This window comes from Leiobunum rupestre, chromosome 8 (genome assembly GCF_980474605.1).
Source record: "Leiobunum rupestre chromosome 8, qqLeiRupe1.1.hap1, whole genome shotgun sequence".
NCBI classification, from domain to species: domain Eukaryota; kingdom Metazoa; phylum Arthropoda; class Arachnida; order Opiliones; family Sclerosomatidae; genus Leiobunum; species Leiobunum rupestre.
In genome coordinates this window covers 35,901,323-36,045,501 of record NC_143391.1, presented here as the reverse complement: position 1 = coordinate 36,045,501, position 144,179 = coordinate 35,901,323, and the positions used below count along the sequence as shown (strand labels likewise).

Genomic DNA, 144,179 nt, shown 5'->3' with positions numbered 1-144,179 from the left:
GGTACTTGAAACAAATCTAGCTCGGAATTTATACACTCAACTGAGTGCGGGTGTAAAAGGGACATTATGAGAATATATCGGAACGTTTAGGGAACCGTCCTTTCACTATCCCGCCCAGGGGCGGCTTAAGGGCCGGGCAACTGCCCGGGGCGCCGTTTTGAGAGGGGCGCCAAAATTGAGTTGTGCGCCTTTTTAGTTTACTAAGAATTGGATTTGTTTATAAAATTTTTAAAGAAAGCATAACATAATTTGATAAATCTTGAGCTAATTAGAAATACAAACCGTTTTCCCAACCAAAATGTCCAACATCGTCGATGATCGTTTTTTTTGCGACTATTTATTTTAAAATAGTAAATAAACCATAAAATTACGGTGCATAGTTCTGACGGATAAAGCATTTTCCTGGGATTTTCATTATAAACCAGGGTATATAATATGAAGAAGAAAAAGTGGTTGGGCGATACTACAAGAATAGAAGTGTGTCAGAATTTTTAGCCTGGTGTACCTAGCAACAGGGGGCATACCACCGGAGGCCTATCATCATTGTGCCCTACGCCAGCGTCCCCAAGCCTGGACAGGTGAGAAATCCAGCATGGGTAGTAGCGTGGGGCTAGCCAGTAAGAATTTGCCTGTACACCGATTACGTAATCATTAATAAGTTCAGATGATTACGATGAGTACAGAATGATTATGATGAGAAGATAATGATTCCGATGAGTACACAGGCAACCCAAAACTTTAAAATTATTACAGATGAGTAATTGAGTACAGGATAATTCCAATGAATAAGCGTGATTACAGATGATTACGCACTTTACAGATGATTACACGTGATTACAGATGAGTACGCGTTATTTCATAATGTTTACTGTGATTACAGATGAGTACGCGTTATTTCATAATGTTTACTGTGATTACAGATGAGTACGAAGATTACAAATGATAACGGGATTAAAAATAAGTACAAAAGATTACAGAAGAATACGTAATCATTACAGTTAGGGTGTACACCGATTACGGGAAGTCGATAGCCCCTAGGGTAGTAGTACCCTACTACTTATGGTCGGAATTTTGACGCAAGCCACTCAACCCAGCAGAAGGTGCAGCAATTTGTGGACCAATTCTCACTTCGCACACAGCCGTGCGAGTAAGAGTGGATGCTATAGCAACTCCTTCCGACACCCTACCTACGTAGGTAAAGAATCATACCCTTTGTAGAGAGCTCCTAAAGGGGAACGGCGGGACACAGCGGTCCACATAACCCGGCACAGCTGGCCACGGAGATCACGGTGTGACTCGATAAGGCCGGGAAACAGGACCAACGTGCCCTCACACGGAGGCCCGCCACCCCACAGCAGGCTACCCAATCCGCCGAGGCGGCTAGTTTACACGGACCCTCTCCGTTAGCCTGAGTCGAAGCTCAGTTTCCAGCCAAACCTGGCCGAAGTCGGAGGTGGAGATAGGACCATTTGATCAGAGCTAACATCTCCCAGTGCGCCACCGCCCTTATGGGTTACAAGAGCCGGACCCCGACTCCCCGGTAAACCCACCAGTTACTGCACACTCTAACCAATTTAGGGCCACAAGAATAGAAGGAAGCCCAAAGTAATACAGTACTTCTATGTACTTGCTTGCTATTTCGTTGTCATTTATCCAGCTTTATGATAAATATTCTAAAATGCATTTAAATCGTTTTCGATGGCTAGTTCTTAGCAGTCTATCGGTACGATTTAATCTGTCGTGTGTCCGTGGTTACCGTTAGTCTCTTCTATTTTACGCGCACGCGCAAAAAGCCATTTATTACTTTCAGTTAAATAGTTTTTGTTAGATAGATATTAATTCCCCTGTAGCATTAGGGTGTCGGTCAAGAGTCGGGTATGGGTCTAAAAGTCGTTTTCAGGTCGACGACCGTATGCCGACTCAAATTGTTCAATTTTTTTACCCCAAAAATTACAAATTTCCATTTTGAGACTTTATAAAGTCGGCAAGTCGACTTTAATGTACAGTCGATATGCCGACTTGATAAGGACCACACGTATTTTTTTCATATTTTTAAAATAATTGTATTTTATTGTATAATTATAATTATACTTGAAGTTCATTTTTACTAATTATGATTAATTAATTTTTAGAAATTAATTTGCATAAGAAGTTACTTCCCTGTAGCAAATTAGAGTCGGGCCGACGTCGGCAAAAGGTACTAAACGCTAAAGTCGGCCGACCTTTGGATTGAGGGTCGAAATGTCGTAGGGGTAAAATGGTCGGCCGACTGCAAAACGTCGACTCTTTACCGCCAATTAATAGAACTAAGAACCGACTCCGAAACGACGTCGGGCCGACTTTATATTAATGCTTATTTCCGACCCAAAACTGATCTCATTATTAGATTTTCGAATACAAATAAGTTTGAAGAAAAAATAAAAGTGAATAAAAAATTCATCATCATCAAATAGTCAGAAAATAATTAAAATATCCCCTTTTCCTAAATAAATATGGTCGGTTTCATAAAGTTAATGTCGAATCCAATAATTAAATGTAAGGTCTATTTTAAGTTGGATAATGGTCGGCATACCGACCATAAATAGTCCCAAAAAAAATTACGGTTTTAGTGTCGAAATAATACTGCTAGAATTAAAATTACGATTCCAGTTGCCATGGTTACGCGGGGCCTAATCTGATAAGACTGTACGAAATTCATCTTTATAACTAGGCGGTAGCGCCATCTATATTTTGTAAAGTTATATGGCTAAAAATAAATAATTATTAGCTAACTCACCGTAACTTGAGTTAAAAAGAATCGTGTTGACAGAATAAAATTATTTTTAAACAACTTCAAAGGTTTGTTTGTTACGAGAAATCATAGATTTCAATTTCGCATCAGATTCGCGAAAAAATTAAATTGCAATAGTTGCCACCAATAAAGACAGATGCCCCCACGGTTGAACGATAAAGTTGATAAAGTCTCCTTTTGGAACGAAATTGGTCCCGCGCCAGACAGATTTAGTTGTACCTCTATTTATTCCCAACTCAATGCTATAAACCGACTTATCGACCGTACCCCGACCCTAAACCAAAGACTATATATAAATAGATTGGCGTGTTCAATGGCTCAACTTGCATACGATAGCAGACGCTGGTCAAAATTTTCCTCGCGCTTCAGAGTGCTACTAGTGGTGCCTCTAACGGCTGGTCAAAGGCTTCTCCCGTGTTTCGAAAGTGTTAACAGGTTTTTTGTATGGAGACGCCTGTCTAGTAAGCGAAGCGTATATAGTCTTTGCTCTAAACCGACTTCATGTGTTACAGGGGTTTGCGATTTACGATATTATTTCAAAATATTAATTCCTGATTTTTATTTATATTGATTAATTATACTCTAAATAGATTAAAAAATTTAAAATGTATTAATAAATAGGCCTATTGATACGATCACAAACGCTTCATAGTTTAAAAAATTCAAAAGCACGCGCCAGTTAATACTTTCGCAGCGCCATCTCCGGACTAGCAGCATTATAGAATTTTATTGGCGAACTCGCTTGAGATGGGAGGTGTAATTGTTGACTTGTGCGCTTAATTTTCTATTCAAAATTAATGGAAAATCATTGGAATCTTGAGAAATACATTAAATCTAAACTAAAAAAGTAAGTTTTTCAATAATATATCAATATAAATAATATCTATATCAATTAATTATAGCTTTGTGAACAATGTTTTGCATGAGCTGTTAGGCCTTGGCAATTGCAAGGTCATGTGTTTTATAAATAAAATATAATTAGACTACAACATCAAAAGATAATGATATTTGTTAAAAGTATTTGAATTGTAATTGTTTTTACGTATTAAAATCTAGAAGCTTAATTAAAATGTTTCTTTTCTATATCACTACTTTATTAATTCTATGTACTTCGCCAAAAGATTTTCAGACTTGTATATTGTTTGGATTAGTTCTATTAATATAAATAGCTCATTTTTATTGAAAATTATTATCGATTCAATCTCAGCTAAATTACTGTTAAGGCATCAAATTGGTATTAAGTGGGAGTTCCGAAGTGCGATTTAATTTGACGTCGGCACAACGTCGTTTCCGAGTCGGAAATATGCCTATTTGAAGTCGGCTCATAGTCATTTCTGAGTCGGCCCATAGTCATTTCTGAGTCGGCCCATAGTCCTCTCTGAGTCGGCCCATAGTCCTCTCTGAGTCGGCCCATAGTCCTTTCTGAGTCGGCCCATAGTCCTTTCTGAGTCGGCCCATAGTCCTTTCTGAGTCGGCCCATAGTCCTTTCTGAGTCGGCCCATAGTCCTTTCTGAGTCGGCCCATAGTCCTTTCTGAGTCGGCCCATAGTCCTTTCTGAGTCGGTCCATAGTCATTTCTGAGTCGGTCCATAGTCATTTCTGAGTCGGCCCATAGTCCTTTCTGAGTCGGCCCATAGTCCTTTCTGAGTCGGTCCATAGTCATTTCTGAGTCGGTCCATAGTCATTTCTGAGTCGGCCCATAGTCCTTTCTGAGTCGGTCCATAGTCCTTTCTGAGTAGGACATACATCGGAAGTGAGTCGAATTTTCTTGTCGATCGACGGTCGGCCGACTACTTTTCTACTAGGACATTTCGACCTTTCAGAGTGGGGTGGCCCGACAGTAGGCCGACCTTTCTGTTTTAAGACACTAGCCGACGTCGGCCCGACTCTAAAATGCTACAGGGGTTAGAGTCACGTTGAATTGAATTAAGATGTCCGAGAAATAGAAGCATTCTGGTTCTTTTTATAAAAAAAAAGTAAATTAAGAGAAGCCGCTGAAGCAGAAAAGCAAGCGACAGCTTTTAAAAAGTTCATAAGTGTAGGCCTTTAAAAAACCCGTAAAAAGTTTCTTAATTAAGTTGTTAAAGCAATTAATGTAATGAATAAAAGAATTAAGTTTACTAAGAACAACCGGTGAGTTAAAAATAAAAATATCCAGGGATTATTTTTATCTTTAACTCACGGGTTCTTCGTAAACTTAATTCTTTTATTTCACATATTAACCGTGATACTATTCAGTATGGACATTATGTACTTAAGGTATACTAGTCTTGCCACCTTACCTAGTGTTTCAAGCTCCATGTAAAATGACCCTGTACCATAAAGAAGGTATTAAATACGTTTACACAAAGTATTTAGAAAGGGATTAAAGGGATTATTTATTGTTAGGAAAACGGTAAATTTATAATTTATTTAGCCTCAAAATAAGAGGGACGCCAAAAATACCCCTTGCCAGGGTGAAAAATATTTCTTGAGCCGGCCCTGATCCCGCCTGCTGTTGAAATGCCGCTTTTCGACTGAATTCGTTTCCTTTTATTTCCGGAACCTGTCATTCTTTTAATATGATCCGTAGCTGAAGATGTTAATCTCATAGCTTCATCAGCTGCTGAAGCTAGAGTTTCCTTTCCGGCGTTAATAGAATGCGATTTAAGCGCTGTTTTAATTGGGACTCCGCTAACAACATCGGTAGCTACTTTCGCTCCGGTACTTAAAAGTTTTCTTCCTAAGTAAGAAGCGCCTTTCTTCAGTAAAGGTACCGCGAATCTAAACGCTGAAGATAATATATTTCCTAGTCCATGTCCTCTTTGCACGGCTAAACCTCTATATACAGGTATTCCACCGAAACCAACCTGGTTTAAATAGTAACTTTCATAATCAGTTCTTGAAGGTGAATATTCAGACCTCATGATGTTAACTGTTCGCTCTCTTAAGCTAGAATGAGGGTGTGTCCTAAATGATTAAAGGTTTATAGTGAAGTCCACATTTTACGGGGTTTAAAATGTAATACAACGTGAGCTTTTCCACTATGAAACTGTATTGTCTCACCTAAATCATCTGTTATATTAATCTCTATAGTCTTAATATTATTACACACGACTGGTAGGTAATGAGGTTGTGAAAATATTTTTGTAGCCGTTTTCCCGTTAGACTCAGCTTTCCCTTCGAGGCTTATGATTCTTAATAGAGGTGCTAAACTATCTCCGACAACGCTATTTTCAACCAGATCAGAATAAACGAATAAGGAATGTAACCCAGCGTCCATATCAACTGGGTAGGGGGTTATCATTGAATTTAAAATGGTGAAATCATTATCTCTTCTATCCTTAAAACCTAGTAAAATCGATAGATCGGGACCAATTACAGCTCTGATTTTCGGTTGCAACTTAACTTTAATTCGATTAGAATAATTTAAATAAGCGAATGTAACTTGTTCTTCTTGGTTGTGGACGTTCATAACATGTAATAGTTCTTCCGGAGTTTTATAAAAACCCGCGGGAACTTCAATTATTTTATCATATTCGAGAGGGTCTTTAACTAGAGGGTTATTGGCCATTTTATCATATTCGAGAGGGTCTTTAACTAGAGGGTTATTGGCCATTTTATCATATTCGAGAGGGTCTTTAACTAGAGGGTTATTGGCCATTTTATCATATTCGAGAGGGTCTTTAATAACCAATAGATTAGGTTTTCGAACGTTATGCCATGTCCGAGGATAGCTTATTTCCGCTAACCCAACTTCGTACTTTTCCTCAAATCTTAACGGTTCAGCTAAATACGTTCGAAATTTACCAACGCTATTATCTTGGTAATATAATGACGAGGAATCTGAAGGTAGCGTTACGTAAAAACTCATTTTAAATCCACTTCTTGTATCCAAGAATTAAATGTAGGGTCGTAATCTTGCCACTTGACATACAGTTCTACGCGGCCGTCCGATTTTTTCCTCTTTTTTATTACTTTTTCGATTCTGAAGTAACAGTCTTTTAAATCTCGACCAACAATCTGAACCTCCTCGCGATAGAATACCCCTAAAATGGGGTTAGAATTTAAATCCATCAGCTTATATACAGGTGGGTCACGTGGTAGTCTCTCAACTATTTTAAACAATTCTGTAGTAAAATTCGGGTTATATTTCTTATCGAAAATTGATAAATTTCTACTTATTCTACAAATATCTCCAATTTCAAACGCGTATGTTAACGGAGGAGAAAAATTTACCGAACCGTAGAGATTTTTCCATATTTTAGCAGAGTTATCTAGAGTAACTTCCACAGGCTTACATTTAATTGATCTGTGATAACTATTGTTGTAAGCGTTTATAATATCATCTAAAACATCGATATATTTAAGGGTGTTATTCTGCGTGAAATAGCGATATAAACGAGATTTAAAACTTCTAATGAATCTTTCAATAATGGACGCTTTCATTTCCGATCGGGTAGCGAAAAATTTAACGTTCCTTCTTTCTAATTCACTCTGCACTTCTTGACAGACAAATTCGTTTCCATGATCACTTTGAATTCTTTTCGGTATTTCTTTATTCCTGCTTTATTAGAAATTGTTTTACTTTTTCCAATGAAACCTTTAAACCTTTATGTCGAGCTGAATTATAGAGCGTTCGAACTCCAGCGAATGACCCTGGGTCTGCGGGATTAGTATAGATTTTCTCAAGTTCTTTCTCCATATCAGGTAATATTTTGATGTAATGGTATGTAACGCCACAAAAGGAAATTAAACAATTCTAATATTATAATAACTATGATAATTAATACAGCTGTGATAATTTTCGGTGTTTTTGAAAATGATTGTGATAAATAGGCTAAAAGTCCTAAAGAGACCGTTTCTGTACAACCTTCCATTGTAGGCTTATACTATGAAATGAGAACAAAATTATCAGGTTAATATATTTTATTTAGTATGTATCCAAGGTCTTAGAGGACTAGGTGAAGATGAAGATAACGTTGAACTACTTGGCGGTGTATGAAATACGGCGAATGTTTTTAACAATGCCAATCTTACAGGATTTTTAATCAAACGTTTTGAAATATTTGACTTATGAACACCCTCGTAAAACTCTGTAACTCCTATAGGATCGATTGCCAATCACTTGTCCTCGAATAGAAAGCTCTCCTGAGTTAGCCCATCTAATATATCTCGGATCTTCCGTAGTCGCTCGGTATAGTGCAATTGCATCACTAACATAAGTTGCAGGTAGAGAATAAGATATTTGAGCGAACCAGGTCTTAGGCTGTCCAGAGTTATCAATATCGGGAGTGATTTGCTCTTTACGTATGAATGTTAGACGTCGTTGAAGAGTTTGATTGTATAATGCTAATTTCTCTGATTCGTTTAAATCTGGATTATCTAGAATGGATTTCATTTCATCATCGAGTGTCTTCTCTTTTTGAGATATAGGTGTTTCCACAGTTTTGGGTGGTGTAGTGTTTTTTAATCTCTCCAATACATCTTCAGGTACTAGAAGCATTTTTCGAGCCATTATCGGTTTATAGCTCGACTTATTGCACTTCCCGCGACTGAGCTAACGATAGATAACAGTAGTGCTAATAAAAATGGTAGAAAACCGCCCTTTTGTACCAGAATCTTTCGCCGTTTTGATATAACGTTCTCCTTTGACACGTTTCGTATAACTGCGCTATGTTTCTTTAGCCGCTTACGATGACGTTCTGACAGTTCAATTGTTCCGTGTAATACATTTATACAACATTCGACGAGGGCCAATATAGCTTCCTTACTGGCGTACTTAATGGTCGTCTTTCTTTGATTTGGATTGCAGGATGTTAGGAAACGTAGAAAGTCAATGTTTTCCCTTACCCGTTTGGAGGCATACATTTAGAGATTTTTCTTAACCTTTCTTTAAACGTAATGAACAGACTTGGAATATCTTCTAGTTATGATAATTTGGTGCAACCGATATCTTTGATGTTAGTAACTGAAACTCTTAGGAGTGTTGATAACTTTCTATAATACACTTTATTTGGGGATAAAGACCGCAGCTTCTTCACCAGGTATTAAACCCGTTCGTAGTAAATACTGATCTGAGGTGTGAGGTTTCAAGTCAACTAATAAATACCCAAATTTCCGTGACGTGGCTTGTTGGAACGCGTCTATAACGTATTTACTATTGGTTGGAGATATTTGTCTCGCGAGATGGTAAATTGTTGATTTGTCACGTGGTGATTTAAAAATAAACAGATAATGTGCATTTAAATTTAAAGTTCTTATTTCTTTTCCAGGGTAATAAAGGTTTTGCATTAGAATTAGCACGGAGGTGTTTCTGTGATGAGATCCACGAATAAATAAATTAGTTACGTCTTTATTATTAGATATCTCGCATAATAAATCGTCTAAAATAACTAAATTCCTAATTTGAGAATTTAATATATTAACGTTAAGTAACCCTTCGTGAAACTCGACTGAGGGTGTATGTTCTAATATTGATTGAAAAAGTTTTGGTTGATACTCGGTATAACACCATATTATCCTCTCTGGAGGAGGGGATATGCAGGTGTCCCTATGTTGAATCAACTGTCCTACCAGGAATGACTTCCCGCATTGGGTTGGCCCGGCTACAAGCCCATTCATAGGATGTTGTAAGCTTAAATCCATAATGGATAATGAGAATCAGGGGCATTAGTGTAATCAATTTTATTAGTTTTTTTTTAGCATTGCATATTATTATCGCGAGATAAAGAGAAACAAGCCGAACCTTATCAATATCTTATCTTATCTATCGAAAAAACTACCACAAAATAACATAAGTTGCTTTTCTACGGGTTTTAACATACACCTCAATCCCACCTCACTCCACCTCAATTCCACCTCCACCATGGCAGAAAACACCTAACTTAACTTGAAATATCGTAAAGCCGATAAAAATAATATAAATTTATTACAAATCGCCCATTTTAGGGATAAAATAGAAACGATTCAATTTTCATAAATAGACAATAGTTTTAAAATTAAGCTGGCTTATGGTAAAAATTAGAAAAATTTAGGAAATTCTGTTATTTAAATCGCGAGATAAAGAGAAACAAGCCGAACCTTATCAATATCTTATCTTATCTATCAAAAAAACTACCACAAAATAACATATGTTGCTTTTCTACGGGTTTTAACATACACCCCAATCCCACCTCACTCCACCTCAATTCCACCTCCACCATGGGAGAAAACACCTAACATATTGTGGATTTACTCGGTCCTCATCTCTCACCTAGGTTAACAAAAACATATCACTCTTTACAACTTACATCATTTCAATACATTTTCAACTTATTCCATACTATATTTAAATCGCGAGATAAAGAGAAACAAGCCGAACCTTATCAATATCTTATCTTATCTATCGAAAAAACTACGGCAAAATAACATATGTTGCTTTTCTACGGGTTTTAACATACACCCCAATCAAACCTCACTCCACCTCAATTCCACCTCACTCCACCTCACTCAACCTCCACCCCGTGTTCCAGGACTCTCAATGTGCCTCTACTTTCGCATTTCCCGCGCGCCCATACCGGATCCGCGATCCTCGAAAAAATTAAGGCAATCTTAGCTGAATTTGGGTTGTCGCCATCTTCCGTAAGATATACTATTCCATACATATTTCATACAGTCACAACGAGATAATATTTATTTGATTTTCATAATTTTCAGATATCTTGTTTTTGCGCCGACAACACGTCATCAAATATATCCAAGGCGATGAACATGATGAATGTGGTGGCAGAGCCCTGGGACATAGAATTGGAGTCGCGATGCGCAACTCCTTCCGATGTTTCATCTTCCATCATCGACTCTCTCGATTCCGATTTGGAGTCGTCACTTTCGGATAACGAGAGTTTTGTCTTGGACGACGGTAAGTTTCATTTTCCACTAAGAAGTAAATGTAGAGGACTCGACTCATTTAATACATTTTCTTTCCTTAATAGGATAGGATACCTTGAATCAAATGTTGATTCACCCGACCAATCCGTCGGATGATGAATCTCCGTTGAGCCAGGAGTCTTGGACGAGTTATATTATCCCGATCCTCCACGACACATGGTCCCGCAGAGGTGCGTTTGCCACTCTCTCCAGCTAGTGGTCAACAATTTCATCAAATAAATTGTAAGAGCTGGAACAATGATAGGGCGGGTGAATGACTGGGTAACGTTCCTTCATCGCTCTACCAAGTGGAGTGAAGTTTTTCGGGGAAAGTCACCCGGTGGTCTTGACGTAAAGACCGTTGGGGTGACACGATGGAACTTGATCTATTCCGCCATGGAACGTCTTGTTCAAATGAGCGTTATCGTCAGTGGCGTACCTAGGGGGGGGGCGGTCCGCCCCCGGCGGCACTTTCTAGGGGCGGCATTTTTCACTCAAGAAAAAAATTCGTATTTTTAGTAATGGTTAACGTTTAGTCTTTTCTCGTAGTGAGCAGGCCCGGATTTAAGGGTAGGCATCCTAGGCACGTGCCTAGGGGCCCCCACAAAAATTAAAAAAACAATTCCAAAGGATTGAAAAAATCCAAAAATTTGTTGAGACTTAGCTACGGCCCTGGGGAGTTCCAAAGGGCCCCTTTTTAGTTTATTTTATGACCTTGATTTTATTTTATTCTATCACGGCACAAGGTTTTCAGACCTTAGGAAAAGATTTTTTGATAAATCGGGGATAATTATAAATGAAGAAAGTATTAGAATTATACAAGTTTTTAAATACGAATTTTACTTTCCTGAGCCCGGATTTAAGGGTAGGCATCCTAGGCACGTGCCTAGGGGCCCCCACAAAAATTAAAAAAACAATTCCAAAGGTTTGAAAAAATCCAAAAATTTGTTGAGACTTAGTTACGGCCCTGGGGAGTTCCAAAGGGCCCCTTTTTAGTTTATTTTATGACCTTGATTTTATTTTATTCTATCACGGCACAAGGTTTTCAGACCTTAGGAAAAGATTTTTTGATAAATCGGGGATAATTATAAATGAAGAAAGTATTAGAATTATACAAGTTTTTAAATACGAATTTTACTTTCCTGAGCCCGGATTTAAGGGTAGGCATCCTAGGCACGTGCCTAGGGGCCCCCACAAAAATTAAAAAAACAATTCCAAAGGTTTGAAAAAATCCAAAAATTTCTTGAGACTTAGCTACGGCCCTACAGTGCTCCCGCCAGCAGTAGGCACAAGTAGGCACGTGCCTATGTTGAAAAAATTTAGGCCTATTTAAGGGGCCTCTAAAAGTTTAAAAAAATACCCACTTGGTCCTCCAAATGTGACCGAAAATGATTTTAATTTTTTTTAAAAATTGGTCATCTAGCCCTCTGAAAAATCAATCCCATTCAATTTCACTTTCCAATAGTCCTAAATGGCCCTTACAAAACATTATCTTTTGAACCACCTATACTCGAAATCAATATTACCTGAGTACACTACCAAAGACAAGTTTAGTGAGAAAAATTATTGTTCAAGAGGTAAAACGAATCCGGTGGATTCCAGTCTGTAAAAGCTGACGAAACTCGGCACAATGCGGGAGTAGATCAGTTAAGTTTTGTATTCGATATACTCAAGCAGAAATAGGTGTCGTAGAACGATTTCTAGTGTTCACAGATTTACACAAGTTTGATTCTGAGAGTATCAGCTTGGCAATTATAAATATTTTAAAAGAATGTGATTTCAAACTGGAGAATTGTGTTGCACAGACTTATGATGGGGCTAGTGTAATGAGAGGACATGTAAAAGGAGTATGGGTGAAAGTAGAGGAAGCAGCAGGTGCCCATTGTCCGTACGTTCATTGCTACGCCCACCGCTTAAATTTAGTTTTATTTGACTGTTGCTCCAAAATATCGACAATTAGGGAATTACTTGGTTTGGTTCAAGCCATTTACAACTTTCAAAGCAATTCGGTCATTAGAAGTGAATATTTTGAAAACTCCCAAATAGATCTAGGCTACGATATACTAAAAATGCCACAAAGCTGCGACATTCGATGGTGGAGCAAAAAAAGGGATTCACAATTTTAGAAATAGACTCGATTCCGTAGTTTTAACTTTAGAGAATGTGATAGAAAACGGAAAAACCGACGAGGCTGCCGTGTGTCATGGGTATATATCCCAATTAGATAACTTTAACAACTTAAAATTAGTCATTGCATTAGACGAAGTATTAGGTGTAACAAATTCGCTGTCGAAATATTTACAAAGTTACAAAGTTATTTTTACGGAAGCCGTTGCCATTTGCCAAGCTTAACTGTCAAGACCTTAGAAGAGTGTAGAAACTCTGAACGCTTTGATTCTATTTGGGAAGAAGCTACTAAATTCGCGGAATCGTTTTTATTTGCAGTACCTGACCGTAACAGCGAACCATTAGCTTTACGGAAACATAAATTTATCCCTAACAGGAGATTAAAACATATTGTGGTAACAAGTACAACGGGGACCAGAGAAACTGAAGCAAAAACCCTGATAGACCAGATGAGGTCCACCTATTTCGAATTAATAGACAAATTTATTTCTGTCATGAAAATACGATTATTAGCTAACTCTGGTCTATATAAAGGTATCATGGCGTCTGACCCTAACTCTGAGAACTTCCTAAACGAAATCGATATTATAACAAATTGTAACACATACGATAGGTTTCATTCCGACCTTTATTCCTTAAAAAGTCAAATTAAATTTGCGAGAAATCTTATTATCCCCAAAAAAATTAACAGCGTAAGCGACTGCTTCCACTATTTAATGACCGTGGAAGATGGCTTCCCTGACCTAGTTAAGTACTACAAGGTTGTTTCGTGCATTCCTGTGGCAAACACTATCTCCGAAAGAAGTTTCAGTTCCCGGAAAAGAGTAGAAACACGTCTACGAAAAACTATGGGATAATTTAGACTTTCAAATCTGGCTACGTAGTCCATTAATCGGGATTTGTCGAATTGTTTAAAAGAAAACCCTAATTTAGTGGTTGACGAATTTGGTAAAAGCTCTAATCGAAGAGTTTGCGACACTTTTTAAGTTTATATATAATAATGAACTTATAATTTGTTAAGTTGAGTTTAATTAAAATAACTAGGGGAAGAGAAAGTTAAGAGTCAATTAGTTGTCTAGGGGATGAATTTGGAATAGAATTAATTAGGGTTGTTAATTTTCCGGAAAAATAAAATGCGGAAAAATTTCCAGAAAATTTTCCAAATTGCGGAAAATTTTCCGCAAATCGGAAAAATAAAAAATTTAAACATAAATTACTTTTCAAGGGTTTTTAATGTTTTAAACTTTTTATCGATTTAAAATGACTAATATCAGTAAACATACTACAAAACATTAATAGTGTTACATTTCAACCAGTTTAAACTCGTCTATAGGTTTAGTTTTACTTTTAGATTAGAAAAAATGAGGTGAAAATGCCGCTTTATTTAAATTTGCAAACAATATATTAGACAAATCATGGAATGAAAACGTTTTTAATATTTTTCGGAAAAAAGGCCTCGGTAATTTTCCGGAAAATTTTCCGAGCGGGAAATTTTCCGACTTACAACACTAGAATAAATTAAGTGTCAGCATTAAAAGATAAACAAATAGACAGAATTGGTAAACAGTTCATTTATTGAGATTGAAAAAAAATAACACTTGGAAACCTAATTATCATTTCAAAAAGCTTACTTACAAACTATATACGCGATAATAACGGTTTGGCTGGTTCCCATAACAAGATGGAAATTATTATTAGGTACCGTACTGGCGAACTGGCGAGTTGGTGATAGTTCCACCGTTGATCGCTGGCGTGCGTGGGTTTCCTCGGCAGCGTAGCTTTGTTGTGGCCGGTGACGGTCGAGTTTCCATCGGCAGACTGCAAGGTCCAGGAGTCAGGACGGCTTTCTTAGGTGGTCACTTTCAGTAGCACGGCTTTAAAAAATTATCGCTCTTCGGATCTTTTCACACTCGAGAGCGATAAGTTGACCACGAAAGACCATGTAGAGCGCGGACACTTGGTTGGAGTTCGTTTACTCGTCCCGATGCAGGAATCCCCCGAACAATGGGGAGCTTCCGCTTTAAACGTTCGGGCTTCCTGGGGAGAGTATTGCCCCACGTAGAGAAATTTATGGGAAAATACCGAAGGTTGCACGCCGTAAATGTTTCCACCGTTCGTCTATAAGTGGGAATCAGCGAAAAAGGGGAACCCAGCCATTATGTTTTTCAAACCAATATCCGTTTTAGAACATATTTTTGGGAATAATATTTCGAACCTAAATAAACGATAAGCCTAAAAGTAAAAAAATTCTTTAAAATAGAGCATTTCTATATAAAAATATATAGATGGGGGGCCTCTTAATCAGACCGGGCCAAGAGAACATTTAAATTAACACATTAGTGTCATAATTTAAAATTTTTAACTCTAGTCAAAAAATGTCTTTAAAATAGGGCATTTCTAAATTAAAATATATAGATGGGGGGCCTCTAAATCAGACCGGGCCTGTGTATTAAAAATTCCTGGCGGGGGTACTGCCTGGGGAGTTCCAAAGGGCCCCTTTTTAGTTCATTTTATGACCTTGATTTTATTTTATTCTATCACGGCACAAGGTTTTCAGACTTTAGGAAAAGATTTTTTGATAAATCGGGGATAATTATAAATGAAGAAAGTATTAGAATTATACAAGTTTTTAAATACGAATTTTACTTTCCTGAGTCCGGCGGCTACTAACGTAGATAAATGTCCGTCGAAGTTTTAGCCGATCGTTTTCAGTTTTTAGATTAACGGAAACGGGCTCGGAAATGGATTATACGGATAGTTGAAATCATAGAAATATAAATGAGACTAGGAGCACGATTAGATTGTGGTGCGATGTACGAATAAGAAGACTGCCATGAGAGTGGAATCGCCAGCATTCTTTGTGGAAGCACGCTATCAATTTTTAGAAATTTAAAGTTTAATTATTTTTAATAGATGGCGCCCTCCTGCGTGGATTAGTAGTGATTTCACTCTAATGGCAGCCTTCTAGCTTGCCCGTTTTCGTTGAGATTACCGGATAGCCCAGTGGTTCTAGTCTCATTTCTATTTCTATGGTTAAATTATATCTGTGCTGTGTAGTGTAGATTACTCATTTTGTGACGTGTTTTATTCTAAAACGCAGTAGGCCTTAATTGAAAATATATATTAGTAGGCCAATAATAAATAACGTCACTATTTGATCTAGTCCCGGATAACTCGCTTAACTTCACTATTGGTGTTAGCGAGGGCATGACTAATTTTAAAGGAGTCTAGTGGAAGTCTAAGTTTAAATTTAAATACTAAATCAGAAGAGTACGGTTGAGAATTGCCAAATTATTTATTTAGAAGAAATATATCAATATTTTAAATTAAAGTTTTCCATAAATCTAAATGTTAAAAACATTTTGTCCGAAGGACACAAGTGTTATTATATACACAGACATGGTTGCCAGAAGGCAAAGATTATTTTTAAAAATACTTATGTGCTGCAATGAAAGACAAAAGTCCAGTAGTTCAAATGGATGAATGGTGAAGACGAAGATGAAGGATGCCCACTAATTGTTGAACGCAACGCGAGGACGGGTGGATCATTTAGATCTCTTTTTATTTACATGTATTTATTAAGTTTTACCATAGAAACTATGTTCATATGGTTTTACGCTCCGCGCACAAATTTACTAAGCCGCCGAAGCCGCACATCTCTGAGTATTCAGAGCAAATTGGTGAGTTGCTGAGCCCAGAAGGGCATGTGGGATCTCTCACTCTTTTTAGACGGACTCTTGGTTTTTAACCAAAGAGTTAGAGGAGGTTTTCTTAATCCGGGTCGCTGGTGATATCCAGAGGATCCAATCACTTCTTGGCGTCCCTTTTAGTTAAGCCAATCGGCCACGTTGGGCTGGACCTAGGGTTTATGGCCCAGGGGTACCAGTTATTGGTGACCCCCTTTCGGTCAAAGGTTAACTTCACAATATTTCAATAACACAGTCATAAATTATCTTAAGACAAAAATACAATAAAAATAAGAAATATCAGAAAATATTATTTCTTAGAAGTTATACAAAACAAGCCATTACTGGCATTTTTGGCAATTCTCATCTTTAAAACGAAAGTATGGTAAAGAAAAGGGGTTGTAAATTGAAACTATTTTAGGATTTGAGAGTAGGTCCTAACAAAGACCAAAAGTGAAGCTTCGCGAGCACATACGGAACAAGGTCAAAAGTGACAATACGGGGGAATAGGGGGCTATGGCCATTAGACCCTCTAAACCAATTTAAGAACGACCTTGCGAATATACGTGGCGGAAATACTCGCCGAGCGTTTGAAGAAAAACCGTCAACCGACAAATAGGGGAAAAGGACGGCCAGCGTCCATACCTGACGATTGATCGGTTTTAAACGAGCATGGGAAGAAAATGAATGTAAAAGTTACTGTATTCTATTTTGGAGAAAATTCTGTAGGTATTAAAGTTAGGAGTAGAATTATTTAAACTATGAATAAATAGGGATTATATGTAAAGGGGAATGGAATCAAATCGGAATATTTATAAATTGGAATATTTATTGTTACAATTTGACATTGACACCGACTTTTAAGTTTGTAAGTTCTTTTTTTTCTGTATTTGATTTTACTTCATTAATTTTACATGACATTGATAATACATATAATAAATTCTTAACCAAGTTTATTAATCTTGAATTAACAATTTGTTTAAAATCGAAAATCTAACAATATTATCAAAAGTAATTATCAATATCAGAAATTCTATATATAATTTAAAGCAGTTTTGCCAATGTTTGAAAGTTGAAATTCCCATTGCTGAGTAGTAAATTTCCAACAAATTTCCACACCCATATTTAGCCCTGCCCCCAAGGAAAACATAATGGAAAACATGCCATAATTTAAAAAAAAATTAAAATTAACTTTTTAAAATTAAATTTTATTGAAATTACAATGTTTAAACATTTTGGTTGTTAGGCTTGTACATTGATTGATTGCAGTATTAGGAGGCACCTCCTTTATATTATTTATAAAATCACAAGATTCACGAAAATACACTGCTCTAGATAATTTTGGGCTTTCTGTTGATAGTCAAAATTAAAAAAAAACATAAGATAAATACCCGCGGACATGAAAATTCCCACAAAATCAACGATTTTGAAGAAAAAAATCCTTTTTCCCACAGAGCCAAAATTAACCCAAAAAATTCCCACAATATGGGAAATTTCCCACTATCTGGCAACACTGATCTAAAGTGAAACCAAAACTTTATCGTTTCCTTCAAACATTCAATATTGTTATGATGTAGTAGTGTACGTAGACACTTATAATACGTGTCTACGTACGCTATGATGGGGAAATATAATTTTAAAACCTTTGTAGCACGAAAATCGAAACGAGTGCAAACAATTTAACTTACATTGTTAGACTGCCTTGAAATCAGCGTTGCCAGAGATACAATAATTCTTGTACAAAACAATAATCTAAGGTTAAAATTTTGGTCGTACCACGGACGCTGTATCTTTAAAGATACAGTGTCCATGGTCGTACCATAATGTTAGGCTTGCACAATATTGAACGCTTATTTACAGTAATATAATATTTTATTATATTATATACTTTACATTGCGTTTTGGCTCTTTTGGAAATTGGGAGGGGCGGCAAATTCGTGACCCGCCCCGGGCGTCAAAGGGTCTAGGTACGCCACTGGTTATCGTAAATAAAAAGGTGTGGCGAGGATAAAAATAATACAGTTTTTTTATAGGACGGAATGCTATCGCCGCTCAAGGCCACTTTCATAGAAGCAGGTGCGTTTGAAGGCCAGTTGCCAAGTGAAGACCATCTCTATCAGATGAAAGAGTTGATGCGTTTGCTGAAACCCATCAAGGTGGCAACTGACCGCTTCCAGAAGCCGGAGGCCGTTGCCCACCTGGTCATCGGCTCGCTTCTGGAAGTGTATGACCAAATAACAGCAGCGCGAGCGCCTTATTTTAAAGAGCTGCAAGAAGAATTGCTATCGCGATTAAAATCGCGTTTTTTTGAAGAAATCGTCGATCCAGAGTACGTGGTGGCTGCCGTACTTGACCCTCGAGGGAAAACCGCTCTATTTCCTTGTAAGATAATTTAAAAATTTATTTTTATTTTTCCAAAACTAATTTAATACATGAAAAATGTTTTTTTTACAGCATCGTTTCCCGCCATGAATGTGTCGGAGACGTTGGAAGGAGGCAAGAGATTTTTCTAGTAACCTTGGGAAGGAGGGGCGATCTTCCGGTCGCTATCGGAAAGTTATGCAATCCGAAATCTACAAGAGTTTGCAGCTCGAATTCCTGCAGCCGATGCACGTCGTGACGAGGAGGAGGGACGGGAGAATTTTCCCGTAATAGGAGGGCTTTGGTCAAGGGTTCAGTCCGTCCGGACAGCCGAGATGCCGTCAAGCAGCGCACAGGAGAATAGTTTAGGACGTGAGATATCCTAGTATTTAGCGGAGCCTTTACAGCCGCTAGACTGTGACGTGGTTCTATTTTGGCGGAGTTACCAAAATAAATTTCCAATTTTGTCCCAACTGGAAAGAAAAATATTAAGTATTCCGGCAGCAAGCGCCGATGTTGAGAGGACCTTCTCTATAGCAGGAGCGATTCTGCGCTATAGGAGAAGCCGCATAACATTATTTAATGTGGCCAACCTCACATTCAGGGAGTGGGTACAGTTGAAAAATTGAGATTTCTGTAAGTGTTGGTAAATGAGTACATCATAAATATTAGTGGTATTAAGATTATCATTCTTACCTTTATAGGTGAAGGTGTGGAGATAAAACTTTACGCTGCTAATTTTCCGTCGAGTGTGAAACCAGCTTTAAACTTTCAGTTGCGAGTAGTTTGACAACGGCAAAGGTAAGTCATTGAAAACTTCAATGTACTAAGTAGAAGTTAGCTAAGAACAAATAAAAATTATTTTCAATGTCGCCTAATTTTTTAGTAATACGCATACTATATCTTATCAACAAAAATGACTAGAACGCCCTAACTTGCGAGAAAACAATTTTTCCTACTGAAAAGAAGAGTGTTTATAATTGTGATTTTTAGCTCGCAATTAAATAATTCTTATTTACACATTAGAAAGCGTTTCAATTTTCAATAGGCCCAGGCATCGGCCCCTGAGAGTTCCAATAAGTACTAGGAACAAATCGTGGAGAAGGTGTCTGGCCTTAGCCACACAATGATTTATTTAGCCATTGGCGAAATAGACTCAATAAAAAATATCATTCAATGAATAGGATGTGCCATTAACTCTAAGAAAAAAAAGGCTCCATGTAGGTCAGAAAAAGGGTTTTCAAAAATGTCCCTTATTTCGAACCCTTTTTTGGCCTAGTTAGAACCTATTTGAACGGTTCCAATTAGCATCCCCAAGGGTTTTTATCGAACCCCCTTATGGTTATATTCAGCACTGTCAGGGGTTCTACCTGACACCGCCTCGGGTTCGATTTGACCGCCATCACAGTTCCAAATAGCGCCGAAGGGGGTTCCAGCTTAAACCGCTTACGGTTCCACCTAACACCATCAGGGGTTCAATTTTAAGCCCTTCATGGTTTCATCAAGCGCCGTCAGGGGTCCCTCTTCGCAGCCCTACGGTTCTACCTGACGCCGTCTCGGGTTCGATTTGACCGCCATTACAGTTCCAAATAGCGCCGAAGGGGGTTCCAGCTTAAACCGCTTACGGTTCCACCTAACACCATCAGGGGTTCAATTTTAAGCCCTTCATGGTTTCATCAAGCGCCGTCAGGGGTCCCTCTTCGCAGCCCTACGGTTCTACCTGACGCCGTCTCGGGTTCGATTTGACCGCCATTACAGTTCCAAATAGCGCCGAAGGGGGTTCCAGCTTAAACCGCTTACGGTTCCACCTAACACCATCAGGGGTTCAATTTTAAGCCCTTCATGGTTTCATCAAGCGCCGTCAGGGGTCCCTCTTCGCAGCCCTACGGTTCTACCTGACGCGGTCTCGGGTTCGATTTGACCGCCATCACGGTTCCATCTAGCGCCGAAAGAGGTTCCAGCTTAAGCCGCTTACGGTTTTATCTAGCACGTCCAAGTGCTCTTCTTCAAACACACCACGGTTCTACCCAACATCCCATAGGTCCTTTATTAAGCATATTTAGTTCTAGAAAGCGCCTCTAGGGGTTAATTTTTAAACCCGTAACGGTTCCACTTTTCCGCTTGAAAGGTGAGGTTCATTTTAAAGCCCTCCGCAGTTCTAAGTACAACCTCAACGTATTAATTTTGAAAATCCGGCATCTCCAGGGATTTTATTTCAACACTCTATAGTTCTAATTAGCACCTTCAGAAGTACGGTTCCGCCCTTCACCACAAAGATTACTACTACAATTTTATACCTTAGATTTGTCAGCCTACTTTTCTTTATGAGTCAGTGGCGTAGCAATGATTAGATGGGCCCGTGGCAAATTTTTCTTTGGGGCCCCTAATACATAGCTAGAAATATGGCAAAAATTAAAACTTTAATTAAAAATTGAACTTTTATATTTTACACTGTTAAAATAGTACGAAGTTGACGGTAGTTCAAAAAATTTAAAATTCACGACGGATACAGAACATATATAATAGTACGTAGTTAACTTTCAACAACTATTTTTTTACTAGTTAAAGTTGATATCTACAGTTCGACTAGAGTCTAGGAATAGGAGATTAGAACGAAGTTCATTTTCACATAATTATGTTTCATTATGTGAAATATTTCTTTCTTGCTTTCAAATCTGCAAATTGATCGATTAGTTTATCAGTATTTAACTGACGTGCAGTGTCTTGTTCGATTGATAACAATGCCAACCCCGATAGCCTTTCTTGCCTCATGCTACTTCTCAGATAGTTTTTAATTAGTTTTAGTTTATAAAATGAGCGCTCGGCACTGGAAGATGTCACTGGTATTGTTAGAAAAAGTAGTAATGCCGTGTAGAGTTCAGGGAAACTGGCAGACAAAGAGTGGTTATCTATGATGAATAAATTGGCCAACTCTTTTACGGTCGAAACCTTTCTGATATCTTCTTTCAACGCACACCTCAAACTGAGAATTTCTGGTACAAATGAGTTAGATAAATCTTTAGGATAAGCTTTTACAAGTTTCTCAGCTTCTTTCGAAAGTTCGGTATCGGTTAGATTTTTTAAACTTATCGTTTTTATTACGTTAAATCTTTCCACAATCTCATTTAAACCAGTAAATCGACATTTAAGCTGATCGATGATAATATCTAAAGTTCGATAAAATATTTTAACTCTAAAATAACTTTCAGGATCCGTTAAGCGCTGATCTTCACATAATTCGTCGAAATGTTTTTTTACCCTCCTTTGTCTTTTCATTTCAAACTCTGGCTGAATGGACCAGCTCCTCGCAATAACCTTCGCCTCGGTTAACATGTCCTTAAAATTATTCCTAACACTAGTGAGTTCACCCATACACACTTATAAGAGGTTAGCCGCCTTTATGAAATCTATGTCTGTAGATTGCAAAGCTTTCGATACAACGTTTGATGTCAAATAAAACCATTTTTCGGAAAAAGAACGACCTTTTTCGTCCATTTCAAAGGGACCAGTCGTTCTACAATGTCCCCTTTCAACAATATATCACTTTGTATTAATCGTTCAAAATACTACCGCGGTCCGTTGGATAAGATGTTAATATTGGAATAGCAAAAAGAGAACGATTCTCTGAATTTATGCTAGTTACCTCGAAACAGGTATCATCACTATTAGCTTTAGCTATGCTATTAGGTTTCTCGGAAGAATCGATGGTGTTCGGCATGGTAGTCACATCATAATCATTATCTTCATAGTTACGTTTGGTCTGATCATTATTTGTTTCTTCCTCAGTAGTTCTAGTGCACTTATTCACTGTCGATTTACTTGTTTCTTCAAAAGGTGCCAAAAATCCACTGATTTTAGGTAATTTAGACGCTTTTTCCTCTCCTTCCTTTTTCTTTTCTCACTTCCACTTAATTGTTTTTTTTTGTAAGACATGACATCATTTTCATACACTATAATATTTTTTTTATTATTGCGATACAAATAGACAAGTTACAAGTAAGTTAAGTAACAAGACCGAGTCAACTGACAACTAGCCGCTTTAAAGAGGATGAAAAAATTGTGAAAGGCGGGAAAAGTTATCACAGAAATAGCTAAATGTATATATAAAACCTTTTTACATGATAGTTTTGATATTCGTAGTAAAACCGGGTACCCGACACATACGAAAAAGTATATCACGAAACTAACCTAGTACTACCAGTGATGCACAAAAAAATGCTATCTATCTTTTTCGTATCTTTTTACATAGATGGCAGCAGCTATACTATACTATAAATTTTTTCCCTCTGAAATTTCTATAAAATATCATTTTATTTTTGATATTTTTGAGCAAAGATGGCGACAAAATCATTCACAATCTTTCATTCTATTTAGTTTTGGCCCTTTGATTTTTTCTCGATCTTTCAAATTTCTTTAAAGATATGAGAGTTTCTATTAATTTCAAGTCTTTTTTTTCCCTTGCCTGAAAAATATCAATAGAAATCTCTAATGATTTGGATAAGTATCATTTAATATACTTCTTTAGTTTTAATTATTATGAAAAGTATATTTCAAAATATTTCAAAAACGTTTCACGAGAAAGTAGAATCAAAAGTTCTAAGTATTAAAATGAATATTTCAATTTTTATCTTTTGATTATTGATTCAGTAGTAAATCCCGAGGGGCTGATAACTCCGCGTAATCGGTGTACAGAGCCGTACCTTTGACTGTACTAATGGGATTACGCGTAATCTTTGAAGTCCCTGCCTTTGACAGTGGTAATCTAAGTGTAATCCGGTGTACAGACTTTCTAAGAGTGGTTAGCCCCTCGGTAAATCCTTCAACCTTTGATTTTGATTTTATGGATTAGAATCGATTTTAATTGTAGTATTTTCAAAAACTAAATTATGGAAAATAAATAAAGCTATTGCATTGCTACAGCCCACACCGCCAGTTTGCAACACACATGACTTTCTAACGGCGTCTTTTGGGGGTTTTGGTTTTAGTTTTGAAATCGCCTTTCAGGCTGCGCGGGACAGAATCAAAGTCTCCGCTTTCCGTCCCCCCCCCCTCCGCCGATCGCCCCCCCTCGTTAAAAAACAGCGAGAAAAACTGTGCGACCTTTGACCGCTCCTCTCCCTTCTATCACTTAACAGTGTTTCGGGTTTGGCTATATTTCAGTATCACGTGAGATAGGTTCGCCGCTCAAATAGTGTATATCGGCATATCTAGATGGCGCTAAAATATTTCCTCTCAAATACAAACAAAATTGAAGAGAAACCAGAAAAAATCTATCGTGTAATTTCTAATACAAAAAATGGAAGCACTAGCTCTATTCCGCTCTTTGTTTCGCTAGGCTAGGTAAGAGAAGAATCTTTTCAAATATAGTTCGCTCCCGATTTATTTTCTTCAAAATTCTATCACGATCATTTTGCAATGTAGAAGATCATATCAAAATCGTATAATTTTATTTTTATTTTTCGGATAAAGTATCATCTCGTATCCTAAAAGTATCCAAAGATACGAGCGCGCCCATCACTGGCGATGGGCCCTCTCGTGGTCCAAGGCTCGCGACATTTGCCACCCAGGCCGCCCTATTGCTACGCCACTGTTATGAGTTTTACTAGCCTTGGTACCCGGCTTCGCCCGGTAGTTGTTTAAAATATTTTATGTAAAACGTATGTTATAACTTGAACTTAATTGAGTAATGAACATGGAACGATTTCGTTAAGCTATGTAATTTAATGGTAAAGATAGTGTACAATGACTTAAGTGTTGCGATTGTTGAAAATTGTTTTTAGATTAATAAGTTGATTTGTGTAGCGAACAGATGATCACTTTAATCCCTTAAGGCTGTCGCACACTATAGAAAAAAATCTTGAAATTGGTAGTGGCATCAAAATTTCTTTTGGGGGGGAAATGTTTTCGTTAACGGCGTCGGGGAATTTTGCTGTCGATACCGGTGAATTTTTTCGTAAAGTCGCACACTATGAGGAAGCACTGTTACAAAATACGCGAGACCGGGAGTGCGCGCGCATCCGTTTGTTTTGGTTTCTAGTATTACAATTTTTATCTTTTCGTATTGTAGATATTACGTTTTAATTTGATTTTCTAGACGTTTAACTGTTATATAATTTAGTGAAACATTCTTATTCGATAAAGCTGCGTAGTTAGAATTTACTAAACTAAGAATAAATACTGAATTATTTGCTATGGAAATACGAATATTACGTCGAATCGGGCACATCCCTACCGTTTTCTAATAAAATTGACATTATATCATTTTCTGCCATGTTTTTACTGACTGAACAAATAAACCCTTTCTAAAGAAAGAAATATCCCAACACGCCGGTGCTTCAAAAGTTGCGCAATATTTTCTCGCTCCCAATTGGTTGAAGAGATAAGGAATGCTGTGACGTCAGAGCGGTTCTCCGAGAGGAGCGACAAAAAGTTGAGGCTAGTTCCCTTCGAAACCTGAAGTTGCAGCCAATAATACTTTCGTAAAACTTACCAAAGGAAAGGGAGTTTGTAGCGGGGACGCGACCTGTAGCCGGCAATTTCGGAAAATAAGACTTTTGGAAGCCGGGGGAGGAAGAAATTTTCGACCGGCAACCTGACCGTCAGCCGGCGGATGGGGGGCGGGGTAAGCGGAGAGAGGCGAGAAAATAAAGCTCGAAAGCTCGACAAACTGACAAACAAACTTTTGGAAATATAGTATAGATTCCAATTAGCAGGATAAATCATGAAAAAAGTATTCTTATAAGTCAAAATAATAGTATTTATTTCCTTTCATGTACCTAATTTCCCAACAACGTTGCAGAAAGCAATTGCAATTTTTTTGGGGTATATTCCAAAAATTACCTTTTGGAAGTACTCCAAGATTTTACAAAATATTTTGGGCTATAGTAGCTGGAAAACAAAGTACGAAGCAAAAAGACAAAATTCTTTTTTTTAAATTTGAGACATCTTCATCCGAAACAATAGCGTGGGTGTGACGTGCTTCGGTTCAGCCTAAAAGAAAAAGATCAGATGTTTGGTATGAATTAAGAGTTTTTTTTACCAATGATGTTGAGTCATCCATCATCGATAACAAATTCCCTCCGAAATAAAGAGAGCGTTTTTTATTACACAATTATTTAGCAAAATTTTAAATATGCTGCTGAAAAATTGTACGTTTAACGCCCTAATTACGTATAATTTAATACTAACACGATAATTAAGAAATTACTCAATAAAATTGGTTGCGGCTATTTGTGCATAAATTACTAATAGGGACTTGGCAGCATGACGTAGGTTATAAGTCACCTATGCTTTTTTCCAATTGAAGAAAAAAAAAGGATACCAGCATGGCGGCCATAGCAAAATGTGTGACGTCATGCTGCCATCTTGCCAAGTCCCTATTGAAAATTGAAAATCGACGGTACTTTATTTCGCACAGTATTAAAATCAGTTCAAGACCGACTATAGTTTCTGGTTGTTTAGGCCTAGTGCCGTTGATTTAAAAAAAAATGATTTGTAGGAAATTACTCGTAAATTACTTACTCCGTAGAACAAAATGCTTCTTCGTCCCTTCAATTCTTTCACCAACTTTAAACGCCGCTGAGCCGATCTAACTGTACACAGAAACCGTGAAACAACAAGTTGGCAACTGGCAAGCCAAAATATACCTCTCCTCGGAAGTATGGTCCCTAGTGGTATTAATTTCTCGATACGACCCCCAAAGATATCTCCGCAATTCAGAGTTATTTACGAAAAACGTATTCTCGGTTCAAACCCTGCCCGGTATAAAATTGTAATTTTAATTTAAATAATTGAGACGAAACAATCGAGTTTAATTTATTCAGAATATTATAAATTAAGTAGTTACAACAGCGAGTTAGATTCACTAAAACAATGCACAATTGAATTTAACCCTTTTTACAGTACATGTTTATCAGTTGAATATAATACTAAGCAAATTTTAATGAAAGAAATATCTACAGATGGTATTTGTATTTTTCTCGCTCACGAAATACTTGCCGCATCTTTAACGCTCATTTTATTTCAACTTCCAGTTGACGTTGTGACACATACCGCATGAAAAAGACCAATGCCGTCCAATTTCCAATATCATATAATGACTCGCACACCCAAGAAATCATTGACTGCGTTAGAAATCGTAGATATCCAAATATCCACACCAAATATATTTACAAGAAGCAAAAACCTTACCATCAACAAAGCACAGAGAGCCACTTGACTAACCGCCAGCTCTTAAAGCAATTAACGTTAAATTATCTCCTTTGAATTAACACAACTATATATAGGTCGTTAAGAATACCCGTAAATAAATAACAAAAAAAAACTAACAAAGTGGACCACCCACAGGGTCTACCCTTTAACCCTCTAATCTCGGCTGACTGCGCTAAAACAAGATTTAACCTTTAAAAAATACCAGATTAGGCCTTCATAAATTCATTAATAAAAAAAGACTTTATTACCTATTATGCTTACGATGCCTGTCTTAATTTCAGTGAATCTAAGCAGCTATCAGTGGTTCTGTGGTAGAGCGCTCGACTGCTAAGCCGAATGGTCTGGGTTCGAAACCTGGGTGGCGCATTTGTTTTTAATCAATAGAGAAACGCTTAATTAAAATTTCTTCGATGCAATAATTTCAATTTCAATTCTATTTCAATTAAACCAAAATTTCGTACTCTATTAAATACGCTTCCGATAAAGCTGAAGGTCTTATTTTCGATAAGGCGTAACAAGTGTCGGTGGTTCTGTGGTAGAACGTCCGCCTGTCAATCAGGAGGTCTCGGGTTCGAATCCCGCCCGATGCGATCGCAAATTGATACTAAGACGAATACCGTGTACAACTGGTGGAAACCCTGCCATTGGACGTTGAGAGGTAGCATTACACTCAGCACTCGGTCCGTCCCAAAGTCATTAAGAAGAAGTTGGAGAGAAAACGCCCATATAAACACACCAGACTCAACATGCACAACCATCAGAACACAAACACAACAAATTCAACACTCACAACCTACGCATAAACATTACAAAAACGTAATACACCAAACCGTCACGATGGTGAGCGGAAAAACACCATCCAAACCAAACCGCAAATGCATCCGTTAACGCTCACCGTCACACGGTGGTTTTGCCAACCCTTTGAGAAACTGCGTACGCAGTGATTACACTTTGCACCGAAAATGCGAACGCGTTCGCAGGCCTGACAGACCCACAGACCCACAGACAGACACGGTGGTTGTATAACCCCTCCTAGGGGACTTTGTAAAAATGGTAGACCGTAGACGGGAATTTGGATACGAGAAAAATTAAACAATTTGGTAAGCCAAAATTTACCTCTCCTCGGAATAATTGTATCTAGTGGTATTAATTTCTCGAGATGACCCTTAAAGATATATCTCCGCAATTCACATTTACATGAAGGGCTTAAAATTGAACACCTGATGGTGTAAGGTGGAACTGTAATTTGGACGTTGAGACGTTTACCGTAACCCTCACCACTCGGACCGTCCCAAATGTTGAAGATTCTTCACGTACAATCACAATTCGCAAAAGAAAATTATAATACACCCAATGACAAAAAGAGGGCGCTTTTGGAAAAACCTTTTCCCTGATTCTAAGAAACTGCGTAAGCTGCGATTACACTTTGCTCCGAAAATGCGAACGCGTTGGTAGCCCAGACAGACAGACACACACACACCCACAGATAAGGTGATTCTAATTCCCCTCCTAGAGGACTATGTCCCCTCGGAGAGGTAAAAAAAAGGATTTCATTTTGAGACGAAAGGGAAACAACGGTCAGCTTCAAGACATTTCAATCGCCCTTTGCCCTTCCGGGGTCTCTCTATATCATAGGCGTGCGCAGATCTCGTCAGGTGCGGTCAATTAAATCTTTTCCGCTCCCATTTATTACCAAAATATTTTTAAAGTTATATTTAACATTAATAAATCGCTCGACAGTGATTGTAAATTTCCATGTTAAAGATCCATTAGTCAAGAGCGCAGAGCACGGTGTCTAGAGAAACGATTTTAGAGTAGATAGGACAATAGTCCACTAACCGCTACGCATTTAATCAGGTTCGAGATACATGTCAGGGCCACGCCAACGGGGTTATATTTGGGGATAGGGAAGCATAGAAATCTCATAGGTAACTAGAATGCTGCCGTGTAACTGGCAAATGGGCCAAACGCCGTGGCAGACGATAGCCAGATCTCAGCCAATCAGAGCTCAAAGAGTGGTTCTGCCAAGAATTTAATGTCACCAGAGAGAATGACGTCACCTATCTCCCGGTATCGTAGCGGATCCAAGGAGGATTATTATCCTCCTTGGCGGAACCACTCTACGGCCTCTCATTGGCTGAAGGTTCAAGGCGAACTGGCGTCAAGCTCGGCCGTAGGCGGCAGCATTCTAGTTACCTATGAGATTTCTATGTAGGGAAGGGATACCGGTGGCGGAAGTATAACAACCACTAGTTGGGTAATTGGTGGTCGTCCTCTAGCGGTCATTCTCATTATCTCCCTCCCAGACGCTTTGGATTACGAGAGTGCGCCACACTCCGGCTTCACAGGACATTCATCTCAACTCTCATATCGTGTGCCTTTGTCGTCTGTAAGCTGAACTCACCGAAGTGAACAGATTTCCCGCACGGTACTGATGAGTTCCAAATAGAACGAAACCGGTCTACCGTTGGAATTTCTGGCTGTTTTATTTAGTTTTTATGTAGTTTATTACTCGAAGATCTATTTGATCCGAGATTCGCTCGAAGACCTATCGGTACGAGTTATTAGTAAGTTTTTTAATTTCTTCAAATTTGTTTACGATTTAGATATATTATCCCTTTTAATTATGGACTAATCTACTTTTTCGCGTATTTTATCATCCTTCTCACAGTCCATAGGTGGTCTCTTGTAACTTAACTTATCGTATATACTATTCTCCACCACACTCCCCCCTTTTCGGCTTTCCGTTGCTATGCAACGCGTTTTGAAATTTTTAATGTTTAGGCTTAGTTTCTCTTTTCGATATAACAGTCGCCAGCCAGATTTCCCGCACGGTACTGATGAGTTCCAAATAGAACGAAACCGGTCTACCGTTAGTAGTAGAAAAGTTTATGTACTGGGACAAAGGAGCCAAAGGAGCCACAGGAGCCAATGGAGCCACGGGAGCTAAAATTGTAGCATAGGTATCCTAGGTTGTTTTTTATTTAAGTTTAGGTATCCCAGGGTGGTTTTTTCTTCTTCTCAGCTTTGCTTACCTAGGTTGGTCAAGTTTTTTAATTATCCTAAGGGTTAATTGTACAATGTTTACTATGCGGAGTAAAATAGCATATATCGGTACTTAGAAGACAGAGAACTGAAATAACGTATTATGTTTAAATACCCGCATACGTCACCTATATGATGAAATAAAATAGGTACGATATTGATATTTCTAGGACAGAGAACTGAACTATGAAACGTGTTACCTTCTTTGGTGTTACGGTTCACATCATATCTGACGAAGATCGGGTAAATCACGACTTTAGAAATAAACAACATTATATTATGAAAATTAAGTTAAAATATGAATCATTACTATATCCGATTTAACCAAATGGCAATCGACGTTCGCCAAGTATCAGTATACATAAATATAAAACGATAGAATAAACAAACAACGAAATTTTCCAAAAGATATTTGAAATGGGGAATGACTTATAACCGGTGTTTCAAAGATGAAGTTCAACGAGTGTGTGTTCGCAAAGGTTCAGTAATTTTCCAAAGATAACTTTGTATATTATTCATACAAGCTCTAACGCTATCCAAAAGCAAAATTGCAGTCTTTATATTATTTATCTTGGAACGTCGCAAAGGAAACACTTATCGTTATTACTCATGTGGACTTTGTTATCGTGAAGTTCTGACTCTTGAGATCACTTATCTCCAATACTATTGGCGTGTTTCAGGGATGAAGTTCAACAAGTGTGTTCGATCAAAGTGATAAAGTCAGTGAAATTCTCCAAGGGATATTACAAAATGGGAAATCCAATGACGTTTTGGTCTATCTATATCAGATAACATTTGGTATATATATGGATCGATACATTGGATCATTCTCCATTCTCCTTCTATCGTATTGTGAGACAAACAGGACCGATCTTAAAATGTAAGTGAATTTTTTCTTGGATTTCCAGTCCCTCTTAGTTTCTTATAGGTATTTATTTCTAACCCTAGGTCCGGGTCAAACGTATTTGCAATTTCCCCAAAAAAGTCACTAACTATTACCGCAGACTCTAGAATTGAACTAGGATTTAAAGACGGTTCATCAAGCATTATATTGACAGAAGAGGAATTTAAAGAGTTATGGAACAAACGCGAGGGAATCACGTCTTTCTTGGCAGACGACTCTATCCCACCCTCTACATTGTTCTTCGAAGGGTCGTCAACAAAACGTATCGAGATGTCTACTTATCAAGACCGTCGTGTGTTGGATATTCGAGAGGTGATCCATGGAACTGGCAAGAGTTACGGAACGCTCTTCATGACGAGGAAAGGCTTTAACGTAGGACTAGAACTCTGGAAAATTTTACTCGAAAAATATGAGAGTGTAATGACTTTTTTAGCGGAAGCTCAACGTGTTTTCAATTCAATCAAAGAAAATGTTGTTTCTCAGTTGCGAGACTCTATTATGTTAACCTGCAACGGATGTTTTACTTCACACCCGTCTCAATTAGAACATGATTGTTTATTTTCTGATTGGGCCACACGTGTCGAAGGTAACTATTGTAACGCGATAAAAGCTTTAAATATTAACGCCACTCACAATGTATTTTTGAACAATACATTTTTAAGCAACGATTTCTGTAAGGAGATGTTAACTCTCATTATCTGTAACGCCAAGAAATACTTGTTATAAATAAATAAAAAGTAGATTAATATATCTCATTCGTTGTATATTCACCGACCTTACTAGTCATGGAAATAGCCCTAAGCCTAGATCATCCGTTTAACGGGATAATAGCGGGAGCGACCCAATCCGGAAAGTCCATATTTGTTGCCAACCTTATTAAGCATATGAGCACTTGCATTTTCCCTGTTCCTGAGAGAGTTATATGGTGTTATACCGAATACCAATCCGATCTATTCAATTCTGTATTGAAACATACCCCAGCAGTTGAATTTCACGAGGGGCTTTTAGACGTTAATATTATCGACCCAATTATTAAGAATTTAGTTATACTCGATGATTTACTATGTGAAATCGCCAATAACAAGGAGGTTACGAACCTATTCATTAGAGCTAGTCATCATCGTAACACTTCAATTCTAATTTTAATGCAAAATTTATATTATCCTGGCAAGGAGTTACGAACCTTAAACCTAAATTCACATTATTTAGTTATATTTAAATCACCACGGGATCAATCGGCTATTTACCATCTCGCTAGACAAATATCCCCGAGTAATAGTAAGTACGTGATAGACGCGTTCAGACAAGCAGTAGCCGAGCCATATGGATACTTGTTAGTCGATCTCAAACCAAACACTTTAGACAAACATAGACTTCGATCTGGATTTCTTCCTGGAGAGCAAGCAGCTATTTATATACCTAAATAGTTAATTGTGATGTGAATACATAAGATGATAATCACTGGGAAAATACCCTACAATTGACGTAAATAGTAGCGATAAAGTACAGAGTAAAGGTTGCCCGTACACAGATTAAAACACTTTATTTTTCGTGAAATAAACATCGGAAAAACCATGAAATTGGAAAGAGGCTCCAGAGGTCGCGTAAACAAAGATGATAACGCCTTTATATAAGGGTACCCTGAAGGAACGTCATCATTCGTTTTGTATCTTAGACCGCGAGCCTATCTCCTGAGAGGAACATCGATATCCGAACGTAAGTGAATGATTAAAATTATTTAAAAAACATTTCTTAAGAGTGAATTTATTTTTATTTAGAACTTGTAGTATGACGGGTTTTATCGAAGCTAATTTCTTCCGTGCTGGAGGCGAATGGATCATTAAAGAAGTTGCTATTTACGTACAAGAAACGGGAGACTATCAGGCATGGACCTTCAAACCCCCCTTTCCTTTCTCGGATCTTTCGTTGGTGGATAAAAGACAGTGTAAATGGCTGAGTTGGAACATTTGCGACTTAAGCTGGCACGCGTACGACAGCCGACATGACGTGGCGAAACGTATTAAAGAGAAAGCGATCACATTCTACTGCAAAGGTCTGGAAAAAGCGTCAGTTTTATCGACATTTTTAAAGCTGGATGTTATAAACGTCGAAGATTTGAGCTGTCCAAAACTCGCTACGATAAGTTGTTTCAATCCACCTCAACACTGTGACTTTCACCAAGATCCCAATCGCTGTGCTATCGTTAAAGCGCACAAAATCGCGACATGGTTCCGTCGAATAGGGTGCGAGAGAATATACACTTTTTAAAGTATTTATCTACGGGTAAAGCGCTTCAGAGAAAGTCTGCGATTAAAAACGCAAGTAGAGAAGAGCTAAAAACCTTAGCCGAATGTTGTATAAATGTTTTGCGCGGTACTGTAAAAATATCAGAAGACCAGAAGACGCGGCTGAAGAAACATTGCGCAGTCCTTCGTAAAGTTGTTCGAAAACAGTCCCCCACTAAAAGCCGGAAAATTCTAAATCAAACCGGTGGATTTTTACCCATTTTACTCGCGCCTATTCTTTCAATTTTAAGTTCAGTAGCCGGTGCTGCTATAAGCAAGGTTATCAAGTAATGGCCCGAAAAATGATTTTAGTTTCGGAGGAGGTTCATAAAAGACTTAAAACAGCTAGTGAAAAATTGAATAATGCAGAGATGCCGAACGTAGACACGACTCTCGAACTAAATACCGACCCTAGCCGTGTTATGAAGCAAGGAAAATTAAATGCAACAGACCAATTGAATATATTCAACCATAAGTTACAACAACGTATAAATAGCGCTGTGAAAAAGAGAGTGAAAAGTGGCTCAATGAAGTGGAAGACGGAAATTTTGGCTGTTGTACCAAACTATTATATCGATGAATGTTTAGCCTTGTACAAATGGATAGAGAAATCCACAAAAATTAAATTCTCCGAAAAAGGTGAATTACTATACCATGGTAATACAATATCGGGCTCTCATATCGTAGATCTTCTCGCGTATGCCGCTGTTAATTCTAAAAAAGTAAAAAACGTCCCCGGAATTGACGAATTCTATCAATGTTTGGCTGAAGAAAATGTTCCTAGATCTCTATTTAGGAGTAGGGAAATAACGGAAACTCCTAAAAAGAGGCGGAACAAACGTAAAAAAGAAGAAGACTTGGGTTATAAAAATGACAGTAACATGGTTGGTAGTGGACTGACGAATTGGATTGCATTGTAATGTAATGATTTCAATAAAATATATATAAAAGCTATATCACAAAGTCTGATTTATTTATTTCGCTCTTACTCTTCATGATGGAAGCAAGTACGGTTGAAGCTGCTGTCGTGGTTGGTCTAACTCATTCGTTTTTCAAATCACCGAAAGTGTTGACGGGAGTGTTAATAGTTTTCATTATTAACATTATCAAAGCGACAGAGTTAGTATTTCATATTATAAAATCAGCAACAGTACGAGTAATGGATAAGCTAAAGGAATTGTACTTTAACGTCTCCAAACCTGGTTCTTTAGGCGGTATTAAATCGTTGTATCGCGCTGCCAGGTCACGTGGAATAAAAATCAAGCTAAAAGAAGTCAAAGATTTTTTAAAATATCAAGATACGTACACTCTACACAAACCAGCGAGACGAATATTTAAACGGAATCGAACTATCGTGTACGGTATCGACGAACAGTGGCAAGCTGATTTAGCCGACTTACAGAATCTATCCCGTCAAAATGAAGGGTTCAGGTATTTGTTATGTTGTATCGACGTGTTTAGTAAATTTGCTTTTGTGATTGCCGTCAAAGATAAGAAAGGTTCAACTATGGTTAAAGCGTTTCAAAATATTTTAACATCAGGTCGTAAACCGAAAAGAGTCCAGAGTGACCACGGAAATGAATTTGTTTGTACCGCGGTGCAGCGGGAATTAAGTCTAAGAGGTATAGAGTTCTTCGCCACACATTCTGAAGTAAAGGCGTCGGTCGTCGAACGTTTCAACAGAACTTTAAAAGAACGAATGTACCGTTACTTCACTGAAAACAATACCAGAAAGTATATCAATATTTTGAAAGAGCTTGTCGACGCCTATAACAATAGTTATCATAGGTCAATCAAATGTAAACCAGTTGACGTCACGACCCAGAATTCCGATAAAGTTTGGAAAACTTTATACGGCACGATTGATTTCTCATCGTCGAGTTTCTTCCCGGGAAATAAAGTGAGCAAGTATCATACTTATCAACGGTCCCTACGAGGTCGGTTTGGCGGAGATCAGCTATCCAAGAACGTGGAACAATTTAAGGGAAAACTGTTTAGTAACTCTTTCAAAGAACAATGAGCGCGAGTTTCCGATTTTTATTGATATACCTAAAGGTTATTACGGAAGCATTACGGATCTCTTAGAGATAATGGAATTTGAATTTGATAGAAAACGAGCTACTGTTCTAAATGCTACTAGTTCAGTCACAATACCAGTAAAACTAAAATTCATTAAACATTTGTGAAAGGTTTTGGTTCGGTTGGAAAATGGAGTATCACTAACAATTTCGGGACCGTTGGCTACTATACTGGGTTTCACGAGAAATTCAATGGCTGATTTTTCAATTACCAAAAAGGAATCTTTATCGCAATTTACGGTTAATTTAGATGTAGGCCTCCATTCCCTGTTCGTATACTCTGACGTCATCGAAAATAGGTCCGTAGGTGATTGTAACGCGCCCCTTTTAAGAATTCTGAGTGTTCAAGGAAAAGATGGAGACACGGTGGATAAGGATTTTATCAAACCCCATTACATTCCAGTAGCTTCAAACAGAATTCAAACCATCGAAATACGCATATTGTCTGAAATGGGCGAAACCGTTCAGTTTGAAAGGGGAAAAGCACACGTAACGTTACATTTCAGACCGCGACGCTTGTGGACTTCCCTATAAAACAATACACGCATACGTTCATTCTCCATTTTTGTGTTGGATATCATACGAGACGCACCATGAAAACTTTATCCGGAGAAAGTGAGACGGACTACGACCAATACTACTTAAACCAGGTGAAGTTTGGTTCAAACCTCGAGATCGATTATGAGAACTACTACAGATCGCAAGCACTATGTTCCGAATAGTTCTTTCTATAAATTTTTTATGCTTGCCCAACTTGTTAGAGATGGGTCCCGCCACGTCACGAAAACGTCATTTACTGGGGGATTTGGGGATATTTTTTTTAACCTAGGGCAATGTTCGAGTTAGAGAGCTTCACGTCGTATCTGATTACCAAATATTATGTAAAAGTAAGTCAGTCGATTATTTTTCTTTTCTATTATTACATAATAATTAATAATATAGTTTTTGTAGAAATCCCTCTCTTATAGCACGAGGAAGATAAATTAATGCCCAGATTTTGACCTTGTTCGCTAAGCCTAGGTCAAAACAAATGCAGTTTATAGTATTAATCTAGTCGACATGAGTACTGGAGCTGTGTGCTAACAATTTTTTATTATCCTTGGTATTGTGATAATGAACTCGACAATTTCGAAGTAAGTTAACCCTTTTATAAATCTAAATACATATAAAACGTTTTCAATAACCATGATGTTGGTAATTTTAGCCGAAAGAAGTGCGATAAAGCTAAAGCTATAAACATTGCCAGTAGAAATTTGGACCAAACAGCTAAAGATAGTGGCACAGATTTTCTAAAAAAATTCTATTATTAAACATCACGCTCCAGTGTAAATTCAACTGCTACTACGAGCATATTCATTAAAAGCAAAGTTGAAGATTCATTCATTCCACTGCATTCTAAATATGACATTGCTGTTAAATCAAGTACGCAAACTGTGTTAGTTGAATCAGTTTTGTGGGGCTGTAAACCCGGAGTTAGCGGTTATTGTAAGCACGTTGGAGCTGTACTCTGGTATATTTTAGATTGCAAATGCCAAGATAAAGCCTTTGTACCTGATGACCAAGTGTGTACAGAAAAGACCCGAACATGGAGCGCAACAAAAACACAAGGAAGTCTATCTAAAAAATCGTTCGACACACTCCTGGAAAATCCTGCGATACTCTTAATGAAAGAGCTATCTGTCGCTAAAATTACAGTAGTGATTTAGAAATAAAAATGTTAAATTCAATAAAAAATAAGTATTAGATTAACAATTTTTATCTATTCAGGCTTTATCATTTACCCTAGGATTACTAAGCCTTAGCTAAGTTTTGCACACCTTTATAGCACAAAAATTTATGTAGAACCTATTTTTTATATTAAAATATTGAATTTTGCCACTTATCACAATATTCAAAAAGTTAACCAAGTGAAATCTTTTAGATTATTTCCATAAAAATATCATACAACATATTTTTTAGTCTGATTTATGTAATTCATTACTTTGTGTACTATTTTATATTGTATAAAAAATTAGCCCAAGTTGTGGCTTTTTGAGCAGTTTGTTTTGTTTAATTAATAAATATATAAATAACTTCTCGTCTAGTCTACTATAACAGGCAAAAAATCGAAAAACCCCGCTAAGCCGCTTAGAAAGTTTTCTAAGAATTTCGTCAAATTTCGTCGCGCTTTAAAAATTATCTGGCAAACGCGGCTTATGACGTCGTTCATGACGCGTCGGGAACATGCTTTCTCTCACCCCATTTCCTTGCCCCCCGATTTTATAGAAAGAACTATTACGCCCAAAAAACGGCTAAAATTCCCCATAGAATATTTAAAAAAACTTTTTGCATATTATGAATCAGTGTAAAATCAGATTTCACCCACAGAAATTTCTATTCTCTGCGACCCCTGGCGGCGAAACTAGCCCCCCTGGCGGAATATCGCAACAACACTTATCATAATCTGTAGTTTGCCATCGGGCTAGTCATTTTTAAAATTTTCAGAATTTTTCCACTGCCCAATTTGTTGCCGCCACCGTAAGAAAAGTGAAAAACCCCATTTTCGTCCATGTTGGTAGAGGTTTTTCTCAAAAACCCGCAGGTACCTTTTCAAAAGTTTAACGACGTCTCCTAGTACAATACCCCAACATTACGTTGTAATTACTTTCACGCGTTGATCTCCGCGCATTTTAAAGAAAAATTCGTTTGAAATTTAAAAATAATATTTCTAAAATAGCCCAAAAACCGCCAAAGTTTTGGGCTAGCTTTGGCTGAAAAAAATAAGTTAGTTTTTTGAAACAAAATGTTTCATTCGTGTACCTGGCTTTATTCAGTTTTATTTTTCCATGTTACAATGTAAAGAGTAAGACTAACGCCTTATTTGCATATATATTCTTAATTATCGAGTTCCATTTCATCTTCTATTTCTAATAGAATATTATTCAATGTGTTTCTAGTGAAGTCTTCAAGGAATTGGTCCTCGTCAGAGATATCAGTTGATTCGTTTGAAAAAAATTGTCAATTCTTGAACTTTTTCGAGCGTGTAACTCTCGATCCTTGCGATATAATTTGTTTCGGGACTCGCCTGCATGTTCGCTTAACATGCCCATAGGCAAAGTCGAACTTTGAATTATTTCTTGACCATGCAGGCGAGTCCCGAAACAAATTATATCGCAAGGATCGAGAGTTACACGCTCGAAAAAGTTCAAGAATTGACAATTTAACAGATATATTCAATAGAGCTATGGACTCTTCTGATCCAATTGTCTCCAACTATTCATTACAAAAGAGGCTAGAAAAACGAAACGCCATTCAACTTCCGAAAGCCGCGCTAGAATTACTTAAAGAACCCGACGAATCGCCATTTCCAAACAATGTATTTTCTTCAAACGAATCAACTGATATCTCTGACGAGGACCAATTCCTTGAAGACTTCACTAGAAACACATTGAATAATATTCTATTAGAAATAGAAGATGAAATGGAACTCGATAACTAAGAATATATATGCAAATAAGGCGTTAGTCTTACTCTTTACATTGTAACATGGAAAAATAAAACTTAATAAAGCCAGGTACACGAATGAAACATTTTGTTTCAAAAAACTAACTTATTTTTTTCAGCCAAAGCTAGCCCAAAACTTTGGCGGTTTTTGGGCCATTTTAGAAATATTATTTTTAAATTTCAAACGAATTTTTCTTTAAAATGCGCGGAGATCAACGCGTGAAAGTAATTACAACGTAATGTTGGGGTATTGTACTAGGAGACGTCGTTAAACTTTTGAAAAGGTACCTGCGGGTTTTTGAGAAAAACCTCTACCAACATGGACGAAAATGGGGTTTTTCACTTTTCTTACGGTGGCGGCAACAAATTGGGCAGTGGAAAAATTCTGAAAATTTTAAAAATGACTAGCCCGATGGCAAACTACAGATTATGATAAGTGTTGTTGCGATATTCCGCCAGGGGGGCTAGTTTCGCCGCCAGGGGTCGCAGATAATAGAAATTTCTGTGGGTTAAATCTGATTTTACACTGATTCATAATATGCAAAAAGTTTTTTTAAATATTCTATGGGGAATTTTAGCCGTTTTTTGGGCGTTTCGGAACATAGTGGCAAGTGGGCAACGGTTCAATGCCATTTTATCAGGGGCTCCCCACTCAACAAGGTTACGGTCTCGGAAATATTCTCGCTTCCGCTTTCAGGCGCGCTATTCCGATATTAAAAAAGGCGCAATTTTCTTGGGGGAAAAGTTCATAAAAACTGGAGCTAAAGTAGCAGACAACGTGGCGAGCGGGATTCCTATAAAAAGCTCTGTGAAAAATCATGGTACGACTGCGGGGAAGGAAACGTTTTTAGAATTAAAAGATATGGTGCAACGTAAAATGTCTGGAAATGGTATTAAAAGAAAGAGTGGAAAGATTCAACTTGTCAGTTCAGTCGTGGCTAAGAAGAGGAGAAGACGCGTACTGAAACACTCCGACATATTCGCGAAATAATGCCTCTAATTCATCATCAGTCCGGAAGATGTACTAACTCGGAATTGGATCTTTTCGAGGTGCCACTTACGCAAACCGGAATTACGAGTGGGGAATGGGTGGAATTCAATTCCGTGTCTAATGCCGACGAAAATTCTAACATTAATTTCGATATTCCTGGAAACTCTGAAACGTATTTAGACTTGTCTAAGACACTTCTTCACGTGCAAGTTAAAATTATTAAACCTGATGGTACCACTCCCGACTACGACAAAGATACCGTGGGCCCTGTGAATCTGTTTTTACATAGTTTGTTCAGCGAAGTACATTTGATCATGAACGAACGGTCGGTTACTTCGTCCGCTCATAATTACGCTTATAAAAGCATGATTCAAACTCTACTAACTTTCGGTGGACCGGCCAAGGAAAGTTTTTTGACAAGTGCCCTTTTCTATAAGGACACCGCCGGGAAATTTGACGATTGCGATAGTAACGAAGGTTTTAAGAAAAGAATGGCATTTTCGAAAAATGGAACAATTGACATGATCGGAACCGTTCACACAGACGTGTCAGCAATCACGTTTTTTACCGAATATGCTTAACTTAAAATTCAAGTTTATAAAAAATCCAAACGAGTTCTGCATTCAGGCGAAAGGAGACGTTAAATACAAGCTAAAGTATATAACAGCGTCGCTTTACATTAGAAAAGTGAAACTTATCCCGGAAATTATACTAGCACACGCCAAAGCCTTAGAACGTGGCACAATGAAATATCCCATTATTCGATCGGAATGTAATACATTCACAATACCCGTGGGATCTAAAATGTCTACGAGGGACAACTTATTTAGTTCTCAAATTCCGAAGAAAGTTGTAATTGGAGTTTTGGATCAGGGGGCATATTTGGGCGATTATTCTAAATCTCCTTTCAATTTCCAGAACTATGGTGTAAACCATATTGCTCTGTACGTTGACGGTAGTTGTATCCCCCATAAACCGCTTACTCCAAACTTTAGAGATGGAACGTGTATGAGATCGTACATTAACTTGTTTCTCCAAACTGGACAATTTAATATCTATGAAGGAAACTTTATAAATCGCGAAGAATTCGCTGAAGGGAGCTGCCTCTTTGTTTTCGATCTCACTCCAGACCTCAGTCACTCGGCCGATCATTTTCACTTGATAAAGAACGGAAGTGTGAGATTAGAATTAAAGTTTGAAAAAGATTTAACGAAGACGGTTACAGTACTGCACTACGCCGAATATCAAAACCTCGTGGAAATTGACAAAAATAGAACCGTGGTTTTCGATTATACAAGCTAATGAACACTTTACAATTAATTAAAATCCTTCGAAGTGATTTCCACACCAGGGATTTATTTCGTTGCGTTTATGCATCCGATGAATTACCGAAATATGTTAAGTTATTTCCGGCACTTTACGTTGTTAACACCGGCCCATCAACTACCGACGGAGAGCATTGGACAGTTATCTATTTTTCGTCCAATCGAAATACCGAGTTTTTCGACTCTTTCGGATACCCTCCAGACTTTTTTAAATTTCATCATTTCGTGGAAAGAAATAGCAAAACTGTAACTTTTAGTTCAAAACAACTACAAAGTGACAACAGTAAAACGTGCGGTGGCTTTTGCGTCTATTACGCTATGAATAGATGTAGAGGTATTAAAATGTTCGATATTGTTTCAAAGTTTCAAAATAATATAACCCCTCCTAGGGGACATAGTCCCCTCGGAGAGCTAAAAACTATAAATGATCGTATGATTGAAGAATACATGTACAAGAGGTTTTCAATAAAGTTTTTCAAATAAATTTATTTCAGGTTAATTTACATCTTTTTACATATTTTCATATCTATAATTCGCGAGCAGCCCAGCGCGGATAGGGCGCGCGTTCTGGGGTACCCCAATTCCAACGCGGAGGGGCGCGGGATCGCGAAAATTACATTCGCGGGTTAAAATATGACCATGGGCCAAAGTAGATACACCATCACTCAAAATATACCGCTTATCATCGCAGGGGTTTAGGCATAGTTTCGTTTGTTGAACTGTAAACAGTTCATGTTTATTGCTGATGATTCTGGTCATCTCGGCGATGGTGGTTTTCCGTTTTCACAAACAATCCCGATAATGCTCGTGACGCACTGACTTTTTTACAACCCGTTTGCAAATACCTTTTGCAGTTTTTTTTTCCGCCCTTGTCGGAAAGAATCGAATACATTTTCGGCCTGAGACCGCAGAACTCCCGAATCGGTACGGAATCCATTTCGTCCTTGTACTTTCCCAAGACTTTCTTATTTTGGTCGCTGTGGAGTGGGTGATTGGACGGGTAGCCAGAGAAATCGTAGTGGTCCGCTTTTTCGGCAAAGTCGGCGTACAAATCATCCGTTTGAATTTGATAAGTGAGACTGTCTGAATTTGAAAAAAAAAGGGATTAGAGTTCACGCTATATATATAAGATTGTACAGATTCAAACCGGTGTCTGTAAATAATAGTTTAGCATTGTCCTTGTACTGCTCCCTTATGATGTCATAGTGGAATTTGTACATAACCAGTTTGGAGAGATCCAAAATTGTAAACCTCGTGAATAGTGGTCGATCGAGTACCAACTTCTTTTTCGTCATTTGAATACCGACGAGGTCATTCTGAAATATAGTGAACCTCTCAAAGGCTGGAGAGTTCGCCTTCTTAACCGCTTTTTCCGGAGTTTGCACGAGGTGAAATTGGATTCTGTTTCTGAGATTTTCCATCGTTTTCCCTGAAAAGTTTAAAAGAATTGTTTTTATTGGTCAAAAATATTTTTTTTTTGTGAAAATGTTTCAACGTTAATAGTTTTATCACTTACCGAACACGGAGTTGTTTTGCAATTTGAAAAATTCCCGCTCAAAATTGTTTTTAGCCACCTTCCTCTTATCCGTGTTGAAATGTATGTACTCACGCAACCAGGGTCCTTGTTCAAACGACAGAACACGATGAACCTTCTCGATTTTCATACCCTTTTCCAGGTAATACTTGAGGTTCCTGTAGTGAAGGACATAGTTCTGTTTGTCATTCAAGTTCGGAGCTAACTTTGGCAAACTATCTTTTTCCGGAATTCCTAGGTGTCGCAGTTGCATTTTGGAAAATTCAGATAGGTCGGTGGTTTTTATGGTACGTCTTTCCGGGGCTAGTGGGTAGTCGCTATGTCCCGTATGAAGATCTTCCGCGTATGACAAATCAACTTCCAAGATGTCTCCGATTTTGTGGTCGTCCGGATGATTTGCGATATTTTTGATTTTCACGTTGGTGTCCCATTTGAAATGATTCATGGGCATGGCATCGCTCATTACAAACCCGTATAAATTATTTGCGTCTTTTAGAGTAGAGAAAACAAAAGGTTAAATATGAAATTACTGATAATACGAAGTTTATACACTCACCTAAATACGTAATGTAGGTATTCGGTTTGTCTTGATCGTAGTCATGTGGAATGTACGGGTTATTAGCTTTCGCAAAACGGTGACTTATCATGGAGACACCTCCGCGAATACCCCGTTCAATCATCAAGTGCATGTCGGGATCAACAAAAAGATCGAGATGTACTTTTGTCATATGCAGTGCACTTTCCCAAGCGAAGCCCGGACCCGTGTAGGCGTGAGTACTATCGAGACCATAGTAGCTGATACACATTGCTCGGAACGACTCGAACACATCTGCAAGTTGAATTGTATCGACAACGCAATAGAGATCATGAAATTCGCCTATGTAAAACAATTTTTAAAATTATATGTGAAATGAAAATAGTTCTACTACAATTTAAGTGAAAATTCGTACCTAGATTTTTAATTTCGAACGTGTCCCAGACATTTCGGGCGTGTTGATAGTCAGTATCGCTGATTTCCTCTTGGGTGAGACTGCTATAAAACGCCGATTTATCGGGAAGCGAAGTTTCATTGAATCTTTCTTCTGACGTCATGTATTCGTATGGGTATACTCCTTTTCGCAACAAAAGATTGGCCTGCTCCGGAGAATATTCCGAGTTTAAAATTTTAAACTGATCCGGCGAGTCCTTCGCCAAATTTTCAACGAGGGTTTGCAGCGAAGCGTTTAAAAAGCGGCACGAGTCTACGAATCTTAGCTTTCCGAGAGAGAATGAAATATAGGTCTCGGAGTTGGTGGGTATACAGTCAATGTTCTTGTCCTTGATGGTCCCAATGTGTTGCATTATCAAGTGCGAATCATAACGACTTAAGTTGTGAATGAAAACGGGTATATGCTTGGGCGCTTTAAGTTTTAGATTGCATGAATTGTGACAGGCGCCACGAAAAGTCCCGCTATAATGGTCGTGGTCTCGCACCTTGTAATCTTCCTCCGTAAAAGTAACTTTGCACACGTAGCAAACTGTGGCTGCTATAAACGACGACACTTCGCCTCGTGATAAATTCATAGGTTTTACTTCTTTGATCTTGACGGAAATGATAGCTTCCTCCTCTTGCAATTTTTGTAGAAATATCTGCGTCGCGTCTTTCCCTCGGTAAGTATACGGCTTACTCGCTGTACCGTCTGGATCGACTACTGTGTAACTGAATCCGCATGAAACGTGAATTGAGAGGGTTGACGTTGACGACAATGATGGGTCTGGCACGCACGTGTAGATTTTCGGAAGAATTGCCTCGAAATCCGCGTATATCGTATAGGGTACCTATTTAGAAAAACATATTTGATTATTTTATTAATAGAGTTTTAAAATTATATTTACTTAAAATTGTAAATTTTTAAAAAAATAAACTTACTTTTTGACACCATCCGTATTTTTTGAACCGCAACACTGGATCCTTGGTAGGCATGGATATCAGTTGAGGACCTTTTTCTTTGCAATGCTTTATGTGTTCCCGATAGTTTACTTCCGCGTTAGTTCCCGAGTGGCGATGGAGACAGCTTCTAAAAACCATGTTGTCCTGCAATCCTTTGTAAAATCACTTAAGAGACGGCTTAAACTTTTAATAAGACAGAAATGTTGTTTCTCCCCTTGAGCTATGAGGAGAAGATCTATTTCCCGCGATTCATCAACTGAGTTCGTACTCACGTACAGCGGGAAAACAAAGTTTTCATAAGCGAAAATGTTAAAGGGACTTGAAAGTTGAAGAGTTTTTCGAATTTGAAAAACGTCAGAGTGACGTTTCAAGGGGAAGAAAAGGGGGGCGAAATACTGCTAGTGGACCTCGGGAGGGGAGGAAAAAAGGGGTTAGAACTCCTTTTTGTGTACGTCACGAGGAAGAGTACAAGAAAATAAATGCGGAAATAGGCATTCCCCCTTCATTGTTTGTGCCGTTAGGTATTACAGACGGGCTCGCTCTCTCTAACCCTATTTTTAAAGAAACCACGTGTGCTAACTTACTAAATTAGAATGAAGTTTTGCAAATGCAAAAGTAATTGTCTTTCGGAGAAAAGAAACAGTTGTGTTTGTAGAGTGGATGGTAGGAAGTGCCACTCGAGTTGTACTTGCGGTCGTGATGGAGGAATCGCGTGCAATAACGGGAAAACAAGCATATATTTGGACACTGAACCGTCACAAAGTTTACCCTTGGAACCAAAAGCTAAAAAGAAAAGAACTACTAAGAAACCAAAGAAAAACCTAGTTAGGGGCACCGTAGAGGTAAGTTCTCCTTTCATTGTGTGTCTATATATTTTATTTCACCTATTATAAAGGATCAATTGCTTAGATTTCGAAGATGTCCCGGACTCGACTATTGGTGACCTTGTGCGGAATCCTACAAGATAATCCCCAAATAATATTAGAAGATTATGTAGAAGAGTGTCATGAACTAGAGCTGGACAACCCTAATGAAATGATTGGGGAAAACATGCCATCAGAACCTAATGGAAATGAAGTTGGGCCGGAGAACATTGTGAACGTTGGGCAACAACCCCTACCAAACCCTCCAGAACCACCAGCTGGGGATCCCGAGGGTTTGCCTGCATGGTGCAATTGTGGAAATTGTAGAGACATGCCAGCCCCAGTAGAGAGAGAATGCTGCACTAAAAGAAGGCAAGTTTATTTTATTTTAAAAGGATGAAATTTCACCAATCTGCTTTTGTAGGGGGACTGGTTGCATAACTGATGGACCATTTGATGCCCTCATACTCAACCGCGCAGCTTTACAAATAATAATGGAAATCAGACATGATGATGGTAATATCCGGTACCTAGATAACAGCAGATGTTACCGACATTCTGCATACAAAGCCTTTATTGCCTGGCACATAGGGCCATTGGGGAGGGGGAAAAGAGAAGTTGTCCCAGCATGTGCTGTGCATAAAATTAGGCAAAGATATCCCAGCGCTACTGGTATCTACACTGGGTATAAAGAAACGGCCGCAAATTTCCGAAGAAGAGGCAATAGGGGTGGTCGTGGTGGGGCTAGGTAAAAATAATTAATGGCAATAAACTGGTTTTAATAAAATTTAATTATCAATTATTTTGAATTATCATCACTAATTTCATTATTAAGGTCATATACATTTAGCAATTCTTCCAACTCTCTGCTTGGATAACTTTCTTGAGAAAACCTTGATTTTTCCTCCCGCATGTCTATTAGTTCTTGTTTTGAATGCCCAGGTTTAGAAGTAGCTAGTGATTTTCTGACCAATACAACATCATCAAACATGTCACGGGCTGTCCTTACAATTTCTTTAGACAGGGTTAATTCTAACAGGTCTTTAGAATGTTTAGTGCTTTTTGGTACTTTCACAGGCACTGCAGAGCGCTTAGCGGTAGATTTAGAACATTTTACTTTGTACCTACATACATAAACATTAAATTGGAATCAAAAATGAAAAAGTTTCCTAATAGTTTTACCTCAAGACTCCATTTTTATTTTTAGCTTGAGGACGGTTGACATTCATATTGTGATCCAAAACTGCTAATAAGTTCCGTGCTATATATGACTTGTAGCTGAAAAATTAAATATTGTTACGAAAACAGTTACACTGTTTGAAGTAATTTATTTTACCCGAATGGCAATTTTTTCAATGCGTATGACAAAATAACAGAATGGAATGATTCTAGTGAACCAGTGTGCCTAAAATTTTCGTAGAAATGGAAATCTTTTAAGAAATCTTTGTCACAAATCAAGGTGCGAAGCTTTTGATAGGCAACACTTTCATAGTCTAGCCATTCCGTGTCACGGTGTTCATCATCATCTAACTCGCCATGGGCACAAGCTCCAAGACCCCACTTGTGCTCGTTAGTCACATGATGCAGAGAGGTTAACCACAATTTCTATTAAAGCATTTTTTCAATTACCAATTATTTATAACAAAAGTATAATTACTAACCTTCATTGTGTCTTCATCTTGGTCACAGTTCTCCGCTGACCACCAGAAATGCGTTATGAGATGATCAATCCATCGTTCAATAATATTGCAGCCTCGCTCCTTGCTAAGCTGGAAATCAAAAGAATATGGAATAGTAGTACCAATATTACATGTTTTTGACCTAGTAATTACTTTTACTAGCCTTTTTCTCATATTTTTAGCGGCATGCCAGATGTCATGAGAGTGCTTAATGTTAGGATATTCTTTTCCTGTTAAGAAGAACATTTTAGGTTTTACTAATTAACTAACCTTGATTTATCTTACTTAAAATGCTCTTGATTTGGACATGAGCATCTGTTACAACCTCAGCAATTCCCGCGGGGCAATGCTTTTCTAATTTCTGTATTAATTTCCGAAAACAAAGAGGCTCCATATTAACACTCTTGTTATCAGTTTCGCTTTTTTCCGCAAATTCAATGGCAATTATTTTGTTTGTTTTTACACAAACAGCTGTATACGTACAAAATTTAGCGCAAAAGCCTGGAGAATCGTTACCTAGTTAATTAATTAAAACCATACATTAAAACTAGTTAATTTACTAGAGTACGAGTAGAGCAATAATCGAAATCTACCATGTCTTTATTATAAAACACCTTACCTGCTACTACTATTAAAGAGTAGACAACCCTCGTATGTTCAAGCTCTTAGTAGCAGGTAAAATCGATTTAGAGTAAAGAAGATCTCAACATAACACCAGCATTATTTTTTAAAAGGACTTATTTACGGGCATCGCATGAGATAATAAGTGGCTCCTTAATTTGGGAAAGCAATGATATTTGTTCAGAATCCCAGTATTGCAAAATAGCTGGATAACAGGATTCTTCGTGATGTTGATAGAGTGAAGTGTAACTCATGGTTTGCACTCCAAGATGAGAGAAAAATGTTTGCAACTATTTAAAATATTATTGCAATTATAATGGTAAAGTTACCCCTGACTACAACGAGATTTTGGTTATACAAACCTTAGAAAATGAGCTACCAGAATACAAAGCACAAGAGGCAAATTTTAGATTGAAATCCTCGCTCGCAGAAGTCCATAAACCTTTATGTGCATTTGACTTTCTGTTGCACCTCCAAGAGATGTAAAATTTTGCCCCTTTAAAATATTTTTGTAGCCGAACTTTCCGGCCACAACCATTGACCATGCATTTCGTATTTACAGAGGCCTCAACTAAGGAGATTAGTTTTTCCGTCTCGACAAAGCAGTGGGGTGTGAAATATGTCAAATCTTTGTTATTGTCAACTTCTGATTGGCATACAGAGTCATCAATTTGCATATTTGGATTATTAGGACTGCCAAATGTTGCACTGCATAAAAAAACTTTACAGTGACATATGTACTGAGCTAACATACCATATCTCCCATAAATACTTACTTGGAGATGAAACTAGCATTTAAATTAGCGGAATTTGGTGTTTCTATGAGTTCCTCTTGAGATTTTTCCATGCTGACATAGTACAAATGGTATTAATCAAATTTAAATGAAAATTAAGACTTCCAGCAACATTTGACTAAATAACATAATAACTATAAATATGACACTATATTGTGCAAATTTTTTGGAGGAAACATTTTTTCGACAATGCCACTCGCTCCCAGCTCACACTTGGAATCGCAACCGAACTGAGTAGTATATTATCGTCCTTGGTAGTAGTATATTTCAGCTCCAGCGTATTTTAGACACTAGGGGCTCTGTGATGAACTAAACCTTGATTACGAAATCACTCTGAAAATCAGTTTCATAAGACTTTGTGCTAATTGTCATACTTATTGTTATTATGTTACTTATGGCAGCAGTAAGAATAACAAATATTTTAAATTATACATACCTTGTGTTAAAACTTTCATTTACATTTTCATGGGTAGGTGTTTGGCTCAGTATTGCTTTAGCTTTTTCAACCCTGTTTAATTAAAATACTAAATCAACCTAGGCCATGCCAGAGAAAATTCTACAAACTACAATACACTTACATAGTTGGTTCGGAGTTTAAAATCGTGGTATTAGTTTTAGTCTGGTCTTCAAATATTCCAGATAGAGCGGCAGGAGAACTATCCATATCATAGGTTTGTTTATTTTGACTAAAAATTCAAATAGCCGCAAGGTAACTATTATAAAACTAGACAAATTTATTATTTTCCTTACGTGATATTTTCTTCATACAGTTTTCTTCTTTTGCAAATAGCATACAAATTCTCCGTACTCGACAACTTCAATAATGCCTTTTGAAGTTTTTCTCGATAATTGAAAGTTTTTGGCGTACTAGTTATAATTAAATTTTTAAAATATTGTAGAAGTGAATAATTTTATATCATTATTACGAATACATACCTTGTTCGGTTAGAAAAAGTATTGCCATTATTTGAAATCGGAGCTGATAGAACCTCTGATCTAACAAATTACACAAAACTATTAACCAACTTGAAGAATATGATTACGCAAGGAAAATTTAATACCTGGATAATTGAAATGTATCTAATAATTTGGAATTATATGAACCTAGCAACAGTTTCTTATCTGAATATATACTTTCAGGAGACCTAGGGATGTAAGAGCAATAACTGTAATAAAACCATCATGATAATTCTAAAATCATTTATTTTTCATACTGGTCTAGTCCCAATGGAATCTGCTTTTTAGAAATAGTCGACATTGGAATGACAAGATCATCAGAACAAAATGCGATAATTTTGAAAATTCTTAAATCATCTGACAACAAAAGTTCACAACATACCTCATGGAATTGTTATTGATTTCACTTTTCTGATATTGTGGGGCTTGAGAGTTGAGATTTTGAGACAAAACCACCTTATTACCAGCAGAATTACCAGAAGTCTCACCAGTTATATCGCACTGTATGTTTTTGTCTGAACAATCAATGTATCTACTATTCCGTTCAACCTCATCACCTAAACAACACTGGACCGACATGTCTTTGTGATTTACGTAGCATTGAATCGATTGATCAAAGCAAATAACATTCGGAGGATTAGATGTTGAAGTAGGAGAGTAGCAAAAGTTACAAAAGTTTTCATGGATAAAAATTAGGTGTTTGCAAAATAACTCGTTAGACCTGAAATCACGTTTTTTTATCATATTATTATCCGTAATATGAACGTAATTTGCAGCTGAGGTTCTAATATAAATAGAGGAATCATCTTTATACCCATCGGGAAATATGGGCCTTGCCGTGCTGGAACTAGGTGTATGGCCAACACATTTTTCGATCCAATTGTTTTTCAATGATAGAAATATATCATATGATCCTAAAAGGCTTACTCTGGTCCTGTTACTCTCCGCAACTTTAGGTTTCTCGCCATCAGCCAATTTCTTTTTCCTACTATTTTCTGCCATTACAATTACGCGAGCACGTGGCCAGGTTTGCACAAAAATGTGAGAATAAAGAACTCGAAAATAGCCTAACGGATAACGCGGAACGTTATATGACAAAACCGCCGCCGCTGTATCAGACTCAGCGCTTCTCTGCGACTTTTCTTCAAACGAAACGATCACCTTTCCTTTTGCTGACCCCCAAACCATCTTCCCCTCGCTACGTCATAACTAAAATTTGCATATCCACCACTTTCAAGTCCCTTTAACTGATACGTTGTTGGAAATTTCAAACTTCTTGAGTCGATCAGAGTCGAGTTTAAAAGGAAACACAATTCCGCACAAATTTAATTCGTTTTCGAAAGGGAGATACTGGTTTACACGTTCGCAATGTTCTTTCATGGGGTGTAATTTCGCTAAAACACACCACAAAAAGCATTTGTTGTCCTCGGTGTTCTTAACATTTATTAGCGCTTTTTTGTGAAGTAGTTTCTTTGGTAATTCTTTAAAGGATCCACCGATAAGGGGTGCGTATGCTATAATATTTGCTTGAAGAAATAAAATTTTATCGAGAACCCAACCGATTCCTTGGTCTTCGAATTCGCTCATCGACTGAACAATTTTCAAAATACTTTCGTCTAGCTGTTGGTTGATTTGTCCTTCCAGCAGAGTCGTGTGGGTAAAACCGCGAAAATAAGGGAAAACTTCGGCTATCCCGTCTTCGTTTGCAAGCGGTCGAGTATAGCGTGCGCGGATTGTTATATAAAACTTGATACCTTTCTTCGCCTGAAGTTTGTTCCGGATGTACGTATGGATGGCTTCTCTGTGTTTGTTGATAAACAATCCCGCGTCGGTTTTAACTCCACTCGGCGTAAAACGTGCTGAAAACACCGCGTCACCAAGTGCTTGGATTTCTTCTAATTGGTCCTGTACGTGGTCGATCAAAATAGGTTGGTCACCGTTATGTCGAATAGCGTTCGGGTTGAGATGTGTTGCATCCCAATCAGTCATAAATTCGGTAAGGCCGTCTTCATCTTGGTTCAGCAAAATTTCACTATCTTCGACATTCCCGCAGTGATTGTTGACACGCTTCAGAAGAGAATCTGTAATGGCTCCGTCATTGTTCCAAAGATTACTTTCAGCTTGGTCTGGAGAATTAACGGTGACTGGGTTGATAACATTGGAACGTACGATGGATGCGTTCGGGATTTGAAGGTTGGGGAAAGAGGCGTGATGTATGACAAGGGCATCTTTGAGATTTCGATCTTTTAGGAGTTGGATAATCAATGCAAGATCCTGGTCGCTTCTGCGACGTCCACGTTGACGGATGATTCATCGAGGTTACCAATGCCGGCTTCTGCGACGGTGGCCCCTTTAGCGGGAACGGAGTTAGGAGCGGTAGAAGAACCTCCTAAGTTCGAAGGTCCTGCGACGTCTTTGGGGCGTTGAACAACGCATGGAATTCTTTTTTTTAAATGAACCGTTAAATTATCGCGACGTGTAAATGTTATCTGACATCTAGGACATGGAAACGCATTTTTTCCATGTTTATCGCGAATATGACGTAAAAGATTTTTGTTTGCTTTAAACATACTTTATCGCAAAGAAACATCGTGATAGCTTAATATTTCCAGGGAAAAAAGTAACCGAAACTATATGGCGAGTAGAAAACTGGCTAGCGACTTGTAAAATCAGAGAGCGAGAATAGATATCTAAATAATTTTCCCCTTCCTATTTATACCCAAAGATTGCCAAACATGATAAGCTTTAACCAATGTTGGTACAAAACAATGACGTCAACAATGGTAAGTACAAAACAATGACGTCAACAATGGTATGTACAACCAATTCCGGTATCAAGAATAAACCACAGCCGGTATCGCCAATAGTAGTGGAGATAAGTGATGTCATTCCGTTTAAACATTTTACTTGGGAGCAAGAGTCAGAACTTTACGATAACAAAGTCCACATGAGTAATAACGATAAGTGTTTGCTTTGCGACGTTCCAAGATAAATAATAAAAATACTGCAATTTTGCTTTTCGATAGCGTTAGAGCTTGTATGGATATTTTACAAAGTTATCTTTGGAAAATTACTGAACCTTTGTAGTTTATAAGTATAACCATCGAATGTTATTAAAGAAAGTATAGTTCTTTAAATAAACTTGATTGATTATTTATAAAAAAAACCCCATGCTATATTTTATTCCGCATAGTATTTAAACATAACACGTTGTTTCAGTTCTCTGTCCTCTAAGTACCGATATATGGCATATTGAATTTCGTAATTTAAACGTAGGATTCCAGTTCTCTGTCCTCTAAGTACCGATATATACTATACAGGGTGTTTCAGAAGTCAGTACAGTAACTTTGAGGTGTTATAGAGGTCGAGTAAAGATGTATGACTGTCTTTGTCGCGATCCTCTGCGCCGAATAGGAAAAGCGCTAGAAAGCGTTAAAGTTTGGCCTAAAAACGCCTAAATGTAAGCTTCCAACGAACACAAGAACTCAGATAGAAAGCCGGTTTTAAAGGGGTAGTAGGAAATTGTACTACCACAAAAAACTCTAAATTTTCGAGTGCAAAAAACTTTTATTTTTTAAAGCAAATGCTCAAAATGTCGTCCTCCAGCTCCTAAACAAAGTCGGCAGCGATGAAGAAGGGATGAACGTACGGCCTGAAACACTCCAAGTGTGGTACGAATCTTTTCCGAAGCTGCGTGTATTCTTGCGACCAAATCCACTTCCGTCTCCACTGGTGTCTCGTAGACAAGTTCCTTCATCCACCCCCACAGGTAAAAGTCAAGTGGGTTTAAATCCGGTGATCTTGCAGGCCATCTGACTGGACCTCCTCTGCCAATCCATCTCCCTGGATATTGCTCGTCGAGGAACGCTCGTACCCGCAAGGAAAAGTGAGCCGGAGCCCCATTATTCTGAAACCACATGTGTCTTACAATTGTTAACGGGACGTCTTCAAGAAGGTCAGGTAAGACGTCACGAAGGAAAACCATGTACGTCGTCCCATCTAGTCTTGGCGGCAACATGTACGGACCAATTAACACATCTCCAACGATTCCAGCCCACAAATTTACGCTAAACTTTTCTTGAAATCCACGGGTAAATGTCGCATGTGGATTGACGTGGGCCCATACATGCTGGTTGTGCGTGTTGAATATGCCCTCCCTGGAAAATGTGGCTTCGTCACTAAACAGTACAGATCTTGTAAAAACAGGATCTTGGGCGGTTTGCTCGGAAAACCATCGTGCGAACTCGAGGCGCAATGGGAAATCGGTCGCTTTGAGATCTTGCACCTTTTTCCGGTGATAAGGGTGCAGTCCGTCATCGCGAAGAACACGCCAAACGGACGAATGATTGTTCCCCAAGGAATGCGCGACAGCACGTGTGCTGGTTGAAGGGTTGTTATGAAAGGCCTGCAGGACATCCGCTTCCATCCGGGGATTGCGCATATCCCTTGGGCGGCCAAGGTCTTGATTGATTGCCTAAAGAAATATCCTAAATATCTCGTCTTCAAAATAAAGTTAACAGTAATTTCTTACCCGTGTTGCACCAGTCTCGCGCAGTCGCTGATGGACATTCGTAATATTTCTTGGATTTGGGATATTTCTGTTCGGGTACCTTTCACGGTAAAGTTGTTGAGCAACATTTGCATTACCATCTGCTCGTTCGTACGTAAAATGAATGTCCGCAAGTTCTTCAGTGGTATATCGATAACGCTCCATGCCGGGTAGTAATCTCAAACTGATGGAGAAATTACAGGACCAACAGGCCTTTAAATACCGTTTTTAGTCGCAGCGAAACAAATGATTAGACCTGTTGCTAGGTGGTTTCCAAACAGGACTGGACATTTCTTCTAGCAACATGTCTACTCATTTGTTTTGCTTCGACTAAAAACGTTATTTCAAGGTCTGTTGTTCTATTTTCTCAATTGTCTATGCAGGCCTTCCTTAACGAACCTTCGACCAGCACACGTGCTGTCGCGCATTCGTTGGGGTACAATCATTCGTCCGTTTGGCGAGTTCTTCATTGCTGCCGACTTTGTTTAGGAGCTGGAGGACGACATTTTGAGCATTTGCTTTAAAAAATAAAAGTTTTTTGCACTCGAAAATTTAGAGTTTTTTGTGGTAGTACAATTTCCTACTACCCCTTTAAAACCGGCTTTCTATCTGAGTTCTTGTGTTCGTTGGAAGCTTACATTTAGGCGTTTTTAGGCCAAACTTTAACGCTTTCTAGCGCTTTTCCTATTAGGCGCAGAGGATCGCGACAAAGACAGTCATACATCTTTACTCGACCTGTATAACACCTCAAAGTTACTGTACTGACTTCTGAAACACCCTGTATTATTCCGCATAGTAAACATTGTACAATTAACAAAGCTGAGAAAAAAATACCACCCTAGGATACCTAAACTTAAATAAAAAACAACCTAGGATACCTATGCTTCCAATTTAGCTCCTTTGGCTTCTTTGGCTCCTTTGTCCCAGTACATAGACTTTTCTACTACTACCGTTGGAATTTCTGGCTATTTTATTTAGTTTTTATGTAGTTTATTACTCGGAGATCTATTTGATCCGGGATTCGCTCGAAGACCTATCGGTACGAGTTATTAGTAAGTTTTTTAATTTCTTCAAGTTTGTTTAGGATTTAGATATATTATCCCTTTTAATTATGGACTAATCTACCTTTTCGCGTATTTTATCGTCCTTCTCACAGTCCATAGGTGGTCTCTTCTAACTTAACTTATCGTATATACTATTCTCCACCACACTCCCCCCTTTTCGGCTTTCCGTTGCTATGCAACGCGTTTTGAAATTTTTAATGTTTATGCTTAGTTTCTCTTTTCGATATAACAGTCGCCAGCCAGATTTCCCGCACGGTACTGATGAGTTCCAAATAGAACAAAACCGGTCTACCGTTGGAATTTCTGGCTATTTTATTTAGTTTTTATGTAGTTTATTACTCGAAGATCAATTTGATCCGAGATTCGCTCGAAGACCTATCGTTACGAGTTATTAGTAAGTTTTTTAATTTCTTCAAATTTGTTTAGGATTTAGATATATTATCCCTTTTAATTATGGACTAATCTACTTTTTCGCATATTTTATCATCCTTCTCACAGTCCATAGGTGGTCTCTTGTAACTTAACTTATCGTATATACTATTCTCCACCACACTCCACCCTTTTCGGCTTTCCGTTGCTATGCAACGCGTTTTGAAATTTTTAATGTTTATGCTTAGTTTCTCTTTTCGATATAACAGTCGCCAGCCAGATTTCCCGCACGGTACTGATGAGTTCCAAATAGAACAAAACCGGTCTACCGTTGGAATTTCTAGCTATTTTATTTAGTTTTTATGTAGTTTATTACTCGAAGATCAATTTGATCCGAGATTCGCTCGAAGACCTATCGGTACGAGTTATTAGTAAGTTTTTTAATTTCTTCAAATTTGTTTACGATTTAGATATATTATCCCTTTTAATTATGGACTAATCTACTTTTTCGCGTATTTTATCATCCAGAGTAAATGTAACTCTAGTAGCGTACGAAGATTGCCCGGCGTTTTATAGAAACTTATATATTAGATATTTTAACGTAGTATACAGTGTATTTAATATAATAAAAAGGGCAAAATTTTACTATAGCTGCCCCCACCGTTTTTTTTTATTTATTTTTTTGGATAGAGGGCAAGGTGGGGATTATTTTAGTGTAAAAATGTTTTGGCGGAAATTCATATTTACGAAGTTATGATTTTTCAAAATTTTGCTTTTATTCGCTAGCGAAACGGGTATAGGCGGCGCCACAGTCGCTACCCCTGCAGCTTGGTTTGTCTGCGTACTTTGTTGATCAAAACAAACGATTAATATGGCGGATTGTAGGCGCAGAGGTGGCATAAATTGCCTTTTTGTAGTAATACTGCCTTTAAAAATATTACAATTCGAGTAAATGGTGAGAAAAGAACGTTGGAGTTATCGTTTCCCAATTTTCCGAAATGCAAAAATCTTTTTAATGTGTGGTTAACTAATATAAAATCAGGGAAGATGCCTAGTTACTGGGCACAGATTTGCAGCGCCCATTTTAAAGATAAAGACTTTTTAGAAAGAAATGGTGAGACACAAATTTTACTTGTTATTACTGATTTTAAAGTTAATATTATTAAATATATATCATAATAACTGTCATTTAGATGAAGAGAATTCAAGAGACGCATGAAATGCAGTGCCATTCCAAGCAATAATTTACCATGTAGACTTATTACAAATCCAATGTAACTAAATAAAAAGAGAGGACCCTACGTTTTGTGAATCGTTTTAAAGGTGATCTGTTTTATTATATACTGCAAAATAAGGAAATGCTAATGAATTAAAGTAATTTTAGGTCAAGCCGTTCGATTGTCATTATCGCTGGAAAATATTACATTGAGGCCCACAAAATTATGCGTTAAAAGGGCATATTTTTCTATTTTGTATTGGACCCCAATTTTCCTATCTTTTCCACCCTGATGGTTCGGTATGAGTTTTCGAGTTGATTAATAACATTTCGAGCTATTGCCGCAGATCCCAATATGATTAAAAATAATACTGTAAATTCAAATGGTTTTTATTTTTAATACTTATTTGCATATCTTAACATTTTATTCACTTCTATTGTAATTTCTAATTAAGTAGTTTCTTCAATGAATTTAATTGCTTTTAACTTTGAATTAATTCTATAATACATTTGTTTTTGCCTTTTTAGTTAACATGGCTTGGAGTAGAAAATTCATAACATAAATAGTTCAGTTCATTTATCTACAAATACTAATTGGCCAAAATTTAAAATAGGAACTAATTTAACATATTAAAAATATAACTTTCCTTGACTAGAAGTGTAAATTTAATTATAACTTTTCTTTAACTAAAATCTAAAATAAAAATTATATATTTGGACAACGTTTTTCTTCAAATATTGTCAGTCTCTCTTAATATCAATTAAAAATAGCCCTTGAGAGAATAGACAAAAAAATGAAAAGGCCTAGCTGAATTTTTCCATAGTAGCCTCTACAGTCGTTAGCCAGTAGATTCCTTCCTTTCCAACTTAGTTATTTTGTGCCACTGCCTCTTCAATTGATATTATCTTTGCTACAAATGGACTCTCCACAAATATTTCATCCCGACTAAAAGCTAGAAATACATTTTTGAGACCAAATAAGAGTACATAAACCTTTTTGAGCCAGCCAAATTTAACCCTCGCAACTCTAACCATTTTATTACCGTACAATACCGAAGGCACAGTTAGTTCTTTTCCTTCATTTTACCCCACTTCTAAAGTCAGAAAGTTGGGATAGCTCTCAGTATCTTTATATATAAAATAGACCAGCAATTTACTGCATGTTTGCAAAAGCCTGAATTTCTAGAATAATAAGTAAAACAGGTTACATTAAAGAATTTTTGTTTTAATAAAAAATATATTTACCCACTATTGCATGAACAATGGACACTTTCAATGCTGTGTTTTCCATCACCAACTTCAAATTTTAACTTTTGTTTTAAGCATCCGCACACCTTATTCTATGGATCAAGAGTAGACTACTCTCCAATATACTTAAAAAATGCTTCATATACCAAATAAAATTATGAAATTAGAACAATCTGGGCTTGTTCTAATGTGAAGACACGGCCAACTTTGATCTCTCGCGCTACAGTGGCCATCTCATTCGTTGACGTTCCTGTGTTAACCTATAAGCAAAAGATGTGTATGACGTCAGCGCCCCTAGCGGATTATTATTTTTAGTATAGTTTTTACATTGGGGACAATATAACCACCGAGCGTGGCGCTGAACTCCTACACATTATAGTACAGTTTATATGGGGAAAATCCTTGCTCGCGGAATATCGACGAATGTGTTGGCCGTAGTAGCGCGAAAAGCGCGTGATCAAAGTTGGCCGTGGTGAAGATAATAATAAATTTCCTACATACCTTTAAAACTTTCAAACTGATCCCGTGTATGAATTCTCCAAGGCCTACTCATGGTGTTTTTAAACTCGAATATTTATACTTATATTTACGAATTCAATACCTATTGACAGTTCAAAATTAATAAATAAATGTCGTATATACACCTTTGTTAATACAAAACATTCGAACACGCTTTAAAAAATATGCTAAAATCGTTAGTAAAATATTTTAATTGATGTTATAAAACGCGCATTTTCGCATAACGCCATTACCCGTATCACCCAAATATAGTTATAGGCAGTGTGACTAGGTGGTGCAGCTGTAGTTTTCGGTGGCGAATAGTACGTTTTCCATAGGACGATTCTTGAAATGCAATGGATTTTAATACGTTTTCGATAAAGTAGGCCTGATGACGAAAAAAAAATGAAAAAATGCAAAACAGTACTAACTTTTTCCCGTATTTCAATGCAAAATTTTCCGTTTTTACCATAAGTAAGCAAGCGTTCCACTTATTGGCACCTAACGGTGCCGCGCACTCGCTTCGCTCGAGCGCGGGGGGCACGCGGCGCCTCCCGAACCCCATACTTGCTAATAGGGTTGTTAATTTTCCGGAAAAATAAAATGCGGAAAAATTTCCAGAAAATTTTCCGAATTGCGGAAAATTTTCCGCAAATCGGAAAAATAAAAAATTTAAACATAAATTACTTTTCAAGGGTTTTTAATGTTTTAAACTTTTTATCGATTTAAAATGACTAATATCAGTAAACATACTACAAAACATTAATAGTGTTACATTTCAACCAGTTTAAACTAGTCTATAGGTTTAGTTTTACTTTTAGATTAGAAAAAATGAGGTGAAAATGCCGCTTTATTTAAATTTGCAAACAATATATTAGACAAATCATGGAATGAAAACGTTTTTAATACTTTTCGGAAAAATACGGAAAATTTTCCGTGAGAGAAATTTTCCGCGGAAAATTTTCCGACTTACAACACTACTTTCTAATCAAGCTGGGCCGTCTATAACGCGACCTAGAGGACAGTACCAAGCCAAACGCACTTAGTATCGTCCAAACACGAAATGACCTTTGACTCGTCGGGTGTTCTACGTTATCTAAAAATTCATTAAATTTAACGAATCGTCCTATGGAAAACGTACTATAAAAGTGAAAATTTTGAAAAATCATAACTTGGTAAATATGCATTTCCGCCAAAATATTTTAACATTAAAATAATTCCCATCTTTCCCTCTATCCAAAAAAATAAAAATAAATAAAATCGGGTAGGGGCAGCTATTCTACACTTTAGCCAAAAAGCGGGCCACTAGTTAAGATTTTTTCAAGGCCACCAGTTTCCAAAACTGTATTTTGTAAAATATTTAAAATAAAATATTAAATAGCAAATTCGAATATAAATCTTGAATCATTGACTAGTTAAGGTTACAAAAAATATGCAAAAAACCGAGGTTTAATATCTTAATTATTGTGGAATTAGGGCGTGTCGTAAGAACGTCTTATTTCCAGAGCTATTGCTGACTTCCCCCTTAAAGGAATATTTTTCAGCATTGAAAGCTAGTTTATACTAATTTTAAATTTAATTTCCTAACTACTCCAATAAAACCAGCTCCTTATCAAGTACACTCGATTTTTTCTGAATTATTTGACTCGAATAAGGGCCCGTTCCAGAGACGAAAAATTCTCGTTAACTAACGAAAAAGGGGGCGTGTCTTGTTAATTAACGAAAGTTTTTCAAAAACGCGTTCCAGAGACATTTGAACGAGACAAAAAGTTTTGTTTTTCAACGAGAGCTAGACGAGAGCTCCGGAGCTCTCGTTTACGCGTTCGGAGGCGAAAATAGTGAAAAAATGGCGGCGGAGTTTCTTCGAGCTAACATGATAAAACAAGGTGTAAACAATATCGAAACAGATGTCCCGCTGAAAATAATGTATCGCGAGTGACCCAATACTATGAATTGAATATAAAAAAAGGATTTTTGGCACTACCAATCAAACATTTACGTGAAACCGCGTTTATTGAGCTACAAATGGGAATGGCCAAGGCCCGAATTGAAGACACCCCATAGATTAGAATTTGCTACGCAGGTAAGAATTCGTTTATCATTATTTTTATTCAATATCAAAACGAAAAGAAGAAAGAAAGATCTTTTCGTTTTGATATATTTAAAATGTGACTCTGGGAGCAATTGTATTATAAAATAATCTTATTGTAGATCATCATAATCATCTGCTGTATTTGTTTTGGAAAGACGGAAAATTGTTATCGATTCAAAACTGTCAAGTTGAGTGTTTGTCGAATCATTCACAACATCAGTCAAATTATTTTTGTACACATTATATAAATAAAAATTATTTCAATTCTTAAAATAGAAGTATTTATTTATTATTGTAGCTATCATTTAAAGAGAATGGGGAACACATCTCCCTTTTGACCTGATACCCAATGATAAAAAATTCAAAACTGCCTAATATACTGAATGAAATGTTTATTGAGCCCCTAACTACTTTTATGGGTAAAAAATCACCGGAAGGTGATAAGCACCTTTGAAAAATATCCAAATGAAATTCAAATCTACCGCCAAACTGATATTAAGTGAAAAAACCTGCTTGAAGATGGAGACAGCTCCGTTGGACGATGGGTCAGCTGACAACAATAAAGAAATAAGTTTCATTGTCGTGGGAAGTGTTACATCTGAAAGCTAGAGAAAAGGTTATAAGTAATATTCATTAAATTAATTTAAAAGTAGTAGACATACTGCTGGTAAATGTAATTATGTTACAGGGTTATTAATTATTCGTTCATAAGGCGAGGTCACTGAAATAAAATTTTCAATTTCCTTTTCAGCCCGAACAAAAGAGTTGAGTATGGTAACCAGAATTTTATTGGTATTGTACAAATGACTGGAAAGGGAGAGAGAAAATTGCGCATTTCGTTTAGAATAATTTCCTAAAACCCATTCAATCGTTCTTGATTATTTACTACAGACAGAGCAACGTGGTCTAATGTTTCAGCACTGCTAGCAGCAAAAATAAATAGACATAAACAGAAAGTCTCGCATTGGAGGCAAACTACTTTAACCCCTTTCGGCGGTGCCAACCCCCTTCGCGGACCGTTACAAATTTAGGGCATTGCACGAGGTACATGCGAAAACTGGTTTTAAAAACGTCGCTCTCCGCGAAATAGCTAGCAGCTAAGTTCGTAGTCTCCGCGCGCACGTGTGTACCGAAATCAAAACTTAATGTTTTAGTTTTGTGTTATAATGATGGAAAATTCTCGGAGAGTTATGGATGTTATTATTAAGAATTATGCTGAAGACGTAAACGTATTTATTTCATCCCATTTACTTAAAGGAATTATAAATCCGAATATTTCAGTGTTCGTTTCTTTCTCTTCCACAGATTTTGGATATTCAGTTACTAAGCCTAGGTCTACCTTATCTACGTCTTCTAACGCTTTGCTTTTTTTTTTAAATATCTTCATTGTTTTCAATTTCAACGAGTTCAGTTCGAACTCCAGTCGTATGCAACTCTTTTATGTATAAATTACATTGACTTGCCTGGTTTTTAGAGTTTTCTGGCATTAATGCTGGGGTTTTTTTCCGAGCCATTTAGAACTGAAAATTAAGCGGACGATCGAAAGAGCTTATAGGAAATCCCGCCAGGGTGTTTAGCATCGCGAAACACTACTTTTACAAATTTCCGACCAAAATTTTCCAATGCTTTACAGGCGATCTGATTGGGTGGCACCATGGACTGTATTATAGCTATAATACAGTCCATGGTGGCACTCAAAGGGTGGGAAGCATTGGGGGTTTGCACCTTAGATTTCATGGAAACCAAAGGTACAGAATACCGCAAATGCGAAACTTTCTGTTTATGTCTATTTATTTTTGCTAGCAGCAATAGGTTCGGAGGGCACAGGTATGATGTTTTTTATAGCTTCTTTTGTCACCTTTAACAGGTATACCAAATTATTACTTATATATTAATTAATGTCAATCTATTTTTCAGAGAATGTAGGAAAAGAGCAACGTTAACAATACATTTCCTTTACCATTGGCTTAGGCGGATTTGGAAGTGGGTTTTCAGCCCTTGCGTCTATTTAAAAAATGTAACTGAGCTATATCTGCTAGTAAGTAATACATCTAAACTGAGCGTTTCTAAATATACCCATTTTATTGACAATATCTTGCATTGTCAATCTTTGTTGCCGTTGTTTTGTCATCAATATTGAAATCCTAATTAATTTTCAATTAAATAATGATATCCTCTACTTAATAGAAATATTTTACCACGTCTCTTTGCAGCCAAATTAAGGGGAGCATTACCGACCTCGCTCGGAGGAGTACTCATAGGAGTAATGTGAAAACGCCCCGTACTTGGCGTACCAATAAAAAAAAACACTCGTTCTCGCTGGTGGTATGTGAAACTGCTAGCGCTTGTAGAAGGTACGGGGCTTTATTTATATTGTTTCAAATTGTAATGTATATTTAACAATTCAAATTTTATATTTAAAGTAAATAAAGTAGAGTTTAATGTACTTGTTTCTTCATTGCTGTACTACCAATGCGATTTTCAACACCTAGCTGCTATACCACGAATCATAGTTTCGCCAATTAGTTTCACCACTCTATTCTCAAGTGGTGTCAGCTAATCTCCAGTTGATTTTCTGATCATTATGATAACTTGGGCCAGTGTCTTTACGATGATTTTTAAGAAAGACCATTTTGTTCTAATTTGTAGGCGAGTTCTTTTTGTCCCCTTACCAACGGCTGACACTTCTTTTGCCATCTCTTTCCACGCTTTTACTATGTTTTTGTAGGCTTTCACTACTCCCATAACTCTTCTGACCAAACCCATTCTAGCTTAAAGCCCAGCAACAATTGCTTCCTTTTGCCTCTCATTCAACCTGAGTTAAACTTCGCCCTTAGCTCTGCTTCTTTGCTAACCCCATTGTTAAATAAATAAATAAATGCAAATATTATATAAAAACAAATGTAAATAACCACCAAAAATTGTAAATTTATAAATAAAATTTAATAAATATAATGAAATAACTGATAAATAGCCGAGATTACGTATTCGAAACTTGAAAATTGCCACTGTTTACAAGAAAGAAATCACAGACAACGCTAAGGCTTAACTGAGCGATTGAAGTGACCCGCTAACCGCCGATATTTTCCGGCGTTTTTATTGGCTCCGGACGGGGGCGGAGCTTATTAAAAAAAAAGGCGAAATAACGAGAGCGGGAGTTTACGAAGTCTCATTAAAATGTCTCTGGAACGCGTTTTTATAACTCTAGTCTAGGTCTCGTTCAATCGGTTTCATTAAATCGCGAGTCTTGTTTTTAAACGAGACTTTTGAAAACGTCTCTGGAACGGGCCCTAAGAGAAACCTTCCTCTTAACATAGAGAAAGAAGGAAGGGGAGAGATATTTAGAAAGGGGGCGACGTTAACTCGACGGTAGGGAGAAGCTCGTACACTAACGCGCATCGCCGTTGCGCATGAGACTGCGTGACGTCGAAATATGTGGGAATTTGAAACTTTCCCAAAGTGAAAGCGACAACTGTGGTTCTGCCACGTGCCTATAGGTAGTGAGTTTTAAATTAAAAGGGTTTACTACAAAAAGTGCTGCTATAAAAATAGCAACACTAGTCAAGAAAGGGAATTTTTAAGTTAAATCTAATTCGTCATCAGTCCTACCTCATCCAACACGTACAAAAATCTCGAAATATATCGTATTTTACGAGGTAAAAATTGATGGCAAGTAAATACTAAATTGTGGTTAAAACTTTTTTCATTACTGTAATCCTTGACAAATAATACACCTAAAAAATAAACAAAAACAAAAAAAGGTGCTATTCTTAAAAATAGCGTCAAGGGATTCAATTTATACCATTACAAACATAATGATGCTGATCCACGTGAGTTAAATTAACTCTAACAATAGCTTGTAAGCTTTTTTAAGGAATTCGTCATACAATTGATGGACGTAAATATTCCTAACCCTTGCTCCAAGATATTAATTCACCAAGGCGGGGGGAAGATGGCGACAAAATGAGAGTCGTGGCCTTATCGTGGAGTGAATTAAATCTGAGAGAGGGGGTTACATACAGGGGAAAGAAAAAAAAATAAAAAAGAGGGGGAGATTCGAATTCAGAATGGAAACCCTTTGTCGTCAATCAATCGCAAAATCTTTATTTAACACTCAAAGATAAACACTACACAAAGTAATAAAATTTGGGGGGAAAACAGATATTATGGTTCTTTTGATTAGTAGGATAGCTAGGCCATCACTATTACTATTTATTATTTTAACTTTTAAGCGGGGATAACATGCACAATAGATATAAAATTTAAACACTCTGGTTAATTACAAGTTTCTCTTATGGTTCTCAATAGGATCAGCGGGGGGAAATAAAATAAACAATATACACTAAACTCTGATAATTACAATTAAAATGAAACACTACAATTATGGCTGACTACAATTAATTCTAAAAACTCAAAAAAAAACTTTACAAAATATACTAAGGCGAGGGAAAAAACACGAACGGCACAATCTATTCTTAACAGTACAACGATACAAAGTGGATATGAGCTCTCGAACTCGGGGGGTCTATTTTAACCTGTCTTCGGACAATAGCGAGGGGTAGCACCTTTCTTAGAAATTTTCTCTCTACGTTTAAACAGTTATTTCAGACTTGACCATGGGTATTCTACAAGGGGGGGGAAACGAAATTTAGTACTTAACACTTGATTTTCTTCGTGGCTGCTCTTCGATTCACGGGATTCCGGGTTACGGGGTTCCGGATTACGCAAGACACACGCGCACGCGTTTTCTTGAAGGGGTTCGACGGGGAACTTCTTGCTACGCGATGACAGTTCCAAACTGTCCGTTCGTCTCGATTACGGCGCGGATGCCCGGATTACGGTAACTAACGAGCCGGATTACGGTACGGATGTCCGGATGACGACGACGAACTTCTTACAAGCGGCGTAGAGGGATCGGATCTCTTGTTGTTGGATACTTGTTCTCGGAACCATCTTAGGATCGGTGATCATCGGCGAGTTAACTCGTTCGAGGGGACTCATGAAACGGCTCTGGTTGAATGTCCGAAGATTTAGTTTCATCGGAATTAACTTTGGTGGTATAGAGGGGTCTGACGGTCGAGACCACGCATGGATTTAGCGGACGGTCATTCCGGACTTGGGCTCCGGAAGTTCATCTGGTCTGTCGAGCGAAATCAACTTCTTCCGTCTTGTTGTGAATCCAATATTCTGTCTTTTTGGGGCTCTGTCACTTGGTTTTGTTCGGGTTATTGGGGGGCGGAGTTGAAACAAAAAGCCACTGGTGACCTCCCATTTTACTTAGGTCATTGGTGTATTTAAGACTCGTGTCTAGTCATGTCATGCGGTGGTGACGTTGTCCGATTTACGAAAGGGTCGCCTGCAATTGCGGGGGGGGGGGGGGGAATGCCAGAGAGTCTCAAGGTTCCTGATTTTCTGTCTCCAAGCGGAAACGTCCGGGCGCCCTCTCGACCCTGTGGCGACGGCCTTGGAAAACGAGCGCTTTTGTTGGGTTATCGCAACCTGGTAGTTAATATGAAGCCTGTGGACTTGAAATGATTTCATGGGATCGCTGTGAGCTGAGGGAGCTTTACTGGTTTAGTTCGGAAAGTTTTAGGGAAAATCTGGGCTGGGAAAGTTCGCTGAATGTATTGTACCATGGTCTTGTGACCGAGAGAAAAACACTTTAATTAGCGAGGGATTATTTTTAGTATTGCTGAAGGCAGGGATTTAGTTTATAATTTACTTTAAGAGAACGGTTTAATTGATTAATTTAATTTTTATATTTAAGGGTAGGTTAGACCAGTTCCTATGAGCTATGTAAATTATACGGGATTCCTATGTACCAGTCATAAATTATTTAAGTTCTTAAGTTTAAGTTAATTTCAATTATTTCTAACTCGCGGGGGTAATTTTTATGTATTAGATCTTAAAATTATACGACGTTTGGTATATGGTACGTTACGAGGGGTCAAGAATATTAAATTAATACTAAACAATATGTTAAAGACCAGATTGGTCTGACTCGGGGGTTTTGAGAATCGGTAGTCAGAGTGCGGGGAAAAATGTAATAACAAAAGTAAATAACACACAGAAAAAATTAAAATATGTAAGTATGCGGGGGAAAATGAACCTGAAGGGTTACAAGCTCTATGCCATTTTTTACATTTATCTAATTTGGTCTTTTTCTTGGGAAATGGGTAAAAATTTGCACCTTTCACAATACTTGTGGGACAGATCTTAGTCGCCCCCATTTTTATTGCACTTAAATTAGAAACTAGTCCTAAAAGTATAACTTATTTTTAGTTCTATTTTAAATTTTTTACCGATTCTACCGAACTTTGGTAAGCCTTTGCCAAAAACGCAACCGAACAGAGAAAGCTCTCTCTTGACTGTGACGTAGTTGCGCACAACGATGCGCGTTATTGTACAAGATTCAGTCGGTAACCATGGTAGCCATATGACGCGAAGAGCCACTTCGTGAAAAGGGGAAATACATAGAAATTCCCCTTCACCATCTCTCCCCTTCCTTCTTTCTCTATGCTCTTAATCAAGTGGGGTGGCGGGTGGTTAGCACTTTCGCTTCGTAGCAAGAGGAGCCGGGTTCGATCCCAGCTTGTGGCACTGAAAGAAACTTCGGAAAAACTCCTTCTGCGTTGAGTTTGCAAGATTTCTCCCCACTGGTTAAAGGGGTTTTCCACCGAGGTCTTCAGTTTCACCTTCCAAAAAACTTGTTGATTTTAACGGTAAAGTTAGTGTAGGGAGCTGTTGGCTCGCGTGTTCTAAAGGGATTGCCACCACCCTTCTACGCATTGTAACCCAGCTACCTGAATTAATACCGCTTGATGACTTAGGCCTAAGGTAGTTAATTGGGTAATTAGCCTACCTGATTATTATTATTATTACTCGACTCGAATACTCGATGAAACAAATTTCGTGCTCGATTCCCAACTCGATTGCCTAAAACCAAAAGTGGATATAAAACAGAAAGTCTGGGAGGACCCGGTAGCCCTGTTCCATCAAAAATGAGGATCCCCCAAGCATGCCCCTAGTTTGTGCCTACCCCCTTTGGCGGAGCATTACAAATGGCGCTTTACTCGCATGTACCTGCGTAAATCGGCTGATATATTATAGTTCTTCTTCAGTTCCTTATCCACCTGATTATATAGTCTTTGGGCTGGATTTGGTGTGTCTGCTATTTGTTAAAATTCACATGTTTGGCAAGGCTTAGGTAGATAATTGATAAAAACGTTTTTGTTTTGGATGAATGGGGTGATTAAAATTTAAAGAAACATTTTTTAACTATAATTCGAAAAGTCCCAGCGGTGATTGAGAAAAGTTTCAATATAAAATATTTTACACGACAGGCTACATGGGACATTATCAACTGAAGTTAGTAATTTAATCGGGGTGCAGTTATCCACTTTTGATTTCTTCAACAGTGTAAAATCTTCATCACAATTTGTCTCCTTAGCAGTTTCATTTGGCTCACATTTACGTTTAGCACATTTAAGTGTATTAGTTGTAAAACAATTAATTTCATCCCCCTTTTTTGAGATACAATTGAACCCAAAATCTCCGTTTGCGATTCTGCATTATTACCTTGGTTATTACTATCATTGATTAAATAGGGACTTGGCAGCGCTACGTCAGCAAATTCTGCAATACTAATTTAGCGCCATCCACGGCATCTACGTGAAGTATAAAAAACGACCGCCATGATGGTCATATTTTCCTAATTCATGTAATTATAATGGCTCAAAGATGTTGTGTGAAGGGATGCAGAAGCTTAACCGGTAATTTAAATGAAAGTGGGGAGAAAATAAAATTCCATAGAATACCAAGACCAATAGTTAATCATTGCGAAAAAACTAGAACTTTATCGCAAGCTAGAAATAAACAGTGGTTTAGACAACTAAGGCTTAGCCCTGAACTAGCCCGAAATCATCACCGGGTATGCTCCACTCATTTTTACTCAGGTATTTGTTTTTCTTTAGTTTTTTTCTGAAATAAGTGAGTTTCGAAAGTTATAAAAGCTTATTTCCAGGAGCTCCAGTTGCTCTCTTTGATGATTCTAATCCATCCTGGATTCCAAGTAAACACATGAGTTTGGATGAAAGTATAAATTCAAAAGAGGAGGCAAAGCTTTTGTCTAGGGTTAACCGTTACAAAAGGAAAAATAACAGATCAAAATCCAAAACCAGTAAGTTTGAAATTATATTAAAATTGGGATTGAGGTTCTGTTAATATTCTGTAGAAATATTTACGTAACTTATGAACTTTATTTTAGATAGCAAAGTACCTTCGTTTGATGGGAAACAGCATTCAACTATCCTTTCATCAACCATGTCCTCAGTTAATGAGGAATCATCGGATTTAATTAACAAGGAGTCTTTTGCTACAGATGTGGAAATGTTTAATACGATTGCTGGGGAATCATCAAATAACGTCTCGGCTGACATATCTGCCATCCTAAACAGTACCACCATTGAAGATACTGAATTTGTTTTTAACAAATCAATTGATGTCAGTCTTGGTTTGAACGAAGTCAGTGACGATAGTCAACTACAAAAATCCCTAGAATCTAAGAGTGTCTCCATTCAAACGGATTTGAACAAGAAGGTTATCGATGCTAGTCAAATAAGAAAAAAATATCCGGAAACTAAAAGTGTTTACGTTCAAACGGAATATATTTTTTCTATTAATGTAACGACACAAACTGATAAACTAGTTGAAGATGGGAGCACACAAACATTTGCCAAGTTGTGCGATTCATTTCATTTAGAAGAAGCTATGATAGCTTTAGGAAAAGCTGAAGCCCAAATGAATGAATTAAGGGCAACGTTATAAGAGAGACAAACACTTCTTTTGAGTTACACCAATGAGATTCAAGACAAAATTTCTGAACTAGAGCGGTTACGTCACCAGTTGGAAATGAAAACCTTTTCCGAGAATTACTTTGTTGGAAACAACGACAAAGTAAAATTTTTTACAGGTCTTGAGACTTATGAATTTTTAATGGAAGTTGTTGACGAAGCAAAACCATATCTATTTCATAACTCAAAACTATCGTGTTTTCAACAATGTGTTTTAACCCTATTAAAGTTAAGGCTTGCTCTCACGAATAGAGACTTGGCTTATCGTTTTGACGTATCTGAGAGAACGGTGGGAAGGGTGTTCTATAATACCTTGGATGCTTTGGCAACAAGACTAGCGAGATATATTCACTGGCCAGAAAGGCACATTTTGCAAGCGACAATGCCAATGTCTTTTAGAGAACATTTTGACACGAAAGTTGCGGTAGTAATTGATTGTTTCGAAATATATACGGAAAAACCATCTAGTGTAATCGGACAAGCCGAAACGTGGTCAAATTATAAGCATCACAATACTGTGAAGTTTCTTATTGGCATCACACCTCAAGGCACTATCAGTTTCTTATCCAAAGGATGGGGTGGCAGAGTCAGTGATAAACACTTGACTGAAAATTGTGGATTTTTAGAGAAACTAATACCTGGGGATGTAGTTTTAGCCGATAGAGGGTTTAACATTCAGGATTCTGTTGGGCTTTATTTTGCTACAGTAAAACTCCCAGCCTTCACCAAAAATAAGAAACAATTAGACCCAAAAGCTATAGAAGAAACACGAAAAATTGCGAATGTACGTATACACGTAGAAAGAGTTATTGGTCATTTACGTCAAAAATTTTCTATTCTGCATAACAAAATCCCAGTTGAACTATTACATGGTGCCCCAGAGGAGGATCAAGCTAGTATCGACAAAATCGCTTTAGTAGCATGTGCCCTTATAAACCTTTGCCCGTCAGTTGTTCCATTGGAATAATTTAATTTTGAAGTAATTGAACGTTATCAGTCTTGTGATTGTTTAAGAATAAAAAGCTTTAAATGACTAAGTTGTAAAATTTATTTTTAAACCAATTTGGCTATTTTTTTTTTTATAAAATCAGGTACTTAGGAGATTAAAATCTGGTACATTTTAACTAGTTTATTTCAGTTTCCTTTTTTTTTGGGATTGGCGAGTTTTAACACAATCTGGACAATACCATTTCTTTTTCTTCGGTGGAACTTTTATTTCCAAGCACGTGGTGTGAAACCATTGTAGTTTACAGTTCTCCCCATCACAGGCTATCATTTCAGAACCATCATCTTTTTTGTTGCAGTAGCACCATTTTTCATCACTATCACTGTCTTGGTTTTGACCGAAACAAAGTTTGCGTGGACTTAGAATGTTTGACTTTTTATCATTAACGAGAGATTTATCACAATAACTTGTACTTTGATAATTTAGTTTACTTGAAGGCTTTTTACCATTTTTTGAAGGGCTGAACATGCTCAACTGAATAGCATGATGACTAGATTCTTTTGAAGTATTATTTGTTGGACTGAAAATGAGACTAGTTGCTTGACTAGGAATATGTCCTTGGCTATTCTTTTGGGAAGTTACAAGGCAAGTTGGGGTGGAACTGGGGTTAACTTGAATTGTTGAGCATGACTTAGAGGTGCTTGTAAGCTTCCCTTAACTATTTATTAGGTGCCTATTTGCTGGACTAGCAATATTTCCTTGGCAAGTGGTTAAACATGTTTTGGAAGGACTTGTTATTTTTGTTTGTCCGATGACTGGGATTATCTGATCAGGCACTTTTACTTGACCTTGACATTCAGTGTTGCTTGATGTGTCCTGAATGTTTTCCACAGGACAGTTCTCTCTTGAGAAAAATTTTCCTAGCAGCTCAGGTAATATAGCACATTTGAAAAAATGTTCAGCCTTTGGAATGTTAAATTCCCAAAATTCTACATCTGGCTTAATCCTCTCAATGTGGCAGTCCACTGTTGTCCACACGCAAAAATCAGCGTAGAGCGCAGCTGTAGTAAATATTTGTGTTTGTACCTGATAATAGTACGGATGGTTCTTTTTCAGTTTATATCCCTCATTTAATTTTTCTAGGCATGAATTAGAAGACTTGTCTTTAAATGACATATTTTTCATGCTGAAGGGAGCCTTGATTTCAAGGACTCCCTTACCGCAACAATCGCATGAAATGCTCCCATCAGGAGACGCTCCTAAATAAGGGAACTCTTGTGTAAGAACAAGGCCCGAGGCTTCTACCACAAAATTTACATGGTTATCTTTTGTTAATTGAGAATATACTTTTCTAGCTCTGTCTTCGTTCTCCAGGCCCCATTTAGTAGCTTCCGTTGAAAAAGTGTGATTGGCTGGGTAGCAAATAACTTTTAACAATGATAAGGAAGGCATGGACGGATTGGAATTACATGCCCTTTTAAAATTGGATGCGGTAATCCTTCCTGCGCGTAGTCGCTGCCAAAGTTTGCTTTTTGATTGTAGCTTTGTTTCCCTTTCGGCTCTACTAATTTGCTGATCTGTGAGAGAAATGTTTATATTTTCACAGGCAATCAAAAGTTCATTAAATGGCAAAGTCACGTTTTTTTCAGAGTACAGGTCTGGTAAATATTTTGGATATTTTTCATCAACACATTTGGGTTTGAAACTTTCGTAAAACTCAGGCAAGGTACGAAATATCGCAGCTCTGGGATCCTTTTCAAAAAGTCGACGATTTCTCACGTTGAATTCCTCAAGGCTCATGGCAGGAATTTGTTTATGTTTCTTAATATTTGATTTTATACTTGAGGACTTTAAACTTGTACCAGCTTGGGCAGAGTCTATTGACTCATCAAGAAGCTTTTGCTTAGCTCTGGCAGAAACTAATTCCAAATTAACTACTGGTCCATATGTTATGTCTTTCATCGTTGGAACTTTCCAGTACGCTTTTTTACCCGTCACTGTCACAATCTCTCTGTATCTAACAGCATATTCCACATAAAATAATAGAGCTGCGATATGAGTGCAGCACTCATCCAAGCCAGCCATGCACGTGCAATGCCCTGATTTTATTACCCCAAACTCATTCGAAATTATCCAAGTTTTCAGCGGAGTTTCTCTCAACCTTTGAGAATGTAACACCTACAGAAGATAGTAATTATTATAGGTAAATCTATACGTACCTATGAAGTCAACACTTACCCTGCATTTAACTACAACATTCTTGGACTTTTCAATTACTTTAACTGCAACTTGTTGTACGAAACCGCAAACAAATTGATTATAGGCGTCCAAACCTTTATAATTTTTTAGTTGTTCGTAAGTGAACGGCGAAATCCCATAAATTAGATAATTATATATATCTGGGTAAAGAATCGGTGGGAGATGCTCGAAATTCGTGTTTGTGCCTTGCTCTACGTTCTCCACAGTAGAAATATATTCACTCTTTTTTAATTTATAAGGGTCTAAATAGTTTTTACTAGACACTTTTCCAGAAGGCTTCATTTTTATTTTATTCACGACTCCACGTTTAAAAGGAAAAAAGATGACCATCATGGCCGCCGGGTTAGTTGATAAAATTTCCGCTAGAGTACGCTTTAAAAATGATACGTATAACCTGACGTCACACCTGTGCGACCCCCGTACCTTTCCCCAGCTGCCAAGTCCCTATTACCTTATAAGGTTATTTAATCCATGTCACTCTACTAAAATTTGTCTGTACATCCCTATCTACTGGAATTTTAGCTAAGCCTTGGTTTAAATCTTCACTGGTTTTATTACCCCTTCGCTCCCGCGCCTATATCGATTATTATTTACGATACGTAGCAGTGCGTTGATGGCAATAAGTAAAAGAAAGATTATGATAACGGAGAGTTACTTAGGATAGTCAATGAAATTCTCGATTGAAATGTCTTTTATTGATAGATAATAATAACACAAAAATTGCAAAAATAAACAAAAAATTAAAAATGGGATCTCTTACATAAATCTGGCGTATCCTCGGGATACCTGGCAGCCATGATAATGGTAATAACCATAGAAATCTCATAGGTAACTAGAATGCTGCCGTGTAACTGGCAAATGGACCAAACGCCGTGGCAGACGATATCCAGATCTCAGCCAATCAGAGCTCAAAGAGTGGTTCTGCCAAGAATTTAATGTAACCAGAGAGAATGACCTCACCTAGCTCCCGCTATAGTTACGCGGAACCAAGGAGGATTATTATCCTCCTTGGCGGAACCACTCTACGGCCTCTCATTGGCTGAAGGATCAAGGCGAACTGGCTTCAAGCTCGGCCGTAGGCGGCAGCATTCTAGTTACCTATGAGATTTATATGGTAATAACACTTTAAAAAATGGGGGCGATAAAGAAAATAAAGAAAGATAGAAAAAACTGGCGTTAGGCGCTAAAATTTATTTGACGATTTTAAGAAATTATTGGGGAGAGTAGCTCTAAACTTATGACTGGCGTGGCAAGGTAAAAATCTGTTAAGATACTTTTTTGGGTTGGGGGCTTGGTTTTTATACGGGTTGGAATAAAGGGGTATTGTTCGGGGCTCTCGACACGGAGCTTTTCTCGTTCTTGGGACAGGATATTGGCAAAACACTCTAACTTGGTATTGGAGGAATCATTGGGGAGTATTGATTTAACAGGGTTTTAGGGGCTCTAGACTCAATCTTTTAACCTGTCTGGGATTAGCGTATATTCTTAAACGTAGTTTTTTTCGTCTTAGGGAATAGTAAGGGGGGGTTTTCAAGGATATTTTCAACGTTACGGTTTCGCTGTCATGGCCTTTTGGGCCAATGTGAAGAATAGCCCCCCCTATTATTTTTCGATTTATTGGTAGCATTTTTTACGCTGAATTTAATGGTTTATTAATTATTATCCGCAAACATATAAATTAAAAGTTATCGGGAATGGGATTTTTCAATTTTCACTGGTATTATCAGGAGATTTCACTGGCTGTTCTACCCCGAGATAGAGTAGGACACATGAAATCAAACTTTCATTTTGGTCTATACTAATTGAATATCAATAAATTATTTGGGCCAATGTGAAGCATTGAACACAAATTAACTATTTTAGTTTTCCGCGTATTTGGACAATACTTGATGCGTTATGGCTAGGTAATGTCCTCTAGGTCGCGTTATAGGCGGCCCATCGTGATAGCAAGAATGGGGTTGGGGCGGCGCCAATAGTCTGTTTTCGATTGCACAAGTTGAAATTTAGTCGATAAGAACTTTTCGTACCCTCGCAAATGCTTGAAATTGTTGATTTTTCACACGTGTTAACGAAGTCCTTTGGGCTATTTTTAACAATAGGTACTTTGGTTTTTTTTTAGGTTTTGTTTATTGTTTTCGGGTTTATGATACTGGATGCGTCAGACTTGGTGCTGTCCTCTAGGTTGCGTTATAGTTGGCCCATAGCTTTTTTTAGTATGGGGTTGGGGAGGCGCTGCGCGCCCCCAGCGCTCGAGCGAAGCGAGTGCGCGGCGCCGTTAGGCGCCAATACTTAGAGTACATTCGACGTTGTATAAGTCAACATCACACAGAAGTCATAGTATGGTTAAAAAAAACCTAAAATGCGTTGAAATACGAGAAAAATTCCCAACCCTTAAAAGTTAGTACTGTTCTGCATTTCAGCCTTTTCCTTTTTCGTCATCAGTCCTACGTTCTCCAAAACGTATTAAAGTCTAGACATTTAAAGAATCGTCCTCCTCATCAGTCCTACGTCATCAAATAAACAAACAAATCTCGAAATATGTCGTATTTCCCGTTGTAAAAATTGCTGGCAAGTAACAATTTTACATTGATCATATCTTTTTAAACAATAAATTGCGATTAAAACTTTTTGCATTGTTAAAAAATCCCGTTCTTTGAGGTACATATCATTAACATATTCAGTTTCGTCCCAAATCTCTTATTTGTAAGTGTTAAGTATAGACTACACTACCACTACAAATTTCATTTTCAGTATTACTCCTTAGTACACACCAAACATAAAGTTTGATTTCACGTGTCCTGCTCTATCTCGGGAGAAAAAGTATAGAACTCACATTAAACTATTGTCGAAAATGCATTGAAATTGACGGTTTTCAAAACGCGTTAACTTAACTAATTATCATTTGCGGTTACTAAAAAAAAACCTTCGTACTCCTTACCACGGCCAACTTTGATCACGCGCTGTTCGCGCTACTACGGCCAACACATTCGTCGAAATTCCGCGAACAAGGATTTTCCCCCTATAAACTGTACTATAATGTGTAGGAGGTGAGCGCCACGCTCGGTGGTTATATTGTCCCCAATGTAAAAACTATACTAAAAATAATAATCCGCTAGGGGCGCTGACGTCATACACATCTTTTGCTCATAGGTTAACACAGAAACGTCAACGAATGAGATGGCCGCTGTAGCGCGAGAGATGCGCGAGAAAGCGAAGTTGGCCGTGTCCTTACACACTGGGCTTTCATCTAAGAAAATAAAATATCTGAAACACTTGATTTTCTTCGTGGCTGCTCTTCGATTTGCGGGAGCTTCCGGGTTACGGGGTTCCGGATTACGCAAGACACACGCACGCGCGTATGATACTTCGACGACTAGTGGATTTGGAGGGGTGCCTTTAGTTGACTCGATCTGCTGATAGTTTTTTCCATCACGGGAAAAAACGTTCTTGGATTTTGGGATTCATTTGAAATTAAACGTGATGGGCATTTCGCCTCTTTTGGATTGTGCATTATTCATCTTTTATTGGGACATCGGGAACTACGTTCTTGGGATATCACGGCCTAAGCCCGGACTGGGGATCTCTTCTAGTTCCGATTCTGTTACGGAACTCTTCCTGTTAGAATCTTGCTGTTTCCTTTGCGTTCTCTGGTTTTGTTGTTCTTCCGTCTAGCGGGGGTGGAAAAGTCGGGTGTCGGAAGTGTAGGCTTGGTAGTGGTATTTACCTGCGGTTATACTTTCTCGGGGTTTGGAAGGCGTGGTTATTATATCGGAGGGGTCTTTGTTTCTATCCCTTTTGGATGACTTTCTATTTTTTGTCCTTGGCAACTAAATTTCGGGGATTTTTCCAGAGCCAAATATGACCTTTCACACTGTAAGGCAGGGGTTAGGTCGGCCGCTATATAGTTTGCGTGGAAAAGGGGGGGGGGGATTCGGACGCTCTTTCCTGTTGGAATTGTCGACTCATAGTGCAATCTGACCTTCTGGGTTTCTTGTCTATTTTTCTGGGCGCCGGATTGTCAATCGGGGGAAAGTAACACTAAGGTGGGACAATGAATAGAATAGATTCGCTAAATTCTGGTTTTAAATAAACTTTTCAGTTTTATGGGGTTTTTTCAATTTAACTTTAATATTTTGAATTATAAATTATATCTATCTTCTGGGATTTTTCCGGGGCTTTCTAACCATACCACGCATGACATACCAAGTATCGTAGGGGTTAATTAACTTTATTAAAGGATTTTTAATCAATTGGGGATTTTTGATTAAACTTGAGGTATACTATGGGAAATTATTAAAGGTAGGATTATGGGGCACACAAATGAAAAACAGTCTTAATAGACCCATGATGAAAGTTGGGGGGCCGAAAATTAACATTTTTACCTGGCAACTCAGCATTTGGACGGAACATCCGTTTCCTTACTTCCGCCTGTATATTTCAATGGCGGTCACCTGGTTCAAAACGTCACAAACAGGATGTTTCGTCCAGAGGTCTCACTTAAGCCTCGTCTGCGGCCCCTCTTTGGTTATGGGTCTATTCTATTAATATTCATAAATGGGATACACAAAACGAAAAATTTCAAAAAATAAACAAATATATAAACCAAAAAAACTTTTTTCTCTCGCCATATGGCTCCACAGGAATAACAGTTTGTATAATACCAATTGAATACAAATCTTTTATTAATAAATTACACTGACTAAATTTACTTTTCGGCTTTAAAGCTAACTCTTCTGGTGTACATTTCTCACGAGCTTGAGCCACGCTTGAACTTAACAGAGGCAAAATTTTTCAAAAAGGAATAAATTAACCGACGTGACAACGTCTTCGGGAATTTTACCAAGGAGGATATGCTTCTTGGTTTTACCACTAGCAGCCGGATTCTGCTGGACCACGGTTAAGCTTAACCGGCGGTTAAGAGTTCTCATAGGCTGAAGTGGCCGTGACGTATGCCTATTGTAATTGGCTCCAGAAAATGAAAAGAGGAAAGGTTTCCCCCGGGAATTTGGCGTTATCACTGATGTAATTCCGGGGGAAAGAATTTTTAGTTTAGAGGCGCCGTCTGTCTTTGAGCGCGAAAACTAACATCATGGAAATTCGAACGGAAATGAGCTTGTCAAAAGGTCACGTTCAACCGGAAAAAGTTCTATAGGTCACTTCAAATTTCAAAATGGCGTGTGAAGCTGTGGAAAATGTCCCTCGAACGTGTATGTTAGTGTCGTGTATTAATTTGCAAAAATTTCGAGAAAAATTATATGTAAACCGTAATTTACACGTTCTGGAGGTTGAAAAATTAGGTATGGAGTGCATATTTTTACGAAGAAGGTATATTTGAAGGTTTCAGGTTACTGTAAATCGTGCAGTAGTATAGTCCTGTAATCCTTGCCTTATTTTAAACTAAGATATTTGTTTTCAAGCCGAGTAAGTAAGATAAGTACACTTGTTATAAGGTGTAATTCTTAGACTAATTACTTAGTACTTATAGATTCGTTAATGCTAATGTACTACGATTAGAGTCCTAACTTTGGCACTATTGCCTGTAAAAGTGTTGTGATGTAACTTCCAAAGCGGAAACAAAATGACGGTATGGATAAGAATGGAAATTACTGAATAAACGAAGAACTGGTATGAACATTTTCATGTTGAGAAGTATTTGTATTTTAACATTTGTAATAATGGTACCTATTTTTAGAAGGTGGCTTGGTGGTCTGTGATTACCCATGACGCATTCATTTACATCAGCTTCATTGAATGGAAACATTAACTAAACAAATTGTATAATGTTGTTTATTCTAACAAAACTTGACACGCTTCAAGACAGAAAATGTCACACTATACATCGAGCTTAAGTATGATGTCCATATTTTAGGTAACACTATGTGAAAAAGTGTAAGGCCTGGTTTTGGCTTACTGCCAAAACCTTCCACCGACGGCCACAGGTGGCGCTAGAGTACTATAGAAAAGATTAATATAAAGAATCAGCTCATGAAGGTTAGGTGTTAGAAGTAGCCGGAGCTGAACGGCGCTCGGAACCTATAGTAAGAGCCTCCAATTTAAACGTATAGCCTTGGGACCGCCTTGATAGAACCAACCGCAGACCAGTAAGAAGTTTTGGTGAGAAATATTAAAAGGGTTTTGTTGTTTTATAACCATTTAGTTGAATTATTTGCCTATGTAAAAATAGTCCCTTACAAAAGTAACCAATTTTTTTCTTACTGGGTAAGCGAACCCACTTAGTCTCACGATTTTCAGAGAGTGACCACTTCTCATTCTCCTTCGAAGAACATTTTCAGCAAAGATGGTGAAAGACAAACTTGTTAAGAGCTACTCTTCAAAAATAGTTTTCCTGGTTTTCAGAAATAATACACATAGTTGCAAATTTGCCAGTTCAGAGGTCTAAAAGAATTTACGATTTGTTCAACTGATGTGACTGTTGCAACCGTATCAAGTTTATTGAAATGGAATTCCTAAGGGCTACTTTGGGAATAATTGATATTAATGTTTCAATCTTCATTGGCACTTTAAGAGTAAGGGGTGTCAATAACTCACAGTCAAATAAGATAGTTGCCTTATTTTAAGGGTGGTGTGACTCAATTAACTGGAGATGCTAATGGCTTGGAATTATTTTTATTAGAATATCCTTTATACTCTAAAATATCATAATTAGCTTTAAATCAACGAAGAGCTCAACAGTCAATAAGTTTATTCAATAATTTGTATTTTTTAACTTGTGTTGGGCTCAAACCGATATAATATTGCTTGCCGATATTAATTTTTTCAAATATTGGATAGATTGTGTGTCCTTGAAAGTTTGGTGTATGGTCAAAGAGTTTAGTGTAGCAATGTTCAGCTTCAAGTTTCATAACGTTATTAATTGGAAAATATCAGTATCAGTAATAAACTGAAAATATATTGCTACTGATTTACCACTACGAAAAATGGGTATTGTGATCGGATAAATTATATTATATTTAACACTAATATATGCGTAAAGTAAGTTTGGGCATATCAACTCTCCTAAACTTTTTAGACAGCTATAGCCTATTAACTTCATCACCTTTTCATAAATATGCTTTTCTCTTCGGTGACATAATTGGTCTTCTATGCAGAATTGACTGTTTTGAAAGTAACAATTGTTAGTATCATCCGTCTATAAGATTTTACTATAAATATGACACTACCTATTCATATGCGAACGTTTTACAAGATATATACTTTTGAAATAATAATATACTTAAGGTAGTATGCATACTTTTGATATAATATACTTATGGTAGTATGCATTAGGAAAAAAGTGAGTTTATTAACTCCAATTAGCCTTTTCAGTTTACATAGAGTCACGTAGTGGCAAATGTGAAAAGCTCATGAACTACTGAATTTTCGTCTGCTAAGCAGACGGTTTTTCAAAAAAGGGTCTGCTTAGCAGACGAAAATCCAGCAGCTTATGAGGTTCTTGCATTTGCCACAACGTGGCTCTATGTAAACTGAAAAGACTAATTGCAAGAAGGTAGGAAGATTTTGAAAATATTAGTAGATTTATGAATTTTAGGCCAACAGAATCAAATGATACCAACATCCATGACCAAAAGTACCATAGAATATTTAACCACAACAGCATTAAGGGGGGGGGAGAATAACTTATTCTCCGCAATAATAATGTTGGCCGATAGGGTAATTAAACCTACACTGCTTTTAAAAATTTTCGGATACCGCTTATTACCAATATCAAGTCTTAGTGGCGCCATCTGCCTTGTTTTTGAGAATATTAGTTTGAAAAAATCGGTAATTTAAATGTAAACCGCTTATCAATAATCAATACCAAAATCATATCGGATGAGGCCCATCACTAATAGAAAGGAAACACTTAATATAAGTAACTATATGCATAGCATTGGAACAGTAAATCCATATCTGCATTTTCCCTGATACAGTTTGTATCTAACACAAACTTTTTTTAAATGTTTGAACTATCTAACGATTTAAGTGATTATGCAAAGAAATTCATCTACTCTCCCCATCATAAACTAATTGAAAAAAAGCTAACCCACACTTCAATTTCTTGGGTGAAAAATTTTATATCATCCTACACTCTTTTTGGTTTTCGAGGGTTAAAACATTTCTGTGGCTAAAATGCTTAGTTTCAATTTAATTAGTGAAACTCGCCTTGTGTCTCTCAGCTTCTAAAGCTTGAGAGTGCACTTTACTTGTGATAAGAGGAAAATGTTTTAAACACTTTTGAAAAACAGTTTCCCTTGTGATATTAAAGGGCAAAATATTTTTACAATAAATAATTATATCAAATATAACTTTGTCATGTCACTGATATTCAACCGCAGCTGCTATAGTTCATGCGTGGCCCCATTATTCTTTGTCCAATACTGGGATCACAAATCTGAAACGAAGATTATAATTTTAATGATTTTTATTTAACTGTAAATAATAATTAAATAGTAAATTACTCATTTATTATGCAAACCTTACATTGAAAGTTTAATATTTTGATTAATTAATTTGCATCACATCCCTACAGAATTAATATCCTGATTTATCAGAATCCTTAATTTTGACACAAGTAAACGTGATGAAAGTAAACCCAATGCACCAAAAAAATTAGTCGTGTTTCCAGCCTGTCAACTCCTAATGTTATAAACAATTGGTTATTATTAAAAACCTAATACTGAACTTTTGCACCATTTTAACCCTAAGAAAATACTGATACCAATTGAATGATTATGTGATATTCGCCTCTCTTATCCATATTTGTTATTATTTACTGCGAAGGAATTGATATTGACACGCACAAAGTCAATAGCTTCAATTATTGTCTGGCAGTTTGTAACTCTGCAAGAAAGAAGTCTGAAAATGTGTAATTATTATTATTAGAAGATGAGATTTTATACCATTACTTCAAATGAGACCAGGCGATTGTAAGAAACCAAAACCATCAAGCTACCTAAATGTTGGTACCATTATAACAAATGTTAAAATAAAAATACTTCTCAACATGAAAATATTCATACCTGTTCTTCGTTTATTGAGTGATTTCCATTCTTATCCATACCGTCATTTTGTTTGCACTTTGGAGGTTTCATCGCGACGTATTTACAGGCAATAGCGCCGATGTTGGGAGTGGCATGAACGAGATCTAAAAGTACTTAATTAGTCTAAGAATTATACCTTATAACAAGTGTAGTTATCTTACTTCTGAAGATAAAACCTCTTCAGCTAGCAAACGAAGGTCTTAATTTGTTTACAATAGGCAAGGGTTAGAGGCCTACACTACTGCACGATTTCCAGTAACCTGAAACCTTCAAATATACCTTCTTCGTAAAAATATGCACTCCATATCTAATTATTCAACCTCCAGAATGTGTAAATTACGGTTTACATATAATTTTTCTCGAAATTTTTGCAAATTAATACACGACACTAACATACGATAATACAGTCCATGGACAGACAGCGCCTCTAAACTAAAAGTTCTTTCCCCCGGAATTACATCAGAGATAACGCCAAATTCCCGGGGGAAACCTTTCCCCCTTTCATTTTCTGGAGCCAATTACAATAGGCATACGTCACGGCCACTTCAGCCTATGAGAACTCTTAACCGCCGGTTAAGCTTAACCGTGGTTAACCGGGGTTAGCTAGCATCGCCCATCTGAACTATTTCCTCTGACCGTGACGTCATGAGACATGGGCCAAACGTAACAGAATCGTTCCTGATTGGCTCAATCATTGTATAGGGGAAACAGATCCTCATTTTTGAAGGAAACCACTGAGAAAGCTAACGAACCCTATTCCTCCCAGACTTTCTGTTTTATATCCACTTTTGCTAAAACCACTACTCGCAAGCCCTAGTGAATTCGAATTGGAGTGTACAAACCATAGAAATCTCATAGGTAACTAGAATGCTGCCGCCTACGGCCGAGCTTGACGCCAGTTCGCCTTGAACCTTCAGCCAATGAGAGGCCGTAGAGTGGTTCCGCCAAGGAGGATAATAATCCTCCTTGGATCCGCTACTATAGCGGGAGATAGGTGACGTCATTCTCTCTGGTGACATTAAATTCTTGGCAGAACCACTCTTTGAGCTCTGATTGGCTGAGATCTGGCAATTGTCTGCCACTGCGTTTGGCCCATTTGCCAGTTACACGGCAGCATTCTAGTTACCTATGGTACAAACATGCCACAGCCGCCGTTACACAGACCAAAGACTAATAATATAACATTTGGACCTACCATATGCAAAATATTCAAGCAGAATCACTTCAAAAAAATAAAACACCTCGAATTAATTATTTGGTCCAGTGGACCACGACACCCCTCCGATTTAATAAATAATCTGGTCCGGGCAATTTTTAAACTGATCATTTGCCCACTGCCACTGCATTTTGTTTTTGACATTCACACATCGGTGTCGACCCAAGGCCTTAGACACCAGCAAACAATAACTGATTAATCAGAGCGAGATATGTGTAACGGCCACGCCAACGGGGGGATATGTGGGGACAGGGGTGGGGATACGTGAGAACAGGGGTGGGGATACGTGAGAACAGGGGTGGGGACACCGGTGGCGGAAGTATTCCGACCACCCGTTGGGGGATTGGTGGTCGTCCTCACACGGCCATCCACAAACTCTGCCTCCCGGACGCCTGGGATTACAGGAGTGAGCCACTACTCCCGGCCACTGCCACTGCCACTGCATTATAGCCCTTATTTGAAGTTATTTCCCAGGCGGGCCTCGTAGGACAGAACGCTAGACGTCGTAAGAACATTAAAAGCCTTAGAAAAACGAAGAACCTATTATTTTAAATCAACTTTTTTAAATTATAAAATATGAAGTGGAAAAAACTAATTTATAACTTTCTTAAAATTATCTTCAGGGTGTTAAATTTTGTAACTCATTATTTATTTTCAATAATATACAGTGGAGACTCTGAGCTACTGCCGCCAATATCAAATCTTTTGCTTTTGGAGTCTGCCACTAGTTTGGCCCATAAAATTAGATGCGGAAAGGTATAAAAAGTTAAAGTACAATTTACTTGTTTTCAAATTCATGATTAAATTTGATTTCAGAAGCACCATTTGATTTGATTTGTTGTGCAAATATTTTTGGCTTTACAAAGATTTTAAAATTCTAACACAAGGTTTTTCTCTAGAATTTTATACTTTCCATAAAGGTTTTGACTTACCCCTGTCAGATGTTGTTGTCAGAACTTTGATGACCACTTTGGTAGTGTAAAGGAAAACTGATTCTACATCCAGTTATGGTAGCAATTTGATGAGGATTAGAGTTGTTCAAGCATCTTTTTGGAAAATTGATGAGACCCAAAATCATGCCCCTTATTTATTTTTGTAATTAACTCACTTGGAAGTTTACAAAATTAGTGTCATTGCTCCTCTGAGGCTGTACCATAGGTTCAGTGGCTTACACCAAAATCATATACTTATTTTTAACATCTCGAAACTTGTTCCTGTTCCTACATTTCAGTTACTGAACCGGGTAAAAAAATTTAAAATTTGCTTTTCATGAAAATCACGTTTGGATACTAGCTTTTAAATGCCTTTAAAATTTCAGCAAATTTTTAAACTTGAAATATTTTTTAAATAGTAGTAGTTGGCGGTAAACTTTTTGCTCCCCTTTGCTCTTTTTTGAGTTTTTAAAATTTTGCTCCTCTTTTTTTTTTGAGCAGTAAAGTTTTTGCACCTTGTTTCGACCCTTATTTTAAGCTGCGAAATTCTCATTTCGGTTTTGCGCTCTTTTAAAATGATATTTTAAAGCTCAATTTTGTTAAAATTACAAAACCGCTCGAAATAAGAGGAGCAAGCCCATCATTGCTGCGCCATCTAGTTTAAAAATATGTGATTGTGTACATATCTCTCAAATAATAGTATTTAATTTATACTTAAATAACTAAGACCAGTTATCACATTGAATGTTTAGTTTAAACAAAAGACCTTAGTGGAAAAAACGACTTGGCTTAGGAGACTTTGAACACTGCAAATTCTTTTATTATAAACAAAAAATTGTGCTTTTATTGAGAAAATCGAAATTGGTGCGCATTTCTATTTTCGTTCTTTATTCAACGGCGAAATTTTCATTCCGCTTTTTTTGAGCAATAAAGTTTTGCTCCTCTCTTTTTACTCTTGAGTGGTGAAATATTAGCTCCTCTCATTTCAGTTTTCTGCTCTTTTAAAAAGATATTTTATCCCTCAATTTAACTAAAAATGAGAGGAACGAGCCCATCGCTGGTACTAACATGGTGCCTCTCTACTTATTCGTGTTACTTAATTAAATCATGGTTGGAATGACCTTCCAATTTGGTTTTGAAATCTATAGTGTATAAAGCTTTTTCTGAAAACGGTTTTCATTTCTAGGTTAAGAGCAAGGCTGTTGTTGAAGCCTTTATTTCCCGAATAAATGAAGTGCAGCCTTTCATTAACGCTGTAGTGGATAGTAGGTTTGAAAATGCTCTTGAAGATGCTGATAAAATTGACAAAATGATCGCTTCTGGAGTTAAAAGTATTGAAACCATGGAGAGAGAAACTCCTTTTCTTGGTGTTCCATTCACCACTAAAGATTCTATAGGCATGAAAGGTACGAAGTTCTAAAGTTATTTGCATAGAAATAAGAAATTATGTTTAAAATTAAATGATTTAACAGTTTCCAAATTGAAATTAAGTCTCCTGAGAAAATTTTAAAATGACCTTGATGTTGAAGTTCATCCAAATTTTTATTACCTTAGACTTATTTATGCAATCAGTGTGTCGCGAAAGTTTCAATTCCTTGACACAATTGTTTTCGGACTTAATTTTTCTTACCAAAGTAAGCTCTATTTTTACTTCACAATAGTTTTAATCATTCCAAAAACCTTTGACTGAAATATACATGAGGCACAGAGGGAGCTTTCTGATTATCAGGGTACATTATGTGAAAGTTAGACAGTGATAAGTTTGTACCTTAATGGTTGAAAATTTAAAACATTTGCATATGCCATGTGTACAATCATGATGCCTTACGTGAAAGAAGTTATACAAATTTCTTAGTAGATTATGAAGCTAATTTATTATAAATACCACTTAATAAACGAGGTGTGCTTGAGGAGCTACTAAAAGGCCTACCAGTGACCTACCTTTAGCCAAGATAAGTGCGATTTGAGTCAACTTTTTATGATTGTTTCTATTGAATTTTACGCTATATTTTAACAGATTGGCCTTATTTAAATTAAAATTAACTAATTATAACTTAATATTTTGTATATTTAAGCAACGCATCAACAATCGATTATTTTCCCATTTTAAACAAATTTTCGCTATTTTAGAAAGGGCCTACCAGTGGCTTACCTCCCGTTAAGATTATTTTGCCATTTTAAATAAATTTTGGATATTTTAGAAAGAGCCTACCAGTGGCCTACCTTCCGTTAATCTATTATTTTCCCATTTTAAACCAATTTTCTCTATTTTATAAAGGGCCAACCAGTGTCCTACATCCCGTTAATCTATTATTTTCCCATTTTAAACGAGTTTTCGCTATTTTAGAAAGGGCCTACCAGTGGCCTACCTCCCATTTTTAGCGTTGTTGTGGGCAAAGTTCATTGAACAATATAGAAATCCAATTGACCAAAATTTATTGAAACCGTTTTGCTTCCATCATTTTTACTAACTGCCTTTTCTTTTTAAAACCAATCCCTCGTGCCTATAATTTTATTAAAGCTCATGATCTCCGCGCGTGGCTGCTCCTTGTAATTACGAGGTTAGAAAAGAGTGATATATAAATAAAAATAAAATTTGTTAAACAGATTATTACAAGATGGAAAAAAACAAATCTAAAAACCAAAACACTTTTCTTTCCTCGTCCTTTTTATGAATTAGGTCGGTTTGGCGAGCTCATGTTTACTCTTGGGCGAAGTGTAATTCTCCCATCTCCATTTCTCTGCATTTTAGGTGCGATATGTTTCGATGATGTCGCCATCGTCGAATTATTGAACCCTGAGCGTGTGGGTTTTGATGTACTGGTGCTTAATTTAGATGCCGTTGAGGGTAGAATCGTGGCAATCCTTTGGGGTCATTGTTAGACTAGATTAAAAACTACAATGATAAACTCAAACTAGATAAAATAAACGTTTAATAATCACAACTAAGAATTAATATATAGAGCTTGTTAAACTGCCAGCTACACAAAAGGTTCTCAACTAAAAACGTCTAGAAGGAATAATAGCCAAGCTCATCTATTGTTACATCATTAACAAAAAAACAACTAGGAGAGGCTCTATGATTGGCTAGAGATATATTATCTATATAAGCGGAAAAATATGATATGACAAATCATTTTTTTAACACTCCTCCTATTTGACATTTCTCAAACTTAATAAATTAACCAAATTATCAAAGTTACTTTTGTTCAACACCTTGGTTAAAATGTCCCCAACGTTTAACTTTGATGGAATGAATTTTAAAGCCAGTACCCCTTCGGCTAACTTCTCACGAACAAAGTGGTATCTGATATCCACTTGTTGATCTAAGCAGGGTATTGGCAGGTGGAAATGCACCCCAACTCCAAAGCCAAAACCGCCTTTATAACACAGGACGGGAAGTATGAATTTAACGTTCTCCCGTTCAGGTTATCCAGAGCGCCCTCTACTTTCCAACGTCTGGTTGACGAAATTTTCCGGGAGGGAGAACATTTTTCAAATTGTGTCTATCTGGACGATATTTTAATAGCGTCGCGGTCCTGGCAAGAACATCTAGATGCCCTAGAATATGCTTTTAAACAGCTAACTGATGCAGGTATGACCCTACAGCTCAAAAAATGTAAATTCGCCCTAAGCGAAGCAGTCATCTTAGGTCATTGGTTATTTTCCATGGGGGCGAATGGCTTTTGAAGCCAAGTTACAAAATAATGTTTATGTACTGGATGCCAACATATTAGTGACTGGGCACCCCGATGAAGAAGCGTATAGCGTGGCCAGTTCTATTTCTGAGATAGAGATGTGGCATCTTAGATTAGGCCACATAAATGATATGGATCTGAAATATATGATCAACCATAGAATGATAGAGGGACTTGGTTCAGTGAATGGGACTTTACAGACTTGCGTCCCATGCCAGATAGGAAAGAGCGCACAGCAACCATATAAACCATTGGACACTATTAGAAGCAGTGAAATATTGCAATTGGTTCATGGACATTTTTAAAAGATGATAACAATATTGAAGTATAAAATGGCTGAACCAAGGCCTAAGATGTAACAGTGAGTCAACACATTTACAGTTTTTGTTTGAAACCTTTGATTGACGAGATTAGGCCTAGTAACAATGGCGGAAGATGGATCAGTACTCATGATGGGTCAACTTCCAAAGTTGACATCAAATAATTACAAAACATGGAAGTTTGATATGGAAATGACTTTCGGGTCAAAAGGCCTTTGGGAAATTGTAAAGGGATTGGAGATAGCGCCAATTGTTCCTGTGCTAAATGCTAATAATGCAAGTGCTGTTTCTTTGGCAGAAGAAGCACTGAGGCAATTTAAATTAAGAGAGTCTAACGCATATTCATTAATTGAAATGAAAATTTACTAAGCATAATTACTGAGGCTACTACAGCAGTAGATTTATGGACCACATTGGAAGACGCTTTTGCACCCAGATCCTGTGCTAGAATATCAACATTACTGAATGAATTCTACGGATTGAAGTACACGGATGGCGAGAGCATGCCAGTATTTATTGGTCAAGTCTACGATATTAAGAGACAACTTGAAAATGCCGGGAAGATATTAGAAGAGCAAGATATTGCGTATAAGTTAATTGGAATGTTGCCTTCGTCATATGAGTCGTTGGTCTCACAGATTTACCAGTTAGAAGATATTAAATTTAAGCCCGAGCCAATCAAACAGATGTTTGTTGCCGAATATGGTAGACAGTCGCAGAAGGATCTTAGTATTGTTTTGACATCGGATGCTTTTATGGTACGCTCTGTACATTCAAGTCAAAGAGGAAGAGACAATTCACGTCAGAGGGGAAGGAATCGTACAAGTCTCAGAGGAAGAGATACCTCGAGCCAGAGCGGTAGAGGGCATTATTATGTCAATCAACAAAGAATGTTTAGTGGTACATGTTTCACTTGTCATCGTATGGGACATAGAGCTGAAGACTGTCGACAGCGAACAAGGAATCGAGGTAGAGGGCGTTTTACAATCGAAACAAGAGAACCACAAACGGGAGCCTTCTTCGCCGCTGTCTAAAGATTGGATTGTGGATTCAGCCGCAACTCGACATTTTGGAATCAAAGGAATTGGTTTCACACCTTCATACCTTTCGAATCAAAAGTAACAGTGGGTGAAGGCTGTTCAAAGGTAGAAGGTCGTGGCGATATTTGGATCAAGATAAATGATACAGTACAAAACAACCCTGTGCCAAACTGATGAATCTGCAAGTATACATAATCGATCTATTTCTAGAACAGAGCATGCCACTTTTGGTAGTGAGGCCAGCATTGATGCAGTGCATCGTACCAGAAATTTTAATAATAATAATAATAATAATAATAATAATCAGCTAGGCTAATACCCAAGGCACCACCTTAGGCCTAAGTCATCAAGCGACTTTTGAAGCAACACCCAGACATTTAGGGCAAGATCCAACAGCGATTCCAATACCTATCGCCGCCCAAACCGACGTGGTGGAGCGAGGGGAAGTTGGCGTGAATCTCAAAATGCTAATTTTAAATGCTATCGCTGTGGATCAACCAACCCTCAACATAATTGTGTAGCTATAGGCAAAACTTGTAATGCCTGTGGAGGATGGAATCACTTTGCCACAGAATGTCGCACAGTACATACATAAGATCAATATCTACCTCACCAAGCTGTTCCCCTACATAGTCAATTTGAGAGTTCATCCAATCTACCACCACAGCAAGTTGACACAGTGGTGAGTAATACTACAATGGAAAATGAAATTTATCTGCATCTTGACGTCATAAACTCTCACACATCTAATGAAGATAACACATGGAAAGCGCCTATAAGGCTTAATAACATTTTAATTACCTTCAAGATTGATACAGGCGCTCAGGTGAATGTAATACCAAATTCGGATTACATACAGATTGAAGATAGACCACCATTGCAACCTGCCACACATACTCTTCGAGCTTATACTGGACATGATGTACAAGTAATGGGAATTTTTACTACTACATGTTTCTCACAAGAGGCTACTGTGGATGCAGCGTTTTATGTTACAAAGACCTATAATACACCAATTTTAAGTGGTGTGACTTCCAGACTCTTGGGGCTGATATCACGACTTCCAAGTAACTTATGCAAGGTGGACCTGGTGAATCGAGAGCTTACTGCAAAGGACATAAAAAAACAATATGAAGACGTTTTTAATACAGTTGGAAAATTACCAGGAACATATTCACTTCGGTTGAAAGAAGGAGTTACACCCACAATTATACCCTCAAGACCGATACCTGTGCATTTGAAAGATAAAGTCAAAGCTGAGCTGGACAGGATGGAACAATTAAAGGTGATAGTTCCTGTGAGAGAGCCTACAGTTTGGGTACACCCAATGGCGATTGCTCAAAAGCCAAATGGGGATATTAGGATATGCCTTGATCCACGACAATTGAACAAAGCTCTGTTACGTGATTATCAACAAATGCCCACAACACAAGACATATTTTCTAATTTAAATGGCTCAACAGTATTTACAGTGCTTGATGTAAAAAGTGCTTTCTGGCAAATAGAGCTTGATGAAGCGAGTTCTTACATTTGTACATTTTCCACACCCTACGGACGTTATCGATATCAGCGCCTACCGTATGGTATAAAGGTAGCATCTGAAATATATCAACGTACCATGAATATGCTGTTTGGAGACATCATGAATACACACATTTCCACTGATGATTTCCTCCTTCATGGAAAAATGAACGCTGACCATAATCAAACTTTAATAGCGGTGTTACAGCGAGCAAGAGAAAAAGGATTAACATTTAGCACTTCAAAAATGCAACTAGCTGTAAATAAGATAAAGTATTTGGGCCATATTATATCACAAGACGGAATACAGGCAGATCCTGCTAAAATCAAGGCCATCACCAGCATGCCTCCACCTAAGGATAGAACAGAATTGAAGCGTTTCTGGGGATGCTAAATTACTTAGCCAAATTTATCCCTGAATACTCACAACGTTCAGCTCTATTGCGACAGCTATTATCACCAAAAACAGAATTCCAATGGGGGATACAAATTGCCTAAAAGTTTTCAATGAACTGAAAGACGTGATAACTAGAGCACCAGTATTGGCGTTTTATGATCCGCAACAAGCAACGATAATATCAGTGGATGCAAGCAGCTATGGAATTGGAGCGGTACTATTACAGAACGAACAACCAATAGAATATGCCTCTATGACATTGTCTGAAACACAAAGACGGTATGCTCAGATAGAAAAAGAATTATTGGCTGTAACCTATGCCTGCAAACGATATCATTTGTACATTGCTACAACTAAGCTAACCATCCAGACAGATCACAAACCTCTGTTGACAATAATAAAGAAGCCATTAAATCAACTATCACCAAGACTGCAACGCATGACCCAGGACTTAGCCAGATACAACCCTACACTAATTTATGTTCCAGGAACACAATTATATATAGCGGATACTTTGTCCCGAATGGCCCAGCAAAATGAAATATACCCAACTGATTATCTAGAAGGACCATACGCAACGTTATATGGGTTGACGGTATTCTCACAAGAAAAACAACAGGAATTTAAAGAGGAAATAGAGAATGACAACAGTATGCAACAAATAATTCAATATACAACAATGGGTTGGCCGAGATATAGAGAGAAAATACGGTCTAAAGAGTTATTAGATTTTTGGCCTGCAAAAGATGAAATATACATAAGTGATGGCTTGCTATACAGAGGCAATCAGCTGATCGTACCCAGCGCAATGCGAACCAAAGTAATTGAGAAATTACATGCCGTACACCAAGGTGTAAATGCTTGTATTTATAAAGCACGAAAAAATGTATTTTGGCCTAAAATGACAACAGACATCACCAATTACATTTTAACATGCCCAACCTGTCGACAACGAGAGAAGTCAAATATTGCTATGCCACTACAACCACTACCAATACCACCGTTACCTTTGCACACCATTGGGACCTTTTTTTTATACAAGATTCGAAGAATATGATTCTAATTGTAGAATTATCCAGCACAAATGCAGAACAAGTAAACAAATTCATGGTTCCACATTTTACCAGACATGGAATACCCCAAAGATTGATTTCCGATAATGGACCGCCTTTTAGCTCATACATGTTTTCAAAATTCCTCAAGGAGTGGGGTGTGAAGCATATTACATCGAGCCCCTATTTTCCGCAAAGCAATGGACTTTCAGAACGAACAGTTCAAACGTTGAAGAATTTGATGAGCAAAGCGGCGACGGAAGGAAGAGACATAAACTATGTGTTAATGGCATACCGATCGACACCCCAACAAGGAGGATTAACCCCAAATGAAATGCTGATGGGAAGGAACACACGGATACCTAGTACAAGTAATCCGGATACGCTTAAACCTCAGTTCAGCACTAAGAAAATAGAAGATCAACTACGACAAAGGCAAAAGGAAATGATAAAACGTAACAAAAGACAACCACACAAACAACTTCAACCTGCAACGGTTCGGGCGCCCTCCGCGAGAGGCCGCCACGATCCGTGCAAAGTTCATCAAGTTACGATGACCGCTTGGGGGGGGGGGGCTAGTTTTAAAAGCGCTGGTGCCACGCGATTGAGGGCAGTGTGCGTGGTTCACTTTCTCACCGATCGCGCTCCATTATTTTTCGTTCCTGTAAAGAGTTTTCCACCACGATGAACTCTGCCATGGTCGTCTGGAGATTGACGGGTTAGACTATATCGTAAGTGGACATAACCATTAAAATTCTTTTTGTTCTATTTCTAATTCAATTCAATAAAGGTTAATATTTAAAACAGATCCTTTTATGTCGTTATTCCAATAAGTTAAGCCTAACCAGGAACAGAGTCCGATTAATAATAGATATGTAACCGTTGGTCTCGAACTACTCGTGAGATTACTAAAATAAGAGTAGAGACTGGTTACAAACCTTTTAAAGAAGGCAACAGGATATGGTACTTTTCAAATAAGCGCAAGTGGTTATCAGAAATAATCAGAAAATTGGATGGGAACCCTTACTCATATATAATAGAAACGAAAGAGGACAAATTCTACGCAGGACGAGAGTGCATCTACGTCCTAGAGTTAAACAAATATTTCCTCAACATAAAGAAAATAGAAACGTTATGAGAAGAGTCGGAATTGGAAGAAATGATGAAATAAAGGAGAAAGAAACGGTAAATTGGAGAAGAGATGAACGAAGAGATTGGCATACAGACTAATATGAGACAAGTATCTTAAGAATAACCCCAGTCAATAAAAGAAAAGACGTCGTTTTGGAGAAGCCAACACAAGGAGAGCCTATAAACAATCAGGAAAGAGAGATGGAACTGGAGCAGGAAGAGATAATGGACAGACAGGAAGAGACGATTGAAGTACATACAGAGACCAGTAACGAAAAAATATCACAAAGCGTAGAAACAGAAGTACCGGATAACCAGGAGGAAACAACACAACAAATGAATATACGCAATAGACCACAGGGTAGTGAAATAGAAACTAGACCAATTTTAAGTCCGAGCCAACAGCCGACACCGCCACCTGTATCATCCAACCCAAAACGAAAGAAAACTAAAATTTTACATTGGTTTCAAGTCAGTAACCGTCAAAATTTGATACAAATAGAGTGTCAACTAAGGGACGTGTAATTAAAAACAATAAAATATTTTCGCCATAATAATGTTGTTTAGTTATAAAATTTAAAAAAAAAAAGCCTGTTATAATATGTAATTGTTTAAAATTTAACCGACAGAGGGCGCGATATTGTGTTGTAAAAAATATGCGGAGAGAGAGAGGCAGAGAGCCAGATAGATAGACCCTGAACTGCGAGAGGACAATGTGATATTGAAATAAGAATAAGTTCCTTTTACGTTTATAAAACTAAATATATTTTAATACATTAAAACCATTCAAATTAAAATGTTGTCATTTATTCAAACATAAGATACGGCAAAATATAACACTCTGTATTCCTAATTATTATATGAATCTGTGTTTATTAATACTTAAACTGAAACTCTTAATTAATTAATTAATTATGCCAAAGAAGGGGGAGTGTTGAAAGCTAACTTTGACATAATGAACTATTTATAGTAGAGTCAATAGCCGTTAGATGGCGCTAGGAGCTAAGCTTTTGAACCATGTAGAGGTACAAGTATAGTCTTATGGTGTATGTATACAGAGTAGGTCTAATTAGGTAGTCTTTTTAAATAGTCAGAAAAAAGTTGGCAACACTGAAGTAGACGTAGTGGGTCAGTAGTCTTCTAGCTTTGGCAGTGATAACTTTATACTTTTGTAATGGATTTATCAATACTAATTATGTTAAATTAAATCAATGATATTTTAATTGGCATGTTAATTTATCCTACGAACGCTGGATTGGCTAGCTTCGTACCTGAAAGAACGACGACAAATAGTATCTTATAATGGACATCAATCAATTTCACAGTTGGTGAAACATGGTGTACCACAGGGAAGTGTCCTTGGACCGGTACCATTTAATATATATGTAAAGGATCTTCATAAGTCATTAAAAAATTCTATTGGTAACGAGTATGCTGATGACAACGCTATTACCACTACTAATGAAATCCTAAACGTTGCAATTAAAAATATGGAGGAGAATATTGAAAAATTTAACTACTATGCTAACTACAAAACGACTTTGTCTCAACAGGAAAAAGACGAGATTCTTCATCTTCTCGCGAAATAGAAATAAGAAGATAAGCGCAGGGAATACAGAATATCTCAGCCGGCACAATTGAGAGGACTACTGCTATGAATACTTAGGTCTATGGATTAATGAGGACTTAGCCATGGCATAAACACATATCTTAAATTATAAACAAAACTAAAACGAGGATGTGGTTGCTGAGACCACTCCAATTTCATCTCAATTCTGAAACCCTCAAGATTCTCTATAACGCCATCATAAAGCCTGTTCTAGATTATGCCAACGTATTTTTTATGTGATAAACTGGTTCATAGGAAATAATTTAAATAAAGACTAGAGGTTCGAAACTAAATTTTTATGTTGACAAACATAAAAATATAAAAACTAAAAGTGTAAAAGAAAGAGGAATCAAATGGTGGAACGAGATGCCCTGTAATTTAAAGATAATTGACTCTACTAAAATTTAAAACTTAACTTAAAAAGTACGTAACAAAATTGTCAGAAAAGAATTTCGTTCTCCTATGTATTTTCCGACATTTACTTGTTGACTCGAGAATTATCTGTTTGACTCTTTTAATTTAATTTAACTTAAACCTGTATCTGGACTCTTTTGTAAATAAGTGCAAGCTTAAAAGATGATCCCAATAAAGCCATTTTATTATTATTATTATTATTATTATTATTTCCTCCTCAGCCTGACAAGCCCTACAAATAGGTCATCAATGGCTCCAATAATATTTAAGTGTCTGTTAAGTTGGCAATGGCCTGTAAGTAGGCCAGTTACCAACCTTATGTTCGTCTTAGAGAGCGAGAGGAGCTCTCTTGGTCTCTGCCTAGAGGGGCCTGCGATAAATTCTTTAGCCTGCCTTTGACCATCCATCTCAAGCCAAAGCTTGAGTTGATGATCTGACATATACCTGGAGACCATGGCTACATACCAGGCCACGGGGTTCATCCCTTACACATCGAACCAACTTTATCATGTTTGTTGTCTTCTAGATCCAGGAAGTCAAGCCACATTTGTTAGAAATTACCTTTCAAAGAAACTGCGCTTACCAGTTGTTGGTGAACTAGTAATTTCAATACATAGTTTTGGTAACGAAAGGCCAACAGAGATGAGATGTTGAAAAGTAGTACTCAAGCTTCAAAATACTGTGGATAGTAGTAAATTTGTGGCTACAGAAGTACCATACCTATGTAATGCAGTCACAACTCATGAAACGAGAGAAACTAAAAATGGCTGATGACCCAACTGTTGGAGCGCAAACTCCTTCGATCATAAGCATATTGATTGGAGCTGACTATTATTGGAAGTTTGTAACTGGGAAGGCTGGACATTTCACTTCGTCACTGGTGGCTCTGGAGACAACTTTAGGATGGACTATTCAAGGTCTAATCAGGGACACAGTTTCGGTAATTGAAAAGTTTTCTATCACAGTATTGACAGTCATAGATGAAAACAAGAAAATTGTAGGTTGTTTGAAGTTATTCTGGGATTTGGAATGAGCAACTTAGAAGCAAATACAAAGTTATTGGATGGTCGATACCATGTACGATTTCCATGGAAAACAGAGAAAAGTGTTTTGCCTAATATCTACAACGTGGCCAAGAGACTAATTAAAAGATTTTTAAAGGATCCGTCTTTCTACTCGGAGTACAAGGTTATTGACAAGCAGTTGAAAATGGGAATTGCTGAACCTGTTGAGGAACCAATCAATAATGAACCAGGAGCATACTATATGCCACACCAGGCAATCAAGAGAGCAGACCAACTAAGTTTAGAGTTTTGTTTGATGCATCCACACATTAAACAAAGTTCCTTCACTTAATGACTGTCTATATAGTTTTGATCCAGACTTGTTGGTCCTGATGTTACAATTTCATAAATAGCTGACATTGAAAAGGCATTCCTCCAGGTAATCTTAGCGAAAGAAGAGAAGAAAGCAGTTCGATTTTTTTGGATTCTTCAAATGGCAAGCGTTGTTTTTGGAATAACCTGCAGTCCTTTCATGTTAGCTGGAACTATCAAGATACATCTAAAACATTATGATGAAATGTCCGAAGAAGTATCGCTCTTTCTAACTATTTTTATGTTGATGACTTAGGATCTGGAGCAGACACTGTGCCAAATGCATATCAAGTTTCTTAAGGATGTTATGAAACTCTGAAACAATTAAGCCGGAATGACACTAAGAAATTGGACGACAAATTTGTCCGAGCTAAAAACTATGTGGATCCCAAACAAAGAAGACCAAAACTTAGAAATAAAATTTAAGCTAAAAAATTCAAGTGTAGACCGGAGGATCTTGGGTCTTCAATTTAATTGCAACACCAACCGACTTTCTTTTAACTTGAAAAACATAGAAGATATAGTAAAAATTGACAAAACCACTAAAAGGTGTTCTAAGCTCAGTTGCTTAGATATATGATCCAATGGGAATGATTTATCCCTATACAGTAAAGGCAAAAATGATTTTGCAAGATTTATTTCAACTTTATCGACAGGAAATAGCATTGAAATTTCAAGATTTTATTGGACAATTACCGTTTTTGAGAGCCTTAAAATTTCCAAGATGCTATTTTAATGGATTTGAAGAAAATTTCATAGCAGTACCAAGGCATATGCAGCTGTTTTGTACTACCTGAGATTTGTTATGGAAAACTGTGATGTTGGAGGTCAGGATTCCATACAAAATTTTAAAGTTCTAAGGGCGATACTTTTAATGTGAAGGCTTCGATGAAAACTTATGAAGCAACATTGGCCTTTTAGCCAATGATTGCACGCAGAGGTATTCCGAAGACAATTTACACAGACAATGCCAAGACTTTTAAAAGAGGTGACGAAGATCTGAAGTTGATATGGAAGCATTAAAGAAGAGGAACTGAAGAAATATTTTGGAACGAAGGGCATAACATGGATGTACATTGCTGAGAGAGCCCCTTATGGGGTGGCTTCTGGGAATGGTTAGGAGCACGAAGAATACCTGAAGAAATGCTTTACTGTCGTATCAAGAAATGTTGCTAGCTTGGCTAGAGAGACTGAAGCTGCTATAAATTAACATCCCATATCTTTTGTATTCAATGATATTTGCAAGCCTAATCTGTTGGCCTATTAAGAGGACATCGCAATTATGGGGAATTTATTTGAACAAGAAACAATCAACAATGAAGTCAATTTGTTTGCTCTTTTACGAATGCGATTGGACACGGGTGTTAAATAACCTCACAGATAATTTTAAACATGCTGTCAAAAATGATAAGTACATAAGTTGGAATATTCAAAACCAAATTATAAATGCATGCAATGTCGTTATTGTAAAACGTTTAACAGAAACATGAGGCGAAATGCTTTTCCATTCCTGCGGATGAAACATGCGATATTTCAAGAATTGAACAATTTACGTTGGGTGTTAGATACATAGACTTAAATTTGTGAACAATTTTTACAATTGGTACCAGTACAAGCACAATGGAAAGATTTATCCAACAAAATAATTGAAAGCTTCGATATTTATGGCATTGATTTGTCATATTTACATGGACCAGGATACGATTATGGTTACTGAACGGGAAGTTCAACGGAGTCCAATCTCTCATATCAGCTTTGTGTCCCCAAGCTTTATACGTTCATGGCGCAACACAGTTTAAATTAGGCAATTGGTAATTCGGTATCTGTGTCTCAAATAAGAAATTGAATTGGAATAATTGAAAAGGTGTATAACTTCTTTAATCCCCCTAAAGGACAAGATGTCCTGGTTGACAATATTAAAAAGTCTGTTCCAGACACTAAGAGAAAGAAACTGCTTAGTATGTCCTACTAGGTGGGTAGAACATCTCAAAGCCATTAGTCACGAAATGATAATGTCATGGAATGATAGAATCATCCTCCAATGCAAAACTTTTAGTCCAATCTTTGCTCAAAAACACTCCTGCAATATCTCCTTCCTATAACGGCATTGATACGCTTTCGAAGTGTGATAAAATGATCTAACCTAACATCATTACTTTATTAAAAATTGTTGGAAAGTAGGTGGATAAATCAAACATTATTTACTTAAACTGGTTTATTATTGTATTTAATTAAGGTTTAAGTTTAAAATATTATACATATTTACAAGTTTCATTTAGTGACCACTAAGGCCTATGTTCTAGGTAATTTACTTGGGGAAGCTAATTCATAACACCCTGTCAGCTCAAATTCTGCTTGACAACTACCACACTTGTAAAAGGAGCATTAGTCATCTCTAATGTGAAAATGCCGCCACTAGATGGCGCCACCATAGGGTTAATGATTATGAGGTTGAAAGGTCATATCAATGAGTAATTAATCAATTAAGAAATTAGTATACTATTTTAAACAAAAATTTTCTCAACGCTTTCAGTAACCTCATGCGTCAGTGAATAAAAACCTATTTAAGATCTTCCATGACACAGTCGAGCTTAAATGGACTGGCTATGCTTTTTATACATAGAAATATTATTGTATCGACAATGGAAGTCATTCAAGAGTTGTTAAGGAAGAAAACTAGATTTTGTTTGTAACCATTATCCTTCCTAATTGCAATAATTAAACGGAATTACGATAACCTCGGTTACAATATTTAATGTTCGATCCTTATATCTGATTAGGCTTGGTCGTAATGTAAATAATGACGGCAATGGCTTTGATATGAATTAGAAAAACATTTAATTGGTAAAACTTACAATATATTCAAGTCCCTCAATTCGAAGGTTCTCCCAAGTCGAAGGCATTGTATATCAAACAAAAAATATCCTTAAAGTCTTTTGTAAAATTATAACGTGGCCCGAGATCACTTGTCGAGGGTAAAAAACACCAAAGAGAAAATTTTAACTTCTGCTTCCTGCGCACCTTGCGCATGAGTTTTTATAGTTTGAATTGGTTCACAAAAAATAATAATAAAAAATAATAGTCCTTGCAACGGAGCAGGCGACATCTGGTGGTGTCGGCTGGGCCGTGCATGTTCTTTAAATAAATCTTTTTACTATACTTCATAAATTTCACTGTTTTTCTTAAATTTGGTGGGCTCCTCCTCCTAAAGGGGTGAACCTCTACCTAATAAATCCTGGGTGCGCCAGTGCAGCTACATATGTATGATGATTGATTACAATTACCTGCACATGGGCGTGGGTGTTCAAGTCTTCAACGCTGGTGTAAAACCGTGTAATTAACACACTGCATCAGAAAAATAAACACATTTACTTTTAGTTTCCATGGTTTGTTTAATTTGAAATCATGAATTATTTTCAGGTTTGTCTTACACAGCTGGTCTGTATGCGAGAAAGATCTGTAAAGCTGATAAAGATGCTGAAGCTTCTGCCCTTATGAAGAAAGCTGGGGCCATTCCACTGGCTGTAACTAATATCAGTGAACTATGCATGTGGTGGGAATCTAATAACAATATATATGGAAGATCGAACAATCCGTATAACACCTCAAGAATTGTTGGAGGCAGTAGTGGTATGTAACCATATTGTATTTACTTTTGATTTCTTTGCACAGACTAGTATGAAATTGTTAATACAAATAAGTATTGCTCTTTTCTCACTTTTGGAATGTTATATTTCTACCACTCTTGAAAATACCTTCCCATTGTTATCAGAAAAATACAACTTTCCTGTCATAGTTGAAGCCAAATTTCACATATTAAGGGGAACAATAATTGTAATAAAAGTCATTTAGTGGATATCTCTTCAAGATTAATCTGTTTTACAAAGAGGTCCAAAGAATTAAATTAACATTACACCTTAAAATAATGATTAGCAGAGGGCCTGGAATATTAAGTTAAAAATGACAAATATAACAATAGAGCAACATTAAGGGCAAAGAAAAATTGTCATTATAATTTTAGAAATAAATAAATTGATTTGCTTTAGTTCTAGTTTTAGATTGTTCCATATAGTTGTTGCCATGTTGTTTGGGACTTTTGCTGCAGAGTGATGCTTCAAAATTGTCTACATAAGGGTTATCCCTTATGAAAAAAACAATATAAACCAATTCGTTTCAAATTGTGACCAATTGGTCTCTCATTTGACTCAATTGGAATATGATGGCTCTAATTGGGCATCAATTGGAAATACAAAACCCAACTTGGAAAAATCATATACTAATTGGAACTCAGTGGTAATTATTGATTTTCCAATTGGGATATATGTACCCCAATTGGAACCAATGCATCCTCCATTGAGTCCAATTAATCCCCGGTTGGGATGGTGGAATACCAATTGGTACCAATATATCCTTCAGAAAAAACTATATACACCAATTAGTTTCAAATTGTGGCCAATGGTCTCTCATTTGGCTCAATTGGAATATGATTGCTCTAATTGGAGATTAATTGGAAATACAAAACCCAACTTGAAAAAATCATATACCAATTGGAACTCACTGGTAATTATTGATTTTCCAATTGGAATATATGCACCCCAATTGGAACTAATGCATCCTCCACTCAGTTAAAGTTTGTTTGTAAACCAAATGGGTTCTATTGGTTTCAATTGGAACTCAATGGGCTCCGACTGCGACTGGGTTTTCTGGACTAGAAACCTAATGGGCTCTAATCATTGATTTAAATCACCTATTATGTAATTTTAAATGTCAATTTAGTGAAAATTCTAGCTACAGCCCTGGGTTAGTGATGGCCCACTGCCAAACTTTTTCAGACATAATTACTGTCAGTAAAATTAATTTATCAAACAAATGCCCAACTTGTTTTTTTCTATTAAAGTCTCCTCAGATTTGCTTTATCATCCAACTAAACTGACTGTAATAAAATTAGATAAAATTTATCTTTAATATTTCCTTGCACATTCACCCGTCTTAAAGGTAAATGCAAACAATAACCAATCGAATGCTCTCCCTAATTACATTTCTTGTATTGTCACAGTCATATTCGTTAACGTAAACTGTAAAAATATAATGTTATTGGCAAAGTGTTACTCAGTTCATTAAATACTTAAGTATGATAATATCATAACAGTTGTGATAAATTCAATACACTGCAATGTTTAATTCCTGTGTGAGTACGAAAACCACGTAACATGAAAAACATGTTTTGTTCTTATACTGGGGTTTCTCGACAAGTGTACAAATAGCGTAAATGTGTTGATACAAAACCAATTTAAACCACTGTAAAATGCAATTGAAACTATTATCGACCTCCAATTGGGACCACTATAAACCTCCAATTGGGACCACTATAAACCTCCAATTGGAACCACTATAAACCTCCTATTGGAACCATTAAACCTCCAATTGGAACCACTATAAACCTCCAATTGGAACCACTATAAACCTCCAATTGAAACCACTAGAAACCTCTACACTATAATTGGAAAATCTAAATATCCCATTTAAAAAAAACAAAACCAATTGGAAAAAAAATTCTGTTATAATTTTTGTTGTAATCAAGAGCTTAGTCGAAAGGAAGGCGGGAGCTCGAGTTTTTCAGCGTCACCCGTCTTTCTAATTTTTCTGTTCAAGAATGGAACATTTGGTGAGACATTAGTGTAATTAAATTAGAAGAGTTATTAAAAATTTAAATTTGTATTAAAGAACGAAACTGGTTTTATTTCATTCCATAACGTACTCAGTGAATGTCTAAATTATACACGCGGATGAACTTGGATTTAACCTGGGGTTATTGAAACAAAGGGGATTCCGATTTGTGTAGCCGAGGTTAGATAATATTAAAGAGACTTGGCTCAGGTCTCGATTTTAATAGAAATAGTAAGCCTCGTCGGTTACAAGTTTCTAAAGATGTGTATAGTTACTTAAGGATGCCTAGTCTGTTATAAGTTTTTTTTTAATAATATTGTCGCCATGAGAGTTCATTGTCAATGGAATTTCATTCATTTAATATTAAGTTCCTGGAGCTTTAAGTGGTTGCATTTCTTACTAAGATATTGATTTATATTTGAGAGACTTGTACAAAAGCCAGTATCTAGTCTATATAATGATTGTTTTTCTCAGAGTAGTTGTACAGTTGACCAAGTGAAAAACGATAAAACTGAAATTCTTCTATAATTAGCCAGAATTGCATGTTGGTACGATCACACTTTTTTAAATACTTACAATTTTTTTTTTTTTCAATTGGTAATTTTAATGAAAAATTATCAACATAATATATTCCAGATTAAATCGATTTTGGGATGTTTTTAAGGTATCTGAACACCAAATCTTCAGTGACTTGTTGAAAATTGTTGAAGTTCGTGTTCAACGAAGTAGTCAGCAAAGCTTCAATGATGAAGACGAAAGTTAAAGAACGAAAACTGTTTACAATAATTACATATTATAGTTAAAATGCTAGTGGACAACACCAGATACCACGGTTAATGAAAGCACACTTGATCAATAAAAACATGCGGTTATATACAAGATTTTTTCAGTGTTATCTTTAGATAACTAAAAAGAACAATCAGGAATATTGTAAAGATTTACGCCCGATAGTCTACGCAGGGTAGAGGCATTTTGGGTCAGAAGTCCGCATCGTTTTATCTTTTCAACACTCTCCCTCGATGTTGACTTCTGTATGAACCCGTAGTTTCAGCAATTACTGATTAATCAGCTAGGCCAATACCCAAGGCACCAACTTAGGCCTAAGGCATTGCTTCAATCCATGCGACATCTTTGGATGCTTCTGTGGCTGAAACCAACTCTGACTCTGTAGTGGAAAGTGAAACTGAGAGCTGTCTTCGACTGGCCTCAGTGACTGGGGTTGATCCCATCAGGCATACGTTTCCGGATGTCAAACGTCTTGTTTTATCACAACCTCTGTAGTCAGCATCGCTGTATGGTCTGATTGTCGTATCATCATCCACCTTGAATAACAGCCCCATGGTAGACGTTCCTCTCAGATACTGGAATATCCGTTAGACAGCTGCCCAGCAGTCAGCAACTGTCGGATTTGACGTTTTTTGTGACACTTGATCCACCGCAAACTTGATGTCTGGTCGAGTACCAAGAGCTGCATAACAGAGACTACCAATGGCTGAACCATAGATTGTTGTAACGCCTTCTGTCCTTCTTCACAAACGTCAGGTTTGCAGGCTGGTGTTTTCATAGGCTTACAGTTAGACATGTTGAAATGTTCCAGGTTTCTCGACATTAGCAGTCTGATTGAGAAAAATTGACCCATCCCCGGTATAGTCAATCTTCAACCCGAGATATGTGTCTTAGATTGATTTGTAGGGATTTCGAACTGCTTTTCAAAGTACTGGAAAAACGCTTCAACCTCTTTTTTAGCCTTCCCGGCAACTAGTCCATCATCAACGTACAGGACCAGGAATGTGGGGGATTAATGGCAATTAGTAAATAATCTAGACATCTTTAAATGAAATATAATTAAGTTTAATGAAGACCAAAAGTTAGAATGTCAAAATACACATATCTCTCTCAAAAGAACATGACACAACAAGTAAAGTTTTAGTTTTGGTTTGCAGACGAAATTCGTCTGCTATATTGTCTGTTATGTTTAGCAGACAACATTAGTCTGCTAAAGTGTCTGCATTGACTTTGCAGACGACATTTACAATATCCTATGCAAAGTACAGCAAAGGCCTTACAAACTCCCCCTTACTTTGACATAGGTAAAGCCAATATACAAAAATTATTTATGTAAATTCCCGATCCCTAATTTACTCTAGTTAATATGTCAATTTTAACATAGCACAAAATTCTTGAAATTTTCTTTTAGGCAGAATCTTAGTAAAAATGTCAGCAATATTGTTATTCGTATTCACATGTCTAATTTTAAAAATACGGTTGTCGATACACTCTAACAAAATGATATTTAATCTGAACATGTTTTGATCTATTATTTTCTATGTTATTCAAAGAAAATTGTATTGCCGCCTGGTTATCACAGTAAATAATCGGTAATTTACATTTCTTATCTAATTTCACAAATTCAAATAGTTCTTCAACAATGTTGGTCAGCCATACAACTTCCTTCGATGTTTCAGCGAATGCAATGTATTCGGATTCCATTGATGATAGTGCAATGTTCTTCTGTTTCACTGATCTCCAGCATACAGGATTGTCACCTAAATTAATCACAAATCCAGTTGTTGATTTGCGATCATCCAAATCTGATCCCCAAGAGGCATCAGAAAACACATTTAGATTTATCCCATTCAGTCCATTATAATGTAGACCATAATCACAAGTTTGGCACACGTATTGTAGGACTTGCAGTAAATAATTCCAATATTTCTGCCCAGGATTCGAAGAATAACTAGCTAAACTTGTTACAACAAACGCAATGTCTGGTCTTGTACGCAGTGACAGGTACAATAAACTTCCTATTAGTTGTCTATATGGATAATCGTTATTCTGCTCTGGTGTGCAATCTCTATTTGATAACGCTATACCAACAGGTAATGGGATATCTTTCTTCTTCTCATTTGTAATTTTGTATTGCTTTTGAAGTTTCTTTACGTAGCTTTTCTGATGAATATATACCTTTCCTTTTTCAGGAAATTCAAATTCAATTCCCAAGAAATAGCTCAACCTTCCTAAATCTGTCATCTCAAATTTCTTTTGTAATTGGTTTTTCAGTTCTTCTAAAACCTTTTTGGTTAACGCAAAGATAATAATATCGTCAACGTATACAATCAACAATCCTGTTATTCCATATCTATAGATACAATTGCATCCTAAAATTCTTTTATATCCAAGTGTTAGTAATTGACCATAGTTCAGAAAACCACTGTTTTCCGCTCTGTTTCAGTCCGTAAAGAGCTTTCTTTAATTTCCAAACATATTCTCCTTCTTGGTCCCCTACTTGGACAAAACCTTTGGGTTGTTTTACATAAATTTCTTCATCTAATGAGCCATACAGGTATGCTCCTTTTACATCCATGTGACAATTATGCCATCCGAAACAAGCCACTAATAGCAATATGCAAACTCGAATCAGTGTAAAATTAACTACAGGTGCATAGGTCTGGTTAAAGTCTCTTCCAGGAATTTGAGAAAATCCTTGTGCAACTAATCTTGCTTTAAATCTACTGATTTCTCCATTAGCATTCTTTTTCACATCGTAAACCCATTTAGTTCCAATAAGTTTCTTGTTAGTTGGTTTTGTAACAACCTCGTAAACTTCTCTATCTTGAATGGTTTTGATCTCAGTTTTCATAGCATCTTGCCATTTCTCAGTATCTAGACTTTCAATAGCTTCTTCATATGTTGATGGTATTTCTACACATCTGCCTTCAATATTCCCTGTTCCATTCTTTTGCTGTCCTTTAAGTTGTTGTTTAGTAGCTTTGAAATTGAAATCACTTGGGTTATACTGTTCACCTCGATAGGTTAAATAGCACTTCATTTCAGGTTCAGATCTTATTTTCTGATTCGTAATGTTGTCATAATGATAAACATCAATTCTGTCGCCTGTCTTTCTAGCTTTTTCTTCCTGTCTCCAACATGGAACTACAGGTTGAGGCGGTGTTGGTGGTGGTGGTGGTAATTCTTCTCTAACATCATCATCGCACTACTCTCTTCTTGTGATGAGGTTTCTGATTCTCCTGAATTACTTTCTTGCGACAACAAATCATCTTCAATTTCTTCTGACCATATTTCTTTTACTGGTTCATAAATCTCTTCTCTTGTTTCTTTTAATAACCTGATACCTAATTTACTCTCATTGAAAGAAACATGTTTAGTTTCCACAACTTTTCTTTCCTCGGGAAACCATATGCAATATCCTTTCGTTACTATAGCATAGCCCACCATGATGCCCATCTTCGCTCTTCTTTCAAATTTGTTACGGTGTGGTTGTGGTACAAAAGCTTAAGATGGCGTAATGATGGTGTAGTTTTTCTCCATCGTCCCTCTGGTGTCACATCTGGTACTTTTTAATGAGGTAATCTGTTTGATAGATATACCACTGTGTGTAATACTTCTCCCCATATGTAATGTGGTAATCTGGCATCTTCCAGCAACGCTCTAATTCCTTCTAATGCTGTCCGGTTGAATCTCTCAGCAATTCCATTCATCTGTGGGCTGTATGTGTTAGTTCTTTGCAAAGTCACTCCATCCTTTCTACAACCTTCCTCAAAATATTTGGCACAATATTCCAAACCATTGTCGGTGCGAAGTTTCTTCAGTTTCAATCCAGTTTGCCTTTCAGCCATGACTTTATAATCTTTATACCTCTCATAAGCTTCACTTTTATTCTTCATAACGTAAACTGTAGTTTTTCTAGTGTAGTCATCTATGAAACTGATAAAATACTTTGAACCTCCTAAAGATGTAACGGGTGCGGGACCCCAAATGTCACTGTGAACAAGCTCTAAAGGTTCTTTTGTGGATATATCTGGTATAGCCTTTGAAGCGGTCTTTGTTGATTTTGCCACTTTACAGGGTATACAATGATCAATTTCACCTTTAAATTCTGGTAAGCCATGAACCATCTTTACTCTGTAATTCTTTCATTCGTTTCACTGAAGGGTGCCCCAATCTTTGATGCCATCTAGCAGTATCAATAGTTAAACTTGCGTTACATCTAGGCTTTAATGATCGGTTCTCTGTGTGTCCATCTGTACTTGGAATATATGCATCAACAACATATAAATTATTTCCAGCCAATGTTGATGATAAAACTAATTTCTGGTCAACTCCATACACTTTAATAGATCCATTAACTATTATGATCTTACACCCATTATTATCGAATCTTCTCGCTGATAATAAATTTCTGTTGTAATTTGGAACGTAAAATACATCTGTCAAATGTATTAATTCTTCTCCATATGGTGTCTTGACTATCATATTAACAACTCCGGTTCCAAGAGCCTTTGCTTCTCCTTGAGCAATATCAATCGGTACGTCTATTTCTCGATATTCAACGAACCATTCTCTTGTATGACAGAAATGGTGAGTAGCACCACAATCAAAAATCCAGGAATCTCTATCTGATGTTGATATCATCACTGAAGCAAAATATGCATTCCCATATGAACTGTTATTGTCCCAACCACTAGAGTAACCTTTTCCCGCTGGTTTGTTCTGGTTGCGATCCTGTCTATTTCCTCTTTGATGTCTTTGTCTGGCATCTATTTGAATATTTCCTTGACAATTTTTCGCTATATGTCCAGTTTTTCCATATTTATAACATACAAAACTTTGATGTGTACTTGCATTTTGACTACCACCCCGACCACGGGAAATCCCACGTCTTTGCTGTGTAAATCTATTTCTCTGTTGATCAGTCTGTCTGTATTGTAAAGATGAAAATCCGCCCTGTTTATCGGTCTTCTCTTCATCCTTTTGTACTAGTTTCTGTCTTTCGTATTCAGCTACAAGTAGAGCTTTGACTTTGTCTGGAGTAAATTCTGCATCATCTAGTTGATATGTTCTCTGAATGGTGTTCTCATACTGTTCTGGTAGTCTACAAATCAGCTGGTATGCTATCTCATCTGGGGCTAAAGTTCGACTAGCTAATTCTAATTGTTCAGCCGCAGCACTAACTCTCCCTAAAAATCCAGACATACTCTCAGGTAGATTATATTTCAAACTTAGAAATGCATTACGTAAGGATGCTATCCGAGCCCTTGACTTTGGCTCATATAACTCTTGAAGTGCAGTCCAAACCTCCACAGCCGTATCATACTGTGACAATAAGTTCTTGTGTTGGTCATCAACACCCAATGACAATTTTGACAATGCTCTTTGTTTTCTAGTTTCATATCTTTCTTTAACTTTAGCATCAGCCTCTTCCCCAGGGTCTTCATCTGTTTCATCAATAATCCCCCAAAGGCCAAAATCTAACAAGGCCATTTTCATGTTGAACTTCCAGTTCACATAATTTTCATCATTTAACTTATTAAATGAAAAAGATGTTCCTATAGTTATATTCTGTTTATCCATCTTTTGTAAATATTGTAAATAATTCTTTCTTCAATCTAGTTCTATTGTCTGGTTCTATTATACACTCAGCTAAGCCTAGGTCCCTACACTAATTGCCAATTCAAACTAAACATTCTAATTACTTTCTCTAAATGATCTAACCACAGTCTGCTACCAATTGTGGGGGATTAATGGCAATTAGTAAATAATCTAGACATCTTTAAATGAAATATAATTAAGTTTAATGAAGACCAAAAGTTAGAATGTCAAAATACACATCTCTCTCTCAAAAGAACATGACACAACAAGTAAAGTTTTAGTTTTGGTTTGCAGACGAAATTCGTCTGCTATATTGTCTGTTATGTTTAGCAGACAACATTAGTCTGCTAAAGTGTCTGCATTGACTTTGCAGACGACATTTACAATATCCTATGCAGAGTACAGCAAAGGCCTTACAGGGAATCTTGTCTATTATCTCATTCCAACATCGTGGTGACTGTTTGAGACCATAAAGACTCTTTAGGTTTCTCCTGATTTTCAGCCATATATAATTTGCTGAATTCAGAAGTTATTTCTCTATGCGTGTTTATGATACTTCAATTACTAGTATAGATATTTTTAAAGTATTTTTTTTGAGAGAATGTTAGTCACTTGGTTCCTGTTAATTTTAATTGTTCCTTGAAGTATCTTAAGCCTGGAGTTCTACATTTTTGAACATAGATATCACGCAGGTGCATGTGTTGGTTATTGTAGAATTTAATATAGCGACGCCAACATCAGAATCTTCAATGCCCTTCATTTTCTGGCCTAGTGTATCTTTTAAAAGAGATTCTGCGAATGATTCTCTATACTTCTGTACTTTGATAACCTTTTGAACAGTTTGGAGTATTTTATCTTCGGAATGCACAAAATTATTGCTGAAATACCCAATGGGTTAGCCGCATGCACAATTCTTGTGTGTATGATCTATGATGGACTGGTACTAGTTTTCAAGTTATTTCTAGTTGATTGTAAGATTAGCTGTTGGAACCAATATGCTTCTGAATCTATTGGTCCGCCAAGGATTTTAATCTCGTTGTTCATACTATATCGTACTTGTGATATATGACCCAACTATAACAAATTTTAAAGCTGCCAATCAAGTGGCATCACATATCCCAAGGTCCCCTGCTATATATAGTTTGGTAATCAATAACTATATCCTTAAAGGATCCTTAAGCCATGTTTCTGAAAGGCGAAGAATATCAATAGAGTATTTATTTAAAAAATTAACAACCTCAATTATGTGATTGTATACTATGCAGTCAATAAATGTTCTAATAAGCACATTTTAGACCTTTACAGAAAGTTATTTAGTTCTCATTATTCAGTGATTCTGGCTTGTCTGACTGTGCACAAAGATGGGCACTTTTTTCCTATTTACCTCTCAGAATCATTAGGATGGCGCCACTATCACTATCCCAATCATTTTTCTTAAGCCCCCGCAATGTTTTAATATCAATTTAAAATCCAAGATGAGTAACTTTTCTCTTATCAGTTTTTAATATAGCGCCACTATCACTATTCCGATCAATTTTTCTATCTGATTGGTTTCATTTATAGTACTAATATTTGAGCCCTGGATCCAAAAGTTGGTTCAGGAGATTTTCATTTTTTTTGGTGGAGTCTTGAAATAACTGGTGTTGCCTATATCTCTATTACTTATGAGCTAAGGCTTCTTAAGTGCATCAGGCTTATAATATGGGACAGTTAAAAAAAAGATGCCAATACTATTACCGGTAAAATAACAAGCTCTTTTATTCATTCGCCAATAAGCCGGTAAAATAACAATGAGTTCTTTTATTCATTCAGTCAATAACACAATAAAACAAACAGAAAAACTAGCAGATGACACTCATCATACATAGGGGCTAGACATATGGTGGAGCTTATTCGGATTAGTAACAACTACAAATAAAAATTTAACACCACTATTGCATAGTAAAATGTTAAAATATTTATCAGTACACACCTGATGAGGTTACTGAACGGTAGGGAAACTAGTCATGTTGTATAATGTTTTAAATAAATATTTTTACATTTTACTATGTAATAGTAGTCTTAAATTTTTGTTTGTAGTTATCTTAATGTTTAATCCATGGACCTTCATAAGAGCCTTATTCATTCTATAGCTAATGAATACGCTGACGATAATGCAGTCTCATCGGCCAATGCTGACCTAACTACACTAATTTCTAATGGTGAAAGTGATTTATTTTCACTTGAACAGGCCTTGACCAATAAAGGCCTATGCCTTAACAAAGAAAAAACTAAAATGATGCTTTTCTCCCATAACCGGGAAAAGAATGCAGCTGCAAACGCCATCTCCTCTATTTATAATGGTACTATGGCAAGCTATGGCTGATGAAACCTCTTCAAAGTCATATCTCGACCGACTCACTTAGATTAATTTTTAATACCTTCATTAAACCGATTATCGATTATGGCATAATTTTTTATGCGTTGGCTACTAAATCTTGTACCGACATTAAATCAAATTCTCGATAACCTCTTATTAATTACCTTGTAACCGGCTTCTACCCTTATTTACAAATATTTAAACGGATAAACGAAGCCAACGGTTACAGTTATAGTTTAGACCCGTAAAATCTATTGTTAGGCCTACCGCAAGCAATGACAATGGATTGAATGGAATAATTATTTTTATTCGTGGCAATTAACAAAAAATTAAACAGAAAGAAAACTTACAATGTAGTCCAGGCCATCTAATTCTAATTGTTCGCTTTTTATCATTTTCCCTTTTAACGTTAGAGATAATTATTGAAAGTCGAGAGCTCGAGAAAATGAATCCTGTTGGATTTACAAAGGCAGGGAAAAATTGTCCTCTCTCTCTTAAGATTGGCCGGACTCAGGTTTTTATATTGAAGAACAAAAGTAAAAAAACTAATTTGTCACACGTGACCAAAGTACGTTTGTTTTCCGTGTCGGAAAAAATATGAAAGGGAGAGAGACTGCAACGAGGCGGGCGACATCTGTCGGTGTCGGCCGACCCGTTGCATCCTCCACCCCACAAAAAAAAATCGTTTAGGCACAACACTGTGGCCGGAACCCGTATGACATATGTGTATATATAAAAAAAACGTTTTTAGAGGTGAGGTCGCTTGACCTTGGGTTTAGGGGCCTGCGGGCAGCGGCTCACACGATGTCCCTTTTGGCGACACCGGTAGCAGGTCATGGTGGATTCATCTATTGGCATTTTTAATGGACTGGCGGTAGCAGTCGGAGGTTTAGTGGTCATTGTCGTGGTCAGTAGATGGCAATTGCATGCCCCACAGACATGGGTGGCATGTGCCGACGGTCCAAAGGATGTCCCTTCTGGTTTTGCAGGTGGAGGTTTGCACGACTTTTTGATCTGTTCGGCGACCGTCTTTGCGGGACTTTGCTCGCGGCGGCTCTGAGGAATAGTCACTTTTTGTGGATGTTGCTGCTGCAGAAAACTTCGATGATGCATTGTCCTTTACATCGGTCAATAGTTCGTTCAGCAATTGTATATCAGGGCTGATGGAAAGAGTATCCGGCGATGATGGGGGGGTGAGTTGCCCGACATCCATGAGATCGTCGAGGTTCTCTGCTGATATTGTTTCCGGGAGAGGGGTCTGGATGACGCCAGCGTGGCTGGCCACCCACTGAGCTTGCAGAACGTGATGGGCGTCCGGGCCTCCAAGGCGCGGATAATGGCGCAATCCACCATTTTGTCCAAGACAGAAGGTACACGGACAATATTGAATCTTGGCCTCCTTGAGGGTCCAGGGTCCCAACACCAAAAGGGGTCGGCGGTCCTTGATAATGAGTACGTTCGCCAGCGTTATTTTTCGATGGTGCACCTCGATATTCAGGTCACGAAGCTTCCCACGGAGTAACCAAAGGGGGAAGTGTCTTGCTCGTGATACGAAGTCTGTCGTATCGTCATCGTTGATTAGTTCGAACTTTGTATAGTTCAGTTCTTTTGCCAAAGTGGTGGTTATTATTTCGCACGGCATACTGAGATCTAGCAGCGCTGGGACGATTTCTGTCATGGTGTCGTGATCGGGGTGGTAGTAGACCAATATCTCATGGGTACCTGATATTTCCCTAAAACAAAATGAAGTGGTTAGAGTGGGTCATTGTACCTTAACCCCGGCCCGGCGTATCCTTTCCCAAGGAGGTTTGGATACGGCCTCTCGGGTAAACGAAAAGTCAGACTTTTCGAGATTAGTTAGTTTGTTAGCCTGCAAATATCGATCGACGTCTGCTAGTGATCGCAGGCGGCAATTCGGGTGTAAGGGCGGATAATAATAAATATCCAATACCAGCCCTTTTTTAGTCACCGTTTTTCGGTAACACAGTTCCCGAATCCAACCCAGAGTCAGGGGTTTTAACCATCTTGTATCGCCCTGCGGAATATCGACCTCTGGTGTTGGATTATCAGGGTCTCCGGGCAGAGATGAAGACGACTCTGAGTCGGATTCATTGTCCGAAGATGCTGATGGTCTTGCCGCGACGTCTCTGATGCCTGTTTCTTCTGAAGTTGTCGGACCCTCTAGGATTGAAGACGGTTCCCAGGTGTCATCCTGTTCGGCCATAGAGTCGTCAACCTCGGCGTCGACGTCTTGTGCAAATGGAACATGAGTTGATTGTACGGAACCAGAAGGTTGAGGCTCATCAGCGGCGTTGTCAGCCTCATCAGGAATGATAACATCGAAATTGGTCCAATACAATTTCAACTGGCTGATGTGTTTGAGACCTCTGTTGACGTTAGTCAAGGCGTCTTCCAATTCGTACACGAGTGGGGTGACTTGTCGGATGACACGATATGGCCCTTCCCATTTCGGGCTTAATTTCGCGGAATGATATGTCGCACCCTGGGAAAGGTCGCAGAATTGATGGCGAATTGCAAGAATTCCAAGGACTGATCCCATCGTCGGTGTTCGTTTCCGACATACATGGAAATCATTTCGCCGATTACGCGATTCAACCGCTCTACTATATTGCTCTGGGGATGATACCCGCTAGAAGTTTTCATTTTGACCTTCAAAAGTTTACAAGTACCGTCCCATAGAGTGGATACAAACTGTCGGCCTTGGTCGCTAAAGATACGTCGTGGGAAACCCCAACGCAATATAAGCTTTGTGAACGCATCGCAGCATATTTCCGCTGTGATACGTTTCACCGGAACCAACTCCACGAATTTCGTAAAATAGTCCACGAAAACAATGAGGAACCTGTTACGTCGGACAGTCATCGGTAAGGGCCCTAAAATATCGACCCCTACCATGTCCCAGGGACCCGTTGTTTCAGTGGCCATCATTAAACCTGGAGTTTTTCGATTCCTACTTTTATATTGTTGACAAACAAGACAGCCACGTACATAATGTTGCACGTCCTGCCTCATTTTGGGCCAGAAATACCGAAAGCGTACCTTGGCTAAAGTCTTATCGCGTCCTCTATGTGCGGACGTTGGATGGTCATGTAATAACCGGAGAGTTTCTTTTCGAAAACGTAGCGGTAGATAAATTTTTCGGGGTAACGTTCCCCACGGCCGACGGTATAACACGCCATTTACGACTTCGAAAAGTCTTCCCAATTTCTCATTTCCCTCTGCTAACCTATCTATAATGTCCTTAGTTTCCGCGTCCTCAATTTGAGCGGTTTGTACGTCTGATAAGTCAAACACATTGAACATAGCGTGAGGAGGGGGAGGTAATATTATAGAACCCCCCTGATTGTCGGGATTGACATTACGAAGCTCCATGGCTGCCAGACCGATCGGTGCGCGAGAAAGCGCATCCGCTACTACGTTTTCTACTCCTTTTTTATAAACAATTTTAAATTGAAATGACTGCAAAAACATAGCCCATCTTACTAGGCGTGCATTCGGGTCCTTCACGTTATATAACCACTGTAGTGACTTGTGATCCGTCACCACAGTAAACGGTAGACTTTCCAAAAAACACCGAAACTTTTTGACACCCCAATGAATAGCCAAACATTCCTTTTCCATTGTTGTGTAACGCAATTCGGCAGCTCTTAAAAGCCTGCTCGCGTATGCCAACGGGACCTCAACGCCGTCTTGAATCTGACTTAGCATCGCGGCCACTCCCAGGTCAGAAGCGTCCGTAGTTAATATGCACGGACTTTCTGACCTATAAGTCGAGAGTGGGCCAGCGTGATATATCGCGTCTTTTAATGATTCAAACGAGCGTTGCTGTTCGGGTCCCCATTGGAAAGGAATATTCTTACGTTTTTGCCTATTCAGTGGTTCGGCTAAAATCGAGTAATTCGGAATAAAACGTGAATGCCAGCCCGTAAGACCGAGAAAACGCTGGATTTGTTTTACGTTACGAGGTGCGGGAAATTTTTCGATGGCTTCGAATCTAGATTTGTCTATGTGGATTCCCGTCTCGTTAACTATATGTCCCAGTATTTTAGCTTCGGTTCTTGCAAAATCGCATTTTTCAATTTTTAAAGTTAAACCGGCACTTCTTAATTGTGCTAGGACATATTCTAAATTAATCAGATGTTGATCCCAGTCATCGGAAACTACGAGAATGTCATCCAGATAGACACATATATCAAACTGAGCGCCATCACGGAATAGTTCGTCCACCAACCGCTGGAATGACGATGGCGCATTTGTGAGCCCAAACGCCATTACATTGAATTGGTATTTACCGGACTCCGTGATAAATGCTGTTTTCGGCGCGCTATCTGGATGCATTTCGATCTGCCAATAACCTGATCGTAAATCTAATGCTGTTATGAATTTAGCTTTTTTCATTCTACTAAGCATTTCTTCGATTCGCGGAAGGGGATACGGGTCTTTTCTCGTGATCTTATTCAATTTACGGTAATCGACACAAAATCGAATTTTACCGTTTTTCTGATTTACTAACACGACGGGCGACGCCCAGGGACTAGTCGAGGGTTTTATGACATGGTCTTTCATCCTTTGTTGAATTTGCCTTTCAATTTCACGTCGTTTTTCTTCACTAACCCTGTATGGTCGACTAGAGACTGGAGGTGCGTCCTCTGTGTGTATTTCATGATAAACTAGACTCGTTTTTCCTTCTTTTCGAGAGAATACCTCGGGGAATCTTAATAAAAGGGCTTTTAAATCCATACGGCGGGAGTATGGCAGATTACTTTGGTTGACCGCTTTTGTAACATCCTCTATAACTAGAGGCGATGGTCCCTTTTGCACTTTATTCTTTTCAAAAACAATCTCCTGATTTCCGAGGGTACACGTACCTCGACCGAAATCTATAACAGCGGAGACTTGTTTGTAAAAAATCATGACCCAGGATGAAATCGCATAGAAGAGATGGTACGATTAAAAATTCATGCTCGTAGTGTCTTCCTTTTATGGAAAACGACACTACTGCCGAGCCCTTAGTAAACGTATATTTACCATCTCCTAATATGATACATTCAACCTCATCCTGAGTGGGAAAATCTAATTTATTGCCTAATTTTTCTTGAAGTTCTCGCCATTGCTCTAAACTCATAAACGAGGCGTCTGCCCCTGAATCTAGACGAGCAATGCGAGAACCGTGTAAAAAATTGACCTTAATTGCTATAGGGGGGTCAACCGATTTTTTCTGAAAAGCGCCTAAAATCTTTTCGGGTTTGCTTGATTTTTGTCGGGGGCGCGGTACCCGTTTTTGCGCTCCCCGCTTGAGTTTGAGGGTGATGGACATTTTGTCGAAATATGTCCGAAGCCGTTACAATTATAACATCGTACTTTCGAGTTGTTACCTCGTGGTCCCGTTTTGGAAGATACGTCGTTTTGACTTGGAGCCGTCGCTCCCGTAGACGATTGTTGATTATCTTTTTCGTTACGCGAATTGGAATTACGCTGATCGTTGCTTTTGGTTATGCGGACGATACGAATTCTGAGAATGTGGGCTATGATGACTCGGTTTCGAATCATACTTATTGGGAAAGTTTCGAGGGTTTACCCCTTTTAATGCGGACTCTATTAAGTTACATTTTACTTGTAAGGAAGCTAAACTATGAATAGAGGTTGTTACAATTTGAAGTCTAATTTCAGGGCGTATATTTCGTTTTAAGATCGCCATTAAGGCTACATCCGATTGTGGATGTGACAATTGTTGATTTACTTTAATAATTCTTCCGAAGAATTTATCAATTGTTTCATTAGGCCCTTGAACTGATTGTAGCATATCAATAATGCTATTCTCTTCTTGTTCAGAAGGGAAAAAATAATCCCGAAATATGCCTTGAAATTGCGCCCACGTTGTTCCCTCCAAAGTACCATTAATTTGGCGATACCACGCCAAGGCCCGATCTTTTAATACTAAAGGTAACATTCGCATTATCGCGTGATCTGACAATCCTTTATACATTTTAAAATCGTTTAAGGCCATTAAAAATTCAGGTGCGTTCTCGTGACGCTTACCGCTAAATGTTAGGTCTTTCGGCGGCTCAGGCGGGCCTCGGCTCGCCTGTAACGCTGCCCCTAACATTTGAGCAAAGTCATTTAAATCCATTTCAATCCTTGCTTAAGTTGCAGCCTGAATAGAATTTAAATCGGGCCCCAGCTCGGGTGCCAAAATGTAACCGGCTTCTACCCTTATTTACAAATATTTAAACGGATAAACGAAGCCAACGGTTACAGTTATAGTTTAGACCCGTAAAATCTATTGTTAGGCCTACCGCAAGCAATGACAATGGATTGAATGGAATAATTATTTTTATTCGTGGCAATTAACAAAAAATTAAACAGAAAAAAAACTTACAATGTAGTCCAGGCCATCTAATTCTAATTGTTCGCTTTTTATCATTTTCCCTTTTAACGTTAGAGATAATTATTGAAAGTCGAGAGCTCGAGAAAATGAATCCTGTTGGATTTACAAAGGCAGGGAAAAATTGTCCTCTCTCTCTTAAGATTGGCCGGACTCAGGTTTTTATATTGAAGAACAAAAGTAAAAAAACTAATTTGTCACACGTGACCAAAGTACGTTTGTTTTCCGTGTCGGAAAAAATATGAAAGGGAGAGAGACTGCAACGAGGCGGGCGACATCTGTCGGTGTCGGCCGACCCGTTGCATCCTTCAAGACACCTCTAGCCCCAGTTCGGGTGCCAGTGTAACCGTTCCCAGTTCGAATTAACGTATCTTATTTAAGATGAATCACGTTAAGTCGGTTACGGTTACAATATGGGAACATTAGAGGCAAGGCTTAATAATAAGAAATCAAGACACGGTAAAAATAAATAAGAACAAGATTTATTGTTCCCTCTTAGGAAAATTAATTAACAACTTACAATAAAATTTAGACCTTCATTAGACATTGTCTCTTTCTATACTTCCCTCTTTCTTTTTGGGGATAAACAAAATGGAAACGAACAGTCTGTCAAGTTGGACAAAAAACTAACCAGCCAGGGCAAGGCACTTGGTGTAGTCGCCTTTATATTGGCCACCAAGCGCCGTGAGTCGCCCTGGCGGCGAAACTAAAAATAATAATTGGGCGCAAGATTTGATAACGGCTCATTCGCCATCTGGTGACTGAATCTGTTACAGTATTAATACGAGAGGTGCTAAAGATAATTTTTACATTGGAAAATGTGTTAAAACGTTTGGGACAAGGACTCCGAAAAGTGTTAAAATATCAGGTTCTCAAAACTGGAATAAACTTCCGAATCCGTTAAAAGACGTTGAGAGTATTAACCTCTTTAAAAAATAATTACCACCCATTATTTGACTCATATTAACTCGTCACTCTGGTGAATACTATTATGTCATTTACTTTTTTATATAAATCACTCATAGAACTTTTCTCATTTAATTTAATTGTAACTGTACTCTTATGTAAAGAAGTTTAAACTTATAAGATGATCCAATAAAAATCTATTAATGCGTAGGGTTAGATTAACCGTATTAATGAAATAAAAAAATTAGAAATTTATGCGTAGTACAATTCCAGTGCTGTTGCATGTGCATTCAGGCCCCAGGTTTTCTCTTTTGAACCACCTATACTCGAAATCAATATTACTTGAGTACACAACCAAAGGCAGCGAACTCTGTGGTTTCTGCTTTTGGTAGTGTACTCTGTTAACATTGATATAGAGTATATGACAAAAGACTGGCCCGGGATGGGGAAGTCCGTCGTGCAAGGAAAGCAGCAAAAAAAAACCACCTGTTCGCCTCAGTGATAACTTAGCTCCAACCAACACAATAAACATAAGCTTAGTTTCTAGGAATTCTACAAAAGGGGGCATTAAGTGAGAAACTGGATTTCTTAATACGACTTAAACCGTTGCAATGCTTAAACGAAGGGAAATCCCAGAGGAGCTGAAGTCGAAGCGTAAAGCATCGTACCAGTCACTACTTTGAATAGAGAGCGTCCTGGGGATTAGGGTTTTTTCTTTTTTACACTTTGTCCCTTTTGCAAATTCACGTGATATAAGTGACCACTGATCGTAGAGAAAGGACCTAGACCTTCGTTGGTCGGACTTGTCCCAGATAATGCGCGTTTCTTCATTTAGTTTTCTGCTCCTGAACAAACGGGTAGATCTCAATTTCGATTCTCTCCCAGTCAAATTTTTTTCTAAGTCTCTTCAGAGACTAACTTTGCCAAACAGCCTTTTTAAAGGCTATTTAGCTGTTTTAATCTAATTTTTAAACAGCCTTTTTCAAGGCTAATTAGCTATTCTAGCCAAATTATTCAAAAAGCCTTTTTCAAGGCGAATTAGCTATTCTAGAAAAAATATTCAAACAGCTTTTTTAGGGGCAATGGCACGTTTTTTTAAATCGTCGGCGCAAAGCCATAACTATAGTTCTGAGAAATACCTAGTCAAAGAATTGGGAAAGGGTTTAGAATCCTTGGGGACTGATAACAGTCACTGTTTTAGTAATACTGCTGAAGTTCTTCCAAACGTCAGTACTGATATGGAAATGGAACTAACTCATGAAGGAGAAATTGCAGAAGTAATTGCAAACCCCAACTTCAACCATGCACAAAATACATCAAACAACGTGTCCAATTCAAAAGAAATGGGCTTACACGCGTTGAATAACTTGGATATTAGTCTAGATAAAGATTGCCTTCCAGTTCAGCCTAAACTAAATCCTTTTCCTAAAAAATTAATTGGCGGTAGAAATCGAGGTTTCAATTCTTCTTGGTATGACAAATATCAAATGATTGAATATTCAGTTGCAAAGGATGCAGTGTATTGTTTTTGTTGCCGTCATTTTTTAGGCAGTAGAAGCACTGCATTTCTAAAGGGATTTTCGGATTGGAAAAACATGGGGAGACAATTCGAAGAACACTTCACTTCCAACAAATCTTCTCACCAACTAGCCTACAAAATGTACTTAGACTACATGGAATCCAAATCCCGTGGATCAAAAGTTTGCCACCATAGACTAGACGTTATTAGAAACAGAGAGGTCCTATCTACACACGTGGAAGTGATTATTTTATGTGCGCAACAAGATTTAGCACTTCAGGGGAACACTTAACCATCCGCCGACAATATTGGGAATAGTGGTAACCTTAATGCAATATTAGATCTTTTAAAAAGAAAATGTCCTGATTTATAAAAGCCATACTTAATCATTTTAAAATTTTAACTATATTCAAGAAAATTCTTTAAAATCGGACATTTCAAAATTAAAATTATAGATGGGGGGGGGGGGGGGGGGCGGTCTTTAAATCAGACCGGGCCTGTGTGTTAAAAATTCCTGGCGGGGGTACTGTCCGTTCTTTTTGTATGCTTTAAGTGACGTTTTTCGAATCTACTTCCAACCCCTCACACCTCCCTTGAAAGTCCCTCAAACGGTATTTAAAGAGTAAAGAAAATTCTTTGCAATATTTAGTGTCATTATTTCAAGGAGTTTAACAAGGTTTACTGCATGTATAATCGAGCTTATAGATGGTCATTGGGTTTCTTTTAATATTTAGATTTACCCATTTCTTGCCTAGTAAGTATTTAAGAAGAGCTGAACTTACAAGTTGTGCTTTTGCCTAATTGATTAAATTTTACTGATTTAGGTGTTTTGTAGGTAATCTACAGAGTAATATTATTGAAAATTTTTAGCCTCACCACAAAAATTGATCTTTTTAATAATTTAAATTCTGATTCGGCTTACAAATTTTGATCCATCATTATAATTTTATGTGACAAAATAAATTTTAGGAATGCAGTTATTTATTCCCTTGCAAATTTCTAATAGGTGGTGAAGCAGCACTTCAAGGATCTGCTGGGTCAATTCTAGGTGTTGGCAGCGATGTTGGTGGAAGTATAAGAATGCCTTGTTTTTTTTGTGGAGTGTTTGGTCATAAAAGTAGCAGTGGTAAGAGCAATAAACATGACTTAATTTTAGTTGAACGACACTTAAACAAGTTTTTGTCATTAAAATTATTAATTGTTTTTAGACTCATGTAGTTCTCACTCCAGTAGCTAATTGGTAAGATAATAACGGTCTTGTTATGATAAAGAAATTAGAAATTTAATTTTTTGTGTTAATCATACTTTTCAAAGAAATTATTAAAATAAGTTTAACATGGATAAACTAAGAATAACTTTTAATCATTCTTTCTTGACTACTTCGGTTGGAAGATTGCATACTTTCATAAATATTCCTTATTTAATTAACATAAATCTAAACATTGTGGTTCATATTTCTAATGCAATTTGCTTTATAATTTCACTTGGGTATTTGTCAGATGGGTAAGATCCAGTTTTAGCTCCATGTTGTTGTTATCCCTACATGTGCATCTCTGCAAGGAACTTTTAGCAGCAGCTTTGCCCATTTTCATCCCTCTCTTTCATGATGGAAAGAGGAAATTTATGATGTTTAGATAGAAAGGGGGAGTGAATGCTGAGGAAGAGTGGGGCACATGGGCAAAATGCTTCTTAGATTGAAACTATTGTCAATAACTCCTTTAACTTCTGGGGTTATTTATATTATTAGTACTAGTATTAAATTATATTATATATTAACTTGTTAACAATGAAGGAATTGTGAGCTGTGAAGGTCAGATTCCAATTGCGGAGGGTAAAATTGTGGAGTACTTATCAACAGGTCCAATGTGTCGTTATGCTACAGATCTAAAGCCAATGCTAAAAGTTTTGACTGGAAAAAATTCTGACAGATTGAACCTAGACTTGAAGGTAAATCTGAAGTGTTATTCAATATTTAATCATTAATTTAATTTAATTATACACCAAACTTCAGGATAATAGTTTTCTCTTTTTGTTGGCTGGGTAACAACTAGGCTATGTTTATAAAGTTAGTGTTTGTTTAAAAAACATTTACACAAAAAAATTAGCTGGTGCAGTTAAATATACTGTTCAAGTATGTGTGACTCCAATCAGGTCAATAATTTTTATAATTGGGCGGAACGAACGAACGAGCGCGCGAAGCGAGTGAGTGGAGCTCTGATTGTCCTGATCACAATGGGAAAATTTTTGTGTGTTCCAGTGTTCCTCCATCGCCTTTGGGGGAGGGAAGAATGGGGCCGGCGCAAGAGAGGAAAGAGGAAATTTGACTGTGTTCCTCGGACACCTTTGGAGAAGAACGGGGACCCAGGGCGGCACAAGATAGGAGAAAAAAAATGGTCCCCAGAGGGGGGGAGGGTTGTGGAGTACCAGAACGGGGAGACGAGAGTAGAGAGAAAATTTGGCATTGTGCCCAAAAAACTAATAAGTGTAGAGGTTTTATTTTGTACATAATTACTAACATAATAAATAGCTTACTCACAATATAAATAATAGCTTACTCACAATATAAATAATAGCTTACTCACAATATAAATAATAGCTTACTCACAATATAAATAATAGCTTACTCACATTATAAATAATAGCTTACTCACATTATAAATAATAGCTTACTCACATTATAAATAATAGCTTACTCACATTATAAATAATAGCTTACTCACATTTTAAATAATATCTTACAATACTTCTAATTAAAATCTTAGACATTCTTACTAACCTTATTTAATATGTTAAATATATGAAATGATTATGGTTGTGCGCGTTCCGCTCAAGTTTTTGTGGAGAAAACCGGTTCCGGGTTTGAGACGTCCTAGTTTTAACAAAGTTTAAAGCTCTTCTATCACTTTTGTAACCACCTCTTAAAAATTCTGTCACATGAAGAGAACTTTAGTCTACAAAAATAAAAAAAAAACAAAATTGGGAGAAACTAATCTTTATTTAGAAAAAAAAGACCAACAAACTAAGCTTAGTTAGAGATAAAATGTAGTACTTCAGTTGCTAGATCTTCTAGGACTTTTATTAAGTCATATTCTGTTGGTGTTTCCAATTCATTGTCTGTTAGTTTTAATTGCAAATTTTTTAGCTACAAAATGCATTTTTTTGTGAACAATTTATTTCAATAAAACAATTGGCTAAATACATTTACACACAATATCAGTACTGCCACATGTTATTTAAAACATGAAAATAAGGGTAAAGTCAGGAAGTATGATAAAAAAACTAACATGTCACGGAATAATAAATATTTTTAGAGTGGATAGCAAGTCTCATCAAAATTAATTTGATAGAATTTTTCAAAGTGAAACTTATTTTTCATTTTGGGATGAATTAACTCTGATCCAAGAAGAGAAATAACCATTCTAATCTGTTGATAGCTTGTTTTTTCATGGATATTACTAGAGTGGGTAGTAACAAAGCTCCATATTCTGGCTCCCTTTTGAGACTGCAAAAATCTCCCTCTTGAATTTGGTTTTAGTTTTAAAGGTGTGAAATACCATTGTGATGTCACCTGGCAGGAAAATTGCTTACACATAATTTGAGAGCCCTTTGGGGGATTTATTAGAGGATAGTAATTATTTAAAAATAACGACACTGATTAAGCTTCCTAACGCTTTGGGCCAGTGATAGGAATTTATAAATGCAAGATCTCTTTGGAAAGACACTCTACTACCTCAGTCATGTGATTTAAAATCTTACAACTGGGTACCTACTATTATTACTGTTAAGTATTTTCAATTAATTTTAATGACTTAAGATTTTTTTTAGGTTAATGTGTCAAAAATCAAGATTTTCTACTGTTTAGAAGAAATTACAAATCCAATAGTTACCCCAATATCAAGAGAAATGAAAAATACTCTAACTAAAGTGAGTATATAAATAAAAATTTAGGTCCATATTAGGTGCTTGTATAAAATACCCTTGGAATTTAAATATACTGGTTTTGTCTTGGGGTTATCTTTATTGATAATCTGATATTTTTTGTCTTTAAATTTCTGCGAGCACGCTCATGATGGGGCAAGATTCTAGAAAATCATTCCTGACTGGCAATAAAATATTGTAATTAGTTCTATATAAGCTACAGTAATCAATTGTAGTTACTAGTAGTAATGGTTGTTACTATATTTTTCTCAGCAATTTTTGCTCTGAATAGAAATGAGTTAATAATGAGTGATTAATGAGTTCATCTAATATATTACCAATGAAAGTATAACCAACTAAATTTAGTTCTGTACGTTAAGGGTAAAAGAAATAACCAATATAATATACCATTAAGCATTTGAAAAAGGTCTACACTCTTCATTTTTATTCATTTTAGGGGCTGACTTATTTCAGGTGTTTCTGATTTATCACAATCTAAAAAAAAAACATAATGAATGATAAAACTTAGCACTAAACATTTCTTCAAAGTCATCATCATTTAAGATAAAATCAAATGTTGATAATTTCAAACAAAATACTAATCATTAGTAATTCAACTGATTATATTAAAAAAAAACATTCCTACTCCGTGACCTCCCTTACTAAAAAAATAAGTTGTCTAAGAACTTGGTTTTAAGTTTGTATTTGAGACAAATACAAACTAAATATTAACTAAGACCATACTTAAATAACTTTACACTAACTAGACTACTATTTTTTTTAGTAAGAGCTACATAATCTTGAATTTTAAAAATCTTACGAGTCATGGCTTTATACTATTTTAAAAGTTTTTAAATAAAAGTGACAAGATACTTCATGACTAAAAGTTGTTTATTAAATAAAATTTAACTTCGGCGAGCTTTCCGACCGCAGTCCCTTTTCAAGCCTGTCTATTATAATACTAAGTCTATTCGTTTACATTCTCATTCCTTTTCGGCTTCTTCCAATTTTTTTATGTAATATTATTTTTTCTTTTCCTTTATCTTTATTTCCCCCAATTGTTTATGTCCATCGGTCCATTGTCTTGATTTATTCTTCCTCTGTTTTTAATGTGTACAGTTTCCTTAAAAATCCTTTTTATCCAATTTGTTTTATTGTCTAATATTTTTTATCATCCCACTGAATGTTATGTTCAGTTTTTATTTAGGTGATTAGCTATACCATTCTCTAAATTTTGTTTAAAAATCGCGTCTTTGTTTTCTTTAATACGTTTTTTAAATTTACGTTTTGTATCCTTTAAAAAACGGATAAAAAAACAAAGAGAATGGTATAGCTAATCACCTAAATAAAAACTGAACATAACATTCAGTGGGATGATAAAAAAATATTAGGGTGAAGTTAACTACATATCACTATGTATTTGTACCCCGCTGCTCCGCCTAAGCACTACTGCGGCCTACGAGAATAAACAGGCCGGGACAGAAGTGCCTCACATATAGCAAACAAACGCCCTCATCATGGCCCAACAAAAGGCGACACCATGGGCTGCCCGGAACCCACCCTCGCACAGCTGAGGACTAGAGTGACTTATACTTCCACGTTTTAGCCCTCCCCGAAAGGTTATAGAAGGTCGAGTATGGATTGCACCTGGGGATCCAGTGACCCCATTAGGGACAGTGGAAGTTAACTACAGCGGCCTTATTGAATTTAATATTCATTTTGCTTGCGCCTGATAGACCTTGTCACGTAGATAGCGAGGGTATTTTTTTATTTTGGCCGCAAATGATTATTTAATTTTTTAATTTAAAAAAATCCACATTTTTGGGCATTTTCACGTTTTTTGTTGTACTTATTTTCGTCGTGTGTTCGCCGACACCACAGTTTCGGTTGCCAACACCACTTTTTTTCAATCCTAATAATATCCACGCGTGATATTCCGGTAGTTTATAAAATAAATTAAAAGTTTTATTAATTTTGGGAAATTTCTAGGTGTTTTGTATTTTTGGGCCGCAAACGCTTATTTCAGTTTTTAATTGAATTTCAAATTTTACTCCTTTTTTTTCCTTTTCACGTTTTTGGTTGTTATTATTCAGATACTTTAAAATTATATACTTGATGCTTAAGGCTTGGTACTGTCCTCTATGTCGCGTTATAGATGGGGCCGATTAAGTTGGCCCCCCTTTTTTGATTTCCCAGAAAATGTCTATCAATTTTATGCACCCACAATGCAACAAAATGCGAAAACAAGAAAAAGAGATGCGACTTAACCATTATCGAGATATAATTAAAATTAAAAGGGGGGCTAAATTAACGGACTCTGCCCCCATAATTTCGTTATTCAACCAGGATACAATATCATAGCCACTACATGTCAATGTGAAGAAATGTGACAGATATAATTTTGATTGCGAAAAAATATTTTATGAGAAAATTAATAGAAAAAGTGGGGGGGCTAACTTAACAGTAACCCCCCATATTAATTAATAATTTTAATTAACTTTAATATAAAGAGACGTCAATGCGAATTAATGCGAAACTATTTTTAACGAATGCGACAAACTAGGTTATGTGTGGTTCAAAAACGATTATGCTTCACATATGGCAGGCTTGTTATATTTTGTTTTTGTTTTATATTCGGCCCTTTGAAGTGAAAGGGTCGTCTGCTATTTTTGTGTTTTTCATTACTCTTTTTTTGTGTCACACGTTTGGAATCAGTTGTCTTGTTTCTCCCCTACTTAGTGTAGCAGTATGTAATTAGAACTAAAGTAAATAGTCAGAAATAAAAAGTGAGCATGCATATTTATTCATATACTAACAAAGATTAAGAGTCTCCTGCTCTGAAAAATAGGCGTAGTGCAGGGTTAGTTTAGGCTTCGGTTAGGCTTAGTTAGGCTTCGATTTTGGTATGGCGGCGAGTAAGAGTGAGGACCTTTTTAGCTTCCCTAAACTGGATGGCACCAATTATGCAGATTGGAAGGTGGATGTGAAAATGGCCTTGGTGGCAAAAGGGCTCGAAAAATATATTAATGCGGAGAAAACTCCACCAACAGTTCCAGCCCTATTAGAAGAGTAGATGGAGAGGAAAACCTGGACTTTGGGTTTTCTCTTCCTGACATTATCCCGACCCATCAGAAGGTTGATTAGTTCCTCGACCTATCCAGTGATAGCGTGGAAGATTTGGAAAACCACGTATGAACCGTCATCAAGGACACGCCGTGCGATGTTGCGAAAAGCGTTCATTACCTGCGTTCCTCAACCAGGTGAAAGAATTGAATGCTTCCTGAACAGAGTTGAGGAAGCGGCAGCTGCATAGTGGAAGCGGGAGCTATAGTCCCCGACGGAGAGTTATCATATCAAATGATTGAAGATTTTCCATCAGAATATAACGGAGTCGCGTTAAACATTTATCAATGGTCCGATACCGACTTTGAGACTGTTTCGAAGGTTAAGAATGCTATAACCGCGGAAGCGTATCGACTCCGATTGAAAAACTTCAGTCATGAACCAGCGTCCGATATCATGACCACGCAAGCTCAAAAGAAAAGAAACAATACTGAAACGAAAAACCGGCCCGAGAGAAGAAGGGAGGTTAGAGAAACAAGAACCTATTACAATTGCGGATTATCAGGCCATTTAGCGAAACATTGCCGGAAACCAAGACGATGTGAACAGAGAAAGAGTAACAGCACATATGAAAGACAGTGCTATGATGTCGCAACGGTGTCGACAGCAGAAGATAGCAATAACGCGTTAGCAGATGAGTGGATTTGGGACTCCGGTGCAGGCATGCACCTATGCAATGACAAAAAGTGGCTCCGCAATGTAAAGCCCATAGCGCCCATTGAGATGAAATCCTATGATGGTTCCTTTACAGTGACAGGGATGGGGGAAGCCTTAATTGAACATCAGGTACAAGGACAGACAAGAATTCTCGTTTTACGAAAGGTTGGATTTGCCCCAAATGGGTGCCGAAATCTGATAAGTGGCTTCCAAACGGACAAGGCTGGCCATCATTGGGATGGCGGTAATAAGAAGATCATAGTCAAGAACTGCAAAGGTGAAACCATACTTGCCTTTAAGGGAAACTGCGGCTTATATTGTATGCAAGGCAAGCCATATCAAGGACAGTTACCATTCATGGAGGCAAATGCTGCAGATTCGTCAGCCTCAGATTTGCAACTATGGCATCAGAGACTTGGTCACCATAGTGACCATACCATCGTACTAATGTCTCGGAACCAATCTGTTCGAGGGTTACCAGAATTGAAGCATCACAATGTCCAATGTGATATATGTAATGAAACAAAAATGACAAAGTTAACCCGGAAACGAAACCCAATAATACGATCAACAAAAATGATGCAATTGATACATACCGATGTATGGGGTCCATCTGCGTATCCATCAGGTTCTGGGAACATTTATTACATCTTCATGGATGACCATACGCGATGAACCGTGGTGGATGTAATGGAACACAAATGGGAGGTGTTTGACAAGGTACGCCAATATATCACCAGAATGGAACGACAGACTGGACAGAAAGTCGTATGTATCTAGAGCGATAACGGTATGGAGTATTGTAGCAACAAAATGAAGACATTTCTCAGCGATATGGGTATTCACCACCAACGAACGAATGCCTATACACCGGAGCAGAACGGAACGGCGGAGAGATATAACCGAACAGCGCTAAACGCAATAAGAGCCATGCTGAAAGATGGCAACCTCCCTCCCCGTTTTTGGGCTGAATTGTTGAAAACTTTCAATTACATCAAAAATCGGTTACCGCAAAAGAAGTTGCAGGACAAACCCCATTCGAAAAACGCTATGGCTATACACCTACTGTGAAACATTGTAAGAGGATAGGAAGCCAAGCGCATTATTTTGTACCGAAACAGACCCGTGTTAATAAATTTGCAGATACGGCGAAGAAAGGCATACTAATCGGATGCGCCAGCTCAACACGTGGGTATCGCATCTGGGATCCAACCACTGACAAGATTATTGAAAGCGATAATGTAAAGTTCAACGAGACCCATACTGGGCAAGGAGCGGAAGACCTCAAGACTGACGAAGGCAACCGTTCAGAAGATAATGTACGATTTTCAGATGGTGAAGAAGAAATACACGGGGTCAAGTCCAGATCCAGGAAAAGGATTACAGCGCCAGCTTCACCAACACCGCCAAGAGGACAGTCCCCTTCACCACATCCGGAACACCCAGCCAGTCAAGAAGAGACTATTGAAGATGAAGTGATTGATCATGTCACACCTGGTAGACCAGCAGCGACAGAAGAGAAGGAATGGCGACGTACAGCTAGACAGAGAACGACTGGAGACACAGCCGGAAGATATGACATCTACTATAGACATGGAGATATGAAGCGATGTTTCCGAAGTAGACGAGAGCTTGTAGAATATTGCAGAGATAATGAGATCGATATTGACCCAGAGCTAATTGACTACTCTACGAAAAACACATACTCGGGAATTTGTGATTTAACACCGCAACAGCGATCCAACGATATCAGCACAGATCCAGATTTGGATTTCCTGAGGGATATGGAAACATGCTTCGTCAATGTAGATGATCCCACAACATACGAAGAAGCCATGAGTGCTAATAATTCAGTGGACTGGAAGAAAGCCATGGATGAAGAAGTGCAGACACTACAAGCACGAGAAGTCTTCACGCCAGTTCATAGACCAGACAAAGTGAAAATACTCGGTAATCGATGGGTATATGTCCGAAAAAGGAACGAGAATGGACAGATTGTTCGGCATATAGCACGATTGGTCGCACGAGGTTATGCTCAACAGCAAGGAACAGACTATGAAGAAATATACTCACCAGTGGTCGATTTATTATTAGTCCGTTTATTTCTGTTTGTACTTGTTGTTATCCTGAAGTGTTCAAATAAACACATAGACATCAAAAGTGCCTATTTGTATGGCGTTTCAGACCAGAAAACCTACATGGAAATACCAAAAGGTTACGCAACGACTGACAACAAGGTATGGGAAAAACATAAAAGCCTCTACGGGCTTCATCAATCATGACGTTGTTGGCACAAAAACTTGATGAAGAACTGAAAACGATGGGATTTCAAGAATTAAGATCATCTCAATGCGTATATCGTTTCCAATGGGATTGTATCATTCTGGTATATGTAGATGATATCCTGATTTTAACCCGAGATCAGTAAGTGATGACCAAAAACCTGGCTCTGCTACAAGGAAAGTTTGACATCCAAGACCTAGGAAGAGTAAAAACGTTCTTGGGAGTTGACATACAAACAAACGAACAAGGACTCCGAATGTCACAAACGAGATATATTGACCATTTAAAGAAACAGTTGGATGGCATTCCCTACAAGAGGACCTACGAACCTCTAAAATTTCGAACGGTGATCACGGGATCTAACCAAGAAGAAGAAAGGAATGAACCACAAGTAAATTTTCGAAGTATGATCGGGCGGCTACTATATATAGCACGCCATTCTCGCCCAGATATATTATATGCTGTGAACGTCCTCGCGAAATATAACAATAACTATAACCTTGACACCTGGAAGCATTTACTGCACCTGTGGAATTATATCATCACGACGAAGAAGAAATCATTAGTCATGGAGTACACTGAAACCCACAACTCATTGCCTATAGCGACGCCTCATGGGCTTCCGACCCCGAAACCAGGAAGTCGACATCTGGCTATCTCATCATGTGTGGAAAAACACCGATAGCTTGGAAATCAAAAAAGCAATCACTCACTGCACTCTCGACAATGGAGTCTGATAATAAACAAACGAAAAAAGGAAGCTAATTTAGTGGCAGCCCCAAAATATAACAAAAAATGTTATAAAAAATATTTAATTACGTCGTTAACGCGGACCAATGCGACAACCATTTTTCCAAATGCGACATCAATAAAAATAGTTCTTCGTAACCAGATTGGAATGTGAGCAGTAATGGTTAAAATGAAATGGAGGCTAATTTAATGGCAGCACCCAAATTTTAAATACATAATTTGTAAAAAAAATAAATTACGTCGTTAACGCGGACCAATGCGACAATCATTTCTTCAAATGCGACGTCAATAGAAAGAGTATTTCTTAATCAGAATTTTTTATCAGAAATAGAAAAAAACAATCTAAGGAGACGTCAATCAAATTAATGCAACACTATTTTTAACGAATGCAACAAATTAGGTTATGTAAAAAGGGGGTCTAATTTATTGGTAGTCTCAGAATATTAAAAATTGAAAAAAATATTAAATTGTCTTTAACGCGGACCAATGCGACAACACCTTCATTCATTGCGACAACATATAATACCTGTGAAACTGACTACTAAATGCACTCCATTTGTGTTTTGGAAGCGATAGTTTTATTCAAGAAAACTGTTAGCACTGATTGCATATGATGACTGTTACGAATCTTCTCGATTCGAAAGCGACATCTGGGTGACTGCTTGCGACATCATTTTAATGAATGTGACCTTATTTTAAATGAATGGGACATCATTTTAAGTGAATGTAACATCAATATAAAAATGAAACATCAATATAAAAATGTAACATCAATATAAAAATGAAACATCAATATAAAAATATAACATCAATATAAAAATATAACATCAATATAAAAATATAACATCAATATAAAAATGAAACATCAATATAAAAATGAAACATCAATATAAAAATGAAACATCAATATAAAAATGTAACATCAATATAAAAATGTAACATCAATATAAAAATGTAACATCAATATTAATAATTGTTACATCAATATAAATGAATGTAACATCAATATAAATAAATGTTACATAAATATATATGAATGCGACAGCAATATAAATGAATGCGACCTCATTTTAAATGAATGTGACCTTATTTTAAATTAATGCAACATCATTTTAATGTGAAACCATAGAATTAATGCGAAATCAATATAAATGAATGTGACATCAATATAAATGAATGTGACATCAATATAAATGAATGTGACATCAATATAAATGAATGTGACATCAATATAAATGAATGTGACATCAATATAAATGAATGTGACATCAATATAAATGAATGTGACATCAATATAAATGAATGTGACATCAATATAAATGAATGCGACATTAATATCATCGAATGCGACATTAATATCATCGAATGCGACATTAATATCATCGAATGCGACATCATTTTAAATGAATGCGACATCAATATAAATGAATGCGATATCAATATAAATGAATGCGACATTAATATAATCGAATGCGACATTAATATAATCGAATGCGACATCATTTTAAATGAATGCGACATCATTTTAAATGAATGCGACATCAATATAAATGAATGCGACATCAATGTAAATGAATGCGACATTAATATAATCTATTGAATATATTAATATATTTAATAGTTTTGCCATAAAAGCTAGAAAACTGAACTGGTTTAGCATGACGTCACTAATCACTATTATTTGGCAACACTGTATTCTTGTTTTTGAGTTGCTCTTGAGTCATGCTGTTGACAGACTGTTACTTATTCTAATAAACTTAACTTAGTTCTTTTAAGATTGGATGTTTTTATTGCCTTATTAAGATAGTTGATTATACAACATGGTATCAGAGGAGCTTGGTTCTTTTCATGCACAGTATTAATAGATGATAACAATATTGAAGTATAATATGGCTGAACCAAGGCCTAAGATGTAACAGTGAGTCAACACGTTTACAGGTTTTTTTGAAACCTTTGATTGGCAAATGGCGGAAGATTGATCAGTACTCATGATGGGTCAACTTCCAAAGTTGACATCAGATAATTACAAAACATGGAAGTTTGATATGGAAATGACTTTAAGGTCAAAAGGCCTTTGGGAAATTGTAAAGGGATTGGAGATAGCGCCAATTGTTCCTGTGCTAAATGCTAATAATGCAAGTGCTGTTTCTTTGTCAGAAGAAGCACTGAGGCAATTTAAATTAAGAGAGTCTAAGGCATATTCATTAATTGCTCTGGGAATAAGTGAAAATTTACGAAGCATAATTACTGAGGCTACTACAGCAGTAAATTTATGGACCACATTGGAAGACGCTTTTGAACCCAGATCCCGTGCTAGAATATCAACATTACTGAATGAATTCTACGGATTGAAATACACGGATGGCGAGAGTATGCCAGTATTTATTGGTCGAGTCTACGATATTACGAGACAACTTGAAAATTCCGGGAAGATATTAGAAGAGCAAGATATTGCATATATATTAATTGGAACGTTGCCTTCGTCATATGAGTCGTTGGTCTCACAGTTTTACCAGTTAGAAGATAGTAAATTTAAGCCCGAGCCAATCAAACAGATGTTGGTTGCCGAATATGGTAGACAGTCGCAGAAGGATTTTAGTATTGGTTTGACATCGGATGCTTTTATGGTACGCTCTGTACATTCAAGTCAAAGAGGAAGAGACAATTCACGCCAGAGGGGAAGGAGTCGTACAAGTCTCAGAGGAAGAGATACCTCGAGCCAGAGCGGTAGAGGGCATTATTATGACAATCAACAGAGAATGTTTAGTGGTACATGTTTCACTTGTCATCTTATGGGACATAGAGCTGAAGACTGTCGACAGCGAACCAGGAATCGAGGTAGAGGGCGTTTTACAACTGAAACAAGAGAACCTTCTTCGCCGCTGCCCATTGTACTTCAACAATGTCTATAGATTGGATTGTAGATTCAGCCGCAACTCGACATTTTTGTAATCAAAGGAATTGGTTTCATACCTTCATACCTTTCGAATCAAAAGTAAGAGTATGTGAAGGCTGTTCAAAGGTTGAAGGTCATGGCGATATTTGGATCAAGATAAATGATAAAGTACAAAACATTTTCCAATTGAAAGATGTTATTTATATACCTGGAATGGGAAGAAACTTAATATCTGAGAGACTCATGGATCAGGCTGGGTATACGGGAGTTACGAAGGATTCGAAGTTTACCTTATGTTTTCCATATGGGAGTTTTGCTTTGGAGGCTCCACTTTCGGATGATCATTTCTATACCTTAGATGCTACGGTTTTACCAAATGGGCTTGAGCACGATATAATAGATCCGAATAACGAACCAGAAGTTTTTCAAGTTGATGGTGAAAAGAAGAATAGTTCAATGCTTTGGCATTACCGTATGGGTCACATTAACGGACCTGATTTAAAATATATAGCGTCTAATGGTTTATTACGAGGGATGAAATCTTTGATGGGAGAGCTAGGCCATTGCATTACGTGCGAACTGGCGAAAAGTACGAAGCAGTCTCATAAACCACTTGATGAAATCAGAAGCAAGGATATACTGGATCTCATTCACTCCGATGTTTGGGGTCCTGCTCCAATTACTTCAATTGGCGGAGCCAGATACTATATCACTTTTATGGATGATAAAAGTAGATACCTACGTGTTTACACAATGGTTAAAAATAAAGCGTTAAATTGTTTTAAAACATACTAGGCCTTAGTAGAGAGACAGACTGGGAAGAAGATTAAAATAATAAGAACTGATAACGGTCTCGAATATTGTTCCAATGAATTTGCAGAATATTGTCAGAAAGATGGCATGCAACATCAAAGAACGAATACTTACTCCCCGGCAATGAACGGGGTAGCGGAAAGAATAAACAGGACCTTGGTAAACAGGGTACGGTCGTTTTTGGAGGATGGTCATTTGCCTGCTAAGCTGTGGACCGAATTAGTATTGACTGCAGCGTATGTTAAAAATCATGCCAAGCATGAAAAGTTGAAAGACAAGGTTCCTCTAGAGATTTGGATGGGTAGAAAACCAAGTGCCATGCATTTCAAACGTATTGGAAGTTTGGCTTTTGCGCATATTCCTTCCCAGCGACGGCACCCCTAGAGCTAAACTTGGCGTAGTAGTTGGCTATGCAATTAATACCAAAGGACATCGTTTTTGGTATCCCACCGAGAATATAGTTGTTGAAACAATGCATGTCCGATTTGATGAGGGGAGAAGAGGTATTGATTACATTACTAATAATAAAACGTATGAGGATACTACTCGGTTACCCTGGCTTTTTGATGATGATGTAACCCAAGTATCGCAGGCACAAGACTTACCAACAGTCAAGGAGGAGACAACCGAAGTGGTTATACCAATGGAAAATGTTCATCAACCTTTGGTATTGGTTGAGAATAATCCAAGTAATCTCAGCACAGCTGCAAGAAGTACTATTACAACCGCAAGAAATTCCACCATAACACCAGTATTACCTGCTGGTATTAGACGGGAAGTAGTTATCAGGCAGGGTGGGGCGTCCCAAGGCCGAGCAGATGTTTACTACTATGATTCCAATGGGTATCGACTGCTTTTTGCACAAGTATACTTGTACCGCAGACCTATAGGAGGCGATTACCTCTAAGCAAAGTATCCATTGGCAGGAAGCCATGCGTGACGAGGTTAACACACTGAATGAGAGAGAAGTAACTGAAGTAGTAGACAAGCCGCAACACAAGAAAATCATCGGCTGTCGTTGGGTTTATGCTCTAAAGAGAGATGCAAAAGAACATATAATACGATACAAAGCCAGACTCGTTGCTCAGGGATTTTCCCAGGTTGAGGGTGTAGATTACGAGGATACTTTCTCACCAGTGGTTAGTTTCAGCTTAATTCGTCTATTTATTGCTATTTTCGTCATTACTCTTGGCTGGGTACACAAACATATTGATGTGAAAAATGCTTATTTGTACGGTATTATCGACAAAGATATATACATGAAGTTCATACCAGGTTTTCGAAACGCTGATTCTACAAAATGCCTCAAACTGAAGAAATCATTGTACGGACTTAAACAGAGTGGAAGGCTATGGTATTTAGAGTTAGATGAAAGTTTTCAAAAATTGGGTTTCAGAAAATTGGCTGGAACTAATTGCATCTACTACGTACCATATAAAGCACTGGTTCTTGTGTATGTTGACGACCTGATCGTATTAGCTAAAAATAACAGTGTATCCGAAGAAAAATATGAACTTAAGACACTGGGACAAATACAAAAGTTATTAGGAGTTGAATTTGATTTCCGGTCGATTAATACGGTTAAAGTTCATCAAGGAAATTATATAAATCAAATCATAAAGAAGTTTGGGTTGGAGTCAGATATTCCAGTTTATTTACCCATTAATCCATCTGCAATATTGACCCGTAAGGATTGTCCTACTACAGAAATTGAACAGCAGCAGATGGAAGAGTATCCGTTTAAATCCTTGATTGGAAGTGTCTTGTTTGTTGACCAGAGAACAAGACCTGATGTCCTTTATGCTGTAGTAGCATTATCGCAATATAGTTGTAGCCCTGGTTACATACATTGGGTACAACTATGTCAACTAGCAAGATACCTTTCTACTACTTCCAGCTACGGTTTATTCTACCAACGAGATCCAGCACCTAAACTCACTATCTATAGTGATAGTGATTGGGGGTCTGACAGAGATTTCCGTACATCACAGAGTGGATACACGGTGTTTTACGGGTCATGTTTAATATCGTGGCGTTCAGTGAAACAAAAATTCATTCATTTAATGATGTCGTATTCATTTAAAATAAGCTTGCATTCATTTTAAATGAGGTCACATTCATTTTAAATGAGGTCACATTCATTTTAAATGAGGTCACATTCATTTTAAATGAGGTCACATTCATTTTAAATGAGGTCACATTCATTTAAAATAAGGTCACATTCATTTAAAATAAGGTCACATTCATTTAAAATAAGGTCGCATTGATTTACAATGATGTCGTTTTCATTTAAAATGAGGGCACATTCATTTAAAATAAGGTCGCATTCATTTACAATGATGTCGCATTAAATTAAAATGTTGTTGCATCAATTTAAAATTATGTAGCGTCGTTTATATTGATGTACCCTTATTATATTGATGTATCATAATTCTATTTATGTCGAATTCATTTAAAATGGCGCACTCATATAAATGATACCGCATTCATTAAAATTATGTCGCATAAGTATAAATTGATGTCGCATTCAAAATGGCGCACTCATGTAAATGATGCCTCATTCATGCAAATTATGTCGCATAAGTATATATTGATGTCGCATTCATTTATATTGATGACGCATTCATTTATATTGATGTCGCATTCATTTTATGGTTTCGCACTATAAGGATGTTGCATTAATTTAAAATAAGGTCGCATTAATTTAAAATAAGGTCGCATTCATTTAAAATAAGGTCGCATTCATTTAAAATAAGGTCGCATTCATTTTAAATAAGGTTGCATTCATTTAAAATAAGGTCGCATTCATTTAAAATAAGGTCGCATTCATTTATATTAATGTAACATTTATTGATATTGATGTTACATTTTTATATTGATGTCGCATTCACTTAAAATAAGGTCACATTCATTAAAATGATGTCGCAAGCAGTCACCCAGATGTCGCTTTCGAATCGAGAAGATTCGTAATCATATGCAATCGGTGCTATCAGTTTTCTTGAATAAAACTATCGCTTCTTAAATACAAATGGAGTGCATTTAGTAGTCAGTTTCGCAGGTATTATAAATTGTCACAATTAATAAAGGTGTTGTCGCATAATTTAAAATTTTTTCAATTTTTAATATTCTGAGGCTACCAACAAAATAAGCCCCCTTTTTTACTTTATCTAATTTGTTGCATTAATTTGATTTACGTCTCCTTAGATTGTTTTTTTTAATTCTGATAAAAAAATTCTGGTTAAGAAATACTCTTTCTATTGATGTCGCATTTGAAACAAGTCGGCCCAGGCCGTAATATTAGTTCCACATCAGTGTATTAGAGTGGACAAATATATACACCCTTAGTAGACACAGGTAGGTAAACTAATACAAAAGCTAATGAGGCTACGTGATTTATTATCTTTTTATAAATAAATTGCCACCCTAAGTTGAAGAGTGGATGCCGCCCACCATCAGCTGACCCGGGTGGGCAAACTAATAAAAAATCTGTTGGGCCCATGTGATTTCCTATTGTTTGAAATAAAATTCACCATCCTATGTTAAAAAGTGGCCACCGCCCACCCTCATGAAATCAACTTTTTTTCCGGTAACTCTCCCTTTAAGGGGGTTGGTCGGAGGGGGCGGAAATTAACGGCACTGCGTGCGCGTTAAAGAGTTCTATCGAATGAGACCAACTGTTTTTTTTCGGTCACTCTCCCTTTAATAAGAAAGTGCCACACTTATTTATTACTTCTGACCATACACGGTTTCGATTAGAAAGTGCCACACTTATTTATTACTTCTGACCATACACGGTTTTGATAAGAAAGTGCCACACTTATTTTTTACTTCTGACCATACACGGTTTCCATAAGAAAGTGCCACACTTATTATTATTATTATATAATATTATATGCTCTCTGCTGCAATGTCTAACGGATCTATCTCTCCTGCCTTTACGGGCACTACTAGTTAACAATCTACTTGTACCGCTATAGAAAGTGTCACACTTATTTAATACTTCTGACCATACACGGTTTCGATAAGAAAGTGCCACACTTCTTACTTTTGACCAAACACGGTTTCGATAAGAAAGTGCCACACTTATTTATTTCTTCTGACCATACACGGTTTCGATAAGAAAGTGCCACACTTATTTATTACTTCTGACCATACATGGTTTCCATAAGAAAGTGCCACACTTATTTATTACTTCTGACCATACACGGGCGAAAAAGCCTATGTGATACGAAAAGAGAACGGAATATGGTTGTCCGCAAATCTCCAGTCCGACCCGCAGACCGCACCGTCAGCGGGGCTTCGCGATTCAGGGGCGAGGGAGAAAATTGACGGGCGAAAAAGCCTATGTGATTCGAAAAGAGAACGGAATATGGCTGTCCGCAAATCCTCAGTCCGATCCGCAGACTGCACCGTCAGCGCTCTCCTGCCTTTACGGGCACTACTAGTTCACAATCTACTTGCCCCGCTTTTGAGTAAACGCAAAATTTCGTCCCGCCCCCAATGGAAGAAAAAACTGTTCAATGGTAAAATTTCAAGCGAATGTATATTGAAGACGGCGTGGCTAGGTTGGTAGGCCGTGCGGTTTTTTAGAGATTACGCGGCGAGCGGCTGTCTGTGTTCGAGCCCCGGCCAGGCCAACAATATAAAATATATTAATAAATTATTTTTCGCAGCTCCATCTACCGTGTCGTCGCTTTTCCACAACAAACACACAAACACACACACAAACAACAACACTTAACGACAATCCGTCCATAGCAATAGTCCCACTTCGATATATATATCTCGATGTGGAACTAAAAACGATTGTCGTGTTAATTAGCGTTAAACACTCAAATTATTTTTTTAAACTACTTTATTATATTTTGGGGGCGGCCATTAAACTAGCCCCCTTTTTTATCTATTATTGGTCGTATTCCAATCTGGTTAAGAAGAATTATTTCTATTGATGTCGCATTTGTAAAAATGATTGTCCAATGATTGGTTGGCGTTAAGGACGAAATGTAATTTTTTAATTTTTTTTATATATTGGGGGCTGCCATTAAATTAGCCCCCCATTTTTTTATCTATTATTGGTCACATAACAAACTGTCGCATTTGAGGAAATGATTGTCGCATTGGTCCGCGTTAACGACGTAATTTATTTTTTTTACAAATTATATATTTAAAATTTGAGTGCTGTCATTAAATTAGCCCCCATTTAATTTTAACCATTACTGGTCACATTCCAATCTGGTTACGAAGAACTATTTTTATTGATGTCGCATTTGGAAAAATGGTATATCGCATTGGTCCGCGTTAACGACGTAATTAAATATTTTTTATAACTTATTTTTTATATTTTGGGGCTGCCACTAAATTAGCCCCCTTTTTTCGTTTGTCTATTATCTCATAACCTAGTGGGTGCGTTCGTTAAAAATAGTTTCGCATTAATTCGCATTGACGTCTCTTTATATTAAGGTTAATTAAAATTATGAATTAATATGGGGGGTTACTGTTAAGTTAGCCCCCCACTTTCTCTATTAATTTTCTCATAAAATATTTTTTCGCAATCAAAATTATATCTGTCGCATTTCTTCGCATTGACATAGTGGCTATGATATTGTATCCTGGTTGAATAACGAAATTATGGGGGCAGACGTTAATTTAGCCCCCCTTTTAATTTTAATTATATCTCAATAATGGTTAAATTGCATCTCTTTTTCTGGTTGTCGCATTGTGGGTGCATAAAATTGATAGAGAAATTTTCTGGGAAATCAAAAAAGGGGGGCCAACCTAATCGACCCTTATAAGACAAGTGCTTCGTTCCCTTGGATAATTTTTTGTGTATTCTGCCGGAGCCTAATAAAGAAACGAATGAAAGATTTCGTTCAAAACTGAAAGTGAACCAATTATGCTTATATAGCGTTTCCGTCCATAGTTTGTCTGTTTGTCAGGGATTTCAGAAATCAATGAACGGTTGAGGCTCCGTGATCCATTTCGTCACTAACAACGCAATAACTGAAAGAATGGGTAACTTCTCAAATTTCGTAGTAAATTATAAACGGGTGTAGGGTACTTTGGTAATTTTCCCAATGAAATTCCTGCATCGCATTTTGCAGAAGAAACGAAAAATTATTACTAACTTTTGACCTAAAATTTCGCCTATTAGAAATAGTTTAGACAAATGGTATTACGCATCAAATTAAAGCTTGTTTTAAGCACATTTTTAGGAATGTCTAAAATCTAAAATCAAAGTTTGCCCTCATAGCGAAATTGGCTGTCAAAAATGACCCTCCGTTGATCAAAAATCCCGAAGTTTTAACTTACTAAAATAAAATGGTAAAATTTAGAAAAAAAACATCAATGATTTCGATATCAGCGCTATCTGTTACCCTAAAATCGAGAGTTTCATAGTAATCATCGAAATATTCTTAAATTTACGATACAAAATGAAGGTTTTAAGAGTTTGAAAAAGTGACTTATTTTCGAAGGGCTCTAGTATTACGCAACCGCTGCATCGATTTCGCCATAAAATTAAATTACCCCATGATTTTGTCCCTAGTTAAGGTGGTTTAAATTTCATTTGAATCGGCCGACCCATGGTTGCATGAGTTGTCGATTTGACGTGGAATGACCCATTTATGTGAAAGACCAATAAGAAATTGCTATTTCGTTACGCGACGTCTGAAACGCAGACGATTTTAAACCGAAAACACGAAACTACGCAAGACAGGAAATTCGTTTTCATATAAATTAAAATATTGCTGCGAGGGTTGACATTTTTACCCACCTTTTAATAAAGGCCTATAGCTCTTTAGACGTATATAGTTTCCTTTTTTCACTTGGAAAGGGTGAACAGGGTGTTTTTTAAGATAAATGTGTGAAGACCAAGTATTTCTTTTTAATATTTTAGTTTTCAATCTCCCACAATAATTATTTTTAAAGTGTCGCTTTTTTATGAAATTTTGCTTTGCCTTTTCAAGTGAAATCCAAAACTATGATAAACAATGACAAGTGACCACAGATTTCATCTGTTAAAATTATTTACCATTGATTTTGAAATCTGACTGCTACTAAAAGTATTAACTTACATTTTTAATACTGGAGCACACATCTGAATTATTGTCAGAAGTAAAAATATATTGGGTAATCATTCCTAGTAGTAGTTATGAGATTTGACTTACTTTTTACTATTTACTTGGAAGAAATCCTTAGTAAATTTATTTACTATTTATTTAGGTTTTATTGCATTTTCAAAATGCATATGGCACAAAGCCACAGAAAGTGGTCTTAAAAGAAATGAGGTACGCTTATGAAATTTGGACAACTCTAATGTCAACATCAGGAGCACCCAGTTTCGCTAATGAGATGACTGAAAGAAAGGGAAATATTAACGCTATTTTGGAGTTAATAAAGTGGATTTTCCAATTATCCAAGCACACACTACCAGCAATTGCATTATCTCTAGTTGAGAAATTTTCACCAGTGGCAGGTTCAAATTCTGCAAACTACATGAAAAGCATAAGAGATGATTTATATCATAAGATTCAAGAAACATTGAAAGAAGATGGTGTTTTAATTTACCATTCCCACCCTGAACCTGCACCTTACCATAATCATCCAATTTTTAAACCCCTAAATTTTGCCTATACTGGAATTTTTAACTCATTGGGTTTGCCAGTAACACAATGCCCTTTAGGTCTAGGTAAAGATGGTGTCCCTCTAGGAGTTCAAGTTGTTGGGAGTATGAATAATGACCATTTGACTATAGCTGTGGCAGTTGAACTTGAAAAGGCATTTGGTGGCTGGGTACCACCGAAGGTTTTTGTATAGACCACAAGGTTGTCGATTTTCTTATGCCTCTTTTTTGACAAATTAATTAATAATTTAAATGGGGTAATGTAAACTATAATTAAATTAATCTTGATTAAATTTAATTACTACTTGTAATTTATTTTTATCTGAATTGGCATAGCTACAGAAACTTCTTTTGTACATTTCCATTAATACATGGAGGTATAATAGCTAGGTGATTTAAAATAAATTTACTTATACCAAACAACCCAGACATTAGTAAAATTAAATGCGAATTACTGACCTACATACATGCTAGCACAATATCGTGATCTTGTTCAACTTGTGGAAAATTCCATGCACTTTTCGAGTCTCAAGAGGCTTGCAAACTTTTTTACTATAGTTTGCTTGTGAAATAGAACCAAACACTTTACGTTAAAATATCAAGAAAAGTTTTAACAAGTTGAACAATACATATAATTTATGCAAGCCTCGACCTATAATGCAAATGTAAACTAACCTACTTTATGGATTTGTAGATGAAAAACCAAACAGATTTTACTATAATATTTTTAATACATTTGAGAAAAATGAAATTTGACTCTTCTACACTAACTTTAAATGGAGTTAAATATATACTTTTCATTAAAAAATTAATAGCCATTTGAGTATCTGCAACCTTCTGAGAGCAAAAAGTGTACACAATTACAAGTACTCTTGTTGATTGTTTTTTCATACAGTCGATCCTAAAATGTTTTTATATTGAAACTACAACAAAATGGTTAAATCAACTTTTTCAGGTTTATTTTCAGTAAAAATTATGGTAATCATATTTGTACTTTTTTTCTTCTAAAAATCGATATTTTATTTTATCTTTGCACTCTCAATTTAAGTAAATCCATAACCAAGTTATGGCCCAAAAAGGCTAACTAATTACATGGGCATAGTAACTGAATGAACGAATGAGATATTTTCAGGGGAAATTGGGGACAATTTAGCTAGGAGCAACAAACACATGGAGAATGCAACCCGTCGGAAGTCGTTCATTTTCTTTTGCACAGTTTTCATTGGTTAGACGCTTTAGCGCCTGCTATCATTGGAAGGGGAAAATATCGGAAATAGGCGCTTAAATAAATCATCCTCCAAGGAAATTGCCAAGAAGTTATATTTCTGAGTGCCATGACCCGCATGGTATTGTTTATGTAGTGCTTGTTGAAATAATGAAAACATTTCACCGGTAAACAGAACGTCATATTTTGGCGTTTTGCCAAGCCTTATATGTTAAAAAAACTACCTGGGTAAAAGGGAACGCTTGTTGCTGCCGTAAAGGTTAAAATTTCTATTTTAACAAGCACTATATAAACAGTGACTTGCAGGTCCTACATTTTGGAAATATTACTTCTTGGCGATTTCCTTGGAGGATGATTTATTGAACCGTCTATTGTCTTCCCCCTTTCCGTAAAACGTGCAGCGTAAAAGCCTCGTCCAATGAAAGTTGTACACAACACTGCGTGTTTTAAGGCTAGATGCGTTCTCCGTGGGTGGGGGTGGTGTTTTCGCATCTCGTAGATTTTAGTCAGATGGAACTTTAAGTTTCTTGGCCACTAGTGCCTGATAAGGTGCGCTCTTCCCTCAAAGTCGAAATTTGGCCGCTGCAGAATGGGATTTTGTCCATCTAACCTAGGTATTATCCCCCAGGAAATTTTGAATGGATATAATATGCAATTGCCCTTACCATTTGGTAAAATTATTGTTTTGCACCCCAACAGATAATGGTTCTTATGCCCCTAACTAAGATAAAATTATATTTTTTGGGCCAAATACCTACGCACGTCCGATTTTTTTTATACCTTAGACGATACTGAACATTTCTGTGTAAAAATTATTTAATAAATTAATTTTGTAAAATTAACATTTTTTTTGCGTTTCTTTTCGCCAAAATTTGGCCGGCTTAATTGTCGTAGGTGAATTACGATACACAATAGGCATAAAAGAAATGAATATGCAATAAAAGTAAAGAATTTTCCAATTTTTATCTACGGAAATGGTTCGACTTGCGTAAGTTAAATGTTACAAAAACTGTTTACATGGTCAAGGATCAGGGGAGTGCAAGGTAGCTGCTGCCTTCAAAAACGCCAAAAACCAATTTTCCCCTTGACGTTTCGCGCAGGGATAAAACGTTTCCTTCGACCAGAAGGAGGAAGAGCCAAGTCCTTGTGTAAGATTCGTTTGGACCCCGGTTTCAGTATCTCTGAAGTGAAGGGAATGGTTCACTGAAAAGGGCTGTAGCCAACTTGGTCAGTGGCAGCCATATTGTTATTAGGC

At 37.2% G+C, this 144,179-nt stretch overlaps 11 protein-coding genes and 3 long non-coding RNA genes across 18 annotated transcripts; 8 read left to right on the top strand and 6 right to left on the bottom strand.

The window, feature by feature from the left end:
- Positions 1 to 21,494: 21,494 nt before the first annotated feature.
- LOC149933300 (zinc finger MYM-type protein 1-like) lies at positions 21,495 to 22,223 on the bottom strand. The gene has a single exon (XM_090157263.1). It carries the CDS (start codon positions 22,221 to 22,223, stop codon positions 21,495 to 21,497), a length of 729 nt encoding a protein of 242 aa, XP_090013389.1.
- A 17,624-nt stretch (positions 22,224 to 39,847) lies between these two features.
- LOC149933299 (uncharacterized protein F54H12.2-like) lies at positions 39,848 to 40,429 on the top strand. Its single transcript, XM_090157262.1, has one exon. It carries the CDS (start codon positions 39,848 to 39,850, stop codon positions 40,427 to 40,429), a length of 582 nt encoding a protein of 193 aa, XP_090013388.1.
- Positions 40,430 to 40,592: 163 nt separating this feature from the next.
- On the top strand, positions 40,593 to 41,150 carry LOC149933298 (uncharacterized protein F54H12.2-like). Its single transcript, XM_090157261.1, has one exon. The coding sequence runs from the start codon at positions 40,593 to 40,595 to the stop codon at positions 41,148 to 41,150; it is 558 nt and encodes a 185-aa protein (XP_090013387.1).
- Positions 41,151 to 41,909: 759 nt separating this feature from the next.
- On the bottom strand, positions 41,910 to 44,775 carry LOC149933297 (uncharacterized). Its single transcript, XM_090157260.1, has 6 exons — positions 44,617 to 44,775; positions 43,658 to 44,525; positions 43,264 to 43,584; positions 42,690 to 43,196; positions 42,321 to 42,602; positions 41,910 to 42,256 (listed from the first exon to the last, which is right to left on the bottom strand). The coding sequence occupies exons 1-6, from the start codon at positions 44,773 to 44,775 to the stop codon at positions 41,910 to 41,912; spliced, it is 2,484 nt and encodes an 827-aa protein (XP_090013386.1).
- A 455-nt stretch (positions 44,776 to 45,230) lies between these two features.
- LOC149933296 (uncharacterized) lies at positions 45,231 to 46,252 on the top strand. Its single transcript, XM_090157259.1, has 3 exons — positions 45,231 to 45,479; positions 45,547 to 45,872; positions 45,925 to 46,252. The coding sequence occupies exons 1-3, from the start codon at positions 45,231 to 45,233 to the stop codon at positions 46,250 to 46,252; spliced, it is 903 nt and encodes a 300-aa protein (XP_090013385.1).
- Positions 46,253 to 46,268: 16 nt separating this feature from the next.
- On the bottom strand, positions 46,269 to 49,742 carry LOC149933295 (uncharacterized). Its single transcript, XM_090156001.1, has 14 exons — positions 49,656 to 49,742; positions 49,531 to 49,590; positions 49,345 to 49,461; positions 49,173 to 49,280; positions 49,031 to 49,102; positions 48,577 to 48,648; positions 48,163 to 48,508; positions 47,925 to 48,090; positions 47,465 to 47,695; positions 47,333 to 47,409; positions 47,162 to 47,269; positions 46,837 to 47,105; positions 46,683 to 46,778; positions 46,269 to 46,624 (listed from the first exon to the last, which is right to left on the bottom strand). Exons 4-14 carry the CDS (start codon positions 49,256 to 49,258, stop codon positions 46,300 to 46,302), a joined length of 1,848 nt encoding a protein of 615 aa, XP_090012127.1. The 5' UTR covers positions 49,259 to 49,280; positions 49,345 to 49,461; positions 49,531 to 49,590; positions 49,656 to 49,742; the 3' UTR covers positions 46,269 to 46,299.
- Positions 49,743 to 49,806: 64 nt separating this feature from the next.
- LOC149933294 (uncharacterized) lies at positions 49,807 to 50,792 on the bottom strand. Its single transcript, XM_090156002.1, has 2 exons — positions 49,934 to 50,792; positions 49,807 to 49,828 (listed from the first exon to the last, which is right to left on the bottom strand). The coding sequence occupies exons 1-2, from the start codon at positions 50,737 to 50,739 to the stop codon at positions 49,813 to 49,815; spliced, it is 822 nt and encodes a 273-aa protein (XP_090012128.1). The 5' UTR covers positions 50,740 to 50,792; the 3' UTR covers positions 49,807 to 49,812.
- Positions 50,793 to 57,400: 6,608 nt separating this feature from the next.
- LOC149933293 (uncharacterized) lies at positions 57,401 to 58,084 on the bottom strand. The gene is made up of 3 exons (XR_016473104.1): positions 57,995 to 58,084; positions 57,782 to 57,931; positions 57,401 to 57,702 (listed from the first exon to the last, which is right to left on the bottom strand). It is a non-coding gene; the product is annotated as an uncharacterized LOC149933293 (long non-coding RNA).
- Positions 58,085 to 62,101: 4,017 nt separating this feature from the next.
- On the top strand, positions 62,102 to 63,033 carry LOC149933292 (uncharacterized). Its single transcript, XM_090156911.1, has 3 exons — positions 62,102 to 62,414; positions 62,505 to 62,625; positions 62,801 to 63,033. The coding sequence occupies exons 1-3, from the start codon at positions 62,242 to 62,244 to the stop codon at positions 62,807 to 62,809; spliced, it is 303 nt and encodes a 100-aa protein (XP_090013037.1). The 5' UTR covers positions 62,102 to 62,241; the 3' UTR covers positions 62,810 to 63,033.
- Positions 63,034 to 68,630: 5,597 nt separating this feature from the next.
- Positions 68,631 to 69,560, top strand: LOC149933291 (uncharacterized). Its single transcript, XM_090156003.1, has 2 exons — positions 68,631 to 68,766; positions 68,854 to 69,560. The coding sequence occupies exons 1-2, from the start codon at positions 68,667 to 68,669 to the stop codon at positions 69,411 to 69,413; spliced, it is 660 nt and encodes a 219-aa protein (XP_090012129.1). The 5' UTR covers positions 68,631 to 68,666; the 3' UTR covers positions 69,414 to 69,560.
- A 261-nt stretch (positions 69,561 to 69,821) lies between these two features.
- LOC149933290 (uncharacterized) lies at positions 69,822 to 70,406 on the top strand. The gene has a single exon (XM_090157258.1). The coding sequence runs from the start codon at positions 69,822 to 69,824 to the stop codon at positions 70,404 to 70,406; it is 585 nt and encodes a 194-aa protein (XP_090013384.1).
- Positions 70,407 to 77,731: 7,325 nt separating this feature from the next.
- On the top strand, positions 77,732 to 78,793 carry LOC149933289 (uncharacterized). Its single transcript, XR_016472875.1, has 3 exons — positions 77,732 to 78,065; positions 78,130 to 78,269; positions 78,337 to 78,793. It is a non-coding gene; the product is annotated as an uncharacterized LOC149933289 (long non-coding RNA).
- Positions 78,794 to 80,084: 1,291 nt separating this feature from the next.
- LOC149933288 (uncharacterized) lies at positions 80,085 to 82,394 on the bottom strand. Of its 4 annotated transcripts, none has more exons than XR_016472859.1 (6): positions 81,847 to 82,394; positions 81,665 to 81,789; positions 81,545 to 81,597; positions 81,364 to 81,485; positions 81,104 to 81,281; positions 80,085 to 81,036 (listed from the first exon to the last, which is right to left on the bottom strand). It is a non-coding gene; the product is annotated as an uncharacterized LOC149933288 (long non-coding RNA). The 4 variants fall into 4 exon arrangements; XR_016472856.1 differs by having other exon boundaries at positions 81,121 to 81,281; XR_016472858.1 differs by having other exon boundaries at positions 81,126 to 81,281.
- Positions 82,395 to 83,285: 891 nt separating this feature from the next.
- Positions 83,286 to 143,725, top strand: LOC149933287 (fatty-acid amide hydrolase 2-B-like). 2 transcript variants are annotated; one of them, XM_090156296.1, is made up of 7 exons: positions 83,289 to 83,657; positions 85,020 to 85,239; positions 99,812 to 100,021; positions 120,645 to 120,764; positions 121,431 to 121,585; positions 123,464 to 123,562; positions 141,300 to 143,725. In XM_090156296.1, the coding sequence occupies exons 1-7, from the start codon at positions 83,478 to 83,480 to the stop codon at positions 141,891 to 141,893; spliced, it is 1,578 nt and encodes a 525-aa protein (XP_090012422.1). In that variant the 5' UTR covers positions 83,289 to 83,477; the 3' UTR covers positions 141,894 to 143,725. The 2 variants fall into 2 exon arrangements, with proteins under 2 accessions (XP_090012423.1, XP_090012422.1); XM_090156297.1 differs by lacking the exon at positions 120,645 to 120,764 and having other exon boundaries at positions 83,286 to 83,657.
- Positions 143,726 to 144,179: the final 454 nt, after the last annotated feature.

What these genes read in the sequence shown, in the direction of transcription:
- LOC149933300 (XM_090157263.1), bottom strand. Translation starts at nt 22,223, where the DNA reads ATGGGTGAACTCACTAGTGTTAGGAATAATTTTAAGGACATGTTAACC.
- LOC149933299 (XM_090157262.1), top strand. Translation starts at nt 39,848, where the DNA reads ATGCCTCTAATTCATCATCAGTCCGGAAGATGTACTAACTCGGAATTG.
- LOC149933298 (XM_090157261.1), top strand. Translation starts at nt 40,593, where the DNA reads ATGAAATATCCCATTATTCGATCGGAATGTAATACATTCACAATACCC.
- LOC149933297 (XM_090157260.1), bottom strand. Translation starts at nt 44,775, where the DNA reads ATGGTTTTTAGAAGCTGTCTCCATCGCCACTCGGGAACTAACGCGGAA. An exon ending in AATACGGATGGTGTCAAAAA is followed by an intron (nt 44,526 to 44,616) that starts GTAAGTTTATTT and finishes TTTTCTAAATAG; the next exon opens with GTACCCTATACGATATACGC. An exon ending in ACTATTATTTACAGACACCG is followed by an intron (nt 42,257 to 42,320) that starts GTTTGAATCTGT and finishes TTTCAAATTCAG; the next exon opens with ACAGTCTCACTTATCAAATT.
- LOC149933296 (XM_090157259.1), top strand. Translation starts at nt 45,231, where the DNA reads ATGAAGTTTTGCAAATGCAAAAGTAATTGTCTTTCGGAGAAAAGAAAC. An exon ending in TAGTTAGGGGCACCGTAGAG is followed by an intron (nt 45,480 to 45,546) that starts GTAAGTTCTCCT and finishes TCAATTGCTTAG; the next exon opens with ATTTCGAAGATGTCCCGGAC. An exon ending in GAATGCTGCACTAAAAGAAG is followed by an intron (nt 45,873 to 45,924) that starts GCAAGTTTATTT and finishes CTGCTTTTGTAG; the next exon opens with GGGGACTGGTTGCATAACTG.
- LOC149933295 (XM_090156001.1), bottom strand. Translation starts at nt 49,258, where the DNA reads ATGGATAGTTCTCCTGCCGCTCTATCTGGAATATTTGAAGACCAGACT. An exon ending in CCAAATCAAGAGCATTTTAA is followed by an intron (nt 47,410 to 47,464) that starts GTAAGATAAATC and finishes TCTTCTTAACAG; the next exon opens with GAAAAGAATATCCTAACATT. An exon ending in TGAGAAAAAGGCTAGTAAAA is followed by an intron (nt 47,270 to 47,332) that starts GTAATTACTAGG and finishes TTTGATTTCCAG; the next exon opens with CTTAGCAAGGAGCGAGGCTG.
- LOC149933294 (XM_090156002.1), bottom strand. Translation starts at nt 50,739, where the DNA reads ATGGTTTGGGGGTCAGCAAAAGGAAAGGTGATCGTTTCGTTTGAAGAA.
- LOC149933292 (XM_090156911.1), top strand. Translation starts at nt 62,242, where the DNA reads ATGGACTGTATTATAGCTATAATACAGTCCATGGTGGCACTCAAAGGG. An exon ending in AATAGGTTCGGAGGGCACAG is followed by an intron (nt 62,415 to 62,504) that starts GTATGATGTTTT and finishes TCTATTTTTCAG; the next exon opens with AGAATGTAGGAAAAGAGCAA.
- LOC149933291 (XM_090156003.1), top strand. Translation starts at nt 68,667, where the DNA reads ATGAGTTTGGATGAAAGTATAAATTCAAAAGAGGAGGCAAAGCTTTTG. An exon ending in CAGATCAAAATCCAAAACCA is followed by an intron (nt 68,767 to 68,853) that starts GTAAGTTTGAAA and finishes ACTTTATTTTAG; the next exon opens with ATAGCAAAGTACCTTCGTTT.
- LOC149933290 (XM_090157258.1), top strand. Translation starts at nt 69,822, where the DNA reads ATGCCAATGTCTTTTAGAGAACATTTTGACACGAAAGTTGCGGTAGTA.
- LOC149933287 (XM_090156296.1), top strand. Translation starts at nt 83,478, where the DNA reads ATGAAGTGGAAAAAACTAATTTATAACTTTCTTAAAATTATCTTCAGG. An exon ending in AATTGTTGGAGGCAGTAGTG is followed by an intron (nt 100,022 to 120,644) that starts GTATGTAACCAT and finishes AATTTCTAATAG; the next exon opens with GTGGTGAAGCAGCACTTCAA. An exon ending in TGGTCATAAAAGTAGCAGTG is followed by an intron (nt 120,765 to 121,430) that starts GTAAGAGCAATA and finishes TTAACAATGAAG; the next exon opens with GAATTGTGAGCTGTGAAGGT.